General features: G+C 32.3%; 10 protein-coding genes and 2 pseudogenes across 19 annotated transcripts in view; 6 read left to right on the forward strand and 6 right to left on the reverse strand.

Moving 5' to 3' along the window:
- Positions 1-5,788, forward strand: part of LOC130802795 (uncharacterized) — a 12,594-nt gene extending 6,806 nt beyond the window's left edge. For both annotated transcript variants that reach the window (XM_057666871.1, XM_057666870.1), the window contains exon 5: positions 1-5,788. This exon is cut by the window's left edge and continues 2,108 nt beyond it. The gene's annotated coding sequence lies outside the window, so the exon portion shown is untranslated.
- A 261-nt stretch (positions 5,789-6,049) lies between these two features.
- Positions 6,050-9,584, forward strand: LOC130802796 (uncharacterized). Of its 2 annotated transcripts, XR_009039805.1 has the most exons (4): positions 6,050-7,964; positions 8,091-8,414; positions 8,504-8,803; positions 8,891-9,584. XR_009039805.1 is itself a non-coding variant. In XM_057666872.1 (3 exons), the coding sequence occupies exons 2-3, from the start codon at positions 8,585-8,587 to the stop codon at positions 9,023-9,025; spliced, it is 354 nt and encodes a 117-aa protein (XP_057522855.1). In that variant the 5' UTR covers positions 8,054-8,414; positions 8,504-8,584; the 3' UTR covers positions 9,026-9,584. The 2 variants fall into 2 exon arrangements, 1 of the variants encoding a protein (XP_057522855.1); XM_057666872.1 differs by lacking the exon at positions 6,050-7,964 and having other exon boundaries at positions 8,054-8,414.
- A 24,924-nt stretch (positions 9,585-34,508) lies between these two features.
- On the reverse strand, positions 34,509-39,892 carry LOC130802797 (uncharacterized). Its single transcript, XM_057666873.1, has 5 exons — positions 39,306-39,892; positions 36,864-36,923; positions 36,383-36,445; positions 36,227-36,295; positions 34,509-35,312 (listed from the first exon to the last, which is right to left on the reverse strand). The coding sequence occupies exons 1-5, from the start codon at positions 39,681-39,683 to the stop codon at positions 35,073-35,075; spliced, it is 810 nt and encodes a 269-aa protein (XP_057522856.1). The 5' UTR covers positions 39,684-39,892; the 3' UTR covers positions 34,509-35,072.
- Positions 39,893-46,173: 6,281 nt separating this feature from the next.
- LOC130802486 (probable magnesium transporter NIPA2) lies at positions 46,174-57,785 on the forward strand (annotated as a pseudogene).
- A 1,988-nt stretch (positions 57,786-59,773) lies between these two features.
- LOC130802799 (uncharacterized) lies at positions 59,774-70,163 on the reverse strand. The gene is made up of 8 exons (XM_057666880.1): positions 69,887-70,163; positions 69,726-69,795; positions 69,308-69,409; positions 69,162-69,226; positions 62,516-62,599; positions 62,247-62,326; positions 61,873-62,091; positions 59,774-59,904 (listed from the first exon to the last, which is right to left on the reverse strand). Exons 1-7 carry the CDS (start codon positions 69,947-69,949, stop codon positions 62,022-62,024), a joined length of 534 nt encoding a protein of 177 aa, XP_057522863.1. The 5' UTR covers positions 69,950-70,163; the 3' UTR covers positions 59,774-59,904; positions 61,873-62,021.
- A 584-nt stretch (positions 70,164-70,747) lies between these two features.
- Positions 70,748-81,846, reverse strand: LOC130802798 (uncharacterized). 5 transcript variants are annotated; one of them, XM_057666875.1, is made up of 3 exons: positions 81,571-81,846; positions 77,844-78,001; positions 70,748-72,207 (listed from the first exon to the last, which is right to left on the reverse strand). In XM_057666875.1, the coding sequence occupies exon 3, from the start codon at positions 72,143-72,145 to the stop codon at positions 70,748-70,750; it is 1,398 nt and encodes a 465-aa protein (XP_057522858.1). In that variant the 5' UTR covers positions 72,146-72,207; positions 77,844-78,001; positions 81,571-81,846. The 5 variants fall into 5 exon arrangements, with proteins under 5 accessions (XP_057522858.1, XP_057522862.1, XP_057522861.1 ...); XM_057666879.1 differs by having other exon boundaries at positions 70,748-72,220; XM_057666878.1 differs by having other exon boundaries at positions 77,844-78,013.
- A 699-nt stretch (positions 81,847-82,545) lies between these two features.
- Positions 82,546-90,288, forward strand: LOC130802800 (uncharacterized). 4 transcript variants are annotated; one of them, XM_057666882.1, is made up of 9 exons: positions 82,546-82,698; positions 82,772-82,836; positions 82,913-82,976; positions 83,154-83,255; positions 83,337-83,401; positions 85,358-85,435; positions 85,625-85,704; positions 85,861-88,175; positions 89,594-89,613. In XM_057666882.1, the coding sequence occupies exons 2-7, from the start codon at positions 82,834-82,836 to the stop codon at positions 85,667-85,669; spliced, it is 357 nt and encodes a 118-aa protein (XP_057522865.1). In that variant the 5' UTR covers positions 82,546-82,698; positions 82,772-82,833; the 3' UTR covers positions 85,670-85,704; positions 85,861-88,175; positions 89,594-89,613. The 4 variants fall into 4 exon arrangements, with proteins under 4 accessions (XP_057522865.1, XP_057522868.1, XP_057522867.1 ...); XM_057666885.1 differs by lacking the exon at positions 89,594-89,613 and having other exon boundaries at positions 85,861-87,870; positions 88,047-88,139; XM_057666884.1 differs by having other exon boundaries at positions 82,552-82,836.
- LOC130802487 (probable magnesium transporter NIPA2) lies at positions 90,164-95,651 on the reverse strand (annotated as a pseudogene).
- A 13,754-nt stretch (positions 95,652-109,405) lies between these two features.
- Positions 109,406-110,639, reverse strand: LOC130802801 (nuclear distribution protein nudE homolog 1-like). The gene has a single exon (XM_057666886.1). It carries the CDS (start codon positions 110,346-110,348, stop codon positions 109,842-109,844), a length of 507 nt encoding a protein of 168 aa, XP_057522869.1. The 5' UTR covers positions 110,349-110,639; the 3' UTR covers positions 109,406-109,841.
- A 9,657-nt stretch (positions 110,640-120,296) lies between these two features.
- LOC130802488 (uncharacterized) lies at positions 120,297-120,860 on the forward strand. The gene is made up of 2 exons (XM_057666506.1): positions 120,297-120,718; positions 120,785-120,860. The coding sequence occupies exons 1-2, from the start codon at positions 120,297-120,299 to the stop codon at positions 120,858-120,860; spliced, it is 498 nt and encodes a 165-aa protein (XP_057522489.1).
- Positions 120,861-126,350: 5,490 nt separating this feature from the next.
- LOC130802803 (ankyrin repeat-containing protein At5g02620-like) lies at positions 126,351-134,636 on the forward strand. The gene is made up of 2 exons (XM_057666888.1): positions 126,351-127,201; positions 134,283-134,636. The coding sequence occupies exons 1-2, from the start codon at positions 126,739-126,741 to the stop codon at positions 134,375-134,377; spliced, it is 558 nt and encodes a 185-aa protein (XP_057522871.1). The 5' UTR covers positions 126,351-126,738; the 3' UTR covers positions 134,378-134,636.
- Positions 134,637-135,750: 1,114 nt separating this feature from the next.
- LOC130802802 (ethylene-responsive transcription factor ERF003-like) lies at positions 135,751-137,246 on the reverse strand. The gene is made up of 2 exons (XM_057666887.1): positions 137,052-137,246; positions 135,751-136,542 (listed from the first exon to the last, which is right to left on the reverse strand). The coding sequence occupies exons 1-2, from the start codon at positions 137,132-137,134 to the stop codon at positions 136,065-136,067; spliced, it is 561 nt and encodes a 186-aa protein (XP_057522870.1). The 5' UTR covers positions 137,135-137,246; the 3' UTR covers positions 135,751-136,064.
- Between the last annotated feature and the right edge of the window lie 6,933 nt (positions 137,247-144,179).

Consider the following 144,179-nt stretch of genomic DNA (forward strand, 5'->3'; position numbering starts at 1 on the left):
GGGAATCCAATCTTCGAATCAATCCGCTGTCCAACCACATCAGGCGAGAACCATGCGGCATGAACATGAATAGCTAAATCCGCTGTCCAATCGAGAGTAAGCGGATTGTTGCACCATTTGACAATTGAAAACATAGGAACATACACTAAGGATTTCATTAGATGATACCCAAAAAAACAAAAACAGACATTTGCCAAGCAAATAAGACATTATTGACTTACAAGCAAGATAGATCATATAAGAATTTTTAAGCATAGATAAACAGGCAACATACCACGAGAGTAAGCTAGATGGGAATCCAATCTTCGAATCAATCCGCTGTCCAACCACATCAGGCGAGAACCATGCGGCATGAACATGAATAGCTAAATCATCCAGCAAGATTGAATTTGATGTTATTCTCCCATCTTCAACCGACGACTCCACTGATTGATCAATAATTTTATGCATTGTTTTAAATTCATACAAATTAAAGTCCACAATAAGAGAAGAATAAGTAGGTAATGACACCCAACATCTTGAAAGTGGAAACCGTTTTGCAGGATTGATCTCAACAGGGAGGTCACTATCTTGCTTCTCAAACAGAACACAATCTTCTGAAGAATAATTCCCATATGTGTTGGCATAACGAGCAACAATCTTTCCATTCACATTCAAACCATCATGTTGTTTACCTTGTCTGCTACACACCTTGATCTCTATTCGACAATGAACGCCAAATGTACTTAATAATGATAGAACCTTGCTCGCAATCAATGGACATAGACTTGACTTGTTCATAATCAGCTCCAATATTTGTTTCATCCAAAAAGAACGATCTTGCAATAATGTTGCCAGTATCATTAATTAAGTTCAGAATTATTTTATTTTTGATCAATGTCATACATGCATAATATGGCCAAAATGAGTAATCAGGACCATTTAATGTCAACAACCCGTCGCTTCCTAAGATCTCAGCTTCACCCCTCTCTCTTTTATACAACTCAGACACCACATTAGTTTTCGAACGAAAATACTCAACATAGATGTAACCATACATAGCATGCGGCTTATCCCTACTTCCATCTTTTGGTTTGAAAGCTACCGACAATACATGAGCAAGGGGCTTTGTGCGGAGACCATGTCTGCCAAAAGAAATTTCCCACTCCCTCCTCTTATGAAGAGATCTGATTGTTGCATCAAACCACAAATTACTATGATTTTTAGCTCTAATTTTCTGAATCTCCTCTATCGAAACATTGTAATACTCTTCAGCATACTACTTGAGATCCAAATCCATATCAAGGAATGAATATAACTGCATAATCATCAATACGTTGGGGCCAAAAGAATACAAGAAAGTGAACAAAAATTTTCAACTGGATTAAGTATTTGAATTCATCAATAACTATATAGTCATGCTCCCACCAAGCCCGTCCCTGAGGAAGGGCAGGAAGGGCGGCAGCCCTAGGCCCAGAGATAAGAGCTCTAATTTCATAATTGAATCCAAACATTAAAGTGTTGTGCAATACATTAGCAACCAAATTTGACTCAATTATCTCATTATCTTAGGGATATTTGATTCAATTATCTCACAATTTTAGGGATATTTGATTCAATTATCTCACAATTTTAGCGATATTTGATACAATTATTTCATAATTTTAGGGATATTTAATTTAATTATCTACAATTTTAAGGATATTTGATTCAATTATCTCACAATTTTAGGGATATTTGATTCAACTATCTCATAATTTTAGTGATATTTGATATGATGATAACAAATACAAACAACTTACCTCAGAAGCTGCTGTAATGGGGGATACAAGAACTAGATTCGACAGAGAACGGCAACTGCGCTTCAATGGAGAACGTTGAATGCGCTTTAATAGAGCAGTTCAGTGCTTTGGACGCCTTGGATTCCTATTAAAAGCCATGACCCGCCACAGTTATTAATGGGTTAGATCCGTCTAATAAATAAATAGGCTGATTGTCTAATTATTAAAACAGTTTTAAAAAGTATGGATTATTAGTTTATCTATACACTTTCATTTCTTAAATACTATCTTCACACACCAAAGCTTGTATAATTTGTTTGTAAAAGAAAAAATTATTTTGAAAACGACTGAAATTACATTAATTAAACTGAGTTTACAACAAACGAAAGGAAAGTATGGTAACATATGTCAATTACATGTTATCATGTCTTAAATGTGGTTAGGATGAGTTTTCCTCAAAAAAATGGTTTGGAAGAGTTTTCCTTAAAAAAAGTGTTTAGGATGATTAAGCATGTAAATATAAATAAATAATATTTTAAGCAAATAAAACACATCACATTCCTATGAGAACTAAGCATGATTCGCTCTTCACTCATGCCCTTTATGATTATGCTTCATCACCCAAAAAGCTTCTTTTTACTTGCCCTCACTACTCGCCATTAAAAATGGGTCGTCGTAGGGACAAGGTAAAGACAAGGCCAAACAAACATGCAACATATAATCAGCAAAGTTGAGTACATAAGCGTAATAAAAACGCACTAACATGCTTTCATCCTATCATCACACAACTTACTGTGTTGTACCTGTTTACAAGCATACAGGAAACTTAACACCTAACTAGACAAATATCAATGTTCATTTAATTTGATTACGCATTGAATGGGTTTACCCCCTAACCTGCCCCAATAAAGGGGTAATAACACGGGAACACGGGAGCTTAAATTGTGCCAGTATAAAAGAACCACACGGGAGTGAAATAGGAACAATAAGATTAAAAACTATTGTTTCTACTGATTTTTCCCTAGAAATAGGAACAATAAGATTAAGTAATAATTCCCAAAATTTTTTCCGAAATAAAGATAATGATGTATTTTTTAATCTTGGGAAAATATGCCATGGAAGAAAGGAAAGTCAACAATCTAAAGCTAGATCAAAGTCGAATCTGGTTAATTACCAAAAAAAAGCAACCCCTAAGTGCACTTTTGCAACCAAGTAATGTGAAAAATACTACGGAAATTGCCGAGGTTAGAACTGGCAGCCTCAATGCTTAGGAAAAGATATATTAAAGGTTGTTACAAAGGAAGCATCTACGGAAGAAACTAAGGAAGCCAGTGAGAGACAAAACCATTAGCAAAAATTTAGAAGCACAAAACAATGTTATAAGAATCGAGACCAGTGGTACTCAAAATTCCCCCGGAGAAGACTCTTTGCGTGGGTCAGGTGATGGACATGCCATACTTGGGCATAGCAAACCCCCTGACTCATATTCTAAAGGCGAGAATGGAGACATGGATAGAACCAATGTCGGAACCCCCGGAATTGATAGTCACACAATTGATTCCAATTGTGGTTATAAGATTGATGCGTCTTATTTCGGATGCATATGTAAGTTCCTTAAAAACTATTTTTGTTTTAATGGAGGACACAATCCCAAATTTAAATCACAATTCCCTACCAATTTCTTGTAAACCTAATGTGTTAGCTCTAGTCGAAACACATATAGGAGGGCAACAAGCTCAAAATATTCCAACAATTCTTAATTATGGTGGTCATACTAAAGTAGACGCCCAAGGCTTTAGTGGTGGTATATGAATTTATTGGCACCCAGAATTAGTCACTGTAGAACCAATCATTAAAAATGGTTAATACATCACTATGGATATTAAAAAAGTAGGATGTGAACCATGGTATTTAACGGCGGTTTATGCTAGCTCCGACCCAACTAAGAGAAATGATTTATGGAAAGAATTAAGAGAATTGCGGCAACTCAAAATAAACCTTGGATGCTTGCCGGAGACTTTAATGGCACTAGAAAGACAAGCTGTGCCGATACCTCAAGAAGATATGCTAGATTAAATGAGTGGGTTGAGGATATGGGTCTGTTGGAAGTTGAATTTTCGGGTGCGGTTGCTTTTCATACGTGGGCAAGGGGTAATTCGGTTGATACTTGGAAAAGTGCTCGTTTAGATAGAGCATTATGTAACGGAGAATGGAGTCTCAGGTTCGCAAATGCAGCCATGAAGCACTTACCGGCAACACAATCAGATCACTGCCCTTTGTTGATTCATTATGTGGAGAAATATTTTTCCTCCAAATGAGAGATCATTCTTTTTTTATTCATCTTTTCTAATTTATTTTCATTTTACAATTTTTTCAATTACTTTCTATGCATCTCTATATACCTTTTTCAATTGTTTGACTTTTTTTTATCTCCTAAATATTTACATTCAATACAAGCGGGCCCTAAGAGAAAATACTATTGATTTTGGGTCATATTTATATGTAAATACCTTGTGAATCTGGTTTGACTTTTAAATGTCATATTATTCAATTGGGACGAGTCTTTTAATCAATTTCGATTAATCTAAGTCAAATTTTAATAACCCTACTTAATCCAACGCAAAAGATTTCGTATCAATAAGAAGATGACCAAGTCTAAAGCCAATTTGTATAAGTAGTTGAAGTGATTCAACAATGAATAGTGAATATAGAAGTACTACCGGTTCAATAATTTGAAAATAACATGACACCCACCTAGACCCGGCCCACACCACACATGATGTACACTGAGCACACACAGTTAAGTCACTGAACTTCTTGGAACGAACCCACACGCCCATAAAACAAAAATTTAGCGGATCCTCAAAACACAATAAAATGTAGCTTTTTGAGATCACTGATAACACGGTTGAGAAAATACTTCTAAATTCTAATACTCTCTGTTCACGACTTTATTTGTATTATTTCTATTTTGGTCTTACTTTCTAAGTCTTAGTATGTACATATTTTTATTTTATTATATTTAATAATATATAATTTTGTTGAAGTGATTTATATTTTTATAAAGGTAAAAGGAAGGATTAATTTAAAGAAACTTAGAAAAAATATTGTGAAACGGATAAAAAATTATTACAACTATTATAGAACGGAAGAAGTATTTATAAAGATAACTTTAAGAAAAGTTTAAAAATTACGCATTCTATGCATTTAGAGAGAAAATTTAAAAACGTGTATATAGGGTTGATGAGATAAAAAAAATAAGGGTTGATGGTTTAATAGTTGTATGAGGTTGATGAAAAAGAAAATTATTCTCCTCTATCCCCTAAAAGATTGTTGCATTCGATCGCTTTGTAACATTCTTTTGTAAGTGGAGGAAGTAGTATTAGTTTGGGGCTTTGGGCTTTACCTTTAACGATAAGAGATATCGGATTTTTTTGCTTATATCTTTGCTAGCTGGATTTTGATGGGACAATGATAAGTTCGAGCTTGGTTCTCCTCTATCCCCTAAAAGTAAATTAGGTTTGAGCTTGTCTAGATTATGACCAAGTTTGATCTAAAACACTGTCAATATTGTATTGTTTTAACATACACTACAAATAACTATTGAAATAGCGATGGAAAAAAGCGAGGAAAAGTGTTGTTGGTCGCCAGTGGTAAATGAGGGCGACGGTAAGGCGAGGAACACAATTGGTCGCCAGGTGGAAAAAGTTATTAGCGACGGGCAAACTGGTCGCCAGTTAGTCGCCAGCGGTAGTATGTTTTTTTGTTTTTATTTTAATCTTTTGCGAATACAGGGCGACGGGCATGGAGGTCGCCATTTCGTCGCCAGATGTAAGTGGGCGACGGCTAGATTAGTAGCCCTTTGGTCGCCATTGTTCGTTTGTATTTTTGGAATTTGAATTTGAAAAATGGCGATGGGTTTGTAATCGTTGTGTTGTCGTCATATTTTGTATAAATAAGACGCATAATTGTTATGAAGTGTATATTTCGGAAACCAAAGAATTAAGAGAGGTTAGTGATTTACTTATTCTATTATGTAGCTTGTTTTTTATGTTTACATGAGTTGTTTTATTTATTTTTATTATTTATATTTAATTTTTATTGTCATTAATTTGATTTAATTTTATTATTTAATTAGTACATATTTTATTTCCTTTGTTATTTACATGAGTTTTTTTTATATTTTTTTTATTATTTTATATTTTATTTTTATTGTCATTAATTTGCTTTAATAATTGCTATTAGAATAATTATATTATTATCATATATTGTTATTTTCATGAATTGTTTTATATATTTTAATTGTCATTAACTTACTTTACTAATCAGTTGAATAATTATATTATTATATTACATATAGGTGTTAAAAATGAATTTTAGGCAACAAAGAAGTTGGATGTACAACCGACGAAAAAAATGGAAAGTTTAGTTTAAGATTTATGAGAGGGTTGGAAGAGTTTTTAGATTTTGCTCATACAAATAGCATGAGTTCTGAGATTAGATGTCCTTGTAAAAAGTGTAAAAATTGTTGTTATAAGGAACCAAATGAAATAAAAGAACATCAAATGAGAAGGGGATTTGTTGAAAATTACTATGAGTGGGAATATCATCAAAACACAGAGGTAGGAACAACATTTGATGTTGTAGCGGTAGTGGGAGAGCAATCGTCAAACAATCCAAATCCATACTCACAGACGGTGCATGATGTAGTAGCTAATGTATTTCCAGACACTTACCATCAGTTTCTTCCCTCCCAGTATGATGTAGTATCAGTAGATAATGAACCACTGGTACACGTTGACGAATATCCAAACCCTCAGTGTCGACAGTTCTTTGAAATGTTAAATTCTGTAAATAGTCCTTTATTTAAAGGTTGTAAAAATCACACCAAGATGTCTATTATTGGTCGACTTACAAACCTGAAGATAGACCATCGTCTCATTGAGAGGTGTTACGACGATATTTGTGCTATTGTGAACGAAGTGTTACCAGAAGAGAATATGATGATAAACAACTTCTATGAAACGAAAAAACAAATAGTTGCCCTAAGATTACCCCGTTGAGAAGATAGATTGTTGTCCTAACGGATGTATGATCTATTGGGGGAATAATGCGAATGTAACTTGCTGTTATATTTGTGAAACTTCTAGATGGAGAAGAAACAGTAAAGGTGATAAGGTTTCGCGAAAACAATTTCATTATTTCCCCTGGGCCCTAGATTACAAAGATTGTATGTTTCAGAGGCAACAACTAGGCATATGAGGTGGCATGCAGAGTACCGCACTAAAGATGGAGAGATGATACATCCGTCCGATGCTGAAGCGTGGTTGACATTTAACGACATGCATCCAGACTTTGCAATGGAGACTCGAAACGTGCGGCTTGGTCTGTGTACAGATGGTTTTAACCCCTTTAAAAGTTCGGGTCAACAGTATTCATCGTGGCCTGTCATTGTTACACCATACAATCTTCCGCCATGGATGTGCATGAAGAAGCTGTATATGTTCTTGACCGTGATTGTCCCTAGGCCGAGTAATCCAAAGCACAACATTGACTTATATCTTCAACCACTAATACAAGAGCTGAATGTTGTGGGAGGAGGGGATTTGTACATTTGATGTGTCAAGAAAGGAGAATTTCCAATTGCGAGCAGCTTTAATGTGGACGATCAATGACTTTCCAGCTTATTCGATGTTGTCTGGGTGGAGTACTGCAGGCCGATATACTTGCCCTTACTGCATGGATGATTCACAAGCCTTCTACCTTACGCATAGCAAGAAGATGTGTGGTTTGACTGTCATAGAAGGTTTTTAGATAGAAGTCATCCCTATAGGAGAAATAGAACAAATTTCAGATCAAGCCTTGTTGAGAAAAGAGATCCACCTATTATTCGGTCTGGACATGAATTGCTTGATGAATTAGACCAGTTTGGTTTTTTGAGAGTCAATGAAGAAGATGCACCGGAACATAATAGGAGGTTAGTAAGTACTCTGCTGGATGGAAGAAGAGGAGCATATTCTAGGATTTGCGTATATTGAAAAACTAACATGATTCGACATAACTTGGATGTTATGCACATAGAGAAGAATGTTTTTGATAACATTTTCAACACTTTGTTGTGTGTGCCAAGTAAAACAAAGGATCACATCAAGGGTAGACACGATCTGCGTGAACTTGGTATACGTTCAGAATTGCATCCTATAGGTCCGTGTACTCTCAAACCTTTATAGTTTTAAATTTAGAATTAATAATAATTCATGTAAAATGTTATTATGATTATATATAGATACGTCTATTCCTAAAGCTTCCTATATATTAAATGAACAACAGATATGTGCTTTGCTTCAATGGTTGAAAAGTATTAGATTTCCCGATGATTATGTGTCCAATATGGCAAGGAATATTGACATGCCAAGCATCAATTGTTCGGCATGAAAAGTCACGACTGTCATGTTTTCATGCAACGCTTAATTCCAATTGCATTCAGAGAATTGCTATCGGTGAAGGTTTGGGAAGCTCTTACCAAGTTGAACTTATATTTTAGAAGTTTGACAATCACAAAGCTATGTGTGGAGGATTTGAGGAAGATGGAAGGGTAGTAATTGGAAGGGTGTCACCAAATCCACGAAAGATTTTTATTTTAATAAATTTAAGGTATAATTATTATCTAGTTGTTTATTTTCAGACCTATTATATAGACATTATTTTATGTATTTTATTTGATGAAACATATATGTATTTAGAAACAATACAAATGGGACCCTCGCCTCGAACATTTCTTTCGGGGGTCATGGGAGGAAAAAGTCGCAAAGCGCTATGCGGATATGCTTTTCAAATGGCGCAGGACGTTGAAAAGCAAGCTTGATTTTAAACCCCCTTCCATCGATAATGAGACTTGGGCGCGATCGAAAGCTGATTGGGAACGCCCTGATAATAAAACTGTTTCGGCTAGGAATTCCTCCAATCGACGTGGAGGAAGAGACAAAGCTAAAGCCACCCATATAGGTGGCTCAGTCCCGCACGCCAGTACAATGCGGGATTTGGTGAGCATTTAGTTAATTAAGTAGTATTATATTGAATTGGTTTATTATCTTTTGTTTAATTTTAAATTGTTTTTTTTAATATTTCAGGAACAATCGAAAGGTCAAAGACCCACAGCCTATGAAATATTTACACGAACACATGGGGTCTTTTACACTGAAAGTGGGGATTGTTCGCAATGGACTAATGTCAAGTCACAAAAAGTTAACGTAATAATCTTTTAAACTTATTTATTTCTTTTTTTTTTAACTATCAATTGATACTTTGTTTATTTGTAATTGATTTCTTTGTTTTATTAAATGATGAATATCGTGCTTTAATGGAGGAGCATTCAACCCGCGACCCAAATGAAATTTGGTTGGATGCTATAAAAAATGTAGAAAGCGGGTCAAGCACAAAAAACAAAAAAAAAACAAAAAGATATTTGGGGTTGGGTCCGCCTCCCAAATTATTTATCCACCTAAGCCAACGGATATTCCGTCTTCTCAGCCTGCACAACCTGATTATGATGTCATCATTCAACAAAGGTTTGCAGATTTAGAAGCACGGCAAATGGAGTTCAACAATCATTTATGGGAAGCGGTACGAATGGGAAATGCTCAAATTGCCTATGAGACTCACCAAAGGCTGACTGAACAAATCCAAAGAGAACGAGAACTCTTTTTGAAATTTATTCAATCGCATCTCAATTTGTATCAACCCCCTCCTCCACCTCTTCAATCAATGATTAAATATATGTAATTTTTATGACTTTGTAAATAAACTTTTGTTTTTTATATAATATGTCCCAACTCTTTATTTTTTTTTTATTTGTTTTATGTGTATATATTTTTATCTTAATATTACAACAAATATAAAATATATATAAATACAATATACATATATATATATATATATATATATATATATATATATATATATATATATATATATATATATATATATATATATATATATATATATATATATAATGCGAATTAAAAAATCTGTTGTTTCCTGGCGACCACATGGCGACAAAGGCATGGTCGCCCCAGCCAGGCGACGGAACGACTAGGAAAAAGTTTTCGCCCAGATGGCGACGAAGTTCTGGTCGCAGGTTGGTCGCCTTCTGCTGGCGAGAGATTTGGCGAGGAGAGTTCTCGTCGCCATGTTAGACTGCTTTTGGCGAGCGGTGGTCGTCGCCAGGTGGTCGCCCAATGGTATCTGAAAATTTGGCGAGGGCATGGCGTCCACTTTTAATTTAGCGACAAACGAAAAGGCGACCGCCTTGGTTCCTGATGCCAACCCGTCGCCCGACCCACTTTTTGACCATTTAGCTATCAAAGGGCGACGAAATGTGTTGTCGCAATTTTTTAGTTCTTTTGTTGTGATATAATATAAAAGAATGATAACGGAGTTGGTTTGACATACATGCAAATAAGTATTTGATCCACCCTATACTAGTAGCTATAATTCACCACTTCATTGACACTTCATTAGAGGGAACCAAACCAAAATAAAATTTTACACTAAATGAGTAGACCCTTGAACATGTACCTATCCCTACCCTAACCTATAAAATCTAGTCAATTACTGTAATTTGCATATCATTAAAAACAATTTTTTAAATGAAATTACACTTTTTTTTTTAATGATTTATAAATTACAGTGATTGGTTAGTATGTATTCACAAGTTTTCTAAATTTTGATTAACTCAATTTGATATGATACTTGAAAGAGATCATTTAACACTTATAATTACATGCAATACTGAATAACTCTTCCATGGTATCAGGCAGGACAATAAGTTTTCCAAACTGCTGCTTCTCTTCCATATAATCACTTTGTGGTTGCATATTAATAGTAACTCTGATCTTATTCTAGAATAATAACAACTGCTATAAACATAATCCTCAACTTTGTGCTGCTCCAAATAACCTTGGTGTTCCATCGTTTTGAGCTTCTGAAAAGAATTTGAAAACAAATAACATGAAATTTCTGTTACCATATAAAACGAAACCACTACTTAACTGATTTTGCATATTCGACTTATTATATTTGTCAGCTTAAAATGGCGAATCAATAATTTATATGGTGTTGGTTTGATAAATGACGGTTATTTGCTGATTAAGTTAACTTATTTGATCTGCTGGAAGTATTGAATGTGTTGTTGGTTTTTGAGCAGTAGTAGATTTAGAAATTTGTTTATTTGGTTGTTGGATTGTTTATTTGGCGTGTTTGACCAGCTAGTAAGCTAAGCATTGGTTGTTTTTGTTGGTTTTTAAACTAGTTGGATAACCCGATTCTCTATGGAAATGTTTGGCAAAATTACGTATAGGTTGTTGGTAGTTTGTTAGACAATAAGCCAATAAAAATGCCAATTAGAACATCTTATTCATTTTGGCGTTCGAAATACATTTTGATGGTTTGACTAACCAATAAGCCAAAAGCTAACAAAAAAAGCCAAAAACCAAACACCCACATAGGCTTTCTTTGTAGATGGTTTTTGGCCAGTTTTTTTTTTAATTAAGTTGACTTCTTGATTGATTAGATAGACCAAAATTCGTTTTGGTAAATGGATTTAAGCCATAATTTTAGAACTTTCTTTATTGTTGGCTCACTGTTTATTAATTAATTTAAGTAGTCAACAACCAATAGTTAATTTTAAGAAACAATGTAACATCATTGCTAAACTACAACAAAAAAACATTATTAGCATCTAAAGATGTTAAGAGATCATACCAATTGGAGTAGAAAATGTGGAGAAACTCCACAGAAAAGATGAACTTGTTGGACAATAGGAAAGAAGACATACTGTGCAATGTTTGATCTAAGAGCTTTGGGCAGATGATTTAGAGTCTCTTCTTGTTTTAGTCCTTCTGTTTTGAACTTCAGACAGACATGTGACAGAATCTGGTCCTGTATTTTTGGAGGAAGCTGATTTCGAGACCCGAATTCTGAGCATGCCCTGATTATATCCCTCTGTAAATCCAATGTATATTATATGAGCACTTGACTAAACCCATAATTCGCTAATCTCTTTGTGAATTGCGAATGAAAATAGCGAACTATGATATATTCTTGGGTAATTTGGTCCATTGTGAGCCAATGACGAATTCAGAATAAAAAAATGTAACACTTTTAGTTGTTAGTCTTTCAATGACGAGTACAAATTTGTAGTTCTATATAAAAGCAAAAACCAAAATCAAGCATAGGATAGCCACATGTTAATCTCTTATTAAAAATTTTCCCTCCTAAGTACAAAGGGCAAAATAGTCACATTATAATTATAAAATTTGTGATTTTATTTTTATATAAACTAATAAATAAAAAAGAGTAATATTATTCTGTTGTTTAAAAATTTTAGTTAGCCAAATATCTAGGATAAAATCTCTTACATAGCAACTACACGTCTACACGTGCTTTATTGATTTAAAAAGAACGTAACAAACTAACATCATTTATTTTACCCCAAATAACGTGTATTAGTCTCTTACTTTGTTGAGCTTCAAATATGCATAGATTTTGGGATTTTTATATATAAAACAATAAATAAAGGTGTAGTATTACTCTGTCATTTAAAATTTAATTAGTCAAATATCTAGGAGATAATTTCTCACAAAGCGACTATATTCATAAACTGTTGTTTAACATTTGATTTAACGTTTGATTTAAAAATAAAACAATAAAAAAAAACATGATTTATCCCCTTAAATATCTGTAACAAGAAATTTACACGCAATATGAATACTAAACAAATCTTTTAAGATTACTATCGGAACTATATACCAAAATAAAATATATGAGAAATTTCAAATTTTAAAATACTACATTAAATTAAACATTAGAAATTTGTATATCTACAAATAAAGAAACAAAATTGAACTTATTTTAACTCAACTAAAATTCGAAACCACTTCTATATAAAGTGGGATTTTCATATAAGAGTATAAGAAGAAAATTGAACGGAATAAGAGAGAAATTTTTTGGTTACCCCTAATTTCCATTGGAATTACAATTTCCTAGGAATTGCATTTTAGTGTTGTTCCAAGGAAGTTAATTACAAAGGGAGGACCTTGGTTAATGGAAATTCCCATAGGAATTTATTTCCTATCATAACAACCAAACAAAAATATATACATTTTAGGAATTTCATTATCACCGACCAAACTTATACGTCTCTTTATCTTTCTCAAGTCGAGGAACTTTTTTGGCCACGCTTTTTTTTATGGGTTGAGTTGCCGCCGTCCTTCCTCCCCAAACCTTGTCTATAGTTTTTCTATGAGTGGGATACATTAGATAGGATGATGATGATTCTAAGAATTTGATGTAGGAATTTATTTCCCATGAAATACAATTTCCTATGGGAATTAATTTCCTAAAGCAACCAAACAAGCTTAGAGTAAAAAAATACCACATAATGAATTCAACAAATTATAACTATATTGAAGACATTAACCCTGTCTATAGTTTTGATTTGATAGACCAACAGTAAGTCTTAATATCGTTTGTTTTTTTTTTTAATTTTTATTTTCTTTGTTAAGAAATTTTATGAATTCTAAACCTAATCTTCACTTCTACAATATTAACGTGCATAATTATCAAGGAAAAATACATTGTTGTGTACACTTTTTGGGCGAACCGTGGAAAAATTAATTAATTACATTGATTTGCATCGACAACCTATCTACCTTATAATACGGTTTGAAAAGATAAACATTTGGAATAAAAAAATAAATTTAATTCTGAATTCAAATGTAACAGCCCGACTTACCGTTGACTGAGTAAACAGGGTCATCACGGGGTTTATATCCCAAGAAAAACCGAAATCACACTTCTAAAACTTAAGTAAAGGGACACCAGCTCTTTAACGTAACTAACTCAGCTATATCTCCAAAACAAACATCTAACTAAAGCAAGGGTAATTATACAATTCTCTACAAGTCCGAAATAACCAACACAGCCAAATCAAATTTATATTTATCCAAAATTCCTAATTCAAATCTATAATTCCTAAATGCTCAGCTCAATTTACATCCTTGGAATCTCTATTCTCCTCCGCTAATCCGTTATTCCCGACTGGTCCCGATCTGTAGGCAAGCTAAAAGTTGGAAACAACAGATGGTCAGATTAAACTGAATAAGAAGTAACAATCCAAAACAACAAACACAGTAATTCAAATCATAGGTTTAAAAGCAACATCATTTCCCTAGATCTATAGCTTTAAGGCTATGTCACTCTCGAGTGAAGCTAGTCAATATCTGAATGACAATTCGCTTCAAAAACAGGGAGTAGGGAACAATGTTCCTCAACTCCGTCAATGACCAGCTCACAAGCCCCGATCCATTGACATATCTCAATATCAGCATAAGCATTCACAACAATATTTGTCTCAACAATTTTCAAATCAAAGAGTTTTAACAAAAAGTTTATTTTCAAGAAAGTAGTCTGGCCAGACCCTTTAAGAGACTGCTACTACTCACCAAAAAGAACGCTTCAAGAGGCTAAGTTTGGTACTCCGCGATCACTAGAACGGCTCCTCGATAATGTCGCCTCCTGAAGCATAACAAATATAGCATCACAACAAAGCATACGATTCTACAACTAGGTTCATATAACTCATTGCATCTCATTCTAATAATGCATCTTAGTTCCACCTTCTATTCTAATATTTCTCATTTCAGCGATTGTGCAAGTCCTAACTCCAACCCTCAATATCATCAAAATTATTAACCTTGCTTTAGTCTAGCTTATATTCTTGTAAAGATTATATGTCTCCACAATTTCCTTGTATTCTAATTTAAACACTTCCATTTCATCTAAACTCAAAACCAAGAAACTAAACAAGATTTACAAACTATCCAAAAGCAAGATTCAGCTAGTTTATCCATTCAACTAATAATTTCCACACAACCCTAGATACTCTCAAGAACAACCAATCATACATAACAAAGGGTTATATCCAACACTTACATTTACCCAACTATTCGCTTAATAACAACAAGATTTATCCACATTAGTAGTTTCACAAGAGTCTCCTAATATTCAAGAACATCAAATTCCATAATCTTTCTACATCTAACATCTAACAATATTCTAATCTTTGTAAATTGCGTACTAATCAATAATTCCAACAAATTTTTTCAATATTCCACAATTAATTTTAGAATTCTTCCCCAAAACTCCTCAATCACAATCTCTTATAAACACATATCAATCATCACATAACTCACTAAAATCACATTTTCCATGAATTTCCAATTTAACGACTCATCTACTAACTCATACACATTCCAAGATTCATCAACATTTAGGCTTCATACATGGTTAAGAATTAAACAAGTGAAAGTATGCCAATGGAACTAATTTCTATATGAATAAGAGTATGATTATTAAAGAAAAACAAAGAAAGAATTCAAGAAGGACTACCTTTTGTTTGCAGCAGCAAGAAACGAAGAAAATTTCAGAATCAACACTTTGTTTTCGACTTGGATTTGATGTTCAATCAACAAGACCAAAACTCACTCAATCTTCCCCAAATCGACAGAATTCAAGTCAAGGGACGAAGTTTTCGGCTCCTTCTACACTTATGGTGGTTCGAAATTAGAGAAAAGGTAAAGAGATTGCTGAAATAATGTGTCGAAAATCAAAGAAGGAATCAAGTAAATTATACCTGATTAGCTTTAGTTCGTTACTTTTTCAAAAAAAACAAGCGAAGGACTTCGTTTCTTGAAGAATCAGGAGCGAAATCAGATGAATAACGACATTGTTGCTTCGAAATTAGATGAAGGTTATGGTGTTAGGGCTGTGATTTCCTTTGAAGGTCGAAGACAAGGAAGACGACGACCATTGTTGTTCTTCTTGCGAGATCAAAGTCAAGGATTCAGAGGGAGAAAGAATTTGAGGAAGAAGAAATCAGAGAAAGAAAGAATTTGAGGAACAAGAAATTAGAGAAAGAAAGAATTTGAGGAAGAAGAAATCAGAGAAAGACATTACTGATTTTCCTTTGGGTTCCCACGAGTGAGAGGGAGAAAGATTTAATATATATTTATTTATTTTATTATTATTATTATTATTATTATTATTATTATTATTATTATTATTATTATTATTATTATTTTTATATTATGTATATGTAGGGTCATTCTCGTACCTACAATTATTTTAAATTCACTCGTCTTAATTATTAATTTCCAAATGTTACATTCTAACCAACTTGAAATGAACTTTGTCCTCGAAGTTAAACTAAGTCTCAAGCACATACTCAAATATCCAGCTATCATACATATCATAAGGCTATGTTACCCAATTACTCATACTTTATGTACTGAAAGAATCTATATCACACGTACTAACTATGTGAACCCACCAAACTTTAAGGCCTAGCATAGTTAAAACTTAGTATTATTCCGAAATCTTATGATTCTACCCAAGTTAGAATGAAGTTCGTCCTCGAACTTAACTTTCTAAGACTAATGAGATGCAATAACTATATGGCGATAAACACAGAAATACCTGAGTAAACAGCCAGGGATAATCGCGTCTCATGGCATCTTCTGCCTCCCACGTGTCTTCTTCGGTAACGTGATTAGATCATAGCACCTTCACAAGCGCTACACTACCCCGACGTGTATCACGCGTCTTCCTATCTAGGATCTGAACGGGAGTCTTCTCATACTGTAAGGTGCCATCCAAGGTCAAGTATTCGGGCTGAAGAACGTGTGAATCATCCCTGATGTATTGTCTCAGCTGAGATACGTGAAACACATCATGCACTCGATCAATAGACGCAGGTAACGCAAGTCGATACGCTACCTCGCCTATGCGCTCAAGGATCTCGTAAGGTCCAATGAATCTTGGACTGAGCTTACCCTTCTTCCCAAACCTCATCACACCTCTAGTTGGTGAGACTCGGAGAAAGACTTTATTTCCAACTTGAAATTCAAGAGGTCGACATCGTTGATCTGCATAACTCTTTTGCCTATCCTGAGCTGCTTTCATCCTCTTGCGTATCAACTGAACTTGCTCGATCATTTCCTGAATCAAAGGCGGTCCCACAGCTACCGTATCCGAAATATCATCCCAACATACGGAGCTACGACAACTACGAGCATAAAGTGCCTCAAATGGTGCCATTCCAATACTTGAATGATAACTGTTATTGTACGAGAATTCTATCATATCCAACTTATCGTCCCATGAACCACCAAAATCTAAGACACAAGCTCGTAGCATATCCTCAAGTGTCTATATAGTCCGCTCTGTCTGTCCGTCTGTAGCTGGGTGAAACGCTGTGCTCATTCTTAATTCAGTACCCAAAGAGTCCTGTAGCTTTTGCCAAAAATTAGACAAAAACCTAGCATCTCTATCTGAAACTATGTCTTGTGGGACTCCGTGATGTCTCACCACTTGCTGTCGATAAGCTAAAGCCAACTGATGCTTGTTCCAAGTATCCTTCATCGGAATGAAATGCGCCGATTTGGTCAGTCAATCAACTATGACCCAGATCATATTATTGCCTTTCGTGGTCCTTGGTAGGCCACACACAAAATCCATACATATCGATTCCCATTTCCACTCGGGTATCGGCAATGGGTGAAGCAAACCTTGAGGTCGCCGATGATCTATCTTGACCTTCTGGCAGGTCAGGCATTTGGCAACAAAATTAGCAACATCCTTTTTCATACCATGCCACCAAATTGTTCTCTTGAGGTCTTGATACAACTTGTCAATGTCCGGATGTATGAAAAAACATAAACTATGCGCCTCTTTAAGAATGCGAGTACGTAAATCTGAGTCATTAGGCACGCACCATCTATCGTCGTATCGTAAACTGCCATCCTCATGAATGCTAAAATGTGGGTCAGGTGTTTCTACCACTATGGAAGCCTTCTCAATCAGATGTATATCTTCAGTCTGTTTCATCCTTATCTCCTCAAACAACTCAGATGTCACCTCCATTAGCGATGCCACTGCTCCATGCTCTACTATTTCGATACCCATTTCCTCGATTTCCTCTCTTAAACGTACTCTAGCCAAGGCATTACACAAACCATGCACAGTTTTCCGGCTCAAAGCGTCAGCAACGACATTAGCTTTCCCCTCATGGTATCGGATCTCTAAGTCATAATCTGATATCAGCTCTAGCCATCGTCGTTGCCTCATATTCAACTCCCTCTGGGTGAATATGTACTTCAGACTCTTGTGATCAGACAAGACCTTAAAATTAGTACCATATAGATAGTGCCTCCATATCTTGAGAGCGAAGACTACCGCCGCTAACTCCATGTCATGCGTCGGATAGTTGATCTCATGGGTCTTTAGTTGCCGTGAAGCATAAGCAATGACTCGCCCATTCTGCATCAACACACAACCCAAACCATTCTTCGACGCATCAGTGTACAGCTCGAACTCTGATTCTCCATTTGGAAGAGCTAAGATAGGTGTGGTAGTGAGTCGTGTCTTCAAAATCCTAAAAGCTTCATCGCACTGATCATCCCAAACGAACCGTATGTCTTTTCTGGTCAACTGAGTTAACGGTCGCGCAATTTTGGAAAAGTCGCGTACAAACCTCCGGTAATACCCTACCAAACCTAAGAAACTTCGAACTTCAGACGCGTTCCTCGGTATGGCCCAAGTCGAAATCGCCTCCACCTTCACCGGATCTACCGATATGCCTTCACTAGACACTATGTGCCCAAGAAAGGAAACCTTGCGTAACCAAAATTCGCACTTTGTGAATTTGGCGTACAACTTATGCTCTCTAAAAGTCTGTAATACGACTCTCAAATGTTCGGCATGTTGATCCTCATCTTTGGAATAAACTAAGATGTCGTCGATGAAAACTACAACGAACTGATCAAGATATGGGGTAAAGATGTTATTTATGAGAGCCATGAACGCCGCTGGTGCATTGATCAAACCAAAGGGCATGACCGTAAACTCATAATGCCCATATCGTGTCTTGAAGGCTGTCTTAGGAATGTCCTCTAGCGAGATGTTCAACTGATGATAGCCAGACCTCAAATCAATCTTAGAGAACACCGATGCACCTCTAAGCTGATCGAACAAGTCATCAATTCTAGGAAACGGATATTTGTTCTTCACTGTCGCACGATTAAGCTCTCGATAGTCTACACATAGTCTAAAGGTCCCATCTTTCTTCTTGACGAAGAGAACGGGTGCGCCCCAAGGAGACACGCTTGGGCGTATATAACCCTTATCCAACAACTCTTGCAATTGCACCTTTAACTCTGCTGTCTCTCTGGGTGCCATCCGATAGGGAGCCTTCGATATAGGACTCGTGCCCGGTACAAGATCAATCGTCAGGTCAACTGCTCTCGGAGGTGGTAATCCAGGTATCTCAGAAGGAAAGACATCCTCGAACTCACATACTACACGTATATCTCTATCTCAGGTGTGTTCATCGTTGTGTCTACCACGTGACATAGAATCATAGGGTAATTCCTTCTCAAATATGTTTTCAGCTTGATAACAGATATGATCTTAGTGTGATTCTTTGGCACAAAACCCTTAAAGGTCACTCTCTGCCCTTTAGACCCTCGTACAGACACTTTCTTCAACCAACAATCAATGCTCGCCTTGTACTTCCTCAGTCAATCCATTCCCAAGATAACATCAAAATTATCCAGAGGAAACTCTATCAAATCTACACGTAAATCTGTTCCCATAAAGTCTAAGGGTATATCCCTATACACTCGCTGACATAAAATTCTCTCGCCCGATGGTTGGGCAAACTCGCTAATTATCTCAAGCGAACTAGACAAAGACAACTTTGATATACACGAAGATGCAACGAATGAATGAGATGCTCTAGAATCAAATAAAACATATGCCGGTTTGTTGTTGACCAAGAACGTACCCGTCACAACTCCTGGTGTAACCTCGGCTTCATCTCTCTTGAGAGCCATAAGCTTCCCTGTAACCTTGGTGCCACTGACTGGTGCACCAATAGATGATCTGGAAGAGCCTCCCATAGCAGACCCTTGACTCTGCGAACCATGCCCAAGAGATGCTTGCGGTCGACCCTGCCGTCTATCCTGAGCCACACTAGCCTGACTATCGGTCGGTCTCTGCGCTGAATCCTGAGAAGTCCTCATCAATCCTTGCTCTCGTAAAAACGTAAAGCAATCAACCCTCTTGTGCCCTTTCTTCCCACAATGGTAACATTCTATGACTCTACTACCCTGGGGTGTACTCGATGTCGATTTCCCAAAACTAGATCGGTGCTCCCGGTGTGACTGAGTAGGTGTTGAATATCTCCGACTCCCAACACTCTGTGATATCTCATGGGTATCCTCCCTACGTCGCTTCAGCCCTTGAGTGGCCTTCCGCTCATCCCTTAGGCGTTTAGCCTCACATGCATCATGGTAAACATCTCTAACATGTTCGTGCCCCAAATTCCTCATACGTTCCCGGATATCCAGATTCATAAGAACCTCTGAGCCCTAAATCTCTCCCCAATCTTCATGTCGTCCACGTACTTAGCTAATTCCATTAATCGAATGTAATACTGGTGAACGGTCTGGGTTCCCTGCGTAAGCCGAGAATACTCATCGAACATCTTCCGCTAAAGATGTAGAGGGAAAAAACTCTTCACGGAGTGCTGACACAAACAAGCTCCAAGGAAGAGGAGATACTGTAGAAGGATGCTCCGATGTAATGGCGGAAGAAACTGGTAAAAGAGCGTCTCTATGGGTGACCCACCAAGTATCGGCGTCACCGGTCAGGTAATGTACCGCTAAGTCTACCCTCATATCCTCGGGAGTCTTCACTAGCGCGAATATCTTCTCCATCTCTCGAATCCAATCGTCTAGTCTAGTAGGAGGACCCTTACCGTCATACTTCCTAGGGGCCAACCTCTGAATACCCTCTGCCTGTGACGCCCCTAGATCGTGCCCAGAACTACCCTTTGAAGAACCATCATTAAGAGTCTGAAGCACTTGTTGTTTGCAGAAGCAAGTTTTGTTGCTGCTGTGTGTAAAACATCTTAAGCATAGTCTCAAGCTGTTCGACTGTGATAGCAGCCGGAACGACGGGTGTAGAGGTCTCGGTAGGTTAAGATCGCGCATGAGATACCTCACGTGACGTGACCATACGCTCGGTGTCATGGGAGTTCCCAGATTCTACTCTATCCCCTTGACTCTCGGTTCGGGGCATATGACACTCATCCATTTCTGCACGTGCACAAACAAATAAAGATCTTACGTTTTAACAGCAATACATAACTATGAAGATACATACAAACATGAACGATACTTGAATAAAACATCCGCTTCACGTTACCCCATCAACTAACTTCTACCCAAATCTCTATTGTCACACCTAATGTCTTTTCTCCTCCTCACATTGATCCTATAACTCTATTACCCATCCAAAGGTCCTCAATTCACGTTTCGGCTCTGATACCAACTGTAACAACCCGACTTACCGTTGACTGAGTAAACAGGGTCATCACGGGCTTTATATCCCAAGAAAAACCGACATCACACTTCTAAAACTTGAGTAAAGGGACACCAGCTCTTTAACGTAACTAACTCAGCTATATCTTCAAAACAAACATCTAACTAAAGCAAGGGTAATTATACAATTCTCTACAAGTCCGAAATAACCAAGACAGCCAAATCAAATTTACATTTATCCAAAATTCCTAATACAAATCTATAATTCCTAAATGCTCAGCTTAATTTACATCCTTGGAATCTCTATTCTCCTCCGCTAATCCGTTATTCCCGACTGGTCCCGATCTGTAGGCAAGCTAAAAGTTGGAAACAACTGATGGTCAGATTAAACTGAATGAGAAGTAACAATCCAAAACAACAAACACAGTAATTCAAATCATAGGTTTAAAAGCAACATCATTTCCCTAGATCTATGTGCGCACAGGGAGTCTAGTTGAGAGGAACATCCATAGCTCTAAGGCTATGTCACTCTCGGGTGAAGCTAGTCAATATCTGAATGACAATTCACTTCAAAAACAGGGAGTAGGGAACAATGTTCCTCAACTCCGTCAATGACCAGCTCGCAAGCCCGATCCATTGACATATCTCAATATCAGCATAAGCATTCACAACAATATTTGTCTCAACAATTTTCAAATCAAAGAGTTTTAACAAAAAGTTTATTTTCAAGAAAGTAGTCTGGCCAGACCCTTTAAGAGACTGCTACTACTCACCAAAAAGAACGCTTCAAGAGGCTAAGTTTGGTACTCCGCGATCACTAGAACGGCTCCTCGATAATGTCGCCTCTTGAAGCATAACAAATATAGCATCACAACAAAGCATACGATTCTACAACTAGGTTCATATAACTCATTGCATCTCATCCTAATAATGCATCTTAGTTCCACCTTCTATTCTAATATTTCTCATTTCAGCGATTGTGCAAGTCCTAACTCCAACCCTCAATATCATCAAAATTATTAACCTTGCTTTAGTCTAGCTTATATTCTTGTAAAGATTATATGTCTCCACAATTTCCTTGTATTCTAATTTAAACACTTCCATTTCATCTAAACTCAAAACCAAGAAACTAAACAAGATTTACAAACTATGCAAAAGCAAGATTCAGCTAGTTTATCCATTCAACTAATAATTTCCACACAACCCTAGATACTCTCAAGAACAACCAATCATACATAACAAAGGGTTATATCCAACACTTACATTTACCCAACTATTCGCTTAATAACAACAACAAGATTTATCCACATTAGTAGTTTCACAAGAGTCTCCTAATATTCAAGAACATCAAATTCCATAATCTTTCTACATCTAACATCTAACAATATTCTAATCTTTGTAAATTGCGTACTAATCAATAATTCCAACAAATTTTTTCAATATTCCACAATCTACCATTTATACATCATAAAACCCAAATTACATTTAATTTTAGAATTCTTCCCCAAAACTCCTCACTCACAATCTCTTATAAACACATATCAATCATCACATAACTCACTAAAATCACATTTTCCATGAATTTCCAATTTAACGACTCATTTACTAACTCATACACATTCCAAGATTCATCAACATTTAGGCTTCATACATGGTTAAAAATTAAACAAGTGAAAGTATGCCAATGGAACTAATTTCTATATGAATAAGAGTATGATTATTAAAGAAAAACAAAGAAAGAATTCAAGAAGGACTACATTCTGTTTGCAGCAGCAAGAAACGAAGAAAATTTCAGAATCAACACTTTGTTTTCGACTTGGATTTGATGTTCAATCAACAAGACCAAAACTCACTCAATCTTCCCCAAATCGACAGAATTCAAGTCAAGGGACGAAGTTTTCGGCTCCTTCTACACTTATGGTGGTTCGAAATTAGAGAAAAGGTAAAGAGATTGCTGAAATAATGTGTCGAAAATCAAAGAAGGAATCGACTAAATTATACCTGATTAGCTTTAGTTCGTTACTTTTTCAAAAAAAACAAGCGAAGGACTTCGTTTCTTGAAGAATCAGGAGCGAAATCAGATGAATAACGACATTGTTGCTTCGAAATTAGATGAAGGTTATGGTGTTAGGGCTGTGATTTCCTTCGAAGGTCGAAGACAAGGAAGACGACGGCCATTGTTGTTCTTCTTGCGAGATCAAAGTCAAGGATTCAGAGGGAGAAAGAATTTGAGGAAGAAGAAATCAGAGAAAGAAAGAATTTGAGGAACAAGAAATCAGAGAAAGAAAGAATTTGAGGAAGAAGAAATCAGAGAAAGACATTACTGATTTTCCTTTGGGTTCCCACGAGCGAGAGGGAGAAAGATTTAATATATATTTATTTATTTATTTTATTATTATTATTATTATTATTATTATTATTATTATTATTATATTATGTATATGTAGGGTCATTCTCGTACTTGCAATTCTTTTAAATTCACTCGTCTTAATTATTAATTTTCAAATGTTACATCAAATATACAGTTGATATATATAACATTAAAAAGTAATATGATTCAAATATTAATCCATTTTTGTATGTTTGGACTTATTAAAATACAAATTAAAATTGAATGATAAACAATATAAATGTGTTCCAGTAATTATTTCTTAATGTGGCTTTGTTCATTAGCGAGCCTTGTATATACTTCTATTATTGAACTATATTCTGCATCCTTGAGCTTGTATGTTAACTATATAACTTAATCCGTTATCTAGTTCGTTTTCTTTTTTTTCTTTTCGTGATTTTTTTAAAATAGAATTAAAATAGCTCAAACTGATTAAAAGGATATTTTTCGGCAATTCACATGTAGGTAATAGCTACTTATGAAATTTCTGATGGCGACTCACCAGCAGATTAATAAATCATGTAACACTAATTAAGCAAAGTTATGACTACTTACGAATTTTCTGGTGCGGCTAGTCCATTGAACAACGAGATTAGTCATGTTTCCAATGACAAGATTAAATAACATGTAGAATATGTCAAATGTCATCTCAATAGTGTTGTCAACATGCAAATCGCCATAACCAGTGGTTGTAAGTGTGACAATAGACCAGTAAATAGACGTTATGTATGTTTTCCATATGCTCTCTGATTTGAAATTTGGATTTACAGCACCAATCCAAGTTTCTGTTGGTCTTGGGTATTTATCTGCTATGAGATAGTAGAAACATCCAGCACAATGTACAGCAAACAAAGTCACCTGTAATCAATCAATTTAAAAACCAAGTAACTTTAGAGCGTGCGATCCTGTTTAGGTCATGATTTGGGTCATATAATTAAAAACTCTATTAATAATGGTTTTTGTAACATATAATATTGACCGATATTAACCAAGGATTAGTTCACTTTAAATATCGATTTTAATCATTCAAAATAAGTTTCAATTAGGGGTGTTCATAATCAGGTACCCGATTAATTGGCTACCTATTTTAACGACCCGTATCCCGACACGATTTATTCAAGTACCCAGATAAATCAGGTTGGGACACGGACACCCGATTTAATTTGTGGAAAGATTAGCGTGACAAGTTACTAACAATACATCGGGCCGGAGTTTTTCATTAATAGCCAATATTACCGTGAAAAGTTGCTAAGAAAAACAAGATCAAGAAAAATAAAAAATGCCAATATCTACTAAAATGAAATCAAAAAATAAATCTGTGAACAATAATAAAAATCAGATATTAATCTAAAAAAAAAAAATTACCGTAAAAATCCAAAATGAGATTTAGAGCTTGGAGGAGTGCACTACTACAGCAAGAGCAGTGGATTAAAGTTCATACATTGATCACATAACTTTTTTTTAAAAGGCCTAGATCACGCCACTATGCTCAATGGGACGGTCTCATGACTAAGAGGTGTTCAACGGGGTGGGTCGGCCCAACGGGTAAAGGGTCATTAGCAACTCGGGTAAATAACGGATTAGGTCATTAAGGGGCCTTTGCGTAAAGGGTCAGGTTGGGCGGAGCCGAATAATTATAGGAATTGATTGTAAAAAATGTTTTACCACTTTTTTTAATGTATTTTTATATAATATTATTATATACATAGTTGAATTGACCCAACGTGCAATAAAGTATAATAAAAAAAATATTTTATGAACTTTTAAAAAACGAGTCAAAATATGTCGTATTTAAACGGGCTTTGACCCGCCCCTACCCGTTTAACATTTGACATGACCAGCCCCAACCCGATCCATTTAAATTTTGACCCGACCCAGCCCGTTGAACAACTCTACTCATGACTCATGGACCATGGTCTATAGATCGAGGTCGCATCTACTTATCTCCTGTTTAATTATTGATATTAAATGGTAGCATAATGAGAATAATTTACAGTATGTCTCATATGAAACCGTCTCATTATTAGTTATGACGAGCTTTTATAATTAGTTTATTTTTCTAATCAATCACTTTAAGATTGTGAATGACCACTTTAAGTTTATAAGTGATCACTCTAAAACTATAAATAATAGTCATTTTAAATTTATAAGTAATCATTCTAAGACAATAGTGTACATTGGATCAGTTCAATAGAGATGATCTTACAGTTAAGCTGTCTCATTCGGAAATTTGTAAATAATTTGTGTTAGGTATTCTATACAAAAACGACATCCAACATACTTCCTTCTATTTGTTTTAAATATTCCATTTAGTTTTTCAACAATATTCATTAATCACTCAGTCACTCTTATTATATGTTTTGTTTTTAATCTATAAGTTAAAACATATTCAAGTGTGATTTTGTTTGATTTGTTTTATTGTAAATTTTATTAATATCAATTTTTTATAATTTTTACAAAAACACAATTAGAGATATTTAAAATTAAAAACGTGTATTGACAAATATGCCAAAATTAAATCACACATAGGAGGAAATATAAAATAAATGAAAGCACTCAAATGATAAGAATTTATCTTTTAAAGTGCAATGAACAATTTCCCTTTAATATTAAAATCTTGAAATATCATAGAAGCGTTCTAGAAAATTATCCTATTACAATATTATCCCACATAGTGCTTTGGGTTATAAATCCAAAAATTACAATGAAAATAAAATCAAGCTTACAACGATTTCAAGCACTAGAAAAAAGTTGTAGGATAACTTGAAAATATAGGAATAATTTATAATAATTGGTTAGAAAATTATAAGCATTTGTGAGTTGAACTTTTGGAAGTTGGAAATTATTGTGTAGAGAAAATCATATCACCTTCTTCATCATCCTTCTTTCCCAATTTATGTCCATGTATCGCATATTTATAGATACTAATCTATCCATCTATAATTATTACTAAAATAAAATACGCTGACAACATCACTGTTTAATATTACTTAAGTGTCACAATCTTAATAAAAATTTTCCCTCTAAAATTCAATGAAAATGTCATTATTATTATGACTATTATTTATATCTTTGACTTTATTACTTTATAACTATTACTATTATTCATATTGATTGATTTTATACTTTTTAGGTCACATCATTTAATGTACTTCTATTAAAAAAGTATAAAATTTATTTCTTTTTTTTTCAATTATTTATAAAGCTTATCAATCATATAAATTAAATGATTATTATTTTAATATATTGGATATTTTAAGATGGTTAAAAGATAATATTTTTTTATTTATACTATTGGTTACTTAAATGCAATGCTTAATTCTAATATGATTTAGGTTGTGACCATCTTTATGCAAGTCACTCATTTTTTTTATGACAAATACATTATTTTTTGTTTAAACTTTTATAAAATAATTTTACATAAATATCTATGTTAAATTTGATTTTGAAGTGTGTTATCAAAAGTTGTAATACTTTATATAAATTAATGTAATATTTATTTTTGTTAGCATAAATTGGTATGTTATTTTTTTATTAAAAATACTCATAACTTTGTATTGTATACTTCGTGTACAAAACATTTGCTTTTTTATTTTTTTTATTCGAAATAAACAAATAGAAGTATAAATATAGTTATACTTTTGTATAATCACATTTTTTGTCTTTTGTTGTGACTTATTTGTCATGAACTAAATTTTCACAATTATCTACGTACACAATGCAATATGATACAAACCAAACAATATATGTAATGTATAAAACTATTCAAAGTGAAATGAGATATAACTATAACATAAACTTTATTTCTTAAAATTTTAATTTATTAAATGATATAAATATGTCGAAAAATTTAATAAAATCGTGCATCGCACGGGTACTATCTAGTTCTTTATTAAGACCGTCTCACCATGAGACGGCCTTAATTGGGTCAACCCAAACTTAAAAAAAATTGCTGCTTTACAATTCAAATTTAATTTTTTTTAATGCTTTTCCTTATTGGGCTGCTTATATGGGGCTCATTTCACGATGAGACGGTCTCATAGAAGACCTGTTGATTTATAAAAGAAGTAGATATTAGATTATCCCTTTGACATTTAAGCTTGCTTTATTTTACTACCAAATTAATACTTGGATATACGAAATTCCAACAATTTATAGTAAATGTTATGGAAATATGCTATATCATTCCGCAGTCTTGAAATTTGATCATATAAAAAATTCATAAAAACATTCCATTACTCCGTAATTCATAAAAATTCATAAAATTCATAAAAAATTCATAAAAATTCATAAAATTCATAAAAATTCATAAAATTCATAAAAACATTCCATTCCATTACTTTTTTTTGAAATGGTTTGTATTAGAATAAATTTTGTGAATGAATTGAATTGATTGTTATATAACAAGCATGACCATTAAACTTGTTTAGAGATTTTCATGCAAAAATAAATTAAATTCTATTATTATTCCCACAGTTTAAAACTGACAATCAAATAGGCCATATAGATATTTTATAGGGTGTCAACAATTAATTGCTAATTGTTAGTTATTTGATGATTTAGTTGACTTGTTTGACCATACATTAACAATAGTTAGAGTTTTTATTAACGTTAGATATCTAGTAAAATTTAGTTGTCAGATTGTTGGTCATTATGAACACCAACAATGGCTTACTTATTTAGTGACACAACAAACGAGTAAGGTACAAAGAGCATCCCACTATTGTGAATTAGTTTCATCATGTAAAAGTAGCACCCCATATAAATATAAATAGTAGGGTGCACAAACTTAATACAACTTATAAAAATGTGTCATAAGTTCATAACTCATATGGAATGCAAAATGTTAGTATTTAATTGTAGAAAATCACATTATAATAGATTGGTTATACAAATTAGAGTTGTTCGTGGGTAAATTCATTAGACTTGATCCACCCAATTTGAAAAATGGGCAGGTTTGAACAATGTTTCCAAAAAAAATTAAAATTTAGGCGAATAACGGCACCAAAAATACCCACGGATATACCCATTTGTCGGCTTATTTATTATACTTTTAAATTTCAACTTTATATATGAATTTTGAATATCTAGTGTTTTAGTATTATTAATCCTACTCAATCATTTTTCAAATTTTAATGTCTAATTAGATATATAATGCATTTTTGGGTACGACCGGATCTAACATGGATTCAAATGAAATTACATTTGATTATGTGTCGTATATAGTACAATCTAGGGCAAATTTTGGACAAATTTGGATCTGAAAACATTAAATTCAAACTTAATTTGTTTTATTTTTGACTACACCCATAGAGATTAAAAAAATGAAATAAAAGCTCCAAAATTAAGGTTGTATTTAGAGGACTCATATTTATTAGGTTTTGAATCCATAACTATCTGTACTTTGAAGTTAATACTTCAAACTAAAAAGTGAAATTGGTATAATTTTATGAATTTTGAGACATATTAACTTTACATTGTAAAAAATGCAAAATATATATTGAGACGATGTATTAAGACCAATATAATATATTTTTTCTGTTTGATGAGGGAAATGAAGAAAGTGTATGTTATTAAATATGATTTTTCCTTCTGAAACAATAAAGAAAATTTGAACAAAATACTTAACTAATGAATTTTATATATTCTATCAGTAATTTTCAATTATACTCTAAAGTTTTTTTCTTTTCAATGAAGTATAAATTTGTCCCTTTTTATGTTGCATTATAGGGATACGAACATATTTCGAATTTGAGTTCCTACTTAAAAGGGGCTCAAAGGTTAAGTTTTGTTCTATTTAATAATAAGTTTAAATGCTAATATTAACTTTTTATTATGATTTCAAAAATTATCAATGATTAATTTGTCTGAAATCTCGCAATTTTGTTATTCATTACACTAAATTTAACTTTTCGCGATATTGGATTTAGTTACATTAAAAAAATGCCACTAATTTTATATTTTTAGTGTAATAATTGTTGGTTTTTATTTAAGTTTCGTTATAAAGTGACTTAGTGATATTTTATTTGACCTTTAGTGGCATACGTAATTGTTACTGTAGTCCATAGTGACATTTGTGAGAAATGTCACTAGATTCTATATCGTGAAAAGCTTTAGTATGATTTTTTATTATGCAGCTTAAGGGTCTAATAAATGTGATTATAGATGTCACTTAATATATCCCACTAAAAACAAATTATGTTGTAGTAATTAGATAAAAATATTTCTTCTCTTTTAAAAAAACTATTTTTGAAACAAATAAATTTTGGATAGTTCTTCAAGTTGATAAGTAATGAATTCCAACACTTTTTATATTTTTCTCCAAATAATTTTAAATGAGAGAAATATCAAAATTTTACTAAAATAATGAATCAAAAATATAGAGTGTTTACCATATCATCAATTCTTTTACTCAATCAAAGTGGAGGAATGCAAGAACAAAAGAGGGGCCAAACACCATAATCCACAAAGTGATTTCTTGGCAAACAAAAGGTTAGATTTGAACGTTTAGTAATCGACCAAAATAAAGTTATTTTATGAAATTGCATGGACATTTTCATGTTGTCTGTACTTCACCTAAAAATGGTTTTGTACTTTTCGTAGTGGGTGCTGCCTCAATTATAAGTTCTTTTCAGAATTATTGGTTGTTAGCTATTTTTATTAACTTGGATAAATCAATTATTTGGAGAAATATTTAATAAAGTTAAGTATTAATTGTTAGTTGTTTTTATTAGAGAAATAATGAGTCAAAAAATTAAAAGTCACTAACCAATCAAAGTAGCTTTTTCATATTATTATTTCATTTCACTTTAAAAATGCCAAAAAGTAACCATTTAAAAAATCATAAAATTTATGATACAGTTTCACTATAAGATGCGTCCTAAATATGAGCTAAAAAGTTTCAATCAGTATCCCGAGAGACCGTCTCTTTAAGAGACGTCTCTCAAGCGCAGCCCATTAAATCTTAATGTCCACTTACTACATCCTTAATGCCTACTTTGTTCTTAATGCCTACTTACAATATACTTAATGCCCACCGAAAAAGTACTTAAAATACCTACTTACATATTCTTGATGCCTACCGAAAAACTTAGTCTACTTACCATATCCTTAATACCTACTTACAATATCTTTAATACGTACGTACAATATACTTAATGCCCACCGAAAAGCTTAAGTACTTACAATATTCTAAATGCGTACTTGCAATATTCTTAATGCCTACCAAACTTACTCTATATTTTCCTTTTTAGGCAAGTCCAATTAAAAATGGTCTCTCGACCGTCTCTTACAAAAATATGTGAAATAGTTAACACAAATTCTTGTGAGAGACGGTCTCTTTGAGAGACCATCTCTAATAGGGCAGGCCCATTATATATTTTTTAAAATATTGTAAGTAGCTAGTAAGCATTAATAATGATGTAAGTGGACATATATAATATTGAAAGTAGGCATTAAGGATACGGTAAATAAGCATTAAGAATAATGTAAGTAGGCATTAAGATATGGTAAGTAGACATTAATCTTTAATGAGTTGGGCTTGAGATACGTCTCTCGAGACTAGCTGAATAGTTAAATTAATATAAATTGTGAGCATATAAACTCACTAATTCTTAAATGAGACGGTCTCACGGTGGACCATTTCTATTGGGCTGACCCAATATACACTTTCTGTCTTAAAGTGATCACTTATAATATTAAAGTGATCACTTATAATTTTAAAATAATAATTTTTTATAGTTTTAGATTGATTACTTATAATCCTAAAATGATTACTTACGATCTTTAAGTAATCAATTGAAAAATTGGGCTAATTATATGGACTTGTCTCATGGTGAGGCGATCTTATATAAGACGGACTGATAAACTCAAGGTGTTTTAAATTGAGTACAACTCACAAAAGGCCCAAAATACTGAAAATGTGCGAACTTAGCCCAACATCTTTCGAAAACTCAACCCAATATGTTTTGGAAAATTTGAAAAAGTTGAGTGAAAAAATAAAAAAAATTAATCAAATAAGCGATAAATTAAACTTTTCCCAAAAGTAAGCGTCCAAACCCCAAAGCTGTGCTTTGGAGCTGTTCGCAGTTAGTAACTGCGAACAGGTCAAAAAAGACAAAATAGCTGTTCGCAGTTACTAACTGCGAACAGAAAAAAAAAAAAAAAAAAAAAAAAAAGAAATTTCTGTTCGCAGTTAGTAACTGCGAACAACTATTTTGTCTTTTTGCTGTTCGCAGTCTAACTGCGAACAGTTATTTTGTGTTTTTTGAACTGTTCGCAGTTACCAACTGCGAACAGCTAGTTTGTCTTATATGCTGTTCGCAGTTAGTAACTGCGAACAGCTTCAAAGCACAGCTTTGAGGTTTGGACGCTTACTTTTAAAATTTGTTTAAATTTTCACTTATTTAATTACTTTTTTTTATTTTTCGCTCAACAATTTCAAAAATTCTATGTTTTGTGACACTCAAAATGACATGAAGGCTGAAGCTTCCTCAAAGTGAGAAACACTACGACAACTGGTCCAAATTTTGGACACCTTTTCTATTTTTAAAGTCATATTCGACCACCCTTGTTTTAAATATTCATCACTCCTATTTGACATATTCATATTTCATATACTGTTTGTATGAATTTGTCACCATTGGTGTTAGGATCGTCATCTTTTACTTTATAATATTTTTATTTTGAGTTATATATTTATTATTTTTTCTAATATTTTGAGTAAATTGAAAAAATCAAATTAATTTTTGCTTGATTCACTGAAAATAAATTCACTTATTGATTATTTAAAAATAAACTCGCTTATTCGGTTTAATTGTTGAAAAATATTCCAACTATTATTTATTCCTGATTATTTGATCGCAAAGATACTTTGAAGATGCTTATAAATAACAGTGGATTTATTTTCAGCAATGATACCAAATATGTAAGTTCATTTAAAAATAATCAATAGGTAGGTTTATTTTCAGCAAATCCAGTAGAGATTGGTTTATTTTTGACAATTTACTCTTAATTTTATTTACATATTTTCTTTTAATTTTTAGAAAATGATTGAAAATAAGGCAACATTTCACTCATGCACTAAAAATAGTCCCTTCCATTGATTATTTTCTATCAATTTCATTTTTAATATGTATTTGCTCCCAACATATTCGATGTGAGAGGGGAGTGGTGGGGTTGTGATGGTTCAGGGGTGGAACAATGGTGATTCAGATCACTGAGTATGTTGAGAGCAAGTACATAGCAAAGGTGGGATCATTCGCAGTGTATGAATGAAATGTAAAATTATTTTCGATAAATTTTTATAATTTTTTCTTTTTAATTATATCCACACAATTTAATAACTCAACAGCGCTTTTAATCTATGTGTTATTTTGTATTGTACCAATCTTATAGTACATTTGAGGGAGTAACATTGTTATACAAAAATCTTGAAAATTTTAATAACCTCATCAAATAAGAAAGACATTAAAATGACGGTTATTGATTTTGACATACTTATTTTGACTAAATTTCTCTAGTTTCCTTAATAGGTTGTTCATATTGCAATTTTAAACTTAGCTAATGCTTCAATTTCTATTGGGATCGAAAACACTTTTGTTTATATGGTCTAAATAAACTAAATATCATATTAGATTACTTGTGGTCAATATATAGTGTTTCCATAATTAAAACAAAAATAATATCATTTTTCTCTTATCTGATGCAAATAATCTCACGTTTAAATTATTATCTAATAATTTAGCATTTATTATGTATTTTCGTCTAACATACCTAGTGATTTAACCCACCACAATCTCACCCTCCCCTCCCACACCGAGTATGTTGGGAGGAACTTTTGCTCGATCTGCTGAAAATAAAACCAACTATTGATTATTTTAAAATAAACTCAATTATTCGGTTTAATTGCTGAAAATAAATCCAACTATTATTTATTCCTAATTATTTGATTACAAAGAAACTTTGAAGAAGGTTATAAACAATGGGTGGGTATTAACTATTACCCGTCCAAATTTTAAATTATTTTAAAAAATATTGTTCAAGCTCGCCCATTTTTTCGAGTTTAACGGATAGCCCGCCCATAAGCTCTAGTCTCCCCATCAATACCTATATTATCATTTACAATATTTTTTTTTACATAATCTCACTTGCAAAAAGAGTAGCTTAAGATCTAATACTTAGTGTCCTTAAATTAAAAAAATACTTTAAATTTTAAACACCAGCAAATTAATACAAATATAATAATAAAAAAATTTTAATCTTAAATAAAATTAGAGTCAACTACAAAGAGAGATATAAGGGAAAAAAGTCGTTTATTTTTACTTTTTCTTATTAGTTTTGTACTTGAAATTAGTATGACAATTAACAAGTATCAAGTTTGGCAAATGTTTTAACAAAATAGAATAACCAACTATAAGGGAAAAGATATTCACTGTTTCTTTATATTTGTCCACTTTACTTTATCATGTATTTCAACGCAAATTTTGATCCTCGACATCTCATAATACGCATAATAAAAAATTGTAAAAATTACATATTAAAATTCTTTGCATCAAGACGAATCTAATAAAATCCCACATAAATATATATTTTGTCTTGAATATATGCTTCAAAAATCAAATTTAAAGTTCTTTTTTATAAAGTAGAAAAACTTAAAGTGGACAAACAAAAAGAAAGGGAGAAAATAATATTTTGGGTACAACTACCACCTCATTGAAAGCTTAGGTTAAGAAGTTTCTTAAAAACATTAAACTTTAGTTAAATGATTTTGACATTATTTTACAATATACTCCTATTAATTTACATTGTACTCCCTTCAATTCAATTCTCATTTGATCTTTTACACTATTTATCAGTCACTTTTAATATGTATTATATTTTTAATCTGGATGTCAAAATATAAAAAATAAAATTTTATTTGATTCGTCTCAATGTGAATTTTATTAATATCAATTTTTTATAATATTCGCTACAGATATGCTGATAAGTGATAATGATGATGCATCCAAATGTAAGAAAAAATCTAACTGAAATTAGATAGATTCTAACAACTATTGTACAACTGCTGTTCTAGTTCTAGTACCTTAACAAAGAATATAATGGCACATAATACATATTGTCTACGTATTTTGTTCCGAAAAAACTATGATAACTGGTAATTGGTAACGAGCAAGGGCTTACCTCAAAGATCGTAGAAAATTTGAGCTAAAATTGCAAAAAATAAAACAAACGAACATTTGAGTATCTCTATATGTTTATCTAACTAGGAATAATAAGCTTTTTAGACAGGATTTGCCCAGATTTGTATTACCATATGGGCAGACTATAACCATGTAAATCCCCTATTCTGATGTAATTACACCTGCGTGATGGAAGGCTCTTCAGTCATTGAACATTTGATCAAAGTGCCGACCAGTAATCAACCTTGTAAATTGTTAGTATCGAATAAAGAACGAGATTTTTGAGAGAAACTTCGTTTCCTCAGCTCATTACCACAGCTGTATCCTCGTCTGGCACCATATTTAAGTCAGGTAGCACAAAGAGTGAATCCTGAGATGTTGCACGCTTCTGTGATTCAGGCTCGGATGCATCCTCCGTTTTATGGACTTGTCTTGTTACACTCGATGAGGCTGCTTCCGATATTCCATTGTTCGTGTTGTTATTATGTTGATCGACTGAAGTTGGTTCTGATTTTATTTGAGATTCTACTTGTAGGTCGAGCTGCAGAACACATCCAAAAATTACGAAGTTCAAATATTTGACACCAACAGAAACTATAGACCGTAAAACTAGAATCAATAACATCATAATTACAGTAAATCAAACTAAACCAACCATTCTAGCAATCCTACTAGTAAAACTTATTCGAACACACTTGGGAAATGTTCTCATTTTGAAATGTTCATTCAAACAAACACAATCATGACTCAATCTGACATAATCTGGGATTTTAACCATCAATTTAAACTTTTGGTTTAATTGCTTCTTAACATGGTATCAAAGTGAGCATGACAAGAAGTCAGGGGTTCGAATCTCAACCACCCATGGAATATTCAGCATCATATATGCAGAAGACCTGTGTTGTATTCACACTTCTAACCTAAAGGGCTCTCGTGTAAAAGGCGTGTTAGAGTATATAACATATACTGAGGCCTCAACCATCAGTTTAAGCTTTTAGTTGAGTTAATTCCTTGATAATACCATATGCAATACAACCTCCATATTATACAAAAACTCGTCAATTCATGTTGAAACTTGGGGTAGTAGAAGCAGTGAAAGCAACGTTTTGATTCAGAAAGTGACATTAATCTACCAGTACTATCAGTTATTTCAAACTGTCAAATTATGCACATTTTAATAGACGATTAAAAGCCTTGACAACAACATCAAGCACGAGTAGAGGTGTTCATTCGGGTCATGGTAAATTTAGGGGCATGTGTTTCGGGTCGGTTCAAAATCGGATCTTATGGTTACATTGGTTTTTACATATTTTTAGATTCATTTTGAAGTCAGGTCAAATCGGGTTTGATAACAAGGTCGGTTAAATAACGGGTCGTCGGGTCTGTTTTGAACACCTCTAAACACGACAGTTGGCTGATAATTTAACTTTGGAATGAAGACGAGTAATAGTATACCTTAATTCTCTTCAATTTCTCATTAACTGATCTCTGTTCTTTCACTGTTAGACGTAATGAAGCCAATTCCTGTCGGCAGAGAAAGAATCATCATTATTCATTACCCATTTGATTCCAGAAAACGAACCAAAAGTCATCGGAATTAGCTAAACGGACCTTTTTCAAATATGATCGCTCCTTCAACAGTGAATTCTCCTCTTCTTTAAGCTCGGCAAATGTCTGGCAAATTAAACAAAAAGGCGCATAAGATCATCAACCATAGATCCAGAACACATCTTTTAAACACATTAGTTGCAGTGCATAGTACTAAAAAGTCCGGTGTAACATAATTTGCCAACTGTTGAATATTCGCACATAATGGCCCAAAAATTAGAGCAAAATCGACCATTATTCGTGATCAGATTAGCAATTATTGGAAATACTACACATGTTCAGAAGATCGCCACATCTATTGGATTGTGGAGTATCATCAAGTGTGTATGCAAGTCAACACTCATTATCGTGAATTTGTAGGTTTGAGCCCAAAAGTGCCCCATGGATGTATCTACATGAGTGGGGCTCATGAGCCGATCACGTGTCACGGCCTAACATAATTCTAATCAGATTAGCAATAAATCACCCGGAAATGCAATAGTACCTTCTTTCTCCTAGGTCTTTTGCTCGTGGTAGTAGTTGGGGTTTCAGTTGAAGCCGAAATCTGAAACAACCAAACATATGAAAAGGTTAGTTTTGATACACATGTAAAAACTAAAAAAAATCCAAATTCAAGGGAGTTTCTAGTAATTAAGAAACATTAAATTGGCTACCAAACTAAATTATTCTACAACTAGTATTTTTTTTTTCATTCAAAAAAGGAAAACAAGATCAAAATGAGTAATACCCACATAACATAAGTCATTACTCTATTTCTCACATTAGTCCAAACTATTCTACCCAACATTTATAATTTCAGCATCAACTCAACATGATTGATGAATAACTAAGATATTCAATGAGGGACCCACTATAAGTGATTGAAGATCATTCTAATTTTCAACCACCTACTACCTATTCCATTCAAACTCAAAATCACAATGCAAAATTGAAAGGGAATCTCTTTAAGCTTTCCAAACTTTTTACCAACAAGTCTTCTATGAAATCCTTAGCCAATTAGCAAAAAAAATATTTATAAAACAATAAAATCTAAACACTTGCTTAGGAAATAGTTTTTTTTTAAAAAAAATACTTGGACCGACACAATTAAAGTCGTATTACAGTGAGACCGACTTAATAAAGAATTAACGTTTTACCTTTAAATATGTAACATAATTTGAGCATGAGTTAAGAGTTTAAGACCCCCAATCGAAAACATTCAAAATTGGCCTAAATTACCTACCATTTAATAGTTCTAGTAAAACAAATATTTAAAAAAAAATAAATAAGTGGGTCCTAGATTATTGGATAAGCAACTAATTCCCATCCATGAGTCATGACTCATGACCCATCCATCATTCACATGAAACTTCAAACCACCATCTTCCAAGAATTAACACCAGCCTTAGTGGGTCCCACTTTTAAGGTGCCCCCAAGAAAATCCCACCATCATGAGCCCCACTGTAATTTTCATTAGATCAACAACAGCCCTGATTTAAGGATCATTGTAAGAAGCATAGTACTGCGTAGCACCAGATCAAGCATTTATCTCTCAGCGTGTCAGCAACCACGTGGACAATTCCTATTCGCTATCCTAAATCGGTAACCTCCAAGACAGCAAGCTCAAATGAGCTAACCATATAGCCACGTGAGAGAGCCTAACCGTGGTCACGTGACATACATTACCTCACGTGACTCTATGGCCCAACCCATAAATTGTGGTATTCAAATAGTGGTAGCTCACACACTACTATACCCATTACCTACGAACCCAGATCAATTTTTTAAAAAATAATTAAAAGAAAAAAAAAAGAGTGACGTTTCATGGCGACCTATTTGACTCCGTATTATTTATTTATTTTATTGGAAAATGGGAACATATAGAACGGCGCATGAGAATCAAGATGGGGCGCGTCTACACATGATAAAAACCCAAAACTTCTAGAGAGAGAAAGAAAAATGAAACACGATTTTCAGAGAGAGAAAGGAATTGAACACAACATCCACTTAAACAAACGCGGACCTAACGCCACACCCATACACCAACTTACAACCTCTCTTTCTCTATTTTTTCATTCTTCATTCTAAAATGGAACCCACCTAAAACCACATCCTTTTTAATGACTTTTTTAACCTTATCACCTAAATTGTCATCATCGTATCCGCTCGTAGAAACTATGGAAAATAATAATTTATACTCATTCCTATTTACATTTGGGTTGGACACGGATATTACGAGTAACAGGGGTCCAAAAAAGTGATAGTTAGCGTATTTTTAGTGATTTAATTAATTATTAAAGTCGTAGGTAGGGTATTTTAATTAGTGTAAGATTAGGTATTTTGGTAAAAAAAAATGGAAAAAGTAAGGTGACTTTAACAAATAAGTAAGTAAAAAAAAATAATAGGGAGTATTATTAAGGAAAATACGGTCAGAGACTCTATCACTAAAGAGGTTAAAATGTCATTTTGACTATTAATCAAGGGCATTTTTGGCATATTTAGGAGAGAGAAAATAGAAGGCTTAAAATGGAAGTTTCCTCCAATATGAAGTTGAAAAAAGTCATCACTTATCAGTCATCCAATGAATATTGTCTCAATTTTTCTGACAAAAATGTCCTTCCCAAGATTCCACATTCTTAAACCCTCTCCAAGGGTACTTCCGACAAATCCAACTTACCCAACAACAAATAAAAAAATTAAAATTAAAATAAATGATTTTCCCGAAAAAGTAAATGGAATTAGTAGCGGAAAACAAGAATGATAGCTGACCGGGAAAGCGGAAAAGGAAAGATTGAAAAAACGTGAAATGAAAGAACACTTCTGTCACGCTCCACTCACGTGACTCGTATGAAAACTCACCGGAAAAGAGAGATCCGGTTGTTGACAAGGGTAAAACGGTAAATCCAACGCATTTAATTTTTTTTTAAAAAAATAAAATAGGACTGACCTTGGATCTGAACCGATCGGACAGTGGAGGGGGAATATGATGAGAGGAGAGAGAATCATCGCAACCTTCACTAGGAGAAGCGCCGCCACAAGTCCAACTAAGAGGTGTGGTAGGACTACGGCGAGTAGTTTCCCGTCGTTTTTTATTGACACTATTATCAATTGCCGGAAGAAGTGAAGAAGACGACGACGTATTAGGTTTCGAGCGCGGCAAGCGTACACCCCATGACGGGGGGAGAGTTTTAAGAATGAATGAAGTAGTTGGTGTAGGTGTTGATGTAGTTGAAGAAGAAGGAGAAGGAGATTCTTTCAAGAGAAGAAGAAGGTCTGCAACTATGGCGTCGTCGGAGATTGCTGCACGGAACCACTCGTCTTTCATTGTGATTAGGGAAGAGGGTGGTGGCGGAGAGAGAAAATGAAAGGGAATGGGTAAAGACTAAAGAGAAAGGGAGGGAAGAGAGAGAAAGAAATGGGGGAGAAAGAAGCGGAAATGAGGGGGTGGATGAAAAGATGGGATGAGTGTTGTGTTTTGTTGTGTGTGTTGGGTGAAGGGTGGAGTAATAAAATTATTTAATGTGTGAAATTATTATTTTTATTTATAGGTGGCTTTTTTTAATGGGAAAGATTATACCCTCTTATATGCAATATTAATTGTCCTATATTTTTTCTTTCAAAAACAAAATTGTCCTATTTTTTTTAAGGAAAAAGTGTCAAAAAATACATGATAAAATTTTTTTAAAAAAGTACCTAATAAAATTTTTTTTCAAAAGAGTACCAAATAACGGTTGGGGTTAAGTTTTCCGTTATCTTTTTTGTCCATCTTTAAAAAGTACTTAATAAAATTTTTCTTTTCAAAAGAGTACCAGAACACAATATAATTATCCAATACAAACACAACATCATATATAACTCTAAGAACATCATCCATAAAAAGTTCACACATTATCCAATACAAACACAACAGAAATGCATCGTCCAACACAAACCTAGAGGTTCATACAACTAAAGTTTCATAATTATCCAATACAAACACAAAATATGACAAAAGTCTTCTTGTAATGGCCAATCCCTCCACAATTATGAAACTTTTGTCATATTTTGTGTTTGTATTGGATAATTATAAATCTTTAGTTGTATGAACCTCTAGGTTTGTGTTGGATGATGCTCTTATGTTGTGTGTGTATTGGATGATTTGTGAACTTTTTTATGGATGATGTTCTTAGAGTTATATATGATGTTGTGTTTGTATTGGATAATTATGTTATGTTCTTGGTACTCTTTTGAAAAGAAAAATTTTATTAGGTACTTTTTAAAGATGGGCAAAAAAGATAACGGAAAACTTAACCCCAATCGTTACTTGGTACTCTTTTAAAAAGAAAATTTTTTGTTAGGTATTTTTTGGAAAAATTTGTTTATTAGGTACTTTTTTGAAGAAAAAAAATCTATTAGGTACTTGTTGACACTTTTTCCTACACTATTATTAAGAGATATTCTTGTGACTTGTGAGTTGTGAGAGATTGTATTTTTGTGAGATGATTTTAAAATATGAAGTTTAATATAATGGTAAGGGCGTCGCATACAAAATTATATGTATTATCAATGGATTTTTTAATATGTACTTTATGCATAATCAATAAGTGATTAAAGTTAAAATATAATCAAGTAAAATATTATTTCATCTAAAAAAAGTAAATTATTACTCCCTACGATCTTTTATGTTCTTTCACTATGAGCTTTTCACACATATTAAGGAAGATAAAATCTTTGGTTGAAGTGGGTATTATTTTAATTAAATAGTAGTGTGAAGTAATGATTGTATTGGAAGTATGAGAGAGAAAATAAAAATAAATAAAAGTAAAACAAAAAAAACTGATTTTATTAATGTAATTAAAGAGGAGAAAGAACCGTACATGGAAGGAAAATTAACCAACTATGCTAAACTTTCCAAATTAGGAAATTTTGGAGGTTAATTCTAAAAAAAGAAGGGAACTTAATCCATCCAAAAAAAAGAATAGCCATACATGTACACTCCAAACTCCTTGCATTGGCCAACTTACAATTACATGGATTAAGAACTAAATTTACTATAATCAGAAATTACAAACATAATCTGAAAAAAATGACCTTACAAATTCCAAATCAGCCTATAAAAGCTGTTGTACAATACACAAAATATCAAAACAACCATACTTAACAGTCCACAAACTCTTGAATTATCTTCAAAAACAGTAGCATTAACAGTTTCTGAAAAAAAAATCAGTATATCATTGCCCTTCAATGGCTTCAGAAAGTGAAGAAGAGCAATAGGGGGCCTGGTACTTTGGATCAAATGCATATGATCCAGAGTCCAGTTTAGAATAAGAATAAGAACCACAGAACATGGAAGAATAAGAACCACAACAACAAGATCATCATAAGCCAAGGCTCAGCAATGAGTTAAGGCATCTTATTTTCCAAGAAATGTTGCCACTAAAAGTTAGTGACTCACTTTCTCACGGTACATTCAAACGGATTGCTCAAAATACGGTTATCATCATTATCAAACCAAAGAAGCAAACAAGCCACACGTTGTAGAATCGAAGTACAAAAACAGTGGAAGAAAAAGAGTGGTGGTACCACATACTTGAGTCTAAACCAATGGCCGAACATACTTGCATTAGAGATGTGGCAACATGTTTAGACTTGGCACCATCAATGGTTTTGAGGTTGATAAAAAAAAAAGGCGAGATAAATGCACATTCAAATCCATTACACCCCGCTTTAACCGATGCTAACAAAATAAGAAGGATGGAGTGAATTTTGAGCCTTATCCAAGAAGACACCATTTAAAGACACCCAACATACAAAGTCATGTACGATTTTATTCACGTCGACAAGAAGTGGTTTAATTTAACCAAGAAAACGCAAAGGGTTTATTTAGCATACAAAGAAAAGGTCCCGTATAGGGCAGTGAAGTCATCAAAATTCATACCTAAGGCCATGTTCTTAGGGGCGGTAGCAAGGCCTAGATGGAATCGATATGGCCAATGTACGTTTGATGGGAAAATTGAAATTTTCACTTATATGGTGGCATCACAAAGAGACTCAAAAAATCGACCAAGGGGGTCAATAGAGATTAAATCGACCGAGTTAGTTACTCAAGAGGTGTATAGGAGTATGCTTATACAACAACTCATTCCAGCCTTACTAAGAAAATGGCAAAGTGAAGGTCCTTCCATTATTTTTATTCAACAAGATAATGCAAAGGTTCATATCATAAATGATGATCCAATTTGGCAACAGCACAATAGGCATTCTTGATTTGGGTTTCTTTAGGAGCATAGAATCACTAATGCATAAAAAGATGCCCAAAAACATAACAGAATTAATAACAGCAGTTGAAGATGCATTCGGAGAGTTACATCCAAACAGAGAATGAGGATGTTGCACAAAATTCACAAATCATTCATGAAGCATATGATGAAGCAATTGAAGAAACTCAAGGTTGATAAACTTCACAGCCCCTCAGTTTATTTTTGTTTAGATCATCATTAAAAATGTGACTTAAAAAACTTAGGACCAACAAAGTGTCAACCATAATCCATATCAATAATTAAAGTTCATGTTTTTGCTAAGTCACTTCATTATTTTACATTATTTCAGAAAAAAAAAAGCCCCTAATTCATCATAGAGGTTATGAATCCTCTCGGATTATAATTGTTCATCAACAAATGAAGCAACTAAACATGAAAAGAAAATCAAATGATATGTTTAGGTTTAACAAATGCTACTCAACCAAGTAATTAAAGTTATTTTTTAAGAAATTAGAGGTCAATAATCCTCAACAAAATTGACATCACAGGCATATATGAACATAAACATCAAGAAATTTCAGAAAACATAAACTAAAAGAACAAAACATCAACAGATTTCTGAAAACATAAATAAAAGATCAACATAAACCAACAGCAAACATGAACACAAAAACCAGCACCAAAATGTCAAGTGTAATTATAAAAAAAACGAAAATCAGAACAACTTTACAAACATCAGATACGTTTTTTAGGGGTTGTTTTAGCCCTAGAAGCAATAACATCTTCAGGAGTGTCAGGGACAACCAAATCAAGTTGATCTTCTTTCACATTTGGTGAACTTGAAGGATTTTATTTAGATGGAGAGTCAAACAACCATTCAGTAATTGTTGGTGGTGGTTCCTTTTCAACAGAAGGAGAAGAAGGTAAAGATTCATGATAAATAGATGTAGCATCATCTTCAAGGAACATGTGATATGCCTCAAGATCCATTTTGGACCACCTTAAAATTTCATTTGAGTATGAATGTGAACGACCATGAAAGGAACAAGAACAAAATTCGCCATACTCACAGAGACCATCATAAAGAAACAAAAGAATTGAAGAATCATTCTTAGATTCTTTGTTTTCCATCTCAAAAAATTAAAGCTTCAAGAAGAAGGTAATGGCGGATGAAGGAACCTCAAAACAGGGGGCATGCAAATTCCAAACTTTGCCAAAAATCACAATTTGAACCTCAAAATGTTGTGAATGAACCGATTTGTATTTTAATTCAGTTAAAATGAACTAAAAGTGATCAAGAAACAGGGGGAAGAGAGTTAAAGAAGCCATGAAAATGGTTTTTTGAGGAGAGAGAGAGAGAGAGAGAAACGTGTAAAATGGGAGGGAGAAGGGGAAAGTAATCAGGGGTAATAATGAGAGACACAACGCCTAAAACAAATTTACGAATCCAAAGAGGAGAAACCGGTGTACATAAGGGGAAATGGGGTTTTTAAGGGGTAAACATGGGAAAAAAGATTTCCAAAAATGGAAAGTATTCCAAAGTAAACAAACATATAAAACTATCCGTTATAATAAGATGGAAAAACATAAAAAGAATGGAGGGAGTATTTGTTTTATTTCAATGTAAATTTATTTTCATGTTATTTTATTTTTAGTTTTCTTACTTATTTGTGTTATTTTCTTAGTTTAAATAGGTCATCATCATCTTGTTTTTGTCAGCGTTGTCTTGGATATATTTTGGGCTCTAAGCGAAAGCGAAACAATGAAAAATTAAATACGAACGTTATACTTTTTTAAGTGGCAATCGATAAACTATTAATTTTATCAATTAGACAAAACACTAATATGCTTGATTAACCTATTAATCGTAAAAATATATAAATTAAAAATATAATTACTTAGTTACTTAAATAAAATAGTTATCGATGAAAAAAGTACAAAATTATTTCCATCAACATATAACCCAAAATAAATAATTAATAATTTACAAGATCACAAATGACCGTTTATTATAGTAATTTATTATATAATTGTTTTCATTTATAAAAAAATATTATAACTCTTTCTAATATACAAATAAATATTAATTACATAAAAAAAATTTAGGCCACTCGAAATAACGAGGTCTTGAGTCACCATTGACCCCCTGATTTTAGTAATTATAATTACCCTCTTTATTAGTGTTGAGTTCTAATATCAATATACTTCAAACACCATATAACCATTTGACTCCATTTCAAAAAAAAAATATATATATATAACCAATTGACTCCATATAAGTGAAACATATATGATGTTATACATTAACTATTAATTAAAAAGATTCAGAAAATATTCTTCAAAGTTAAATTGAGTATGACAATCATCAAATATATTTAGTTTTGCATGCTTTTATCATAATTTAAAATTAGTTTGTGATCAGCACATGATTAAAATTAGTAATTATTTAAATTTAAAAAATAAGTAAAAATAAATATTAAATATCATTTATTTTAATATAATAAATGAGTTATTTTTAATAAAATGTATCACATGTATATTTATTTCTTTTCTCTCCAAAAATTCTAAGGAGTAGTTAAAAAATAAATATTAAACAAATCAATGAATTTTTATTTTTATTAATATTAAGCAAGATAATTCATCATCCAAATATAAATCTATTTTTTAAAATATGCTTTCAAATATTTAATATTTTACCTCTATTCTGAAATACTTGCAATCGATTGTGACATATTATGTGAATAAAAATCGCTATTAGTTGCAAGTATAATGGAATGGATGAAGTATATATTACACTAAATATTTATAATGTAATAATCAATTGAATTTGATTATTAATAAGATGTAAATTAATAATTATAATTCAATATATTAAGATATTATATGCATTTGCAAAGGAGGTCAAGCTAATATTGTTATAATGAAGTACATAATTTTTCTTTACATTATATAACAGCTTGGTTTATGAAAATGTATTTTATTCAAACAATTACTCATATATAATTAGAAATTTATGTACATTTGCAAAGGAAGTAAAATATGTATTTGAAATTCAATATTTATCGATGTACATTGAATATATGTTGTAAATCGTCAAATAGGAACAAAAGGATTAGGAAGTACTTTCTTTATTTCTCTTATTTTGCAATTTTTCATTTTCATTTGTTGTATTGATTTTGCACCTTCTTTTTTTTTAAATGGTTCTCCTGTCACTTATTTAATTTTATTCACAAATTTATACTTTCTCACAATTTTAACTATTTATTTCTGAACTCCACTTTTTTCAATAAATTTCATTCATTTTGTACTAGAAGCAAAACACGAGGGACAAAGGTAGTATAAAGGTGTTTGACAAACAACTGATAGCTGATTACAGTAGCTAATTTGACTAGCTGATTTTGAACCCGCTGCTATGAACAACTTGTTCAAAAACAGTAAGTTATTTCAACCAGCTAATTTATCAAATATTAACATTACATGGTTTGACTATCCAATACTCTATTTATCTCAAAATAATTTAAAAATATCGAATAAACTATTTTGCTAAACATTTCAGTATATATTAATAGGAACTGAATGGGTGTGGCTGCCATGAATAAGCGTGAGAGATTCTCATACACGTGGCAAATGAGAGGTTTGAATATTTATGCGTAATGAGCAGTGGTGTTTGTGTTTTGTGTTACTCTTGTGGCTGTGGCGTTTACTTTTGCCTCCCTTTAAGTCATGAGTGGGGTTGTCTTTTAGGGTTTCGGGTGCTCGGGTCGGGTATGAATGTTACCAAATCGGGTGCGGTTGAGTGGCCCAATTGGAGTGTTAGAATTTAGGCGTGGGTGGATGCATTCATCATCAATAGCTGACCTGTCATATACTTATGATAATTGGTAATCAGATCAAATATGGTTCAGATTTCAAACTTAAAAGTAATCACTTTATGCACTGTACTTGTTTAAATTCCAATTCTGGCAAGTGGCAACCAATATTGGGATATCAACTTTTTTTTTTTAAGAAAAAATTATTTATAATAATTTAATCTTTTATTAATTTTTTTACAATAATTTCAAGTTTTAATTAACATAAATAATTAACTTTAAGGTCACTTAACTAAAAATATTGTTGCACAAATAGTGATTGATTTTTACTAGTCAATTCCAACAAAAATAAAAGAAAAATAAAATTAAAAACAAAAAATATTAAAAATTAAAAGTTAAAATCAAAAAATAAATTTACAGGAGTTTACTTTTTTATTTTTAATAATTTTTCAATTTTTTATAATTTAATTTGGTATTTACTTTTTTTATTTTTTTATGCAAAATAACTCGTTGTATAGGTAAGAGGTTACCTTAGTGTATTCTTAGTATACACCAAGTGGGATTATTCGTGTTTAATTAAAAGTTGTGATTAATGTAAAGAAATCAGTAAACTGTTGGATTATTCTGAATAATTTTTCCTTTTTTAACTTTTGAGGGTGTAAATATCGCCGGACTATAACTCTAATCTTCGATCTTTGCCACATTAGTTTTTTACTAATTTTAATCTATTGTATTTTATTAGGAAAAATTGTACCAAATGGTCCGATTTTTTATTAATATTTCTATAACAATCCCAACTTTTAATTTTCCTACTAATTAATATACGATTTTCGAGATCGTCATGTTCTAGTTAACGGTCAAAATTTTTGATTATGATTCATTAATTTCAGAATGAGTTTCCTGTCACTACAACAAACTTAACTTTTTGCGATATTGAATTTAGTGGCATTAAAAAATTCATATTTTAAGTATAATAACTATTAATTTTTATTTTAAGTACCAACATACAATGTTTTAGCGACACTTTATTTTGTCTTTAGTGACATATGTAATTGTCACTATAGTCTATAGTGGCATATGCGAGAAATGTCACTATATCCTATGTCGCAAAAAACTTTAGTGGGATCTTTTATTATGCTGCTAAAAGCTCTAGTAAATGTCACTAAATCCTCTATATATACTATTAGAAATTTAAAATAGCGACATTTAAATTAAATGTCCTACTAAAAGTAAATTATGTTGTAGTGTGTTTGTTTCGAATCTGGTCCAAAATGGATAGATTTTTAACACCAATGGTTTATTCGACAATTACTCGAATATTGCAAGCTAATTATGCGGAGTATAATGCTTATTAATTATAAAACTTTACATTTTAAGGTCAAATACTCACATTGTCACATGCATAAAAAATGCTAAATAGTAAATGTTTTAAATTATTAATAATGTTTTAAGGTTCAGATGAGAGAAATTCTATAGATAAAATTTAAAGAATGTGGTAAAATATTACTTGAAATAAAAATATCATAAAAGTATATCAAAGAAACAAATCTAAATAAAAATGTAGAGTATAATTAGAGTTGTATACGACAAAAACAACGAAATAAGTGATAAATAAATGAATTTGGAGTATAATTCTATGTCCAATTCAAATTGTCATATTTTTTATTTAATTTGTACTCATAAATTTATTCGATTTATATATTTACGAATATGATCTACTACTTTTACTATTTATTCTTTTTTTATTTCTAAAAAGCTCACTTTTTAATTCATTATACTCTAACTTTTTATTTTCTGTACCAAAAAAAAAATAGAATAAAATAAGGGGAACAACTTTAGTACTTGATTAGTTTCACAAAATAAGTGTGTTTGGTGGGTTTGAAACACAAGAGTCACATACTAGCATGAACCTAGGGCATACCGACTTACACTACTATTTTTGTTTAGTTATAGTGTCCATATCATACAAGGTCTATATTTGGAGTTCTTTCGTTGTTTTCAATCAATATGACTAGAAGTAAAACATTAACGGTCCGTTTGGTACATGGTATTAGAGAGCGGTAATGGTAATAAAATTAAGTAATAAAAAATTTAGTTGTTTGGATGCGTTCGATGGTAATGGATGGTAATAAAATAAGGTAATGAAATTACCAAAAAGGGTCATTTTTATTACCATCAAACAACCTGGTATTAGGCTGTAATGGTAATGAAGTATTACTGTGGTAATAAAATATGGTAATATTGTTTCGAGCTGAAGAAAAAAAATAATGAAGAAAAAAAGGTAATGTATGTAATTATCCAAAAAAATATTACTATTAAAAAAAGAATCATTAGATAGAATAATTTAGATACAATAATGCTTTTAGATACAAATATACAATAATAAAACTAAGAGTCATTACCATTTTTTATTACTAACAACCAAATGCAATCAATGGAATATTATCTTCTATTAATTACCATTCTTTAGTCATGCACACCAAACAAAAGAATCTTCATTACCAATTCTCATCTCCATTCCTTCATTACTATTGTCATTATAACATTTTATTCCCATTACTTCATTACCATCAACCAAACAGGTCGTAAAAGTATATCAAGCTTTTGATATAGTATCATATCAATAATCTACATGAGATTAGACATAATAGTATTGTTATGATATTTTTTGGCAAGTCAATTAATTCTAAGATTATGTTTTTATGATTTTGGTACATTAATAAAAAAGAAATTTCTCATTAATAATATAAATTATTCGCAATCCGTTAAAATAAATCGACTTATGATTTATTTTTGAATAAACCCACCTAAAGGATTTCTTGCTGAGAATAAACTCACCTAATGTTTAAAAATGTAAATAGATTGTATTATTCTTAATAAAGAACCCCGTTAGATGGGTTTATTTAAAAATAAACCATAAGTGGGTTTATTCTCATGAATTGCAAATAGGTTGTATTATTATTAATGACAAATTCTCCTTAATAAAATTGAAGTGAGAATCTTTCATAATCAAGTAGATAATAAAGCTTGATCATGAGTGTGTTTGTAGACAGTTTTTTGGTTGACTTTTTAGTTGTTTTTTTGTCCTTAACTGTCAAAAAAATATATAATACATTTGACTATTAGACTGGTTGAAAAGTTGTGAAAAAAGTATTATTAATGACTTTTTCATTAGCTATTAACTTTTTTACTCATTTTTTTATCTAGTAGTCAACACCCAACAAAGAGTTTTACCAAATATTTATATAATAATTGATTTAAACATCTAACATACCATCCAATACATTCATCTAGTTAAATCATTTGAAAGATAGGGCTAGATGAATGCCAACCATGACCCACCCTCAAAGATCAATAAACAAAAATAGTAACAATAGCATATTATTTAACCTAGAAATTATTTCAACTCTATATTTGAGTCATAATTTATTGATTATAATATCAACATAAGAAAACTGGTCATGTACCTAATTTAAACTTATGATAATTTATTATTTCTGTCATAAAAACTAATATATAAAAGTTTTGGTCCATTCTAGCCAAAAGTCATGTTTTTGCTGATGCAAACACACTCCATATCTCTAAAAAGATTGAAATTTGAGGAGTGAGGAGTAAACCGAAATATACCATACCATACTTTACCATACCATCATATCCATTAAATTCCACTTATAAAACTAGAGTCTGAGGATAGATACATACAGATCATACTCATACCCTTCTCTTACGAACGAACAGAAGAAATATCGTCAATTAGACTCCAAATAGCTAGAACTCTGTTAAGAAGTGAGTAGTAATGCTTACAATTATAAAGATGCTCAAACTATGGTCACACATTAACCTTGCTTTCTAAAAATATTTTTTCAGATAAAATTCTAAATTTAATTCTTCTCATATTTTTTTTAAGTTTTTTTTTTCCTCTTAATTACATTGTATTTTGAAAAACAAAATATTAAAAGCTAATAGTCAATTTGATAGAATTTAAAAATATAATTCACCCATCACTCACGATGTCTAAATTCCCCCTTGTGTCTCATACATAACACAAAATAGTTCCAATATAATATTGAATGTGAATTTACCATAAGATTCTTAAAGGGGAAGTCCTATTTTTTACTTACTAAACTCGTAGATAGTACAAAAGGTCACTAGAAAGTAAATATTTGTAGAAAATGATAATTGTTCAAGTGAGTTTTTATTTAAACGTTAAATTCAACCGATTATAATTTTATCAATAATTAATATTGTCCAGATGTTTCTACATAATCAATTTGTGAATGACATCAAAATTGACATGAAAAAACATTTTAAGTATATTAGATCAAGTGACAATAATTTCCTCTTTAAAAATAGTAATTATTTAGAGGAAACCTTTTAATGTTGGATCTTAAAAGAAAGAAAAAAGAAAAGAGAAGCAAATGTAAAGCACACACAAACCATATTTATTTAAGATTTCCCTATAAAGCATAGCATAAGCCCTCTTTTTCACTCTTTAGTGAGCAAGAAAGCAAAAAGTGCAAAAAGAATCACATTTTTATCTCCCTCTTATTTCCCATACTTTTTTTTTATTAGAGTATTTTTTTTAACTATCTAGTTACATTTGAATTGGAGAATCTCGACTAAAAGTTGAATAGTCTTGGTTGACAATAAACAACTAATTACTTATGAATCAACCACCTTACATTCGATTATTACAATGACATTAAATAGGTCTCGTCTTCGGTGAGATTTGAAATCAGATGCATATAACCTAATTCTTATTAGTTATAATGCTAATAGAATGGTTAATTCTGATTGACTATTGATAACAAACATTTACGCAATTTCACATCAATAAGAAGTGCTCATACTCAAAGGTATTTTTACGACAAAATGAAATGATTTTCCTTATTTAGAAGTCCTTTTTCTAAGGATCTATTTGTGTCATACTCAAAACTGGTATGGAGGTGTAAAATAGTTGTGCAGATAGCTGTTAGTTGTCTAAATAATTTAGAGAAAAATCTTAAACCATTATTTTTATTTAAAACGTTACAAGTTGTAATGTTTTGTAGACAACTACCAACACATTAAATGCTACTTACACTGTTACTTATCAAATAATGATGTTTTTTAAAATAAAGCAACACTATAGCTTGATTAAACTACTAATTACTACTTAATCCGTTACTTTGAACATGTTTTTGATTTTTAAAAATTCTAAATTCTTGGCATAAGCAAAATTATTCTAGAATATATTTCTAAAAGATACTTCATCTACCCCTATAAATTACCACCTCATTTTTAAGAGTATAAAAATGAGTAATTTGTAGTTAAAGAATAAGACAAAATGTTAATAAATGAAAGAAATAAGAGATTAAGAAGAAGAGAGAAAATACGTTTATGGATAAAATTTATTAAAGTAAGTGACTTAGATTTTTACCAAAAACGAAAAATAAACTAGATAAACTAAAACAAAAATCATAGTGCTTTAAGTATTTACTAAAACTACAATTGTATTTCTATAAGTCTTCACTTATTTGAGCTTTTTTCTTTGGAAAAATTGTCTACAATAATTCTATATCTTTGTTTAATTTTCCTATAATAACACCAAGTATTGATTAACCATGAATAATCCCATGTATTGTTATTTGTTTCCTATGGGATTGTTGCTGTGGAGCTGACCGGTACAACAGGTCAGAATTTAACTTTTTTTTTTTACTTATTTTTCCTATTAGTAGCTTCATTTCCATGAAAATCTGTAACAATTATTTTCATTTTTCTCTATTAACATATGGAAAAGCATTCTCTCATTCTATCTATTCTTCTCCATTAAACACTTTATCAATTTTTCACTTCAATCCAATTGAAAAATTCAATAGATAATAAATTTTTCTATCATAAAAATATGATCTATTTTTGAGATGTGAAATAAACAAGGCTTATTTTAGCTTGGTGATCGATTGGTAAACCAGTGGTAAAATGGCTTTATAAAAGTTTATTAATGGAGGAATAAAAAGATGTTGCCTCCACAACGACAATGGTTTTGCGTCAACAATGGTGTGTCGTAGGAATAAAAGGGAGAGCAAGAAATAGGTGGGAAGCCATAGAAGAAATGTCAATTTGGTGAATTGGTCTGATGAAGATGATGAAAGGTGATCATGAAAGTTTGTTGGTAGATGATGAAGATGATGAATACAACATTCCACCTTTAATAAATAATAATTGTACATATTTTTAGATTTTTCTTTTTATTTTTTTTAAAGTTACCTAATGAATCGGTTACCATCACACAAACAATGTTCTTGGGCATTGAGACTATTGAGCGTTAATAACAAAAATTGAGGTAATTATATTTGGACAAATTTTCATTATTTAAATGAACAACTAGTCTCTAATCATAGTATTACCCTGAAACAGAAAAATTAGATTTGAGAAAGTTAAACGCGGGATCCGGAGATGTTCTTCAAATAAAAATTTTGTGGCTAGTGGCTGGCTGCCTCAGGGCAATTTTGTTTCCCATTCTTTGTTTTTCACATTCAGCATTTCTCTCTTTGTACTCCTGATCCCCTAGTATATTAACCAATTTTTGTTTTTGTGTTTCACATTTAGCATTTCTCTCTCTTACAAAAGTAACGGAAGTACCGTTGTTTTGGCTTCCTGTCAAGTCTTCTCTTTCTTTCTCTTTCTTTAGCCAAAGGAAAGAAAGAAGAGCACAAAATTAATTCACATTGATCTGAGAGTGGGAGAGTAACAAACAATTTATTGTCAAGTCAATGATTGATTTCCATTTTATTTGTTTACTCCACAATTCACATTAAACAATAAACAAGAACCAAGTGGGTATTCTGTTTCCCTCTTAATTTTAAAATTTTATAACTAAATTTATATTGGTTTTTTACTTTTAAGGGTTGTATTCTCTGTGTCGTTGGGTCTACTACTATTGTTTCACATGCTCCACATGAGCGGGATATCGAGTCTGTTAAGCAAGTATGGCATCTACCTATAGAGCCAGGTAATTGGATTTGTGTTCTTTGAAATATTTGGCATTTTTATTTCAAGATTGGAATATATACAATTTTTCTATTCTCTACAAGAAATCTCTTAATGAGCTAAGCACTCCTTCTGTGTGCCTAGCATGTCTTAGCTTTTGTTTTCTACTATCTCATAGCGCCCAGGACTAGCTTACAAGAAAAATTCTTTTATACAGGTTTCCTCGTGTATTTTGTTATTATTGTGGTGCTGGTTGGTGTCCTTATTTTCTATTTTTCTCCGTATAATGGCAAACACATATGATCATGTATATTGGGATTTTCTCCCTCATGGGCTCTATTACGGTTTGTTTACTCAAGTTCGGGGTTATTTTCAATTATAGAAATATAGAATTCTCTCTGATACCAGTGCTCAACATGTGTAGGTTATGTGTGTAAAAGCTGTGAGTATTGCCTTGAAGCTGACATTCGGAGGAAATAACCAATTTAAATACTTTGAAGCATGGTTCTTCAACGTAGTTGTAATTTTCTGCTGTCTCATGTAAATCAACTACCTGAACAAGGTAATTTATAAAGTGTTGTTTCTCTGTGATCACCATCCACTGCGTGATGCTGTATTATTGTTGTTTCTCTGTGGTATCATTGAATCATTTAAGAAGTTCTATTTCTAAGTATAATAAAATTCTGTCATAATGATGTCAGTTGCTGCTTCCTTATTTTCTAATTAGAACATGTTATTTCAAATACCTGTTTCTATCCAATACATGTTGCCTTGTTGGCATTTGGGCAATGATATATTAGTATCAAATACATTAGCTTTAGGCTGACTTTAATTTTTGCAATTTGTCAAATATGACAAAAGTCTCTTTAGCATCTCGGATCTCATGTTCTTTTCATATAGTATAACAGAGTGCTATGAATTGACTATTTCGGAGTGTAGTGAGCATTGCATGAGCATTTGTTAGAGGATTATCTTGAAGAGGAGGGCAAGGAGTTGGTAAAGGAAAGAAACCTTAGCATACTAGTATTAGATAGGATTATGCGATTGGATTGGTGATCATAAATACTTGTTAACTTTTGAAATTTCTTAGTTGTAGATTATTTTATGTGATTAGTATTAGATAAGGTTGAATAGTCTTTAGTGATGTTTTGCCATAATGATTTTTTTTGGTTCATGTAGTGAGTAGTCTACCTCCATAATGTTGGAATTATGGATGTTGGCTTTGGCATTATTGTTGATGGATATTGGGAGAGCGCATACCACTTGAAAGGAACCCTCTACTATAGCTTGGTTCTTATTTACAATTTAATCTCAGTTTGCACTTCAGCTTTGGGTTTCTTCTATTAGTGTCCTTGTAGCTATACATTTTGGTTCATAGCATTGAGATATTGTGGAGCTCGCAAGCAGGTTGGGATTGAGTCAGGAGAAGGCCTTTGTTCCAATTAGGGACATTAGGGATTGGGGTTTCAGCTTTCAAGCATTACATATACATGCAACCTAGTGCTACATTTGGTAGGATTAGTCTTTTTTGATATTAAAGCATTTGATGTTCATATCTTATCAACAATTTAAATTCATCAAAAACTGTGGAGATGGGAGTGGTAGTTATATGCCATCGAGATCTAGCCGAGACAACTTATTTGAAGATCATGTATGAGAAATTGATGGTTGTGTAGGAAGCTCAATTTTACTTGAGTAGCAATGTGAAGTCTTTTTTTCCATTTAGATCCAGAAGACTTTAGGTACTTTAATCTCACACGTCTCATAGGGTGATGAACTTGTACTCATGGCTCATAGTCCATTTGTCACAAAGACATAGCCACAAGTGCAAATATAGTTAAAATCAAGGAAAGTGAGTAAAAGTGGTAAAAATATATTTTATAGTAAAGTGAGAAAAATGTACGAATGAGATGAAAAGGTAAGTTAATGTATGGATGAGAATTAAAGAAAGAATATCGGTCATGGCCAAAAATAAAAATATGGTAAATTCAATGGGATAAACTAAAAAGGAGATTAAAATTATTTGGAATAGAGGGAGCAGCTCTTAATGTTCTTGAATTGGAAGGAAAGGGCTTTGAGTGAGAAGTATGAAATTTAGACTGATGCTCCTAAAGCAAGGGATGTGAGTTTGAGGAAAAACTTGAATTTAGCGTTTTTCGCAACTTGAATTTCCACTAGTGTAACAGCATGGATGGAATTTACACAAAGTCTAGCTTTTAATTTTTGACCATAATAATGTAAACCATTTTTACTACTTGAAGAATTGCTCTTTATATGATGTCATTGGTCAAGTTTTTATGTTTGATATGCTTATTATAATCTGTGATGTATCTTAAACAAATTTACTCTTTCATGTTTGCCACTGTTACTGAAAAATACTGTCTACTCAACTGAAATAAATTGATTGCAATAAGCTAATGAACACTCTATGATCATAAGTTGATTACTATATTCTTGTGAAAATGATGAAACGACCTCCATGCCCTTCAACAGTACGCTAAAGTTGTATTTCTTATTTAAAATTAAATATAAGCACTTGATTGGACATGCACTGAATGAGATTCACTCACTTAAGAGAACTGTACAAAATTTATGAAACGAGTTGCAACAAAGCATATATAATAGATTAGGAGCATTTGCTTGAAAATGGAAGCTTGATGTGTCTTAGAAGAGTCATCATATTTCTTCATTTTAGAATCTTTCAAGAGAATGTTTGAGAAGATAACCGACGCAAGAGAAAAGGGGAGAGAGGATCGAAGCAGGCATCCCATAAATTTGATCTAATCTTTTATTAAGAATGAACACAAAGATATTTGCGGATTGAAGCGTAATAATCTTGGCAACTAATCAAAATGAAGTAATTCCATTTGCTTCATGATCACTAGCTTCTCTTTCTGCATTCAGAGTCTACAACAAGAAAATATAAGACCAGAAATAACCTTTTCTTTATTTTTATTTTCCATGGGGAGGAAGATTTTTTAAAAAGGAAGGGCTTACAATGGGCCTCATATGAGTAATGACTTGTAAGGATTTTCTGCATTAACTCTGACAAACTATCCTCTAATTGTTTGTACATCTACTAGCATAAGATACCTAGTTCCTATTGAGCAAATAAAATTTCTTTTTAATGTTATTGTTTACTTATCTTTTTTTATTAGTTGTTGATTAGTACTAAAGATAAACGATGAATAAGAGTACTCTTTGTTAGTAACGATCTCTCACATTGTTTGTTTTGGTTCATGTAGCCGACTCGATATAGTGGGATTAAGACATTAATGTTAAACGTTTTTACTCGCTGAAATCTTTTTGTGGGGGCGAAAGTCTACATTTCTTTGCAAGTCATCCTGTACGTTTTTAATGACGCTCGATTCCCTACAGACGCGAACACATTTAACACTGCTAGCCTCTCTACTATGTCATGTTTACTTCACTTACCATTTTTGCAAGTATGATCATGTTTAAGGTAACATACTGTTTTTTTATATCACTTTCAAAATTATCATTGGCAATTTTACATTTCAGTATCTACAAATAATAATAATAATAATAATAATAATAATAATAATAATAATCTTAATGTTTTGATGATCAACCTCAAATTCTATATTAAAATTGATCATTTTATCTTAAAAATTTTCAAGACGCGGATACACAGAATGGTTCACAAATAGCTGCAGAATTGTGTGGATTTGTAACCATTTTGTCAGAGACATTTCTACTTCACAAAACCAAGGACATGGGAAGTACTCCAATAGTGCCGCTTCCTGCAACTGAACTTGCCAGGCAGACAAGTGGCAGCTGCACTCATGAAAATTCAAGGCGTTTTAGCCACCATGCTAGCCCAAATCGTGAACGTGAAGAATAAGCACTACTGCACTAGCTCTATTTCATTCAATGGACAGTTTTTCGGGTTTCATTGCATCTTGGAGCACAAAGTTTAAGCTTGAAATTTTAGACCAATACAAGTTTTATTCTTTGCAGACTGCAGACAGATTTTCTTAAAAATAACTGATTGCCAAATTAAAGGATCCAATTATTTATAGGTAATAGAGATACAACAACTTTAGTTAAGAGTTTTGGAAACAAATTTATAGATTCTGAATGTTAGAATATATTTCAGATTCAGAAAATAAGTGAAAAAAACTTCTAGTGGTTAGTTTTTAAATACCAAGTCAAATGAGATTAGAAAACTAATGCAATTCTTACAGATTAATTTTGTCTTGTTTGCTTTGATAATTAGGTTATGTTCATAATATGTTTCAGATCAAAGCAGATAGCAAACATATGGACACAAGCAAGACATACCATAGAAATGAAAACATATGGATACAAGCAATAAACATGACGATATCAGCGTCATTGTTATCACCTTCATCATCTTTGTGCGTCACCATCATCGATATAGGTTGAAAAAGGACATTTTAAACAAGCTGCACCTTCAATACAGAGTATGGAGGTTGAAAAAGGAAGAAACTACACAAATTTGAGGTTAAGTATTAGATATGGAGTTCTTCACGAATTCGTTCAGGAAGTATCTCAATAATGCCTCCTACAAAATTTGTTATGCTTTTCCGTGTATTAAGGTCGAAAGAATTTGCCTCCTACAAAAAATAATACCCAATATAGATTTTTAAAATGAAATATAGTACTTCATATGCAAATATAGAAACAATAATAACCAAGGGACCTCATATTTATTAAAAGATTAAGGCAAAAGCTTTTCAAATTCATCAAACATTGATAAATAATTAGTTGATGCTGCTGTCTATACAAATGATAAAGGTACGAAATAACTACTTGCCTCAACTTTGGAAAGCAAACATGAAGAAATTTCATTAGCATTTTCATCACAACTCCGGAAAGAGACTAGCTTCAATGCAGAAAGGGATAATGGCCAATCATCAGAAGGCTTTATAATGGCCTCTAGCCCACCAATGTGACCTATGATTAACTTCCTTATCAAAATACTCAAATGAATACCTGCAAAGAACTCATAAATAAGAAGCATCCTTTGCAATTTGATGCAACAAATTTATGCTTGGAAAGACTTATGATCTGCAAATGTGTAATGTCAAGTTACAAATTTACGAATTTCTTAGTTTTATTTTACGGCAGAACAAGGTGCAAAGGTTTTTCCCTTCTGCAAATTCATAGAAGGGAATTCAGTAATTCAGTGTATTTTTTTATTCTAAGCAATATGTTTAGACTACACAGAACTCATATTTTTTTTGGAATAAAGAAATAGATGGCAAATGTATACTCTTCAAAAACAAAAACGAAGGCTTTTATAAAAGAAACAACAACCTCTTTGCATTTACTAGGGCAACGATGTGCACATACCTCTAAAGCCTCGCTAAGGAGGAAGTCATTGAATGACATTAGGATAATAAAATATTGAAAAAATTACTCAAAATAATCTGACGTTTTACTAATTTTCCTCCAATAATCTCTATTTTTGATTATACATGAATAATCCTAACTATGATGGGTGCTTGCTAAGAATACACTAAGATAATCTCTTAACTATACAATAAGTCATTTTGCATAAAAATAAAAATAAAAGTAAATACAAAATTAAATTATAAAGATATTGAAAAAAAAAAAAATTCAAAATAGAAATCAAGTAACTTTATTTTTTGGTTTTTGATTTTATTTTTCTTTTATAGTAATTAATCTGTAAAAATCAACCAATAACAATGTTCTTAGGTAAGTGACCCTACTATAAAAATCAATCAATAACAATGTTCTTAGGTAAGTGACCCTAAAATTGAAATTATTCATGGTTAATCAAAAGTTTGGATTATTATTGAAAAATCAATAAAAAGTTGAATTAATTTAGGTAATTTTCCTAAAATGTTTAGTAAAGGATTATGTACGAAAAAACACTAGTTCCACATCTATATTCTTTCGTTATATGCTCTTTTCCTTTATCCTTTATCACATTAATTATCTTATCTCGGTTCTCAATCTATTCAAATGTTCCCTATTTTAATCTTTTGATCAGTTGTAATTCTCTTATCGTCCACCTATTAGTTGATTGTTCTTCTAGAAAGAAATTACAACACAACCAAAAACTTATTACCGGATAGATCTCATAGTTTAAAAACTAAAACAGCTTCCCAACATAAGCAAAAATTAGTAATCCAAATTAAGAATATGATTTAAACCATGCAATGTGTGATCAGAGACTCCCTTGGCATCCATAATGATCAAAGCAAAAACAAGTTTACAAAACTTCAAGTGACCAAAAAGTAAAGCAAGTTTGAAGTATAATGTGTAGTTTGTTTCGGCATAAAGATTGAACCAAAAAGCAATCACTAATTTAAATCGATACACCTCAATGAATATTATGACGTAATGCAACCAAATACGCAATTAAAACCATTTAAGAGAACCTCACCTTGATTTATTAGCAATTTTCACCATAATATGTCTTACTGTGCACATGACAATTCTATCTTGGACTTTCTGCAAAAACCATCCCAAGAAGGTTCTTGTCTGAGGTAGCAACAACACTGAAAATAGCTTGCTGGCACAAAGACAAACGAAAAGGGTCAAACAAAGAAAAAAAGGTGCTCCTATCTACAAGGCAGAGTTTAAAATGATAGAACTATGAGTTCTTGAAATAATGAAACAAGGCAGTATAAAATGCTACAAGGCAGAGTATAAAATCATAGAACTAGAAAAGGACAATGGACCATAAACCTGACGATCTTTGCAGCTTCAACAATTTTTGTTATGAATACGTCATTAGGAAAAATCTGCAGACATTGTTAGATTAAAATAAAAAATCCAGTGCGTCAATTTCAGTCAATTCAACATGTAGACTACAGAGGGGAACAAAAATATAATACTTATAGATTAATGTAAAACCATACCAATATTAGCATGAATGAGTTACAGACAAAGGCGTGAAGCTGTGGCGTGAAGAAAGAAAGAAGAAAATAATATGGATGCTTACATTACTTAAAGCAACTAAAATCATTTTCTATCTACATAATTTCTATTTAGACTTAAATCATCACATATACAAATACCATACTTGTACTGCATACACAAATTTCAAATACACAGGTTAATGACATAATATTTCCTTAGAGATTCATTAAAAAACACATATAATCTAACATCTATAATAAAGCATCCCATTTTCTACTCATAATTGTATAAGGTTCCACCGTTCCAGTCAAAAAACGGGCCCACAATTGAATCGACATATCAACCACGGAGAACTTGTATACAGGACCCCATAGGTAGCTAAAGAAACAAACTAAAAACAAAAAATCTGTGTGGAAGAGTGTCAAGATTACTCCTTTGTTTGAACTTAAATCCTTTCAGTTATGTTTTAGAGATAGAACAATGTGGCACATCTTTCAAAGGATGCTGATGAGCTATAGTGATAAAATGTTGTGTATTGGTGATCGGCTTTGAATCACCATTTTCCTAGTGTCTGATTCTCCATAAAATAACCTCACATTTTATCTCAAATTCTGACTTAAAAAACTATATATCCGAAGATATTGTGGGTCAATATCAGCAAACGCCCAGGAACATGTCACTATGTCATACCAGCACATCATATGCTCCAGCTGCCCCTCAAACCCAGAACATAGGCTGAAAAGGTATTTTAAAGCCAGGAAAAAGTTCACTGCCCCCCCTTCCCAGTCTCTTTTAATATAAGTACCAACCTCGGATTGTGCTGACAAATTTCTATTTTTCACGTTTCTTTCCATGAGTTATTAATAATAACACTAACCAGGAAATCTAGATACATTTGAACTTTGAGTTGGCAAATTATCTTGGATGCTGATTCATCTTTCCTAGCTATCCAAATAAGAGCTTCTAAATTCTAAGTATGCAGGTAAGCCGGGAAGAGGTGTAATCATGTTCATATCATAGTGCACTCGATGCTAACAACCAAGACTGGCACATGCCTTATAGACACAAGGATCTTAGTTTTAGAAAGCGTGAGGGGCACCGAGGTGCAAAAGGTCCTTAGAGCCTAGGCGTAAAGCGCAGACCGAAGGCTAGAGCTCTTTGTAAGTGAGCACACTTTTTCGCTAAAAAGCTTTGACATTCATTATCATTGCATAAACACTAGTTTAGCACACATTGCATCTTGGCGCACCAAGGTGCATGCCTCTTGTAGTGGGCTTTACCTCACCTAGTCGAGGCATTTTGAGCCTGAGCTCGAGGCGCACTTTTGAAACTAAGACAAAGATCTCCCGACATTGTAGTAAATTATTTCACAAGAAGATTTTTCTTCTAATTAATGCATAACAACCATCATAGAGAAGTACGTGCCTAAACAACGGATAGCTAGAGTGTGGTTTCTACAAAGACAATATTTATACAAGTTTAGCACCTAGCCCAAAAAGATATAAAAAGTATGTTTCTGATAATCAACAAAGCCTTAATCAGGGATAGTAATCTTTTCACTCCAGCAATATCAGATCAATTGGGATTGTAATTATATAAAAGTTTTGTCCAGTTGTACCTCAACGTTCTTAAGCTCCATGGTTCCATCTATGAGCTCCATTAACAACTCATGGTTAACTTCAGACAGCTTGATATTATCATCTTCAACACTCAGTTGGCACATGACACCTTCAACAACTGGAATAGATGTTCTCAATGACATCCTAATTATATTCCTTCAAAGTCAATCACCTTCAAACCAGTTAATGCTTCTTCAATGTTTTCTAAAGTCTCAATCCTACAAAATACAAGGAAAGAATTAATCAAAAGGAAATACAAGTACAAAAATGTATCAATCAAAGCAATTTACATATAACCTTATACCAGAGAACGATGGCTTTATGTTTAGAAATCTAAATCTAAGGATAAGTAAAATCGATAATTACCCATTACCTCTTCAAGTTGAGGTCTAGATTTTGAAAGGACTTTAATGTCCTATTATTCTTCTCAATTTGGTATTTCAGCTTCAAGACCTGGATGACAAGAGAGTATCAAAAACACAGAATAATACATATTGATGGTCACAAATGACAAATTTCAGTGGAGAACAAACGTATCAAATGTCAAGATTACACTTCCAGTGCAAGTTACTGAAAAAATAACTCGATTGTTCTAAACAAAAACAGTTAACAGCATAGAAAAGATGTAGTGAGAAAAGTAACCTCAAAGTAGTCATCATGATATGGCTTCACTTCTTGCCTAGAGTTAAAAACATCGCCTGTTTCTGCTTGTCCTAGTCCCTGTGTCTGATAAAGTTCCACCTCAATAAGTATATACACGAAAGAAAGCTAAAAGGGTATGATACTTGGAAAATTATAGAATAGATCAAGAATATTAATAGGGAAAGTTATTAAGATTAGTTAGATTGATCCTATAACTCAGGATCCTTACTAGTATAAATATAACCTCTTGTACTTGAATCAAGTAAAAATTAGAAAAACATTTTTCCTGTAAACTTTAATTTTGGATTTAACCTTGATTTCATGGTATTAAATCCAAAACGTATTTATAGTATCTGAAATTTTGGCATTGATATCAACCTTATAATCCTTACAAGAAATGGAAGAACAAACCGACACCAACAGAAAAAATCAATTTGAAACCAATCAATCTGAAACGTTGATTACCATAGACCAATTTTTGAAAATTTTGCAAAAGTTAAAACACAAATAAACCAACCACATAGCCTAGTTCCAATCATACCGTTAACATGTCTAAAAATCTTACCTACAACAATTATACAAAATGGTCTTAACATACATCTAGAAATTAGTGGCAGAGGGAGACTCAATCATGTCATCGTTTCTCCTTCAGCCAAAACTAACTTGGAATACGAAAGATGGACCCAAAACGATTCCATTGTCATATTCTTGAAAATATGGAACCAGATACAGTTTACCAATTTTAAAATTATCTCACAACCAAAGATTTACAAAAAGGCATTGAATCCTTGTATGGTAGTGGTCATGATGGCCAACAAATTTTCGATCTCATGACTAGAGCCAATTCAATTAAACAAGAAAAAGACAATTGAAATCTTACACAAAAAATTAATGATGCTTTGAAAAGAGATAGATCGGAGAGTACCAAATCCTACCAACTGTTCAAATGATATCACAGGTACAAAAGAATTTAGTATATCAATTCTTAGCAGGTCTAAATGACAACTTTGATAAAGATAGGAGGGATCTCATTATTCGAGATGCCTTACCAACTGTTGAAAAGGCATACACCACAATCAGACTGTAGGTGGCACGATGGAAAATAATGGGTTTTGAGAAACAAACACTCCAAGAAGACTTACCTTCCATGGACAATGTATTAATAACAAACAAACATATCATCATCCCGCCGAGGCGACGATTAAAGGCCCACCTAAAATGTTCTCACAGTGGAGGATCTCGGCACACAAAAGAAAATTGTTTCAAGGTTGTAGGATAACTAGATTGGTGGCCAGATGTCAAAAAAAGGGACAAAAAGAAGCCGTAAAACCAACTTCAAGGGGAGAACAATGGAGAGATGATGACAAAACAAAAGGAAAAAAGCTTACATAAGTATCAAATCTCAGGAGGATCTAGAAGAAGAAGCCAAGAAAATTGGAAAGGCAGCCATGGCTACAACTCATAACAACAATGATGAACTGAACGCAGGTATGAGAAAAGGGTTTTTAAACCCTAATTTTTTTAAAAAGAAAACAAAAAAAAAAAAAAAACAAATCTTTACTTATATGTCCAAAATCCAACGAACAACAAAGGGAAACGAAGACTGGAAATTCAGAACCAAAGGTCCTTTTAAAAGGAAAAATCCCATTAAAGAGGAAAGGGAGACAATTGTTCCAGCTCTAGGTATTGGAAATAAAAACTATGGAAAACTCAAAACCAGTGTTTTTATAGAGAAACCAAAGGTTTCTTAAGAAATCTAACTGGGAAAAGATGAGGGTCACAAAGTGACACCTCACTTTAATAAAGGTGGGGGTTGTTCTAATGACTCATTTACTATCTTATCAGAGGAAATAAAAAAAGGAGAGCGTTAAGGGTCCAAAAGTAACACCTCATGAAATTTCAGAATTTTAAACTAGACAAGCTGATGGATTGTCTTTGTTTAAAAAGGGATTCCTATCCCTTGCAAGAAAAAAAAGGTTCTTAATACCAAGTGCTCTTTAAAAGGAAGTTTATGCTTATCTTGTGAAGGACAGAATGGTGATCCATGGATTTTTTTTGGAGCAACAGACACAACAACATATGATATTAATGATTTTGTGACGTCAATACAACCTACAAAAAATATTATTCAAACAGCCAATGGAGAATATGTTAATGTTGAAGGGCAGGAACAATTATGATTTCTCAAAATATTACCCTTAAAAATTGTCTTTTTTTTCCAAAATTATCACATAAAATGTTGTATGTTAGTCAACTTACTAAAGATCTTGATTGTACTGTTTTGATGAATTCTAATTTTTGTGTTATACAAGAAAACCAAACAAGGAACATCATTGGAAATGGTACTGAAAATGATGGGTTGCACTACTTGGATAGGGCGTCTCAAAAAGGCTACGCATCGCATGTTTGTGAGTCTGTGGAGCAAAAATTATGGATGTGGCAGTGTGGCATCGATGACTAGGGTCTAGTGTCATCCATCTTTAGGGTCCTTAGAACATTTGTTTCCCTTTTTGTCATGTACAAATCTTAAACTTGATTGTGAGGCTTGTATTCTAGCAAAAAACAATAAACATGCATATTCATCTAGTAAAACTCATGCGAGTAAACCTTTCGCTTTGGTTCATTCAGATGTTTGGGGACCCACACCAGAAAGTACCTCATATAAATTCTTGTATTATGTGCTTTTTATTGATGATTTCACTAGAATGAGTTGGGTTTACTTAAACAAAAATCTAATATATCTGAAATCTTCGTTAATCTTGCAAAAATAGTCCTTACCCAATTTCAAACACAAATTCAAGTTCTTAGATCTGATAATGATGGTGAATATATTAATAATGATGAAACAATATTTTACACATCATGGTCTTATTCACCAAACAACTTGTATTGATACTCCACACTTAAATGAGGTAGTAGAAAGAAAAAATTATACCTTACTTGAAATAACAAGTGCAATTATGTTTGAATTCATTGTTCCATCTCATCTTTGGCCATAAGCTATAGCCGCAGCTTAACTACTTAACTAATCGCCTTCCTACAAAAATGTTAAAATACAAAACACCATTTGATACTCTTATAACATATGTAATCTTACCCTCGTCTCATACTTTACCACCACAAGTCTTTGGTTGTACGTTTAAGAGCACCTTCTAACAAAAAATCGTAACAAACTTGACCTAAAGTAGTTAAATATGTTTTTGTTGGGTATGAGGTAAACCAAAAGGCCTATTGGTGTCTTGACCCTACTACAAATTGCTTATACACAACTATGGATTGTGAATTCATTGAGACATCCTATTTTTACAGCCATCTTAGATGTCAGGGGATAGTCTTGTGACAATCTTAGTTGGTTGGTCTATCTAGTATTTCTTAACCAAGACTCAAAAGAACAAGTAGGCAAAGACATCCAACCCTTGTTTGGTATTTCCTTCTCTTTATCCTCTCCTTCAACTGAGGTAACTCAAACTATTATTTCATCCATTGATATTATTGTGGAGTATAATCATGATTTAAAGGAAGAAACGCATAACAGTGAAGAAACTATTGATGCTCAAACACCTACTATTAGAGAAAATACTACTAGTCCTATAAACTACCAATTACCACCTAGGAGTACAAGGGGAATCTCTCCTAAACATTATGAAACTGAATTTGAATCTCAAAGATCCGAATACCCAGTAAAAGATGTAAATAAAGGGAATCTTTAACAAGGAGCTATGGCATTTAATGTCTAGCAGGGAAGGGAGAAAACCAACGCAAGATGAGATAAATGCTCTGCAGAAGAATCAAACCATTAAGTGCATTTCACTTCATGGAAAAAAACATGTAGGATGTAAATGGGTTTTTACAATTAAAGACACGACATATGGCACAATCTAGAAATATAAAGCTCGTTTAGTTGCAAAGGGTTTCCTCAAACATATGTCATTGAATACATAGAAACTTTTCTCCTGTTGCAAAAATTGAATATCAGAGTATTTTTATATGAAGCTCCAAATAAAGATTGATCATCATATTAATTTGATGTCAAGAATGCATTAGTTCATGGATAACTCAAGAAGAAGTTTATATCGAAGCTTCTCCAGGATTCTCTCAAGATTTTTCTATAGGAGAAGGTTGCAAGCTTCAAAAGGACTTTATATGGACTTAAACATTCACCCAAAACGTGGTTTGGAAATTTTCCTTCTGCTATGAAAAGATTTGGATACAAGCAAAGTAATTCTAATCATACACATTTTTTAAAGAAAAAGGGAGGACTCATCATAGTGAAAATATGATTTCGGTCACAGTCGCGGTAACAGTCGCGAAACGGATTTCACGACCATTATAGATGATTTTGCGGTTAATACGGCCTACATTTTGGTCGCGATACGGTGATGTGACCTTGTTTTTACACTATGAGACTGATTACATGTCTAATTATTTATGTAGATGATATGATTATCATTGGTGATGATTGTGCATAAATAAAAATTTTGAAAGAAAAATTGTTTCAAGAATTTGAAATGAAAGACCTTGGGAAATTAAAGTATTTCCAAAGGATTGAAGTATTAAGGTAAAAATTGAGAATTTTTTATTTCTTAAAAAATATATCCTTGATTTTCTAACTTAAATAGAAATCTTAGAATGCAAACCAACAGATACTCCAATTGTAGTTAATCATGGATTATAGATCATTAATACAAAACAACCAACAGATCGTAAAAGATATCAAAGTATGTGGCAGAAAAATTAATTTATCTCTTCTATAAACGTCCTGATATTTCATACGCTGTCGTGATTGTGGGTTGGTTTATGCATAACCCACAAGTTCAACATATGGAAGCTGTATTTTGAATCTTGAGATACCTCAACGGAAGTCTTGGGAAAAGTGTCATGTTTAGAAGAATAATTATCTACAACTTCAAGCATACACAGATGCAAATTGGGCTGGAGATAGGGATGGAAGAAAATCTACGTCAGGGTACTTTACCCTTGTTGGAGGAAATTTGATAACTTGGAAAAGAAAAAAGCAAAAAGTTATAGCACTATCCAGTAAGAAATGTCGGGCATTGAAGATCCTATTATCCAACTTGAGGGGAGTGTTAAAAAATAAAGAATAGGACAATAATATTATTAGGGAAAGTTGTTAAGATTAGTTAGATTGATCCAATAATTCAAGACCCTTACTAGTATAAATATAACCTTACTTGAATCAAGTAAGAAATGAGAAAAACATTTTTGTTGTAAACTCTAATCTTGGATTAACCTTGATTTCAATACTTTGAATTGGCGTAGCTAGAGTAATAGGGAGTATATACTAAGACCGCTTCAGGAAATATTGCTCATTTCTCAATGATAAATATTTGGATCCTATTGATAAGTGCAATTATTTTCGCTTATTTATATCATTTTATACTCCTTAATGATGGTCGTTGTTAGTAATTTCGTGCTTATTTTGAAGATTTATGCTACTTTACCCATTTTGGTTATTCATATTGATTTTGAGCAGTTTTCATTGTTATAAGCATAATTCTTATGAATTTAATGATGACAGAGTTTAATAAGATTTTACCTCGGTAGAAGATGTTTTATAAAGAACATGAGCAAACCAGTAGAAAAGTATTCATAATGCAAAAGTTTTGAGGTGAAATTTGATACATATTTACTCTTTTAGTCATAACTTTTGATAGAAAAGATCATATTAATGCAAGGTTTGCCGCATTGAAACTAGACTTCAAGAGCTTTCCAAAGGTATATTATATGCCCGATTTCGACAACCGAGCAAGAAATGGCAATCATTCGAAGTTTGATGCGATTTTCAGCGCGGTGAAGCCGACTCGGCTTCACTTTTTTGAACAAACACGCCGAGTTGGCGTTTGTTACTAGAAAATGCGATTTTTGGTCAGTGACTAAAGCCGACTCGCTTCAAATGGAAGGAGAGAAAGTCGAGTCGACATTATATACTGGAATTCTGTGTCGTCAACTTTCCATTACCTTTATTGTTATATTATCTTAATTTATCTTTATTTAATTAAGCTTATTATGTTAACTTCAGTTATTTTAGGGAGGATTATTCCCCAAGTAAACTAATAGTATAGATAGGCATTAGGATTTTGTTAATTATGGCTTAGTTTTAATTTTTTTTTAGTTTTTAGTTCTTAAGTTATTTTTCTCTCAGTTTTTATTTTCCTCGCTAATTTCAATTCCTTATGCAATTTAAAATTCAGTTTCAATTCAATTTGTAAGTTTCTCTTATCTTGTTCTTTATTTATTTATTCAATTGTCTTCCTTATTTATTTATTTATTTATTTATTCAATTTAAAGCTCTTGAAGTCTAGTTTCAATGCGGCAAACCTTGCATTAATACGATCTTTTTATCAGAAGTTATGACTAAAAGAGTAAATATGTATCAAATTTTCACCTCAAAACTTTTGCATTATAAATACTTTTCTACTGTTTTGCCCATTTTCTTTATAAAATATCTTCAACCGAGGTAAAATCTTATTAAACTCCGTCATCATTAAAAGTTATTGTTAGCAACATTAGAATAGATTTAATATCAACCATATTTGCTCGTATCCCGTGATTATAAATTAGACAAATTAATCAACTTGCTTCCCAGAGTTTAGGACAAAAACAGAGCTCAAACCAGACAACTGACCTCCAATTCAGCCTTCTCCACAACATTGCGCAATGACTCAAGATTAACTTCCAAATGACAAGAACCTGGATTTCCAAAGCAGCTTATTTAGCATGTATCGTATATTTAAAGAACATCAGGGAAAGAAAAAGGCTATAAATTTACACCTTCAACATACAATCTTCTAAGACTATCAATTTCATCAGATAGGGAAGCAATTTCAGCCTCCGTCTTCCTCATCTCATCTCTCAAACGATCCATGTATGCATCTACAAGCATGATCTTGTTGTTTGTCATATAACAACGCTCAAAAATATATTGAACACTAGTTCTATAGTCATAAATTGAAGAACTATAATTTGAAGCCCTTACCTCAGATAATTTGACCATAACTTAAAAGGTACTAATTTTTTAAAAAATTAATGAAAGTAAAACTTATTGTTTACCTAATTCTTGATCATTAAAAGATGCAACATCTAAGTGATGAGCAACAATTTGGTTAAAATCGGTCTACAGAATTAGAAATATATTAAAAAAAAAGGAAAAGGCATCGAACAAAATAGAGGGATAATTTAAAGAGTGTACCATTATAGCTTGAAAGCAATCTTGAAGGGCACGAGAATTGGTGAGAAAGTTGGAAATATCGCAAATTCGACTGTGAAAAATAAAACACATACTATGAAATTGGAAATGAGAGAAAATAACAAAAAGAAGAAGAAGAAGAAATGGCTAGGAAGAAAGAGTACCTGCGAAGATCCATTTTCAAACTTGAGAAAGACTAATTTGTCTCCCACCGCTAAGGATTGCATTTAACTTTCAAACTTGATGGTTCACAACGCCCACACACCAAACCGTTTCATTCAATCCCCTCATTTACCGACTAGCGGCCTATAGTATTCGATATAAGAGTTTGCCGCTGTTATCAATTTAATGAGGCTAAAAATATAAATGTAATTGTTCAGTAAAACAACATTTCAGTAAAACAGCCTACGAAACTCCAGTCATGTTTCATGCAAAATTTAAAATTCCATGGATTCTATGTTGGAGTTACTGTCTCAAAAAACACCTTCCACATCCATATCCATATTCATTAATAAGAGAATTCAAAATTAAATGGTGGGACAAATTTACCTTAGAAATTTGTTCTACAAAAAATGTTATCTCCTTTTTTCAAACCGGTATAAAAATGGAATATCAGTCTCCATCAACCATAAACAAACCTTCGTCCTCAAAAGCAACATCAAGTTCAAACTCTCCTCAACACAATAAAAACCCCAAAGTAGAGAGTCGAAATACAGATTCATTATCTAAAGTCCAGAAAGCCATTCTTAAAAGAATTCTTGAAGATCCACAATATGCAAAGAAAATATTATCAGAAGAATCCTCTGATGAGATATTATCTGAGTTCTCAAATGAGTCTCATGATCCAACATTTGGTGGCCCATGTGCTCGAGATCCATATGACTTTTAATATTGAGCTCACAAAGGTTCAAATCAAATGTTCAACAGCTCAAATTAATTCATCCAGAATCACAAACGTAAGATCAAAGAAAGGACATTTTCTTCCGCCGTAAAGAATTCTTCCAAAAATTCTGAACCTAATCTTTTCAAAAAAGCACGTACAGTACTTTTATGTTTACGAGACAAAGTTCTAGCATAAGAAAGTCGAAGTATACGTCATTGCTTACGTTTGTGCTTCTGGATGAATTAATTTGAGCTGTTGAACATTTGATTTGAACCTTTGTGAGCTCAATATTAAAACTCATATGGATCTCGAGCACATGGGCCACCAAATGTTGGATCATAAGACTCATTTGAGAACTCAGATAATATCTCATCAGAGGATTCTTCTGATAATATTTTCTTTGCATATTGTGGATCTTCAAGAATTCTTTTAAGAATGGCTTTCTGGACTTTAGATAATGAATCTGTATTTCGATCTCTACTTTGGGGTTTTTATTGAGTTGAGGAGAGTTTGAACTTGATGTTGCTTTTGAGGACGAAGGTTTGTTTATGGTTGATGGAGACTGATATTCCATTTTTATACCGGTTTGAAAAAAGGAGATAACATTTTTTGTAGAACAAATTTCTAAGGTAAATTTGTCCCACCATTTAATTTTGAATTCTCTTATTAATGAATATGGATATGGATGTGGAAGGTGTTTTTTGAGACAGTAACTCCAACATAGAATCCATGGAATTTTAAATTTTACATGAAACAGGACTGGAGTTTCATAGGTTTGATAATTTGAATTGGCAACAAAAGTTGTGAAACCCTCATTGCATAATTTTGGATAAATTTGAGGAGTTGGTCCAAATAAATACCACCAATGATAAAACCACATGGGATATTTCTTTGGACAATATTTGTCATATATAAAAAACCATGAATGATCAAATGGTCTGAATAAAAATGCTCTATACCAGGCAATTTTGTAATCATAGTATGAGTAATTTTGTGGGGAAAATCTTTTTGAAAAAATTCGTTCTGCATAAGGGTCTCTCCATTCTGCAGAAGAAATAATTTTTTTAAATATACATTTTGAATAAATTATTTTTTCTGAAGAATCCTTGATATGTTGGATTTCAACAGAGTTTGAATCTACTAAAATAAATTCATAAAACCTTTGAGTTTTAAAATGATTTTCTGGTATCCATTCGCAACCTTTTGGAAAAGTTTTCTGATTGATCGAATGAATAATTTGTGGACTTTGAGGAATTGTAAAATTAGTGAGATATACATTTTCTATTTCGATTTTTTTAATGTATACAGATTTGGTAAGGCCTTTTGTTGGTGTTTTTGTAGTTGAATCTTTTTGTTTTGAGTTTGGAATAATATTTTGTGAAGTAGGCTCTTGGACAATTTGTGAATATGAAAGTGGGGGAAAATCACTTAGTTGAGTAAATTTGTTTGAAATGGAGAGTAGTTTGAAGATTTTTGGAGGATGAAAATTGATTTTGTTCTGTCTTGTTTGGTTTTGGATCTGGTTCAATTTCGTAATCATCTGAACTTTGGAACCCTTTGAGCTTTTCTTGCTGATTCTTCTTCCTTGGCATTATGATGTCCCTGTAGAAATTCTCTGGTTAAGAAATCAGGGAGAGTTACTTTCGCCTTTAATATGTTCTATTTGAAAATCAAATACCGATAAAATTGCTTGCCATCTTGCAAAAATTTGTTTAGAAACAATGTTTTTGACATCCTTTTCTAAAACCTCTTTTGCAGATTTGCAGTCGATCCTTATCAAAAAAATTTTTTTGTAAAGATCATCTTGAAGTTTTGAAACACATAGTACTATAGATAAAATTTCTTTTTTAATGGTAGAATAATTTTTTTGAGGTCCGAGCCAGAGACCTGAATGAAATCTAACTAATTGTTCTTAGTATCTACCCTTTGTTTTAATATGCCACCATATCTTATTTCTGATGCATCTGTTTCTACTATCATGAATGCAAATGGATTTGCAATGCCTAGACATAGAAGTGATTTGATTTTTTGTTTTAATTCAATAATACTCTTAGTATGAATCTCTGACCAGGGACGCAGATTTTTTGGAAGTCTTTGAAAGAGGGGCATGCAAATTTGTCTGAGCTTTGGGAAAAATCTAATATATAATTCAGACATCCCAAAAATCTTTGTAGCTGGGTTTTGTCTTTAATTTCGTAAGGGAATTTTTCTGCAAATTCTAAAGACCTTGTAATTGGCTTGATTGTTCCTTTATAAATGTCATGTCCCAAAAATCTAATTTTTGTTTGGAATAATTTCATTTTAGTGGCAGAAACTACTAAACCATTTTTTTCCACAGTGTTTAGAAATATATGTAAATGTTTGAAATGTTGATCAATATCATGAGAAAAAATTAAAACATTGTCTATATAAACAATTATGAACAAAGAAAATTGATTAAAAATATCATTCATTATATGTTGAAACTCAGAAGGATTTTTTAGTCCAAAAGGCATTACATTCCACTCATAATGTCCAAATGGTACCGTGAATGCAGTTTTATACCTATCTTCTTTAGCAATTTGTATTTGCCGGAAACCAGATTTCATGTCAAATTTTGAAAATATTTTGGCTTTATATAAGCGATTAATTAAATCTCTTTTATTTGGGATTGGATATCTTATCCATTGAAGAACCTTGTTTAAAGGTTTGTAATTAATAACTAATCTAGGAACCCCTCTTTCCTTTTCTGTTGCATTCATAACATAAAATGCTGCACAGCTCTAAGGAGATTTGGATGGAGTTATTAATTTTTTATCTAAAAGAGTTTGAATTTTTTTCTTGTAGAATTCAAGATGCTAAGAATTCATTTGGATAGGTCTAGCATTTGTAGGAATATTTTTCTCAGAGAAATCCTTTTCATATGGCAACGTGACAATATGCTTTTTCTATCCCAAAAGGCATTTGGAATATCAGCACAAACTTTTGATTTAAAAATATTTTCTAAACTAAAAAATTTTTATTGCAATTTTGATTGTTGTAATTGTTCTTCAATCCTTTGAAAAGAAATTTCTTCTTTTAAAGAGGAAATTTGAAATTCTTTTTGCTTTATTAAATTTATATTTTGTATTATTGAAGAATTTTGTAATAAATGAATATCTTTTTGTAACATAGGACTTAAAAAAGGAAATGATAATTGTTTTCCTAAAATTCTTGTATGAACACCTTTGTCATCAACCCAAAAGGGATAAATTTGTGTTAAAAAGGGGTACCAAATATTATTTCTTCTTTAATATCATTAATAATAATGAAAGTATTAGTAAAACTATAATTTTCATTTATGATTTTTCCTTTTGAAATCTTATATTTAATATCCATGGGTGAACTATTTGCACTATATAACCGAGTTTTTGTTTTTTCATAAAATTTGGTTGGTACCAATCCTTCCCTTAAGCAGTTCTGATCGGCTCCACTATCAATTAAAGCTATATAGGTTTTTTGAAAATCTCCGATTTGAAAAGTAACTGGTGCGTACCATTTTTGAAAATTAATTTTATTAATAACGGTGATAAAATCATCATCATCTCCATTAACTTTCTCTTTTCCCAAAGAAAGATTTTCTTTGTAAATGGGACTTTCTAAAACAAATAATTTTGTTTCAAGTTCGAAATCTTTGATTATTAAAATGCTTTAAACTATTTTTGATAGAAATGATGTCTTCTTTGATTTTATTTATTTCAAGTTGAAGATATTTGACCGAAAGAGTTTGATTCTTAATAGGAATTAATTTTGAAGTCATTTCTTTGGAAGAGTATTTTTCTAATAATTTTGAAACGTTGAAAGGTTCAATTTGAAGAATCGGAATACTTTCTTTGTTTTTAGAGGTAGAGGTTTCACCCAAAACCATAGTTTTGAGTTTCAAAAGGATTTCTCTTTTGATCTCTTTATCTTGGATTTTGTCAACGAGATCAAAAAGAAATTCTACATTTTTCTCTTTATCTGTTAAAACATTAATACATTTGATAGGAAAGGAAGAAATCGAAAATTCAAAATCAGAAGTTTGATGATCAATTTGTAAAATTTCATCATCTTCCTTATCTGAAGAAGAAGAAGAAGTAGATTCAGGAGTTTGTAATAATATTTTGGATATTTTAACTCCTAATAATTAATTCTTGAATATTTTTCTTTGTGGTACAAGCATTTGCTTTATGCCTAGGTTTTCCACGCGAATAACAAAAGATTTTGAAAGCTTTATTTGATTTTCGAAAATTTTTGAGATTTTCTTACCTCGTTTCTTTCAATAATAAGAAGGATAAGAATTTTTATTTTTATCTTTTGAAAATTTAGAAATTTTTTTTTTAATTTTCTTTTTTGTAGAGGGAGCTCTAATAGCTTCCATTCCAAATGCTTCATAGAAACATCCAATTTCTTTTCTAGATTGTTTCATTTCAGATGTATATTTGGCTTGGAGTTTGAGTTCTTCACATAAAGAAAGACCTTCCTTTTTAATAAAAGCGAATAGTCCTCCATAAGTAGTATTATTAAGAGCTTGTTCTTTATCTATATCATGTTCAGCTATTTTTCTAAAAATTCTTTGAGCAAATAATTTTGGTAGTCCTGATCTAAAATTTTTTTTCCAAAAACTTTGATAGCAATCTTGTCTTTGTAAAACATAACTAAAGAAGGTATCTTTATACCATCTACAGTCACTTAAAGTTGGACAACGTAAATTTTGTAAAATCGTTTCTCCAGAAGAAAGAGTTTGAGTAGGGTTACCGACAAAATGAAAGGCAATAACTATGATTAAGAAATCACAGCAGTTAGATTTTTGAAAGACATTTCCTTGATCATCCATGATGTCCGTAACATGATTCAAAATTTCTAATCTGTCTTGGAAAGTGAGAAAATTATCCCACTAGTTTTTTACTTGCCCAGTAAAACCTGATATAATAAAACCAAAAATTATTTGTTCATCCAAAGGTTTTGCTTTGTAGGCTACAATAGCCATTCCCATATTTTGAAGAGTATTAAGAATTTCATAATCAGATTTGCCATCTATGTTCCATTCATGGATCATATCTGGAGAAAAGGATTTGGAGGTAAATGTAGACCTTTCTTCATATTGAAGATCAATAGGAGTAGGCCTAGGATAATAGTTTTTGTAGGGATATTCTTCCAAGAAGATCGTATTTTATTAATCTGACGAGGATCATTATCAGATTCTTGAAATTGCTTTGCAACTTTTGAAATGATTGCAGACTCAGAATTTTCTTCATCAGAAGATATCTCTAAACTTTGATATTTACTCAAAACCTTAATATGACTTGGACTATCAGCTAATTTTTGTAAAGATTTTTAAATTTTATCTAACACTGCAGAATTAGAGCTTAGAAGAAGTAAAACCATTTTTTGCAAACATTTGAGTCATAAGTATAGTTAATCCTGATGGTTTGAAATGCGGTGCAGAAACCTTATTAGATCCTAATGATACAATCGTATTAGGGGCTATAGATCTAGAGGTTTCTTTTTGTAAATTATCAACCTTATTTAAAAGTTGATCTACTAGTGTAGCAACGGTATGAAGGATTTGATTTGTAAAATTGTTTTGATGATAAAGTTTAATGATGTCTTCGACATTTGGAGTTTTATCTGAGTGATCTACTCTTCCTTCTTTAAAAGGGCTAGCCTTTATTTCACGGTCATAATAGGGAAAAGTAATATTTTGTTGTGGTGGATGAACTGAACTAATTGTTTGTCCATCTTTTAAAACCCAATTTTTTTGAAGTTTGGTTTGTACAAATATGTGATTTTGAGAATATGGATTAACAATAACTTGTTTTTCACAAAACAATAAAACCATGTAAAAAACGGGATATTAATTTGAAGAGTATTCATATCTTTATACCATACATCTCTTACTGAGTCTTTAAAGGAACGAGAAAAAGATCTAAACCAATCTCAATGTTTAGTATTGTGAGAGGAATTAAATTCATCTCTTACATAGTTTTTATTTATTTCAAAATCTTTAGTAATTGTATTGATAGAGTCAAAATTTTGCATATCACACATTGTGGGAGATGCAGGTCTAGATTAAGAGATTTGAGAAGTTTGAGAAGCATTTGCTTCATATTCAGGAATAGGAGATTTATATCTAACTTTGATTGGTTTAGAAATAACTGAAGTTGTTTTTTGGGGAAAAGAAAAAGATCTTCGTGGATAATTGGAAGAAGAAGTACAAGGAGAACTAGATAATTCTCTCATAGACCCAAACCTTATAAGAACTTTATTTTCGTCTTCCTCAATACATTCTATTTCTTGTCTTATGTTTCTCAGAGGCATTGGATTTGAGAATTGAAATGTCTCAAGAATAGAAAATTTGATCCCATCTCAAGGTTTTTGCTGTAGAAACTATTGATTTAGTATTCTCGGCATGAACCTCTATAAAAATAGTTTCTTCTTTTGAAGAAGCCTCATGTATAAATTTTGGATTAACTGTGGAATTCATTAATCTAAAATAAACACGGAAAACAATTGCAAAATTTCTAGCAAACTCTTTAAATTTATTATTTAAAATTTGAATATCTAAAATTAATGAAGATAAAATTAATGGGTCTTGAAGATCTACTGTAAAATTTGGAAAACAATTGAAATATATTGGGCCATTACAGATATTAGTTTGAATCATAGCAAAAACAGAATCTTTATAATTATTAAGTGGATCATCTCTGAGGGCTAGGAAAATTGGACAATCAACTCCTTTATGAACTAATGGTTTTATTCCTATTTGAACAAGGCCAAAATGAATGAATCTAAATTTGTGTTTGAGATAAGCTTTAATGCTGGATTCTGAAAGTAAATGCATAGTTTCAGATTCTTTTTGAGTGCTTCAAGTTTCTTCATGGGTTTTGATGCTAAATGCAGTCTTAAAATCAGTAATGCCTATATGATAAATTTTAGTAGGATTTTCTTTTGGAATTTCCCAATTTGAAAAGTCCTTTTGTACATGAATTTCACTACTTTGAATTATATTATTGGGTGATCCTAAACTAATGGCTTTTCTTAACCAATTTGCCATTAATAAATTAAATGTTGCATAAACTAAATATGACTGAGTTGAATGGGAACAGTGAGACCACCTAACTGGGAACACCAAGACTTAAATGGCTTACCAACAGCTTAAATAGGCTAACCAAGCACCTTACCAACACTCAATACAGATGCAATTTAATAAATGCACAATTAATCAATTAATAACTTACTGGCTATGATACCAAAGGGAGTACATGATCAATGATCAATAGTGACGACACAAATTGTAATGATGCCATCTCACATGTTGCTACATCTGTTATTTGTTTCATCTCTTTGTTGGGTATTTGCCAAGGAGTGCATATACTCTTGAAGCCTCTTTCTCAACCTACAATCATCTCTGAAATCATTATAAGTTTTCATCCCCTTCATTTTTACCGTATGTATGTATTGTCGTTTTAAATACAACTACTATTTTCAATTCTTTTTGTTTGCTCATATTTGACTTTTAAAGTCAAACTTTAAATAATTTTATTGCAAATATCTTTAGAATTACTCCATCATAATGTGTATCGTGAAAGATGTTGTGCATAAAAAGTGAACATTAAGTACAACCGGTCTCCAAAGAGACAAGCCCAGCCTAGTAAATCTTAATGTCCACTTACTGTATCCTTAATGCCTACTTATAATATACTTAATGCCCGCTGGAAAAATACTTAAAATGCCTACTTACAATATTATTAATACCTACTGAAAAACTTAGCCTACTTACCATATCCTTAATGCCGACTTACAATATCTTTAATGCCTACTTACAATATACTTAATTCCCACCGAGTAAGTACTTAAGCACTTACAATATTCTTAACATCTACTTACAATATTCTTAATTCCTACCGAAAAACTTATTCTATATTTCCTTTTTGGGTCAGCCCAATTAGAAATGGTCTCTCAAAAAGACCGTCTATCACAAGAATTTGTGTATTAAGTATGTCAATAGAAGTTAGTAGTACCCATAACAATATTAATAAATGTGGAGGAGTGAGTGTACTAGATAGCCTTAAATGTCATTATGTGGCTTCTCTTTACGTACCTTGTTCTTTGGAGGAGTAAATAAAAGTAATGTGCCATATAAAAAACCAAACCTCAACTATGGGCCATTTAATATGGGAAAATTTGACATCTATAATTTAACCTTTCATTCATAGTAATCTCATCTTCGAATTTTTTTATTAAATCTAACCTTGGCTCTTAGTTTGTCATTAAAATACCCTTTTATTTTCTAATAGTCCAACATTTGCCCTTAATTTGCTATCATCATACCCTATTAATATGTCAATAGCAAGCTAAGAGCAAAAGTTGAATTATTAAATATAATCTAAAAGGAGGATTATTAACGGCGGATGGAAAGGTTGGATTATTCATGGTCAAATCGCTTAAATGCTGCTGAAGATAATGTGCATAGAAAATGTATGTAAATGTAATATGCATAGGAATTATTCATAATGTTGGTAACTATATTGATAGTGTGCATTGGATACATCATTTTTCAACTGGAGAGTAATTTTCAGGTGCGTCACAAAACACCTGTCCAGCATGAATATTTCAAAGGCCACGATGTTATCCCTCTTGGTGTGGCATTGGTGGTGCAGATCATCTTAACACTGGTGGCAGGACCTATAATATTGAGTTGGGTCAATAGCGCAAATCATCCTGGAAAGAACTTTAAAGGCTCACATTTAGTGCTCTCAGTTGCATTTGCAGTGAGTATCAAATGTATTTCTCCCCTTATGGGATTTAGCCCTGTGCTTAGCGCATTTGTTAATGGGGTTTTCTTACCTCGAGAAGGAAGAGTTTCACAGTTTGTTGTCAATAAAGTTAATTACTTCTTGACCTTTGTTTTTTATCCATACTTCGCCTTTTGGGTAAGGTTGGAAGCACAATTTGGTCGATTTAAGTTTAAGATGCTTGGTTCTTGGGCAAGGTTGTTTGGTCTTTTTGCTGTTGGGACGGTCGGAAAGATCATTGGAGCCCTTATATCAGGGTTAATTTTTAAATTTCAGTGGAGTGATTCCATAATTCTTGCATTGCTTTTAAACGTTAAAGGCCAGTTACACATATACCTGACCATCATCGCCATGAAGGTATGCCTCTTTTCTTTTTTTCTTTTTTTTTTTGTTGAACTCAAATTCCACAAACTTATAATAATGATTTTACCAGCTTATATTAGCAAAGACCACAGGGCATAGGCAAGTTTCTAGTGGCATACATTGATAGAGTACACAACATATATTAGGGCCTCAACCATCGGTTAAGCTTTTGCAATGAGTAAAATTATGTGGAAATTCATGTGTTGTTCCTTTCTTAATTGCCTTTTGCAATGAGTGGATGCAGAATGGTATAATGAGTTATTCAATGCTTGAAGTTATGAAGGTGTGGAATAGACTTAAACATATGGTGTTATGATGATAGTTAAGTGTATGGTTGATGTGCTTAATGAAGTCCAAGAATATGGTGCTGAACGATGTGCTCGAACAAGACACTCATGGAAGCATCCTTGCCTTGAACAAGCAACTTAAACAGAAGCTGTCAGAAGATTGCAAAGCAAGCTGCTCGAACGAGCGAATAGCAGGTAGCAGATCAGAATCTCGAGCATTTGACTGCTCGAACGAGCATCTAGTCCAGAGCTGGGCATTGGATTCCTAATTCGCCTGTTCAAGTTCTAAGGTTGTTTAATTGTGCATTAATCCTTAAGTCTTAATTATACGATACTCTTTAATGTAATGACTCCTATAAATAGGGAGCTCATATGTCTTTGTATGATCATCAAACACAAACCCCAAGCCTAAACACATAGCCTTTGATTTTCTTACTCAATTGTAATACTTCATTTGTAAGAGTTGTTACACTCCATTGAAATAGTATAAACCAGATACTACACACCACGGAGGACGTAGCCATAATTAGGTGAACCTTCTTAAATCATTGTGTCAATTATTTGCATTTTATTTTCTTTAAACATTGTCATTTTCATTGAAACTTTAATCGGTTTATCAAGGTACTTCAAACCTTCAATCTTGGTGATATTAGAGTTAGAAGAATTGTTCTTAGACTCTAATCAAGCTCTCATTTCAGAACTCATGTATTCGATAAATTTAATCACGATAATATATACTTGCATTATTCTTTAAAGTTATATTTTTATATATTTCATAATTATAAATTCGTACATTGCACGAGTTTCTATGCTAGTATATAGGGGTGTTCAATGGACCAGACCCCTATTTTGAGCCCTTATCCGGCCCGTTTTTTGAAGGGCCGGGCCGAAAATGGGCTCTACTATAATTAAAAGGAAAAATTGCCTAGAATAATCCAAGTTTTTCATGATTTTCCTACAATAATTCCAACTATTAATTAACCATGAATAATCTCCAACTTTAGGGGTATTTTTCTAGAGTAAACTCGGGTAATCGGCTGACCTATTAATTAACCATGAATAAACCCGGCCCGCTATTAAAATGACCCAGACTTAAGAAATTGCCCTACCCCAGCCCGACCCACCTCATTAAACACCTCTGATAATTATGCTAGCCGAATTCTCAATGTTTAAATTAATGTGCAGGTGTTTATGCCAAATTGATTGAAGTTCAACCATGCCATAGAAAATGCTAAAAACAAGACTTCATCGGCCATTAATTATTATTTTTAAATAATTCAACCGACACTCTTCCTCTTTGGTGGTGAATAACTAAAGTAATAGAAAATGTTTCCTCAAACCAAAACTCAATGGTGGACTCCTTTACATTGTTGAATTTCATTTGTTTCCGTATTAAGTGATCAATTAAGTAGCAGTTTTCGATGTCTTCAAATGAAAATTACACACAACTCAATTAAACTAAATTCATAATAGCATGATACAATAATAATTAAACTAAAGAACCAGAATAATACCTCTACCTTTATGTCAATCTGCTGAAGACTGAACGTCGACCATGAATACGCTGAACCCAGCCAGATGAAGATACAGGCCAGACGATGGAGACAATGAAGAAGCTAAAGATGAAGATCGAATATGGAAAAACCCTGCCAGACACAGTACCCAGCTGGAAGACGGTAGACAACGGTGATCCTCTGATGAAGGGAACGCGACCGTTACATTAGGGGGGAAAAGAAGTAGAAAAGGTTCTGAATTAGGGTTACGGTATTTGTGTCTCGGGGAAAAACAGTGTGTCATGACACATTAAAATTTAAAAGAATATAATTTTAAAACACATAATATATCAATAAATATCAATAAATATTTTAAAACACATAATTTTTTTTGCCACTAATAAAAAAATAGAAAAATATATTTTAAAGGGAAGTGGAAAGAATATATATTATCAAATTGTTATAATTATATTAATTATGAAATTTAAATGTGAAAAATTTAACTTTATAATGATAATATATAATTATATCATCATTATATAATCATAATACGTCCATATCTTAACACTAACAAGTTCGTACATTGCACGAGTTTCTATACCAGTGGAAAATGTTGAAAAAAATCTTGAATAAGTACTTTTAATTTTGTAATGCATTAAGTTGTAAGTTGAAATATTTTGTAAATAGTAACCAACACCACTAAGGCCTTGTTTTGTTCAACTGATTTTTTCTAATTAAAACTGATTTTTACTGATTAAAACTGATTTTTATTAGTTGTAACTGATTTTTACTAATTATAACTGATTTTTAGTTATAAATTATAATTGAATTGTATTGATCAAAACTAATTTTACTTATTATAACTGATTTTTACTGATTATTTATTTTTTAGTGAACTAAATTAGACCAAAACAATATTTAAAATGTTGTTTTACTGAACAATTACATTTATATTTTTAGCCTCATTAAATTAATAACAACGGCAAACTCTTATATCGAATACTATAGGCCGCTAGTCGGTAAATGAGGGGATTGAATGAAACGGTTTGGTGTGTGGGCGTTGTGAACCATCAAGTTTGAAAGTTAAATGCAATCCTTAGCGATGGCCGATGAGACAAATTATTCTTTCTCGAGTTTGAAAATGGATCTTCGCAGGTACTCTTTCTCCCTAGCCATTTCTTCTTCTTCTTCTTCTTTTTGTTTTTTTCTCTCATTTCCAATTTCATAGTATGTGCTCGTGCCAATTCCGCCGATGAACGCAAGTTGCTTCAAGATTGCTTTCAAGCTATAATGGTACACTCTTTGAATTATCCCTCTATTTTGTTCGATGCCTTTTCCTTTTTTTTAAAATATATTTCTAATTCTGCAGACCGGTTTTAACCAAATTGTTGCTCATCACTCAGATGTTGCATCTTTTAATGATCAAGAACTAGGTAAACAATAAGTTTTACTTTCATTATTTTTTTAAAAAAATTAGTACCTTTTAAGTTATGGTCAAATTATCTGAGGTAAGGGCTTCAAATTATATTTCTTAAATTTATGACTATAGAACTAGTGTTCAATATATTTCGAGCGTTGTTATATGACAAACAACAAGATCATGCTTGTAGATGCATACATGGATCGTTTGAGAGATGAGATGAGGAAGACGGAGGCTGAAATTGCTTCCCTATCTGATGAAATTGATAGTCTTAGAAGATTGTATGTTGAAGGTGTAAATTTATAGCCTTTTTCTTTCCCTGATATTCTTTAAATATACGATGCATGCTAAATAAGCTGCTTTGGAAATCCAGGTTCTTGTCATTTGGAAGCTAATCTTGAGTCATTGCGAAATGTTGTGGAGAAGGCTGAATTGGAGGTCAGTTGTCTGGTTTGAGCTCTATTTTTGTCCTAAACTCAGGGAAGCGAGTTGATTAATTTGTCTAATTTATAATCATGGGATACGAAACAAGCAAATATGGTTGATATTAAATCTATTCTAATGTTGCTAACAATAACGTTTAATGATGACGGAGTTTAATAAGATTTTACCTCGGTTGAAGATGTTTTATAAAGAACATGAGCAAAACAGTAGAAAAGTATTCATAATGCAAAAGTTTTGAGGTGAAATTTGATACATATTTACTCTTTTAGTCATAACTTTTGATAGAAAGATCGTATTAACGCAATGTGTGCCGCATTAAAACTAGACTTCAAGAGCTTTAAATTGAATAAATAAATAAATAAATAAGGAAGACAATTGAATAAATAAATAAATAAAGAACAAGATAAGAGAAACTCAATAATTAAAGGACAATTCGGGACTCAAATATGTAAACTTAATTATTGTCTTTAACAATAATTAATGACAATAATTAAAGGACTCAAATATGATGAAATAAATTCAAAACCCTTTTCTCATACCTGGGTTCAGTTCATCATTGTTGTTATGAGTTGTAGCCATGGCTTCCTTTCCAATTTTCTTGGCTTCTTCTTCTAGATCCTCCTGAGATTTGATACTTATGTAAGCTTTTTTCGTTTTGTTTTGTTATCATCTCTCCATTGTTCTCCCCTTGAAGTTGGTTTTACGGCTTCTTTTTGTCCCTTTTTTTGACATCTGGCCACCAATCTAGTTATCCTACAACCTTGAAACAATTTTCTTTTGTGTGCCGAGATCCTCCACTGTGAGAACATTTTAGGTGTGCCTTTTTATTGTCGCCTCGGCGGGATGATGATATGTTTGGTTGTTATTAATACGTTGTCCATGGAAGGTAAGTCTTCTTGGAGTGTTTGTTTCTCAAAACCCATTATTTTCCATCGTGCCACCTACAGTCTGAATGTGGTGTATGTCTTTTCAACAGTTGGTAAGGCATCTTGAATAATGAGATCCCTCCTATCTTTATCAAATTTTTCATTTAGACCTGCTAAGAATTGATATACTGAATTCTTTTGTACCTGTGATATCATTTGAACAGCTGGTAGGATTTGGTACTCTCCGATCTATCTCTTTGCAAAGCATCATTAATTTTTTGTATAAGATTTCGATTGTCTTTTTCTTGTTTAATTGAATTGGCTCTAGTCATGAGTTCGAAAATTTGTTGGCCATCATGACCACTACCATACAAGGATTCAATGCCTTTTTGTAAATCTTTGGTTGTGAGATAATTTAAAAATTGGTAAACTGTATCTGGTTCCATATTTTCAAGAATATGACAATGGAATCGTTTTGGGTCCATCTTTCGCCTTCCAAGTTAGTTTTGGCTGGAGGAGAAACGATGATATGATTGAGTCTCCCTCTGCCACTAATTTCTAGATGTATGTTAAGACCATTTTGTATAATTGTTGTAGGTTAGATTTTTAGACATGTTAACGGTATGATTGGAACTAGGTTATGTGGTTGGTTTATTTGTGTTTAACTTTTGCAAAATTTTCAAAAATTGGTCTATGGTAATCAACGTTTCAGATTGATTGGTTTCAAATTGATTTGTTCTGTTGGTGTCGGTTTGTTCTTCCATTTCTAGTAACGATTATAAGGTAGATATCAATGCCAGAATTTCAGATACTATAAATACCTTTTGGATTTAATACCATGAAATCAAGGTTAATCCAAAATTAAAGTTTACAGGAAAATTGTTTTTCTGATTTTTACTTGATTCAAGTACAAGAGGTTATATTTATACAAGTAAGGATCCTGAGTTATAGGATCAATCTAACTAATCTTAACAACTTCCCTATTAATATTCTTGATCTATTCTATAATTTTCCAACAAGTATCATACCCTTTTAGCTTTCTTTCATGTATATACTTATTGAGGTGGAACTTTGTCGGACACAGGGACTAGGACAAGCAGAAACAGGCGATGTTTTTAACTCTAGGCAAGAAGTGAAGCCATCTCATGATGACTACTTTGAGGTTACTTTTCTCACTACATCTTTTCTATGCTGTTAACTGTTTTTGTTTAGAACAATCGAGTTATTTTTGCAGTAACTTGCACTGGAAGTGTAATCTTGACATTTGATACGTTTGTTCTCCACTGAAATTTGTCATTTGTGACCATCAATATGTATTGTTCTGTGTTTTTGATACTCTCTTGTCATCCAGGTCTTTAAGCTGAATACCAAATTGAGAAGAACAATAGGACATTAAAGTCTTTTCAAAATCTAGACCTCAACTTGAATGAGGTAATGGGTAATTATTCGATTTTACTTATCCTTAGATTTAGATTTCTAAACATAAAGCAATCATTCTCTGGTATAAGGTTATATGTAAATTGCTTTGATTGATACATTTTTGTACTTGTATTTCCTTTTGATTAATTCTTTCTTTGTATTTTGTAGGATTGAGGCTTTAGAAAACATTGAAGAAGCATTAACTGGTTTGAAGGTGATTGACTTTGAAGGAAATATAATTAGGGTGTCATTGAGAACATATATTCCAGTTGTTGAAGGTGTCATGTGCCAACTGAGTGTTGAAGATGATAATATCAAGCTGTCTGAAGTTAACCATGAGTTGTTAATGGAGCTCATAGATGGAACCATGGAGCTTAAGAATGTTGAGGTACAACTGGACAAAACTTTTTTATAATTACAATCCCAAGTGATCTGATATTGCTGGAGTGAAAAGATAACTATCCCTGATTAAGGCTTTGTTGATTATCAGAAACATACTTTTTATATCTTTTTGGGCTAGGTGCTAAACTTGTATAAATATTGTCTTTGTAGAAACCATACTCTAGCTATCCATTATTCAGGCACGTACTTCTCTATGATGGTTGTTATGCATTAATTAGAAGAAAAATCTTTTTGTGAAATAATTTACTACAATGTCGGGAGATCTTTGTCTTAGTTTCAAAAGTGCGCCTCGAGCTCAGGCTCAAAATGCCTCGACAGGTGAGGTAAAGGCCACTACAAGAGGCATGCACCTTGGTGCGCCAAGATGCAATGTGTGCTAAACTAGTGTTTATGCAATGATAATGAATGTCAAAGCTTTTTAGCGAAAAAGTGTGCTCACTTACAAAGAGCTCTAGCCTTCGGTCTGCGCTTTACGCCTAGGCTCTAAGGACCTTTTGCACCTCGGTGCCCCTCACGCTTTCTAAAACTAAGATCCTTGTGTCTATAAGGCATGTGCCAGTCTTGGTTGTTAGCATCGAGTGCACTATGATACGAACATGATTACACCTCTTCCCGGCTTACCTGCATACTTAGAATTTAGAAGCTCTTATTTGGATAGCTAGGAAAGATGAATCAGCATCCAAGATAATTTGCCAACTCAAAGTTCAAATGTATCTAGATTTCCTGATTAGTGTTATTATTAATAACTCATGGAAAGAAACGTGAAAAATAGAAATTTGTCAGCACATTCTGAGGTTGGTACTTATATTAAAAGAGACTGGGAAGGGGGGCAGTGAACTTTTTCCTGGCTTTAAAATACCTTTCCAGCCTATGTTCTGGGTTTGAGGGGCAGCTGGAGCATATGATGTGCTGGTATGACATAGTGACATGTTCCTGGGCGTTTGCTGATATTGGCCCACAATATCTTCGGATATAAAGTTTTTTAAGTCAGAATTTGAGATAAAATGTGATGTTATTATATGGAGAATCAGACACTAGGAAAATGGTGCCTCAAAGCCGATCACCAATACACAACTTTTTATCACTATAGCTCATCAGCATCCTTTGAAAGATGTGCCACATTGTTCTATCTCTAAAACATAACTGAAAGGATTTAAGTTCAAACAAAGGAGTAATCTTGACACTCTTCCACACAGATTTTTTGTTTTTAGTTTGTTTCTTTAGCTACCTATGGGGTCCTGTATACAAGTTCTCTGTGGTTGGTATGTCGATTCAATTGTGGGCCCTTTTTTTGACTGGAACGGTGGAACCTAATACAATTATGAGTAGAAAATGGGATGCTTTATTATAGATGTTAGATTATATGTGTTTTTTAATGAATCTCTAAGGAAATATTATGTCATTAACCTGTGTATTTGAAATTTGTGTATGCAGTACAAGGATGGTATTTATATATGTGATGATTTAAGTCTAAATAGAAATTATATAGATAGAAAATGATTTTAGTTGCTTTAAGTAATGTAAGCATCCATATTATTTTCTTCTTTCTTTCTTCACGTCACAGCTTCACGCCTTTGTCTGTAACTCATTCATGCTAATATTGGTATGGTTTTACATTAATCTATAAGTATTATATTTTTGTTCCCCTCTGTAGTCTACATGTTGAATTGACTGAAATTGACGCACTGGATTTTTTATTTTAATCTAACAATGTCTGCAGATTTTTCCTAATGACGTATTCATGACAAAAATTGTTGAAGCTGCAAAGATCTTCAGGTTTATGGTCCATTGTCCTTTTCTAGTTCTATGATTTTATACTCTGCCTTGTAGCATTTTATACTGCCTTGTTTCATTATTTCAAGAACTCATAGCTCTATCATTTTATACTCTGCCTTGTAGATAGGAGCACCGTTTTTTCTTTGTTTGACCCTTTTCGTTTGTCTTTGTGCCAGCAAGCTATTTTCAGTGTTGTTGCTACCTCAGACAAGAACCTTCTTGGGATGGTTTTTGCAGAAAGTCCAAGATAGAATTGTCATGTGCACAGTAAGACATATTATGGTGAAAATTGCTAATAAATCAAGGTGAGGTTCTCTTAAATGGTTTTAATTGCGTATTTGGTTGCATTACGTCATAATATTCATTGTGGTGTATCGATTTAAATTAGTGATTGCTTTTTGGTTCAATCTTTATGCCGAAACAAACTACACGTTATACTTCAAACTTGCTTTACTTTTTGGTCACTTGAAGTTTTGTAAACTTGTTTTTGCTTTGATCATTATGGATGCCAAGGGAGTCTCTGATCACACATTGCATGGTTTAAATCATATTCTTAATTTGGATTACTAATTTTTGCTTATGTTGGGAAGCTGTTTTAGTTTTTAAACTATGAGATCTATCCGGTAATAAGTTTTTGGTTGTGTTGTAATTTCTTTCTAGAAGAACAATCAACTAATAGGTGGACGATAAGAGAATTACAACTGATCAAAAGATTAAAATAGGGAACATTTGAATAGATTGAGAACCGAGATAAGATAATTAATGTGATAAAGGATAAAGGAAAAGAGCATATAACGAAAGAATATAGATGTGGAACTAGTGTTTTTTCGTACATAATCCTTTACTAAACATTTTAGGAAAATTACCTAAATTAATTCAACTTTTTATTGATTTTTCAATAATAATCCAAACTTTTGATTAACCATGAATAATTTCAATTTTAGGGTCACTTACCTAAGAACATTGTTATTGATTGATTTTTATAGTAGGGTCACTTACCTAAGAACATTGTTATTGGTTGATTTTTACAGATTAATTACTATAAAAGAAAAATAAAATCAAAAACCAAAAAATAAAGTTACTTGATTTCTATTTTGAATTTTTTTTTTTCAATATCTTTATAATTTAATTTTGTATTTACTTTTATTTTTATTTTTATGCAAAATGACTTATTGTATAGTTAAGAGATTATCTTAGTGTATTCTTAGCAAGCACCCATCATAGTTAGGATTATTCATGTATAATCAAAAATAGAGATTATTGGAGGAAAATTAGTAAAACGTCAGATTATTTTGAGTAATTTTTTCAATATTTTATTATCCTAATGTCATTCAATGACTTCCTCCTTAGCGAGGCTTTAGAGGTATGTGCACATCGTTGCCCTAGTAAATGCAAAGAGGTTGTTGTTTCTTTTATAAAAGCCTTCGTTTTTGTTTTTGAAGAGTATACATTTGCCATCTATTTCTTTATTCCAAAAAAAATATGAGTTCTGTGTAGTCTAAACATATTGCTTAGAATAAAAAAATACACTGAATTACTGAATTCCCTTCTATGAATTTGCAGAAGGGAAAAACCTTTGCACCTTGTTCTGCAGTAAAATAAAACTAAGAAATTCGTAAATTTGTAACTTGACATTACACATTTGCAGATCATAAGTCTTTCCAAGCATAAATTTGTTGCATCAAATTGCAAAGGATGCTTCTTATTTATGAGTTCTTTGCAGGTATTCATTTGAGTATTTTGATAAGGAAGTTAATCATAGGTCACATTGGTGGGCTAGAGGCCATTATAAAGCCTTCTGATGATTGGCCATTATCCCTTTCTGCATTGAAGCTAGTCTCTTTCCGGAGTTGTGATGAAAATGCTAATGAAATTTCTTCATGTTTGCTTTCCAAAGTTGAGGCAAGTAGTTATTTCGTACCTTTATCATTTGTATAGACAGCAGCATCAACTAATTATTTATCAATGTTTGATGAATTTGAAAAGCTTTTGCCTTAATCTTTTAATAAATATGAGGTCCCTTGGTTATTATTGTTTCTATATTTGCATATGAAGTACTATATTTCATTTTAAAAATCTATATTGGGTATTATTTTTTGTAGGAGGCAAATTCTTTCGACCTTAATACACGGAAAAGCATAACAAATTTTGTAGGAGGCATTATTGAGATACTTCCTGAACGAATTCGTGAAGAACTCCATATCTAATACTTAACCTCAAATTTGTGTAGTTTCTTCCTTTTTCAACCTCCATACTCTGTATTGAAGGTGCAGCTTGTTTAAAATGTCCTTTTTCAACCTATATCGATGATGGTGACGCACAAAGATGATGAAGGTGATAACAATGACGCTGATATCGTCATGTTTATTGCTTGTATCCATATGTTTTCATTTCTATGGTATGTCTTGCTTGTGTCCATATGTTTGCTATCTGCTTTGATCTGAAACATATTATGAACATAACCTAATTATCAAAGCAAACAAGACAAAATTAATCTGTAAGAATTGCATTAGTTTTCTAATCTCATTTGACTTGGTATTTAAAAACTAACCACTAGAAGTTTTTTTCACTTATTTTCTGAATCTGAAATATATTCTAACATTCAGAATCTATAAATTTGTTTCCAAAACTCTTAACTAAAGTTGTTGTATCTCTATTACCTATAAATAATTGGATCCTTTAATTTGGCAATCAGTTATTTTTAAGAAAATCTGTCTGCAGTCTGCAAAGAATAAAACTTGTATTGGTCTAAAATTTCAAGCTTAAACTTTGTGCTCCAAGATGCAATGAAACCCGAAAAACTGTCCATTGAATGAAATAGAGCTAGTGCAGTAGTGCTTATTCTTCACGTTCACGATTTGGGCTAGCATGGTGGCTAAAACGCCTTGAATTTTCATGAGTGCAGCTGCCACTTGTCTGCCTGGCAAGTTCAGTTGCAGGAAGCGGCACTATTGGAGTACTTCCCATGTCCTTGGTTTTGTGAAGTAGAAATGTCTCTGACAAAATGGTTACAAATCCACACAATTCTGCAGCTATTTGTGAACCATTCTGTGTATCCGCGTCTTGAAAATTTTTAAGATAAAATGATCAATTTTAATATAGAATTTGAGGTTGATCATCAAAACATTAAGATATATACATCATATATGATACTTCTATTGGATTTATTATTATTATTATTATTATTATTATTATTATTATTATTATTATTATTATTATTTGTAGATACTGAAATGTAAAAGTATTTGTAATACCTAAGATTTAGTTTGAAAAAGGATTGATAGACTACTCATATCAACAAGGTGCATCTTCTTTTCATGGGAGCCCATTTGCTAAGAATTCCACAGTTAAGCGTGCTTGGTGGGGAGCAATCTTAGGATGGGTGGCCTCCTGGGAAGTATTCTCGGGTGCGCACGAATGAGGCCAAAGTGCGCTGAAAAGACTTGTGTTGGTTTGTGGGGCCAATGTACAGTCTCCATGAGTAGTCATCAGTGGTCCGAGGGGCCGGGTTGTTACAGTATTTGCCAATGACAATTTTGAAAGTGATATAAAAAAAACACATTGTTACCTTAAACATGATCATACTTGCAAAAATGGTAAGTGAAGTAAACATGACATAGTAGACAGATTTGCAGTGTTAAATGTGTTCAGCGCCTGCAGAAAATTGAGCGTCATCAAAACATACAGGACGACTTGCAAAAAAATGTAGACTTTCACCCTCACAAAAAGATTTCAGCGAGTAAAAACGTTCAACATTAATGTCTTAATCCCACTATATCGGGTCGGCTACATGAACCAAAACGAACAATGTGAGAGATCGTTACTAACAAAGAGTACTCTTATTCATCCCTTATCTTTAGTCCTAATCAACAACTAATAAAAAAAAGGTAAGTAAACAATAACATTAAAAAGAAATTTTATTTACTCAACAGGAGTTAGGTATCTTATGCTAGTAGATGTACAAACAATTAGAGGATAGTTTGTCAAAGTTAATCCAGAAAATCCTTACAAGTCATTACTCATATGAGGCCCATTGTAAGGCCTTCCTTTTTTAAAAATCTTCCTCCCCATGGAAAATGAAAATAAAGAAAAGGTTATTTTTGATCTTATATTCCCTTGTAGAAAGAGAAGCTATTGATCATGAAGCAAATGGAATTACTTCATTTTGATTAGTTGCGAAGATTATTACCCTTCAATCCGCAAATATCTCGGTGTTCATTCTTAATAAAAGATTAGATCGAATTTATGGGATGCCTGCTTCGATCCTCTCTCCCCTTTTCTCTTGCGTCGGTTATCTTCTCAAACATTCTCTTGAAAGATTCTAAAATGAAGAAATATGATGACTCTTCTAAGACACATCAAGCTTCCATTTTCAAGCAAATGCTCCTAATCTATTATATATGCTTTGTTGCAACTCGTTTCATAAATTTTGTACAGTTCCCTTAAGTGAGTGAATCTCATTCAGTGCATGTCCAATCAAGTGCTTATATTTAATTTTAAATAAGAAATACAACTTTAGCGTACTGTTGAAGTGCATGGAGGTCGTTTCATCATTTTCACAAGAATATAGTAATCAACTTATGATCATAGAGTGTTCATTAGCTTATTGCAATCAATTTATTTCAGTTGAGTAGACAGTATTTTTCAGTAACAGTGGCAAACATGAAAGAGTAAATTTGTTTAAGATACATCACAGATTATAATAAGCATATCAAACATAAAAACTTGACCAATGACATCATATAAAGTGCAATTCTTCAAGTAGTAAAAATGGTTTACATTATTATGGTCAAAAATGAAAAGCTGGACTTTGTGTAAATTCCATCCATGCTGTTACATTAGTGGAAATTCAAGTTGCGAAAAATGCTAAATTCAAGTTTTTCCTCAAACTCGCATCCCTTGCTTTAGCAGCATCAGTCTAAACTTCATACTTCTCACTCAAAGCCATTTCCTTCCAATTCAAGAATATTAAGAGCTGCTCCCTCTGTTCCAAATAATTTTAGTCTCATTTTCCTTTTTAGTTTGTCCATTGAATTTGGCCTATTTTTATTTTTGGCCATAACCGATATTCTTTCTTTAATTCTCATCCACATATTAACTTACCTTTTCATCTCATTCGTACATTTTTCTCACTTTCCCATAAAATATATTTTTACCACTTTTACTCACTTTCCTTTATTTTCACTTTATTTGCACTTGTGGCTATTTCTTTGTGACAAATGGAGTAGAGCCATGAGTACAAGTTCATCACCCTGTGAGACGTGTGACATTAAAGTATCTGAAGTCCTCTGAATCTAAATGGAAAAAGAGACCTCACATTGCTACTCAAGTAAAATTAAGGGTTGTAAAATACTTCCTACACAACCATCAATTTCTTATATATGATCTTCAAAAAAGTTGTCTTAGCTAGTTCTCGATGGCATATAACTACCACTTCCATCTCCATAGTTTTTGATAAATTTAAATTGTTGACAAGATATGAACATCAAATGGTTTAACATCAAAAAAGACTAATCCCACCAAATGTAGCAGGTTGCATGTATATGTAATGCTTGAAAGCTGAAACCCCAATCCCTAATGCCCCTAATTGGAACAAAGGTCTTCCCCTGACTCAATCCCAACCTGCTTGCGAGCCCACAATATCTCAATGCTACGAATCGAAATGTATAGCTACAAGGACACTAATTGAAGAAACCCAAAGCTGCAGTGCAAACTGAGATTGAATTATAAATAAGAATCAAGCTACAGTAGAGGGTTCCTTTCAAGTGGTATGCGCACTCCCAATAACCACAAGCAATAACGCCAAAGCCAACATCCATAATCCGAACATTATGGGGGTAGACTACTCACTACATGAACCAAAACAAATCATTATGGCAAAACATCACTAAAGACTATTCAACCTTATCTAATACTAATCACGTATAATAATCTACAACTAAGAAATTTCAAAAGTTAATAAGTATTTATGATCACCAATCAAATCGCATGATCCTATCTAATACTAGTATGCTAAGGTTCCTTTCCTGTACCAACTCCTTGCCCTCCTCTTCAAGATAATCCTCTAACAAATGCTCATGCAATGCTCACTACACTCCGAAATAGTCAATTCACTACACTAGTATAAAAAGAACATGAGATCCGAGATGCTAAAGAGACTTTTGTCATATTTGACAAATTGCAAAAATGTAAGTCAGCCCAAAGCTAATGTATTTGATACGAATATATCATTGCCTAAATGCCAACAAGGCAACATGTATTGGATAGAAACAGGTATTTGGAATAACATGTTCTAATTAGAAAATAAGGAAGCAGCAACTGACATCATTATGACAGAATTTTATTATACTTAGAAATAGAACTTCTTAAATGATTCAATGATACCACAGAGAAACAACAATAATACAGCATCACGCAGTGGATGGTGATCACAGAGAAACAACACTTTATAAATTACCTTGTTCAAGTAGTTAATTTACATGAGACAGCAGAAAATTACAACTATATGTTGAAGAACCATGCTTCAAAGTATTTAAACTGGTTATTTCCTCCGAATGTCAGCTTTAAGGCAATACTCACAGCTTTGACACACATAACCTACACATGTTGAGCACTGATACCAGTGAGATTTCTATATTTCTATAATTGAAAATAACCCCGAACTTGAGTAAACAAATCGTAATAGAGCCCATGAGGGAGCAAATCCCTATACACACGATCATATGTGTTTGCCATTATACGGAGAAAAATAGAAAATAAGGACACCAACCAGCACCACAACAATAACAAAATACACGAGGAAACCTATATAAAAGAAAATTTCTTGTAAGCTAGTCTTGGGTGCTATGAGATAATAGAAAACAAAAGCTAAGAAATGCTAGGCACACAGAAGGAATGCTTAGCTCATTAAGAGATTTCTTGTAGAGAATAGAAAAACTTGTATATATTCCAATCTTGAAATAAAAATGCCAAATATTTCAAAGAACACGAATCCAATAACCTGTAGGTAGATGTCATACTTGCTTAACAGACTTGATATCCCGCTCGTGTGGAGCATGTAAAACAATAGTAGTAGACCCAACGACACAGAGAACACAACCAAGCATACCAAATATGTGCAACTTTTTCCTTCAAGATGAAATGAGCCAAGATTGAACTGCATTGCATTACAGAAATTAGGAGATTAACAAAAGATACTACTTGTACATGGAGTATATTTCTGGGCAAGGTGATATATTATGGTTGCATTGACATTGATCATATCTGAAAATGATTCTAATTGCTCTTAAAAGAGTGACAAGAATAGCAGGTGTAAAAGCATATGCTGCAAAATTAGCTATCTCTCCAACAATCACTACAAAAAAAAAGCATCACATTCACATGATATGAAAATTTTTCATGTTTTTATTTAGAAATGACTGAAACAAGTTCTTTATAATAGAGGGAACCATACTGATCTACTTTTCAATCAAAAAAGAAATCAAAACATACTAGTAATCATTCCAGGTATCACCAAGGTTCAAAAAGATATAAATGACCACCAAATCCAAAAACAAAAAAAAAGAAAAAAGAAAACCAGAATTGAAAACATTAACATCAATTATTCTATTTGAATTCCAAAATGAAGAGGAAGAAAAAGAAATAGAAAGAAAACCTGCTTTTGTACCAGTAGTCCCAGCTTTCATGAGATCTTTTTTCTTAACGATGAAACTTGACCCAATAAAAATGCTCAATGAAACAGCCAATACAAGGCCCTTGAAATCATCTATTGACATCATCATTGACTAAATTTTGCCCAAAAGTAAAAGAAATCCTAGCAATCCAATCCAATCTAAAACCCTTGAAAGCCAAGTTGTTTCAAATCCCTAAAAACCCCTCATTCAATCAAAAAAACCAATATAAATTTAGTTATAAAATTTTGAAATTAAGAGGGAAATAGAATACCCACTTGGTTCTTGTTTATTGTTTAATGTGAATTGTGGAGTAAGCAAATAAAATGGGAATCGATCATTTACTTGACAATAAATTGTTTGTCACTCTCCCACTCTCAGATCAATGTGAATTAATTTTGTGCTCTTCTTTCTTTCCTTTGGCTAAAGAAAGAGAAAGAAAGAGAAGACTTGACAGGGAGCAGAAACAACGGTATTTCCGTTACTTTTGTAAGAGAGATAAATGCTAAATGTGAAACACAAAAACAAAAATTGGTTAATATACCAGGAGACCAGGAGTACAAAGAGAGAAATGCTGAATGTGAAAAACAAAGAATGGAAAACATCTCCGGATCCCGCGTTTATCTTTCTCAAATCTAATTTTCCATTTCAGGGTAATACTATGACTTAGAGATTAGTTGTTCATTTAAATAAGGAAAATTTGTCCAAATATAATTACCTCAATTTTTTTATTAACGCTCAATAGTCTCAAGTACCCAAGAACATTGTTTGTGTAATGGTAACTGATTCATTAGGTAAATTTAAAAAAAAAAAAGAAAAATCTAAATATTTACAATTATTATTTATTAAAGGTGGAATGTTTTTTGTATTCATCATCTTCATCATCTACCAACAAACTTTCATGATCACCTTTCATCATCTTCATCAGACCAATTCACCAAATTGACATTTCTTCTATGGCTTCCCACCTATTTCTTGCTCTCCCTTTTATTCCTACGACACACCATTGTTGACGCAAAACCATTGTCGTTGTGGAGGCAACATCTTTTTATTCCTCCATTAATAAACTTTTATAAAGCCATTTTACCACTGGTTTACCAATCGATCACCAAGCTAAAATAAGCCTTGTTTATTTCACATCTCAAAAATAGATCATATTTTTATGATAGAAAATTTTATTATCTATTGAATTTTTCAATTGGATTGGAGTGAAAAATTAATAAAGTGTTTAATGGAGAAGAAGAGATAGAATGAGAGAATGCTTTTCCATATGTTAATAGAGAAAAATGAAAATAATTGTTACAGATTTTCATGGAAATGAAGCTACTAATGAGAAGAATATGTAAAAAAAATGGAATTATTCATGGTTAATCAATAATTGATATTATTATAGGAAAATTAGACAAAAATGAAATTTTTGTAGACAAATTTTCCTTTTTCTTTTTACATTAATTCTCTCATTTACTCAAAGCTTCTAAAGCCTAATTCACGAATCATGTATGCAAATGTCGGCCGACTAAAGTGATCAAATCAAATTCAATGGCCAATCAAGACCATATATCTCTAATTATAATCAAAAGCAAAATTTGTGTGCGGATGTGCCTATAATTATACAACTCAACATGTTCACACATATTGGCTATTGCTTTGGAGCTTGGATAAATATCAAGCAAATGACTTTCCTTTGCGACAATTTAAGTCGTGGGATTTGTTAAGGTCTATTAAAAAAAAATTTAAAAATTTTGGCATAATTTTGAGACATAAAAGGCCTATTTTAAGACTTAAAAAAAATCAATTTTAAGATTTAAAAGGCCAATTTTAAAGTTTTTAACACCAATTTCAATATTTGAGTCATCATAAAGTTAGAATGTGAATTTTAAGTCATGATATTGGTTTTTTAAATCTTATTAAAATTGGTGTTTTAAGTCTTAGAATTGGTTTTTTAATTTTAAATTTGGTAAAAAGAAATAAAAAATTAGACCATACCGTTAAAACTCGTCATAAAAGTGAGACAGTCTCATCCAAGATTTTGCGATTATGGTGAAGTAAAAATGATATATATTTTAAAAACCTTTTGAGTTTATTTGAACTTATTTTATGGTAAGCTTTATTTTGACTAAAAATAGAGAATGAACTTTGTGTGATTATTTATAAAATAAACTTTTCAAAAAGTCGTTCTCTTAGATAGAGGGTTTAATCTCGAATGAGCCGAAAAGATAGATTTTTGTGGGTCGAAATATCAAATGCACTTTCAAGAACAAACCTTTTTTGAGAAGCTCTTTAAGCTCATATCCTTGCTACAAATTAGAAATTATAATAATAAAAAAGTAGCATAAATCATAAAAAAGATTGAGCAAATGTTGTACTCCAAATTTATGGTTTGAAAACATGTATTTAGAATCCAACAAGAGCATAAAAAGTGGTTAATGGTTTGAAGTTTAAAGTTTGAAGTTTGAAGCAAGAACACGTAAAGATTTGAGAAAGATAAAAAGCAAAAAGTAGTGGAGTAACACCCACATAGATTATCATTTAATTTTAAATGTGTAGTTGCTTTATTTTTTGGGGTAAGTTTTACGTTTTGATGAGACATAATCCAGAAAATAATGACATACATACTTCCAAATTGATGGTTGGCTAGGAGTGGAAATTTGAAATCTTTAGGCAAAAAAAAAAAATTAATTAAATAAATTAAGAATTAAACTTATTCTAAAAGTAAGCGTGAAATTCTCAAATCTGAGGTTTGGGGCTGTTAGCAGTTACTAACTGCGAACAGGTCAAAACAGACAAAATAGTTGTTCGCAGTTAGTAATTGCGAACAGCTACTTGACCTAAAACAATTTTTTTTTTAGGTCAAATAGATGTTCGCAGTTAGTAAGTGCGAACAGCTATTTTGTCTTTTTTGACCTGTTCGCAGTTACTAACTGCGAACAGCTCCAAACCTCAAGTTTGAAAATTTCACACTTACTTTTGGAATAAGTTTGATTTTTAGTTTATTTAATTATTTTTTATTTTTTAGCCTACAGATTTCAAATTTTCGCTAAGAGTTGGGACATACAATGAACATTTTTAAAAAAGTGATGTTGAACTAACTCATTCGTTTGTTTGGATCATTTATACTTTCAAATTAATTATAGCCCAATGGACATACAAGAACATAGCATTATAACTTATAAGGTTATGATATGGCCCAATAGCACTACATGAAGTGAAATGTATGTCACACTTTAATTTGAAGTATAGTTAATTAGAGTAATTGATTTAACCAGCTTATTATATAGACTTGTTTGATCAACTGATTTTGAACTCATTGCTAAAATAAGCTTGTTCATAATTAGTATTAACGAGTCAAAAATAGCTGATTTAACTAGCTAATTTACCAAACACTAAAAATAAATTGTTTGACCACCAACCATTTGTTTGTGCCAAATAAGCTAAAATTATCTGATAAACTATTTTTCCAAACATACCTTACTTATGTTATTTTTTCTTAAAATTTATTAGTATCTGATAGAAATTTGAGAGCACACAGAATATGTAATGAATGAAAATTATGTTGAATAAATTATAACGATCAATTATATTATGAGTATGCTATACTACTTGATTAGTTATCCAAGCATATTCTGAAAGTGTTCCTTAGTTTATGCTATTCGTTGACTGTATTTTGCTCGTAGTTGAGATAAGCGAAGAAGTTAGTGTGAGGCCAAAGCATTGGAGGGTGGTTATAGAAGGAAAAATGATGCAAATAAGTCACTCTAAAATGGAATACTTATAGTGTGATTTTAGGTGGAAGAGTCTCAGCCTCTGTTCGCAAAGATATTATTACAAAAATAATCAAATTTAAACATTTAGGATCAATAATGTAGAGTAATATGAAGATTGATGAAGATGAAAGCATCAAGATAACGATCATAACTCTACACCCAAGTGAGCATAAAGATATAAAGTACAACCATCTTCTCGTGAATTCTCCTTTGTTTGTTAAAGTAAAACACATGTGAAAGGGAAAATGTAGGATGACTTGTACTTAATGCAAATAGCAATATTATAATTTATGCTAATAATGTGTTAAGATAGCATTTTAGGAAGGAATAGAAAAGAAGGGAAGAAAGGGGACAAAGATTATTGACTTTTTTTAAAAAATTTTAAATGTCCAAAAGTATTTGTTTAGTATAAAATATATAACACATTCCCTTCCATTTGTCTTACTTTTATTTTTATTTTCTCCCATTTTGTTAACTAAATGAGGGTAATATGTTCTCTTTATTTTTTCCTTTCTTTGTCTTCATTTTCCTTCGTCTGACTCTGAACATAATATAAATATTTAAAAAATGTTCAAAATATTTTCTTACAACTTAGCTAATGGCCCAATGGCCAATAGCCCTATAAGCTATAAATGAACAACTTTATGCCAATTAAAGATAGACATCTAAGGATCTGTAACACGTTGTTGACCCACCCTTACTCAAAAACCCTATTTTAGATTCAAGTCCAGACTCAAACCCTAATCTTAAGAGTCTAAAAATTTAGATTCAAATCCAGTTCCTTAAAAATTATCTTTAATTTCAATTTGAATTTTAAGTGTTAAAATTTAGAGCCTAAGTTAAACTTAGGGTTTAGACCCGAAGCTAAACTCTTAAATTTACTATTGAACCTATACCTTCAGGTCAAAAAAATTTCACAAATTGTTGTGAGAGATAGTCTCTTCGGGAGACATATTAAATATATGGACTAAATAGCCCAATTAATACAAACTAAAGAGAAAATAAGAATCTAAACTTCTTTTTTTGAGGTTGTCTCTTTAAAAGACGGTATCTTATAAGAATAGCCGAAAAAAAAAATCTTAAATCTGAAATAGGATAGGGTTCAACATGTTCCGAAAGGTCTGAGTTGGACCTCTTTTATATGTAAGCTTTAACTCTAAATCATATTTGAAAATTTGAAAAAATAAGACGTTTTAATGAATTTATTCAAAAATTATGGTTCACAAAACGTTCATGAACTTTCACATAAATGCAGGTTCTTAAACTTGCAATTTACTACTTCTTGTTGATCTATAGCTTATTAAGGTAAGTTTTTATTATAACTTTTTTAGTTCTTGTTGATTTTAAAATGTATGTTATTTATGGTGGTCATTTACACTTAAACTCTATGAATATGTCAAATGTACTTGTTATTTGCCATGATCTACATGTTGAAGTTGTTTGTTCATGAATTTAATGTAGAAAATGTTTGAGTTTAATGTAGAGAATGTTTGAATGCAAACCATAAATTTGAGGTTAATTTAGAGAATGTTTGAATGCAAAACCTAAATTTAATCAATGTTGTTATGTAGTATATATTTATGAACTTGATGGTGATGTTGATTTTGTACGTATTGTTGTAGAAATGGCTTCATTTTGTGTGACTGTTGTATGTTTTTGGAATGGTTCAATTCGATCAAGTAGTAGCAATGTTAAGTATGTTGGGGGAAAACGTAAACTGTTTGCATGCAACTCAAACATGGATTTGAATGAATTTAAACATCTTATATGTTCTAAGATTGGCATTGACACTACAAGAAGTACTGTTAATGTAAGTTTTAAGTGCAATATGAGTGGAGAATTGTTAGCTCTTCCGGTTGAGGATGAGGAGGCTATAGATGCAATGTGGGAGTATTCAAATTCTACCTCTATTCCTTCTTTAGAGTTATATGTAGAAGAGGTACCCCTAGGAGATCAAGATGTCAATGTTGTAGAAACAAATGCATTCCTGAATGTAACTTCTTCTCCTCCTTCTCATACGCCCTTCCCTACCCAAAAAACCCAAAATCCCATTATGCCATCTTCCTCTTCTCCTTCTAATGAACCCAATCAACTTCAAATTCAAGTCTCAAATGATGATACTTTTAACTTAGAAGATACAAATGAGCCTTGGGGTGATGTTAATAGTGAGAGTAATGAATTCGTTGAAGCTCCTTCTGTAGAGATGGATCGTTGCATTGCAGTAGAGATGGATCCAGCAGCTCCAGGCCCTCGAGACCCTAGTGTACTGACAATGCAGGCGGATCACAAGAGCAGTGTACTATGAGATGTCCAGGTTAGTGAACTTAGTATTTTGAATGTACATGCCTTTATACTTTAACTTTATGCTAATATAATCTTTGCGTTTAGGTGTCCGACGTGGAGACCATATACACCAGGCATCCCGACTCTGCTCCGTGGGCCATTGACGCACGAATCTTCCCCTACCTTCAGCGAGCGAGGTTGTACGACTTTCACCTCATCGCTATGGGAGAGTCGATCGGGCGCTAGTCATAGCTTTAGTCGAGCGGTGGCGCCAAGAGACACATACCTTCCACCTACCTCTAGGTGAGGCTACTATCACTTTACTGGACGTAGCTGTGCTTACACGGCTTCCCATCGAGGGACATGCTGTCTGCAGCGTTGGACGCCAACTCGAAAGTTGGCAAGATAAAGTCCATAGGTTATTAGGAGTCCGACCTCCCGCAGAGGTAGCCAAAGGGAGTGCGTTGTGCGTAACATGGCTTGCACAGAACTTCTCGCACCTCCCTGAAGGTGCTGATGAGGCTACCATTGAGAGATACGCTAAGGCGTATCTCTTATATCTGATTGGTGCTGTCTTGTTCTCTGACAAGACTGGCAACAGGGTACAGCTTTTGTACTTGACGTTGCTTGATGCGCCATGGGAGGTCATCTCCGGTTACAGTCGGGGTTCCGCAGCCCTAGCTTATCTGTACAGAAGACTGTGAAGCTTCACGGAAAAACGTGAAGGAGATCGTTGGGCCCCTGATTATTCTCCAGGTAATACTAACTTTACATGTTAGCGGTTTATTTCTTAATTTGTTTTTGTGTTTCGTTTACTTACTTATATCTGTAATTCATAGCTTTGGGCGTGAGAACACATTCTCATTGGGCAACCGATGAGCAGTGTGGGACGTGGTGCATTTGTGCCACCAATGCTTTCACCTCCACATGTGCCGTATGGATCGCGGTGGTCCTTTGATAGACGTACAAGGACCCACACAGGATCGGGCTAGGGTTCTACCGCGATCAACTCGATCTACTTTGAACGAACCAGGTAAAAACTTCACTACAACTAATCTTGTAACTATCACATTGTGTAATTTATTAATTGCATTTTCAAGTGTAGTTTCGATGGGACCCTTACCCCGCTGAGGCATGCGCTGCATTGCCTCAGCACTCAGGGATCTTGTCAGGGGCGTGGAGAGCCTCTGTACCTTTGATATGCTTTGACATAGTCGAAGTGCATCTCCCTGAGCGCGTACTTCGCCAATTTGGATGGTACAGGGCATCCCGCCGCCTTGTGACACAGTGGCGGATGTCCATCACAACTTACGCAAGGGTCGGGAGCCCAAGAACTGGTTGGAGATCAACTGGCGCCATATAGCTTGTTGGGATCACTGGCTGGCGCCAAAGTGCTCCGATCGAGGCTGTAGGCGCACCTACTCGGCGGATTACATGTCGTGGTTCCTCTCCATCACTCGTTGATGGATGACACCATGAGTATCATCGCGGCAGCCCAGTACGCTTCCGCAGCACCGACGATGACACAGTTTGTAAGTATTCTTCAACGTTAATTATTATCCATAGAACTTACATGTTATACATCTCATTAATACTTCGGTCTTAATGCATGCATAGGGCATTACATCTGCATCAGCTCCACCCAAGAGGAGCCTGTACGAGAGATTTCCCTAGGCATACTGCTAGGGACACAGTTTCAGCACTTCATTCCAGAAGTCGCTGTGCCCGACACCACTATGGACGAGCAGGGGTCATCTCCTCATAATGCCGACGTTCATCTTGAGGAGGTAGAATTAACGTGCCCCGATTATGGTGCTGGGTCCTCACAGGGTGTTGGATCATCACAGTATTAATCACCTCCTCTACCCGAGCGTCATGCGACGGCCTCTTACTATTGTAGGAGGCGTAGTAAACCATCACAATTAGACAGGATACAGGAGGAGGATTCGCATTAGTATACTGTTTTTATATATTGAACATTAGTGACATTTTATATATATTGAACATTTGTACATATTCAATATTTGTAACATTTGAACTTTTGTGTATAATTTGTAATATATATGTAGATGTATATATTTTTATCGTATGATCACATGTTTATTATGAATGAAATGATGTTAGGTACTCAGAGTTTTCAGCGATGAATCATTCCTCCAAGAATGCAGTATGAATTTAATCTAAAACAAACAGACAATCATATTCAAATAGAGAAAATGCTCTCGAAAATTCAACAAAATTTCATTCATGCTCAACGAATCCATATCAAATTACATAGTTCATTCGTTAAGTTAAACCACCGCCGTTAACTAATATTGCTTCTTCTACTTTCTCATAATTCTTTCAGTCTCTTCTTTCCTATGTTCCATATCATCTATTTTTCTCTTGAGATTAAATACCTCATCTTTAAGCTCTTGTTTTTCTTTTTCAAGCGATTTGGTACCCTTCGGAGCAACCCACCTAAAGTACGTGCATCCGAATCCTTCATCCAAGTAGAAAGGACAAGCAACAAAATCACGGCCAGGATCGACGTCGCTCCAATCTTTATTAATCTTAACTTCATAACCACAATCACGAAGATCTTCAATAGAATGCTCCTGTGACATCTACGAAACACATATGATATAGTAACATAAGTAAGCATTCAAAAATAATATTAACATTTATAAATTGAGAATAATACTAACATAATACTTTATGTTACCTTCAAAATCGATTAACTAGAACAAGAACATAATAACAACGGCTATTTTCAACTTTATAACGGCTATTTTTCAATTTTACAACGGTTAGTTAAATCATACAAAAAGATCAACAAAATTCAAACCAGGTCAAGGGATATGTCGCTGTTACTAACAGCGACATTATGTTTGACCAGTCAAACATTAGGTCGCTGTTAGTAACAGCGACATATCCCTTGACTAAAATTTTGACCATTGCTTTTAATTCGCTGTTAGTAAAAGTGAGTTTACACCAAGCCTAGCTTTGGAGCCAAGGATGCTTATTTTGGGAATGTTTTTTGAATAAAGTTGTTAAATAATCTTATTTTTTTTCAAGTTTTCATCATATTTCCATACAATAAGTGGACTTGAAGAGGATGCGAAGTTTTTGAGTTATCTTATTGGGTCGTAATTGATATTGAAGTTTTCCTCAACAAATTTTGTTTGACATCGTCTCATTATGTCTCAGTATGGGATGAGTCTATATAATTAGCTCAATTCTCAAATTGATCAATTTAAGATTGTAAGTGAACATTTTAAGGTTTTATAAGTTTATCTCTTTAAGACTATAAAGAGTTATCACTTTAAAATTGTAAGAGATCTTTTTAAGGTTATAGGTGATCACTTCAAAACAATAAATATATACTGGGTAAAACCATGAAAAAATGATTTCACCGTAAAACCATTTCATTTGAGAATGTTTCTTTCTTCTGATGCTTTTCAAATCTTTGTATTCCATTTGTTTTATTTCTTTACGGCTATTTTTGTGAAAGACTGTCCCATTGTACAACAACCATGAAAAAATTAACTCAAATTTTGTTTTATGTTTTTTAAAGAAAAGAAATTGTGGCACCTTTTACTCTAACAGCCCAAATTTCAAAAAAAAATGCCTCTTAAAAATATTTGTGCAAACTAAACTTTGGGTGTTAAATCTCCAATTTGAATGTTTAAACCCCATACTTTGCCTTTTTCAAAAGGTATCGGATTCTAATGTCTTTGAGAATTAATTCAAAGTAGGTGGTTTATGCAGAAAAAATACATATTCTATGAAGTGAAAAGGTTTTTTTATGTAATCTATATATATACTTGATAACATATGGAAATTTGATATTCTATGAAGCAATTGTTGGTGTTCTATTAAACAAAGTAGTTGTTTTATCAATCTAAGCAAGTGTTTTAGAAATACAGTATGTTTGATAATATATATGAAATTTGATATATTATGAAGCAAAGTATGTGTTTATGAACTAAAGTAGTTGTTTATAAAGTGAAGTAATTGTTTTATAAAGCAAAGTAGTGTTTTAAGAAATAAAATAGGTGTTTTATGTAAGCTTATGTGATCTCTTAGCATTATGCCATGTAATTTTATCCAAAATTAGAATCCCAAAAGCAAGGGTCTTCATTGTCTATTGATGGTCACTGTTCCAATCAATGGTGCTTTAGATTCTTAGTTGATTGTCAAGTTGTTAAACTTGTAAAAGTCATCCGAAAAATTCTACAAGATGAGATTAGGGTTTTAACTTTCAATTCAAGTAAAAAAAAATTAAAAAAAAAAGTTATTTTTAACAAAAAAATAAATCAGTTTAATTTTACTTTTAAAAATTCACTATTATTCCACTATATTCAATAATCTATAAAATTATTATTCGTTTGATTGACATTGAACACATAAAATAATATTTACAAATTATAAGCAAATCATTCACTTTATAATATTTTTAAAAGTCAGATTTTCTTGTTCACTAAAATATTATTGACCAAATATTTTTAAAACTTTTAGGTCAATTAATAAACCATTAATTAAAAGTCAATAATACAACATAAAAGACATTTTCCAAAAAATAAAAACAAAAATTAGCCATCAATAATTCAATATGATTGCTAGAGGAGTATTTGATTTTAATAAGCTAAGAGTAATATATCAAAAGTTAGCCATACCATGAGTAAAGCTTAGATTAGATATCAAACATTAAGTTAATTAGCCGGCCAACTTTCTTTAACAAAAAAATCACCAATTCAACACGTCTCATAAAGGAAAGTGTCAAGCTTCAAACAAAAGCTATTGAAAAAGCTCACACTTTCTCCGATTAATAAATTGACATGATTATATATTATTTAAAATTTAGAAATGGTGTAATCAATTAAATTGAGAGGATCATACAAAAAAGTCAAAATCATGTAAATGAAAATAAAAGAAATTAAAATAACAGAGATATTTGATAAACCGGATATTTATGATATACCATTGAGTTTCTTCGAAATTCACCATATACCACACAAAATGTTTTAGTTCACCATATATCATTGAGTTTTCGTCCGTTAGCACAAAATACCATTAATGACAACTGCCGTTAGTGTGTCGTTTGTGGTAAATTATTAATTCACCATATACCATTATTTTTTTTGCATCAAATACTATTTTTTGCATCAAATCTGACGATAGCTAAAAATCCAGTTGCTGAATTTTTGGAACACGAGTCTTTGATGGGGTTGAACGTGACCCATTTTGGTTGATTTCTTGCCTTCAATCATGTTCTAAATTGAAAGAAATTAAGGTGGTACATGATTTTATTCTGAAGAGTAAAATGAAAGTATATGTGTTTGCAGATAATAATTTGATTAATGGGTATTTGAGATTTGGAAAGTTAGAGAAAGCCTGTAAGGTGTTCGATGAAATCTTTGAACGAAGTGTTACTGCAATGCAAAATGGATATTTGAAATTTGGTTTTTTAAGAGTTTATGAAGTCGGATATTGAAGCAAATGGGACGATGTACGTGTGTATGCGTTGATTTTGTGTGGAAAAAGGCTGAATTATGAGCTTTTAAATTTACTTTAAACAATACTCCCTCGTTTCCTAATGTTCTTTCCGTTTAGAACATTCTTCTTTGAAGAGAAAATTTTGATTAAGATTTTTAAGACGTATAGAGATGATAAAATATATCCATGTGAGATCTCATTAGATTCTTTTTAATGTATATATTTTATTATATATTTTTTATGATGCGTATTTAAAAATATTAAGACTCAAAATTTATTTTGAAAAATATATAAAAAGTAAACAAGAAAAATAAAAAGTACGAAGAAATAATTAGTTCAAGACTCTACCATGTTTGTGATCTTCGTTACTTTGGATTAACTAGTGAGTTCAAAAATGGTATACTTGCATAGTATATAGTTGTATTTCTTTTTATGGGTAGTTCTTAGCTTATATGGATAGTTTTTAGCTTTTATATCTTATTTTAGCTTTTTAATTGCATCTATTTTTTTTTTTTTTTTTTTGTATTTGGATAATTTTTAACAAATTGTTTTTTTGAAAAGTTCCACACTAGTAATGTTTTCAATAAGTTTTTTAAACTCAAATATGTCTATCCTTATCAAAACATAAATATTAAATCTCTTTAACTATATAAATACTTCAATGACTAATTTTAAAGGCTATTTTCACCCAACAGAGCCTTAGAACTCAATTAAGTAAGCTAAATTTAAAACATAAAAGTTAATAACATTGAAAGTTCTGAACATGTTCGACCGAACAAAGCCTCGAAAAATTAAGGGCTTTAATATTAATTACTTAGTATATGTTAGGTGTTTAAAGATACAAAATTGTTAGAAAAACATTATAATTTCAAATTTGCACAGGGCCTTCATGGAATTTGTCCATTTTTGCTCCGCCCCTAACTAATAACAAAACAAAAACTTATTAAAGTATTTTGAATGGAAGTTATAAATATTCCTTCCTATTCACTTTAAATGTCCAATTAAGTTTTAGCACATTTGTCAATACACGTTTTCAATCTTATATATCTTTAATTGTGCTTGAATTAAAATTATAAAAAGTTGATATTAATAAAATTTAATTCAAACATAATCCCACTTGACTTATGTTTTAACTTATAGATTAAAAACAAAGCACATAATAAGAGTAATTAATGAATAATGTTGAAAAACCAAATGAAACATTTATTATAATACTACTAATAAGATTATTGATCAACAACTTTTTAATTTAAGTGGTCGAAATTCTTTGATTTGGCGTGAACGTTCTAGACATTGATATTTTAGTAGCTGCAATTCGCAAAAAAAAACCGCATTAAAGTATTTATTCAAAAAAAAGAACATTAATGTGATTATTCAAAAAAAGATTAAAATTTAAAATGTAATTCATAATTAATTTTAAAAAGTTAATCATAAAAGTATGTTTTTCAGTATTTCTCATTACCACCTACTTCTACATCCCAAATAATAATACATAGAAATTAATTTGATTACAAAAATAAGAAAATTAAATAGACCCATTAAGCTTATCCATAACTTCATCAAAATTACACTATAAATTTTTGTTAATTTAATAATAATTATATTACTCTCTGTTTTTAATATTTTTTGACGTTTGGAATATTCCACATTAAGAACAGAGAAATCTAATTAATATTTTTTAGATATATTTAAAGATAAAATATATACATAATCTTGTTAAATTCGATTTAATGTATACTTTCTCTGCATTTTATTAGTTGTTATAGTTACAGGCTTACAGTAACAACTAATTTAAAAAAATCTTATTTGAATCGTTTTAATGCATACTTTCATAATATTAATCTTTCAAAATCTTTTGTCATATGAGATTAAAGAAATTAATAATTTAAAATTATACATAGAACAACGTGTAAAATAAAAATATAACAATTATTAAAAATCAGAAGAAGTACTATTATATTATATACTTCTACATAATTTATTTATTATCTGTATTTAGAGATAATTTTAATATATTTTAATAATAATGATAAAGTTGATGTATTAATGTTCACACGTCAAAAAGTAGGCCATAACTTTACAAACCAAACTTCCACCAAACCCTCCATTAATGACATCTCACCCACCAATACAACACACCAAAGTCATTCCATTTCCATGATTCCTTTCTTCTTCCTTTTTCCTTTTCTTTCAACCACATCAAAATCAAGCTAAAAAAGATGGCAAACCTAATAAACAAAAAAATACTCAAGATTTCTACACTAAAAACTTTATTTTATTAATTAAATATCAAAATAACTAGAAAACAACATCTTGGTACAATATATCTTAAAACATTCATAACTAATAATTCAACCATAAATATTACAAACAAAAGCTTCATTAGAAATTAAGAAAAAATACAAAGTTTAAACCGACAACCCATGAACTATACATATAATAATCATATACCCAAAGATTATATGTAATAATACCCAACTTATAACTAAATTGAATTTAGAAATAAAAAGCTTTTAATTATTTACTACATCTAATTCAAGCTAAGCTTTAACAACCAATTTAATACCGATTTTCCTACTGGAAAAAATACGAGGAAATTAATCGGATTATTGGTTCTAAACTTAACCATCTATAATTACCCAGAAATTAAAAACTCCCTACGATTTATGATTTAAACACCACCTTTTTCTTTTCAAATTCAACTCCAGATTCCAAATCTACTGTTCATGTTTTTCGATTTCATGAAATTCTTTTTTCTTTCTTTTTTTCGTAAATCTTAGATGAGTTTTAAAACCCTTCTAAGTTCACAAGCGATCTCTTGATTTTGAGCTTCACCTTCCTTCACAAACCCACAGTTTCTCTTTGAGAAAAACCCAGGTAAAGGCAGTTCGCTTGGTGATGGTGACGTCACGCAAGCAGATCCGGCATAAAAACCGTCACGAACCGAAACGATAACAGTTGGTTCAGGCTCAACCGGAGCAGAAGGAGGAGGAGGTGAAAGGGATAGATCTTCACCCCGTTTTAAGATCCGTACTTGACCCATAACAGGAGGAGATTGGAGTCGGATCTGTTGAGTCTTAGACGAAGGAGGAGGTGGTGAGTTACGTTTCCTACGGTTAGACCTATTCGGGTTTGGGTTAGGACTCGGGTTCGGGTTTGGGTTAGGATCAACATTACTAGGGTTACGTCGAGATTTACTAGCCGGAGTAATGAATTGACGGCGATTATGGTGATTAGTATGTCTCTTCAAGACATCATACGGTTGAAGAATTGCTACTTCCATCGGAAAATATTCAAATCTAAAAGCTAAAATGCAAAGATTAAAGTAAAATCGATGAATTATTGAAGAAAATTGGAGAGAAGAGAGAGAAAGTAGAAGAAAATGAGTAGATTTAAAGATTAGGAAGGAAAGGATGATGAGAACTGTACATGTGAAGAGAGAGGAAGATAGGGTTTATGTGATGAGGAATGGGAATGGGGGAAGAGAGAAAATATATAGGACAAAGAAGAATGGGAAAGTGGGGTAGGCGGTTTAGGGAATTGCTAGGAACAAGGTCTTGGCAAGTTGGCGTTTGTTAGACCGACTCTACGATAATTTCTACATTTTGATTTGTTTTAAAGTATTTAAAAAACAAAATATCATTATTACTTTATTTGTTTTAAAATAATTATAACGTCCTTATTTTTTTAAGCGGTTTACTATACAAATTTAGATTTTAATAACTCTAATTACGTATTTCTTATTGTTTGCTATTATTATCCTACTAGATAGATTTCCGTATAAAATATACACGGATGCTATAAATATTTACTAATATGAATAATGATAATTCTTTTGTTCTTATTTGTCCACTTTACTTTTTTTTACGTATTTTTAATGCAAATTTTGAGCCTCGATATCTCATTGTACGCATAATAAAAAATGTAAAAGTAATATATTAAAGTTTTTTGCATCAAGAGGAATCTAACAAGATTTACATTAATATATTTTGTCTTGAATATATATTTCAAAAATCAAATTTAAATTTCTCTCTCAAAAAAGTGAAAAAACTTAAAGTGGACAAACATAAAGAGGGAGTATTATTTTATAAAATTAATTCATTTACAACATAAGCTTAATTATTAAATCTTTGTATTTGTTATGATATTATTATTATTAAAGTGAATAAATAATTTATCATACGACAATATTGTAATGCTTGATAATTAAAACAAATAAATTTAAAAAGTCTTCAACTATGATAGATAGGAGGAAAATATAAATGGAAAAAATAGTAAATAAAAATAAAAATAAATCAAATTCAATTTATTAAAATTTATAAAAATTCAATTATGAAAATGAAAATAGTCGAAAATTTGACGGATTAAAACAAATATAATTTTTTTAAAGTAAAGGGAGTATTTGTTAAGCATATTTAGGAAATTTTATGCTTAATTTTATGTCTAATTGAAATTACAAAATCACATAGGAGTATTTTATATGGAACAAAGAGTTTTTATAGTCTCTAATCTCAATATCTATAAGTGGGATATACTAGGTAGGATGATGATGATAATAAATCTCAATATCTAATCCGCTAACTTTATTTTGACATTTTTATAATATTAATTAATTGTCCCTATATATTTTTCAACTTTACTAACTTTATTTTAACATTTTTAAAATTTTACTAACTTTTTTTTAAGTACTAACATTTTTAAAATGTTTATTATGCCGAAATTCTCCATGCACTTTATTATTAATAAATTGATCTCCATTATCAATCTTACTACTCTTATTAGTATTAAAAGATAAACTTTAATGTCTCGTGTACGTGCCAGAACCCGAACACAAGGTCCGAAGGTTCTAACACCTAAGCAAATCAGTTATGAAATTAGTTAAAAACACTCATGGGACTTCCCCATGAGAGAAAGACCCACAATGTGTCCTCGATTAGGATTAAGACTAAAGATGGCTAACTACGAAGTCCCATCTTTCTAAGAAAGACACTATGATCTTGTTGAAGGTCAAGACAACTAGACCCGAAGACGTCAGGGATGCCGAACTCCAAGAGCGATGGACCAGAGTAGGGAAGAACACAAATGATATCAAAGGTGTTTGTACCTTGGTGAAGGTTTCAACGATATTGGTGACGTGTAAAGTGAGAGGTGTAGTCACGTGATAAAGGTCACCATACTCATATATATATATAAGGCGAGACACCACTACCTATCTCGTATTGTACTACTTCATTCAATGCTAAACGACAAAAAGACATTTGTAAAGTAAGAATTAACTGATCAATGAGCTCCACACAACTTCTGCATATCATTCTAATTATAGTCACTTACACCTTTATAAGGTACCTAATAAGATTCCCTCCGGGTATTCCTTACTGGTAACAATAATTAGGGTTTTGGAAACACCTTTCTAAGGCCCACTACTATATGTATACATTGTCATATACAGTCAAAAGGTACGCTAACTATTACTGAAGCATTCATACTCACAAGCAGTTACTTTACTCTCAAAGCAAGGATCCCACCTCCGCAAACAAACGCTAATACTTCTTCTTTAGAGCGAAAAGACATTGTGCACTCTAAGGGATAAGTTAGGCAACCTTTTCCTAAATAGTTACGGACTTTATCACTGAAGGAGATCCCCCGAAGCCTCTCTCTACAACCCTCATTTGTTCGCTGTGTGAATGAAGTTCAAAACGTTTTAGATTGCAACCTTAAACCTTACTAGTAGTTCATTCTCTTTAATGGACTTAAATGATATTCTTGATATCACCATAAAGAGTATTAATTATTCAGTTTTCAATTGAAACAATGCTTTTAGTTATTGGTATTGAATAGTGATAATTAGAATGAGTTATAGTATAAATTTTCATGAAATATATAATAAAACCTTTAATCATAAAAAAAATCTTTTTTCTACAAATTTTCATCGGCACGTAATATCTCATTTCTAAATGACAATCCAATGAAATGAATTTGATTAAGAAAGTAAGATGATTAAAAAAAACAAATATGACCATTAAAAATATTAAAATATTTTTCAATTAAAATTATATTAATTTTTTTCATTACTATTTTCGTTTGATATGGGTAAATTATATTTCGTGATAAACATTATAAACCTAATTTAACTTTAAATTATTTGGGGATGACTTTATTTTGACAATAACAATAAATTACCCTTAGATATAATCAAATTGCAGACCGACCATACCAAGCAATTAGTGGGAAACATCGAGTTGTGTGGGACCCATCATCCAAATAATATAAAAAATAATGTACAATTGAAAGCGACCTGTTTGGTTTTAAGAAAAAATAATAGATGAGGGAGAAAAAGTAGTAAATTTCATCTACACGCGTCAATTGCCAACAGGACTGACAATGACTATATTTTATTTATTTATGTATTAAATATTTTGGGATAAATTATACTCATTCGTTCTTGCATTTTATTTTAAAATATTTCATTTGTTATTGTCATAAGAAATCTTTTTATTTATATCATAAATTTTTTGACAAAATTACTTTTAATAATGTTTATGGTTTCTCATCATAATATTTAAATAATACTTATGGTCCTCATATATCTTCTACTAACTTCATTTTATCATTTTTATATTTCTTATGGTTTCCATATATTTTTCACTAACTTTATAAAAATATTTTTTTATTAGTCATGATCTCCATATTTTTTTTCACTAACTTTCTTTTAATATTTTTTTAATATTTATGGTCCTCACTTTTTCTTCATCAAATTTATTATTCAATCAAATAACAAAAATTCTTATATGAGACGGTCTCACCGTGAACGTGCTCCATATCTAGATTAAATAGCCTAATAATAAAAACTTTTAGCATAATAAAACTTTTATATAGACTCGTCTCACAGTGAGACGGTCTCATATAAAAGGGGTTGAATAACATAATATCTCCACTATCTAAAAAAATTGCATTTTTTGTAATATGGTGAATAATCCTTATGGAAACTTCATTAAAGAATGAAGGGAGTACTTCATTTAATTTTTGCATGCCAATACACATTTTCAATATTTTTTCTATTTTACATTACTTGCAACATTACAAATAGTATAATACTATTTATTAATTTGTGATTAGTTTCTAACCATAACTTAATCCTTCATCTTATTTATTATTATTTTATTTATCAAATAAGTTTGCATTGAGACCTAAAAAAAGCGAATGAGAACAACAAATGAAAACAGAGAGTAGTATAATAAATAAATTACTTGCAAGAATTTATTTATTAAATACTTCATTTTATTGATTATTATTGTTTCATTGATTTGTTTAAATGTAAAAGTTATTAATATCAAACTTTTATAATTTTTTATTATATATAATTAAAGATATTAATAATTAAATAAGTGCTTTGAATTGCGTTAAGAGTCAAACTTTGCAAATATTTTGGAACGAAAGAAATATTACATATCTTTTAAAATAAATACAAATTTGATATTAAGAAAATTTACATTGGGGTGGTTGGCAAAATGACTTATTGATTATTTTAGCTTATTCTAATACAAGTAAAGGGTTAAGTGGTCAAGCAAGCTAACTTTAATGTTTGGTAAACTAGCTGATTGAAACATCTTATTGATATGAATAACTTGTTTGCCTGTTTATGAACAAGCTACTCATAGTGGCAGATTCAAAATCAACTGGTCAAATCAGTTGATAAAACTAGTGGTCAAATCAGCCATTATAATCTGCTATTATTTGTTTGCCTAACACCCCATTGAGACGAATCAAACAAAATCTCATTTAATTATGTTTCAACTTATAGATAAAGTTTAAGATACAAATTAAGATGGACTGAGTGTTAAAAAACTAAATGAGACAATAATAATAGTTTGTCTTGTATGAGACCGTCTCACGGTAAGACAATGAGACAACCTCTAAATAATAAGCCCATAAGTTAAATATTTATATTATTAGGCTATTTAATTCAAATATGAGACATATCTTATAGTAATACCGTCTCATTTAAAAATTTGTGTAATATAATCAAGAGTGTTGAATAGGGTTGGAAGGTTGCCATCAAAATGATATAAATGACTGTTCTGCTTCGGCTGCTCTCTTGGGACCGCATATCACATGAACCGTCAACCACGGCAACTCACGACTATATACTTGACTCGGGTTTGCCTTTATGTTTGACAAAGTCTTTTTTGTGTATATTGAAATTGTAATGAAATTTGACTAAGTTAATTTTTTTTTGAGATGAAATTTGACAAGTTAATTCATTCCTTTAAAGTTTGTGGCATTTGATAAAAAAAAAGCTATCATTTAATAATATAATAATAAAAGAATAAAAAGGCAAATGTAAAGACTAGTATTTTGTTTTTTTTTTTTATACGAAGTAATGCTTAATATGATGCACTAAATTTAAATTTATAGATAAATTATAATCAACATAAGTATGCAAATTTAGAAAAAAGAACCAACAATTTACAAAATTGTCAACGATTTAACCTAAAATTGCAGTCATAGCCAATAGTTTGTACTGATACTTGAAGGGGTCGAGCTAGACACATGTCAGGGTTTACTACAAAACATTATTTCTATGACCGTAATTAAGAATTAACTAAGGTTGTTAGAATCGACATCTTACTTAGAATCAATAAAAGATATGATCAATATCGATAGAATTGAATCATAGGATTATAAGATCCTACAATTATGTTTTGATATGCCGTATGATAAATCTTTGAAGTTTGAGCAAATGAATAAAGATTTATAACTAAATCTTTTAATTCATTTAAATGAATACTTTTATTATTTATTTATCGTTTATGAAATATAAATCAATACGTACATGAATGTTACTAATTGCAATGGCATTATATTTTTAATTTATAATAACTAGAGATGTTTAAAAGTGACCCGACCTGAAAACCCAAACCGAAACCGAAAGTAAACGACCCCAAAATGTGTTCCTTTTTTAGTTTTATCGAATCGACAATATTTGAATCGAAGTTGTACCCAAACCGGTTAATAACTGAAATTTGGAAAGCTGAACCCGAGCCGTAGCCGATTTTTGTAACCGACACATAACCGTTAATCGAGATTACCCGAACCTAATAATGACCGACCCGAGTCTTATCCGACCCGAATCATGCTCGAAACCGAACTCGATCCAGATAAAATCGACTTAACTCGAACAAATGCTTAGCGACGGCTGCCATTTATCTTATTAAAAATGCTTAAAAAAGGTTACTAATGTAGGTTTGAACATGCGATCACGTATATAAATGTTAGTACTGAAGCCAATGACGCTGCCAGCTTTGTATGATATTCCTTGTAGTCAATTATATCTAACATGTATTTCATTATAAAAACAATATAATAATAACCTTTATATCTACGCAAGCCTACTTTTATTCTTTGTATGACTACTTTTATTATTTAACTTGTATTCATGATATTTCTAGAAAATTTAAATGACTACTTTTATTATTTCAATTGTAAGATTCCAAATTTTAATAAGACTATATAGTCAAAAAAAATTAAAAATTTTATAAGACAAACTAAAAACAAAAAAATTTAATAAGACTGATTAAAATTTTTAAAAAGAGTACATAGCCTGATAGCCTAAAGTAATATATTAATACTACACTAAGACGATTATACAACTAATAAATACTAATATGATTAATAATATACTAATAATACACTAATACGACTAATAATACACTAACACAATTAATAATATATATTAATACTACACTAATACGATTATAAAACTAATAATATACTAATAATAAGATTAATAATATACTAATACTATACTAATACGACTAATAATACACTAATATGATATATTAACACTACACTAATACAATATATTATTAATCGTATTAGTGTATTAATACTCGTATTATAATACGAGTATTAATACGCTGATATGATTAATATTATTCCCACTACACTAGAGGTGTTCTTAACAGGGGCCCGTAACCGGTGTCCTTTCACAGCTGGGTTCAATGGAGATGAAGGAACTTGTTCCAGACTTGAAAATTCACCCATTATTATTCATGAACGGGAGAGAACACCTGAAAAGATTAACCAAACTTGGGCCTCCATCATTCAAAACAGCACCGTCATCTCAAAGGAATTCAAGGAAGCAACCACCATCGACAGCAACTCTGGTGGCACCCCAAACCAATCCCAGGCAGTGGCGAATCCATATCAGCCACCAATTCAGCATGTTGATAAGGAACGCCAAACAAGAATCGAAGGTATCACACTTTTAAAACCAAATGTTGTTAACATCGATTTATCTGATATTGAGGATGAAATTCACTATTGGTAGACAGTTGTGGTGTGTTTTGTGGTCGGGGCAAACCCACCGTTACATGTTATAGATGGTTTTATGCGCAGAATATAGAAAGACATAAACATAGACACAGTAGGTATGGTGGACAAGAGAGTCTATATGGTTAGGATGAAATCAATTGAGTTTAGAGATAAGGCTTATGAGTCGAATGGTGGCTTGTTCGATAACAAACCCTTTGTGATCAAACCATGGACTCTAGAAATGTCAACAAATAAGTCTAGCCTTTCATCCATGCCCGTTTGGATCCAACTACCCAAGCTTTAAGTGGAGTATAGGAGTGAAAGGAGTCTTAGGAAAATAGCGGATATTGTGGGAAACGTTATCAAAGTGGACAATGCCACACGTAAGAAAGCTAGGCTAAGGTTTGCCTGGGTCCTAGTTGAAATGAATACCAATAATGACTTACCAGAGGAAATCCACTTCACTAATGTGAAAGATAAGTTGGTTACTCAACAAGTGGTTTATGAATGGTAGCCTATTCTATGCAACATATGTAAAAAAATGGGTCACAATGAATAGGAATGCAGGAGTGGCAAAGTGTCCCTGAAGGCCCCGAAGAATGACACTAGACCGCGTAAAGACAAGGATGGATTCCAAAAGGTTGTCAGGAAACAGTATGTAGTGAAACAAAAGCCTGCTACAAAGGAAAACGAGGGGGCTATGATATCAAGCAATCCAAGGGTTAGCAGATCCCCCCCAAGAGTGAGGAGTCCTAGAGAAAAGCAACTCCACGGGTCATAACACCTAACCCCTTCGATGGCCTTGTGTCTGAATCAGAGGATATAATAGGGGAGGAAACCAGTTCACAAAAACTTCCAATTAAAGTGCTGGGGGCTTACCCCATCAATGACAATGAATGACATTCTAGCATGTAATGTAAGGGGGCTAAACAAGGTAAGAAAACAGACAGAAGTGGAAAGATTCATTTCTAACCACAACATCAACTTGTTTAGCATCCTCGAAACCAAGGTAAAGCAGCAAGGTTTAAGTGCCCTTTACCAAAGACTATGCCCCTCTTGGTGGTTCACACATAATCTGGATTGGCATAAAGGAGGACGTATCATAGTAGCTTTGAAAAGTGATGAGATAAGTGTGGATATCAGACATTGCAGCAGTCAGATAATTCATATGGAGGTGAACCCTTTAAATGGCGAGAACTTTTCATTCTCCTTTGTCTATGGTGCTAATGATAAGAAAGGGCGAGAAGACCTCTTCAACAAGCTTGAGAGCATTAAGAATAACAATGTAGGTCTGTGGCTCCTAATGGGTGACTTCAACTGCATTGCCAATATAAATGAAAGAATAGGTCAAAGACCCCACAGTAGTGAATTGGATCCATTACGGAGTTGCATGGAGACTTGTGAAGTTCATGATTTGAAGAGCACTAGGAGATTCTTCACCTGGACCAATAAGCAAGAGGATTTTGCGTGAGTATTAAGCGAAGTTGATCGAGTAATGGGCAGTCACTCTTGGAAAACTACCTTCCCCACTTCTGAAGCTGTGTTCCTCCCCGAGGGGGACTTTGATCATACACCGATGTTAGTCCACTTTTTTAAGCAGCACAGAAGGACCCGTCCCTTCAAGTTCTTTAACCACTGGGGGAAACGAGAGAGGATTTTTTGGGGGTAATCCAGGACACTTGGAACACTCTAATCCAGGGCCTCAAGAGCCACCAGATCATTCAGAAACTCCAACTGGTCCAGGCTATATGCAAACAGAAATTTAAGAAGGATGAGCAGACTGCAGTGATCCTAGCAGAGAACAACCTTCTAAAAGCCCAAGAGGAGGTACATTCTAACCCAACTAATATTCATCTTATTAATCTTGAATGTAAAATGTCAGATCTCCTTTAGAAGGCAAAGGAGGAGCGTGATTCGGCACTACGACAAAAGGAAAAAATTTCCTGGCTTACCATGGGGGATGAAAACACCAAGTTCTTTCATCAGTCCATCAAGCACAGACATAGAGCAAACACCATCAATGTGCTCCACATGGGTTCGGAGATCATCAACGACTAGTGTAGGATCCAAGAGATCTTTCAAATATACTACACTGATCTCTTATGCAATGATATGGAAAATAGACGCCTTATCAACATGAATATTGTTCATAAGGGTCCAGTCCTCACAGCAGGCCAACAAAACCTCCTGTCCTTATCGTTCTCTGAGGCAGAAATCAAAAAGGCACTATGGAGCATCCCTGATCATAAAGCCCCCGGCGTAGATGGGTTTAATAGTGGCATATACAAAGCAGCTTGGCCAGTGGTAGGTACAGACGTAACCAGAGCATTCTAGGAGTACTTTGAGTCTGGAATACTCCCGAAGGCGTGGAACGTGACGGCAATCACCCTAATCCCAAAGACACAGTGCCCTAAATGCCTAGGGGACTACCGTCCTAACTCATGTTGTAACGTCGTCTATAAATGCATCACCAAGCTCATATGCAGTAGACTCAAAACAGTTCTAGGGGCCATCATCAGCCCTAATCAAGGTGCTTTTGTGGAAGGTCGCAGCCTTTTACACAACATCCTCCTATGCCAAGACGTGGTAAAGCACTATGGAAGACGAAGCTGCATGCCTAGCTGCCTCATCAAAATGGACCTTCGGAAAGCTTATGATACTCTGAACTGGGACTTCCTAAAGGATATGATGATTGCCCTCAACTTTCCTACCCGGTTTGTAAAGAGAGTTATGACCTGTGTGTCCTCCTCCCAATACTCCCTAATCATGAATGGGAAACCCTTGCAGCCCTTCAAGGGTAAACGTTGAGTTAGGCAAGGTGACCTCATGTCTCCCCTACTTTTTGTCATAGGCATGGAGTACCTATCGAGATTCTTAAAGCAGCATATGAAGCTGAGGATTTCAAGTTCCACCCTAGATGCTCCAACTGAAACTAAACCACCTTGTGTTTGTGGATGACTTGATGTTGTTTTGTAAAGAGGATATACAATCAATTCAAACCCTCTTCCAAGGGGTGCATCACTTCTCCTCTAGTTTGGGCCTGGAAGCCAATTACTCTAAATCAGGTATCTACCTCGCAGGGGTCAGTGATAACTTCAGGATACATGCAGCTAGTACCCTAGAGTTTACTTTTGAGAGCCTGCCGGTAAAATACCTAGGCATACCTCTCACCTCCAAACAATATACAATTGCAGATTGCGAATACCTCGTGGATAAGATGACTAGTCGAATTCAATCATGGACTTCCAAGAATCTTTCCTATACAGCTAGACTTCAGCTGGTCAACTCGGTCCTCATGAGCACATCTAACTACTGGAGTCAAACAGTTATTCTACCCAAGTGAGTCATAAACCAGATCAATGCTGTGCGTCGCTCATACCTTTGGCACGGGGAAATAAACAACAGAGCTCCAAGGAATGTGAACTGGGAGAAGGTCTGTAGGCCTGAAAAGGAAGGAGGGCTCCGAATCCGGAACCTGTAAGTTTGGAACTTAGCAGCTATAGGCAAAATAGCTTGGCATATTAGCACAATTAGGGGTGTCAAACAGGTCGGGTTGGGTCGTTTTCAGGTTCGGGTCATATATAAATGGGTCAATAGACCCTTGACCTGAACCTGACCCATTTAATTAAATGGGTCAAAAATTGAAACCCCGACCCAATCTGTTGCAGGTCGGGTCAACCTGCTAATGACCCATTTAACCTGCTTTTTTTTTCAGGTCATTGAACTCATATATTTCAGGTCATTTGACCCATTTGACCCATTTGACCCAAAAATTACATTACAAAATTACAATATAGAAACTAATTTATGGCGCACGGGAAGAGAGAGGAAGAAGGAGAGAAAGGAGAGGGAGAAGAGGAGGAAGGAGAAGACGGCTTGGTCTTTGAGCGTTTAGGGTTTCGTAGGTCTTTTATACCGTTTTTATTTTTATTTTTTATTTATTTATTATTATTATTATTATTATTATTATTATTATTATTATGCTTATTTTATTTATTTTTAAATGGGTTAAATATGGGTCGACCTGACCTGATTGACCCATTTAATAAATGGGTTAAACAGGTTTTTTTCGGGTTCAAATATTCAACCTGAACCTAACCCATTAAATAAACAGATCAGGTCGGGTTGACCCATTTAATTAATTGGGTCAAAAATCTAAACCCAAACCCGCTAATTTCGGGTCGGTTTCAGATCAGGTTAGCAGGTCGGGTCAGTTTTTGCCAGCCCTAAGCACAATGCAGGATTCCCTTTGGGTGAAATGGGTACATGAGGTGTATATGAAAGGTGGGAGACGAGATCTCTTCAATGCACCCATCACTGCGAGCTGGGTGATCAAAAAGCTATGTGGGGTAAAGGAAACTCTGTTGGACTGGATGCAAAACCCCAAATACTCCATCAATGTCGTCTACAAAGATCTAATGGGGACCACAAATAAAGTATATTGGGCTACTGCAGTTTGGAATCGAGCTATCATACCCAAAAGCCACTTTGTGGTCTGGCTCGCCTACCATGAACGACTCAAAACAAAACGTCTCAAAAGTATGGGGGTGGTGGATGATGATTTGTGCCCCATTTGTGCAACACAACTTGAAATGACTGAACATCTCTTCTTCAAGTGCAACTTTAGCACTCAATGCACGAAAGCACTTGTAAATTGGATGGGCGTAAATTGCAACATTGGGAATATGAAAGACATACTTCAAAAACATTGTCTACCCACGGCAAAATCGCGACTCATAACTGCGATCTTCTGTAACCTTGTTTATGCTATCTAGAAGGTTCGAAACGATGCGGTATGGCAGAAGAAGGTAATGACAGTAGGGAGGATAATAGACACCATCAAAGCTGATTCCAAAAATAGATTTGTCTCTCTATCTCCAAACGGGGGCACTGCACTCTGGTTGAGGAACCTGTAGTTGTGCCTTTTTATTTTGTTGGCTTAACTTGCTGTTTTGCTTGTTCTGTTTGTCGTAGTTGCTTAAGCCAAGCTGTTGTAATGCCGTGTGTGGCTTTTTTGAGATATTCCGGCTTCTCCCGTGCACATGAAGAGTGAGGTGGGAATACTCTTCCTAGAAGATGGGCCTTACTTTCACACTGATGCAATTGATAGGGAGAACCGTGGATATCTGGGTTTATACCTTGTTTGTAAAGTTATTTTGTTTTGTGTTAATAGAAAATCGTTTGACAATTAAAATAGTAATAATAATAATAATAATAATAATAATAATAATAATAATAATAATAATAATAAACATTGAAGTATAAGTTATTAGGTAATAAATATAAAAGCAATTTAATAAGAATCACTAAGTTATAAGTATCCTAGTGGTTGGAGTGTTATACCTTGATGCTAAAGGTCAAGGATTTAAGCCCCAGCTGCAACAGTTGTTGAAAACTTTGATAATTTGATGTGTGGGGTGATTGGATTCGAATTCGAGTTTTAAATATGGGTTTGGTTGGTTGGGTAGAATATCATAATATGAAAAAAAGGTGGGCGACGACACCAGGGTTGTAGCCAGCCCGTAACCCCCAAAGAACGTAATTGGCGACGACACCTGGGCCGTAGCCAGGCCATCGCCCCTATTTTCATGATTTTGGCGACATGCAGGCGTCCGATTTTCATTTAGCGTCCACCAAAATGACATCCACCTTTGAGCCGTCGTCAAGATCACCTTTTTTCTATTTAGCTATGAAATGACGATCATAAGTGTCGTAAGCCATTTTGTTATTTATTTGTAGTGTTTCAAAGAGACCGTCTCTCATAAGAATTTGTGTTGTTAAAAAATATTATAATAATGCACCACATTTCTTCATATCACGAAACCCATTATTTAAGAAATTAAAAAAAAGTATTCAATAAGTAGATTCAAATAAATCAAATAATTTATTAAAACCTAATGCAATAAAAGATACTAAATACTAAATATAGTTGATATTACATTCTAATTTCTAAGATACGTATTATTCTTTCTATCTTTTTGAATTTTGCAATTAAAAGTAATATATTAAGGAAATTCCACGTGGTAAATCTGAGGTTTTGGATTTTCCACGTGATAACCAAAACTTTTAAAAAATCCACGCGGTAACCTTAAGGTTTATCAAATTATCCTACAGTGATCTTTTTGCACATAAAACGTTAGCAAAACGTTAATTTCGAAGATTTAAGGCTGTTATACGACTATTTATGCAACTTATCATTTCAAATACCATCAGTTTCAATGCAAACTACAGGGTAGTTGCAGGCTTCACTCTCATTGAAGTTTCTTAAGCCGAGGGACTCTTTAACCACACTCTCTTTCTTGGGTATGAGTTGTCGTCTCTCTTTCCTCTTTAGATCCTAAACATAGTTTTTTTATGAACGAGATATACTGGGTATGATAATGATGAAAAACGTTAAACCTTGCAAATTTAGAACTAAAGTATAAAATAAATCCAAAACTCTAAGCTTTACGCAATTATAAAAAAAGTCAATCAATTAGGAAATAATTATATATATAGAATGAATGAATGATAAATCTATGACTAAATAATGACAAAATAAATTAATATCAATTAATAGTTAAGTATGATTTTTAATAAATTAAATTAGACAATTAGACTATTACAATGTCAGTTAATTAATTTAAAAATATTGCACGATCACTCAATTAATGTGTGATCATTTATAGTGATATACTAAATCAATGTATTGGAGTATAAGAACTAAATAAACAATTATGAAAGTAAAATATTGAAAGAAAAACAAAAAGATATATCTATTATTGTATACAAAAAATATATAAGGATTTGCTAGTGAATTTATTTTAGCAAAAATGCAATAATTGAACTGCTCTCTTGTTAAGTTCTATTTTGCTTTTCGCATACTATACATATCTTACTTTCCTCAAACTCTAATCATTGGGCAAAAACTTCTGAGACACGATTTCATATTGAGAAAACGAAAAATTAGAAAATAAAAATAGCAAAAAGTTAAAAAATTTTAAAATAAAAACTTAATTTTGAACTTCCAAGTATCAATTTTGATTTTTGACATTAAATTAATAAAATTTTCTCTCTTCTACATTGGGTCTACAATATTGGTATTTTTATGTTTTACTACGAATCAAATCAATCCAAAATTGACATAAATAATAAAATTGTTGCTAAATAATTTAGTGACAAAATTTAGCAAAATATTTTAAAATAATCCAACTTAAAATAGTCACTTAAATTGAACTTTTGATTTAAATGCCCTATTTAAGATTTTTTTTAATTCTAATAAGAACTTAGCCTGATTACAATATATCAAATCTTTAAATCGATTTAAACACAAAATCACTCAATTCAGACCCAAAGTAAAGCGAACTTGGACTTGGGTTAATATTAATTCGACTTCAACTTAACTTTATATTGCATGATGTTTTCTCAAATCAATGCCATACCCAAGTCAAACCATTGAGTTGACCAGACACTATTTTAAATTTATTTGTACAAATTAAAAAAGACAAAAGACAAAATTTGACCAAACAACTAAAACTCGCATAATCATAATTGATTTCAACTTATTTTAATTTAAATAGTCTACTAAAATTTTCATCACATATTTAAGGAAAATTTGCAAAAAAACACCTTATAAAACCAGTTTTTGTAAAAAAACACCTTTTAAAATTTTTTATGTAAAAAAACACTTTTTAAGAGACTTTTTATTAAAAAACACCTTAAATCAGTTTCCGGTGACTTTTGTCAACTTTCAGGCGTTGACTATGCCATTTGAGCTCAAAAGCCAACGCCTGAAAGTTGATAAATGGCATAGTCAACGCCTGAAAGTTGACAAAAGTCACCGGAAACTGATTTAAGGTGTTTTTTTAATAAAAAGTCTCTTAAAAGGTGTTTTTTTACAAAAAAAAATTTTTAAGGTATTTTTTTTAGAAAAAAAAACTGGTTTTATAAGGTGTTTTTTTTGCAAATTACTCCATATTCAACTTATTTTTTTTTTTAATACAAATGTTTTTCGTACTTTTTCATGAAATATAACTTTATATCCAATTTTGAAAGTTAGTAATATACCTTTGTAAGAAGAGACAGACAAATAAAAATGTTTGAATTGGCCGACACATAGTTGATTATCCTGCTTATGAAAATGCAAGTTGAGGTTATTATATTTATATTACGACAAAAAGACCTTCATTCAGGAGATGAACTTATATATAATACATTATCTTTAATGAAATACAAAATACTTGCTTTAATTCTTTCTTTTCACTTTATACTCTAATAGAAGTATTTTTATTTTTGATAGTGTTTTGATTATTTTCTTTAATTATTTTTTAGACCTTTTTTATTATCTTTTTTTTTCTTTTTTAATTTTATCTTTATAATTTAGTAGTTCTTACTAGGCTTTTAATACAAATTATTTTATGAGGCATTCTCATCGAGAGACGCTATTTATACTTGGGTAGTTGGGTTAAATATAGTCCATCTAATACATATTATATGATATAAACTCGTTGTCATGAGATCATCTCTTCGAGCGACAATATCTCACGAAAGTAGAATAATATTTTAGATGTCTTGATTCCAACAGAATTTGTTGTATAGACGGTTTTACCAAAAGACCCACTTTATATATGGGTTAAATAACTCATCTTATAGATATAATATATGAGTATATAGACTCTTTATTTGAGATCATCTCATCAAGAGATGGTCTCTCACAAGAGTATAGTTCAGCTTTCGAAATTTCAAGGTATACTTCATCCGTTCTTTTTACTTGCTACATTTGCCTTTTCAACGCACCCAATGCACTAATTTAATTGTTTATATCTCTAGTCATGCACATCAAAACCTATGAAAACGAGAAATTAATAAATTTTGAATCAAGACGATTCAAAAAAATCTCATATTACTATGTTTTAACTTAAAGTTTATCGAAAATATAAAAGCCAATTTGCTTGATAAATAATGCTGAAGTCAACTATAATACAAGTAAAAAAGAAGGGAGAAAATAAACTATTATAAAGTGCTCCATAAAGCCCAAATTCAGAAATTACCCTCTTAATTAATACAATTCAATACCCAAAATCCAGATTTGCTGGCTTGTAGTTTGTTAGATTATATTTCGTTTGATTGTGACTTGTAATGGCCGGAACGAGCATCAGTATGCAAGAAAATTGTGTTCAAATTCAACAACAGAGGCCTAAATATGACGGGCCGGGGCATGGAGCCTGAACTATACCGTGCGGCATTTTCAGGCTTTTTTGACGCGGTCAGTCGTATATCTAATTGGAAGGAACAACAAACACCTACTAAAAACAATGTGCTTCATATTTACGTGGGTAAACCCGTAAACAAGAAAGTCAAAGGTGTATATAAAAGCGAAAATGGTTCACAAAGAGTTCATTAAAAATGTCATTAATGGCGACGCAGCTGGTTATTCGCTGCTATTTAAGGAGAATACGAAGGGGGATACCCCGCTACACGTTGCTGCGAGGTTCGGTCATGACGAAGCAGTGAAAGCATTTATAGAGCAAATTAGTAAGGTGAATGAAGTGGATGTTTTGCGGTTGTTGAGGATGGTTAATAAGAAGAAAGATACGGCGTTACATGAGGCTGCTCGTGTTGGTCATGCTGCGGTAGTAGAGTTGCTAGTGCAGGCGAATTTTAATTGCTCGCATGAGCCGAATGAAGATGGTGAGACTCCGCTTTATTTGGCTGCTGAAAGTGGATGTACTGCTTCTGTGCTTAGCATTCTGCGCATTTGCGAGGGTTCGAGTCTGGTTCATAAATGTAAGGGTCCGTGTGGTCGAACTGCTCCTCATGCTGCCGTGCAGTGGGGATCGCCAGGTACCTCTGCCACCCTGCATTTTGCATTTTTTTCTTGGAAAAATTACCGTAAATAATACAACTTCTATGATAATACACACCAAGTAACATCCCTGAATTTCCTACCCCTTAAATGGAACCAAAACCGCAAAGGACGGGAGGAAATTTGGGTGTTACATTAAAATAAATAAAATAAAATAATAATAAACTTATAAAATGTCAGTGGAAATTTCGGCAGCATCTGCCCTAAAACTGTGCGCCTTTGCAGAAAAAAAAAAGTTAATTAGAATCTAATAAAGTAAAGGCATCAACGGCCTATCAAAACTATATCAAGGCGAAATGATTCATTGCCGGCTACTCTAAAGATCATGTCAAGTATGGATCGTGGTTCCAATGTAAACGCTTGAGTTTCAAAAGACAAAACTTTTAAAATAAAACATACAAACCATAAAATTATGCAGTGGAAATAAACTTATACAAATGGAGGTCGCATGCCTCTCAAAACATATACAACCCCAACAAAATAAAAAGTTTTGGGTTAAAACCCATGAAAACCTTATTATAAACATAAGTCACGCGCTCGATCCCCCATAAGCAATGCACTAGAGACTCCATAACCTGTTAAGTCTATCTATGATCTCCCTGCTGCTCAACGTATGACGGAAATATCAAATGTATCATCACAGGGCCATCAAACAAATCAAACATGTATACGTCAGAAACTAACATCATATCATAATAAGGCATAATTAGTATCAATGGAGTATGTCATAATATGCGGGTGATTTCACAACACTCCAAGTGTCAATCATAACCACTAAACATCACTTCCTACTTCTCACTGTCATTTCTATCTTCTTCACTTCTTTGTGACTTCATAACTTCTCGGTATCACTTGAACCAAGAGCTTAACCACTTTCAAATATATATATATATATATATATGTGTGTGTGTGTGTGTGTGTGTGTGTGTGTGTGTGTGTGTGACTAGAGGCCACCATATTGGGGTTTGCAAGACCCACATGGCAACACCTCAACCAAGGGCGGTGACGGGCCATACCGACGCCCAATGGTAAAGTATGAACATACTCCCGTACAACGACCATATACAGATGATCCTACTTTCGGGAACTAAACCCACTAAGGTACCCTATCCAGTGGAGTCAAAATAACCAAACAAGTCTGATGCCTCATCAATAAGGGACTCATTCTCATTACAACCAACAACTTTCTTACTCCATCACTAAAGAGCTCACTCCCATTCAATCTGACGTAACTCAAACTCATCAATAAGGAATCATTCTCATTCAAACTAGCAATAATCAATCTCATCAATAAGGAAACCATTCACTATTCAAACTAACAATAAACAATATCATTAATAAGGGACTCGCTCCCTTTCCAAAAAATAATATCCAATCTCAATAACAAGAAAAAAGTTCTCATTCTAAATCATTATCAGCATTTAGCATACTAGTATCGTTCTCTATCAGTAAATTTGAAAATCGTATAATCAATAACTTCGATTTATTTGGTTGAGGGTTCCATTCCCATTAGAGGCCCTAATTACTATTCTTTTAGACAAACTAAATGAGACAACAATTTAAATGAAAACAAAATTGTTACAACATTTGAGAGATTGCAATTAGCAATTGGTTTTAGGAGATAACGAACCTCATCGAGTTTGTGTGAAGTCAATTCTCCTCTTATGCAGGTCTTGCATACAAGTTCAATAACAAATTTATCATAGTATCAGAGCCAATGATTTTCGATCAAATGGAAAAAAAACAATCTCGATCTTCCTTTAAAGATAATTTGCGAGTTCAAAAAGAATTACGTTCCCACCCAAATGGGCTCACATGTGAGGGGAAAGGTAAGAAAAATAAACCACATGTGATCCCACATTGAAGAATTAGAAAGAGGTTGACTAATATATAAGCTTAATGAGCTACTCCAATTGGTTTTAAGATAAAACTTCATCGAGTTTGTGTGTAGTCAATTTACCTCTTGTGCAAGTCGTGTGTACAAGCCAATAACAAATTTATTAAGTAATGCATAGTTGCTATGAAAAGAAAAGAAAAATCATGTATCGAGAGCTGTCGAGGAACCAACTCAACCTAAAGTTTAAGCTCAGTGGCGGATGCCCTTAGGGGCCTACCGAGCCATGTGCCTCTAGGCGTTTGTTTAAAAAAGGTTTTAAATTAGACTTTTCTATTAGTGAGAGTAAAAGTGCAAAATTAATACTGAAGTCTTTTGATGATAAATATTCTCTCATTTTAGTAATTTTTTCTTATTTAATTATTTATTTTGTCGCATTTTTTTATTAGGTCAGTTGATTTAATTTGTTTAATTTCCTTTTATGGTATATTGTATTTAAAATTTTAGCAAGTCTTGTATGAGACTGTTTCACCGTGAGACGGGCCCATATAAGCAGTCCATTAGTAAACAAATAAAAAAAACAATGAAAACTATATTCACACTTGTACAAAAAACAATTTAAAAAAAATATTTTAGGCTGAACCAATTGAGGCCGTCTTATGGTGAGACAACCTCAATAAAGAACGTGCACTATAATAGATCAATCTACTATTTATCTACATCATACACATTATTTTAAGAGTATATTTAACTTTTTATTTAGTTACATTATTTTGAATAACGATGAATGAGTTTAATAAATAAGTTCAAATTGTTATTAATTCGGGTAATGCATATGATTAAGATAGATTCTAATTACTAACAATCTTGTATTCGAAAACACTATTTAATTACGAAAAACTCTTTCAAAAATAATCATATTTTTGATAAATTTATTGTGCTTCTACTTGTCATTTTGCAAACATAAAAAAATTAGTTATTAATTTTACAAACGAAAATCTGCCGAACGTCCATTAGTTGGTGCCCTCTGGGACTCCGAATCCTGAATCCACCACTGCTTAAGCTGATGGTTCAGGTCCCAAGATATCAATATATTCCAAAAAGTTCAGACTGGTAACCAAAAGAGAGAAAACTTGCATATTCTTGTCGAAGCAGGTAGTCATAGCTAAGCATGATATCTCCAATTGTGAAGTTCTCTTTATTGAATGCCTGACATTTACGAATGGGTGATCCTTAATTTAATGAATTGTGATATCAAGCCAACACAAGAATGCAAATATTGTTGATTAGATTGGGGAAGAAGAGAAGCCAAAACATGAAGAGGTATATTGCCTTCTAAACCCTTTTCATAATTGTCAAAATTTCCTATGCTCAATAAGGTTGAAAAATTTATAAAGGCAACTTTGCAGCATAATGCATCGCATTTTGGCCCGCACATCAACTATCTCCGCACTGTTAGTGTTAATGGTGACTTGAGTGCACTATTTCTGACTATGTGAAATATTAAACACTTTAGGGTATAAAGACTCAAACCTTATCCCTACAACACTCAAGAACCATGATAGGGGTGTTCTATGCAATGAAACAAACACTTTTATAAACTAGGAATGAAAAACAATAAAAAACAATGCAATAAACAAAGATACAAAGATTTACAAGGTTCACCCAATATAAGCTACTTCCTCGGTGGTGGTTAGCTTGCTTGTATTATGAAAGTAATCAATGGAGTTCTTAAGAAATCATACAATGGAGAGATTACACTTAAGAGAAAAAGAGAAGAGAGAAGGGTTTGTGTTTGGCTTAGGGTTAGGGTTAGAATGATTTTTGTAAGTGAGTTACATACTTTACATTCACTATTTATATAGGGAGTCATATGGGAATGCATGGGCAAAAGCCCAGCCCTTAAAAATAACCCGCAGCAACTTATCGCAAAATCAAACAGAAGCTGGTTGCAACTGGCTCGACTTGGTCAAGTGGATCAGGTGCGGGTCGAGCAAGCTACACACTGGTCGAATGGCTGCCACAGAGAGCTACTAATCAGCGCCAATCAGCGGCATTGATCAGCAGGCAGTAGGCACACCCTTTACATTCTACTTACACATCAACTACACATCTTGAAGTGTACATATGCACCCATGCACCTCACATCACCATGCTTCGTACATGGTGTACTCAAGTCAAGCTTATCTTCAACACTATGCATTAGTGAGTGCATAGAAGTGAAATCTTATGAGCAATTAAGTGTGAGTCTTAATATGTATGTTGAATGTGGAGTTTAAGTGGGTGTTGAATGCATAAAGTTACGAGGCATTTAACAATGGACTTAAATATGGGTGTAATGAAGATGAATTATGGCCTGATGAATGATAGTTGATGAGAAGACTAAAGGGCGAAGATTCATGTATGAGACATCCAAGTAATGAAGCATTGTCTTGATTGAGCATTGGATCGGTTTTTGACTCTTGGTGTTCTTTAGAGCTGTTTATTATGGAGTTAATCCCTTGTATTAAGTATGCAATACTTGTTAATATAATCAACCTTATAAATAGGGAACTCATATGCTCATCAAACACATTTAGAAAAATACCTTGAGCCTAAACATATAGTCTAATCTCTTCTCTATTGTAATTCTTTAAATTTGAGAGTTCTTTGAACTTCTTTGTGATAATATAAGTGAGATACTACATATCTTCGAGTAAGTAGCCAAAATTGGGTGAACCTCGTAAATCATTGTGTCATTTTTTATTGCATTATTATTTCTTACAAATATTGTTTTCATTGGAAGTGTAATTTATTCATCACAAGACTTCATACACTCGATCTTGGTGATATTGGAGTTTAAACACGTTGTTTGAACTCTAATATAGCATCGTTTTCACACGCAATCAGAGAATGAAGCTACAATCATCCGTATCGCCTCTAAGTTGTATCTTAGTGTAGCTATATGGAGTGTCGTTCGACCCTTATTTTCTTGGATATACGCTGCTGATGATTCCTTGTCAGTGTCATATTGTAGAAGCGATTTTAGAAGCTTTAATTTCCAGATCTCTGCAGCAACGCAGTGAATGGGAGTAAGACCTTCGTCATTCTGAATCCGTATTAGTGACTTATCCATCTCCAAAATTTTCGATACCATATCTAATATAGCCAATCAATCATCATGAACCATGAAGATGCATTATATATTTGTTCATAAAGTATACAAAGCCCTGGAATCAAGCAAACTTAGGTTGAAGTATATAACATATCCTGAAGTCTATCGTCAGCTTAAATTTTTGGTTGGGACTAGGGGTGTGTTCTTATTTTGTCGGCTGAACAAGTTTAGCCAACACTTGTGTAATAATTTTAAATCGTAGATAAGGTCGGAGAATCGAATGTCCCTGAAAAGGGAACAAGTAAGATAAACGGGTCGGATCGGGTCGGATTGGGGTTAATGGGTCCGATCTGTTTAAAGTCCGTTTTCTATCTTGCAAGGCCCGACCCGACTCTTATCCGGCCCATTGCACAGGCCTAGTTGAGACTAGGGGTGTTCAGTAGGCTAGATAAGAGTTGGGCTGGGCTGAATAAGTGTCATTTAAACTTAATTTGGGCTTTAAATGGGCTGGCTTTGAAATTATAGGCCAACTTACTAAAAATTTATTTAATTTTCTTTTATCAATTTATAACAATTAAATTATCATTTTTTATTATAAAAGCGATATATATTGGTCATTTTTTATTAGAAAATTATATATATATATATATATATATATATATATATATATATATATATATATATTAATGATAAAAAATTTAATTTTTGTTAAGCGAATCTTGATTCCTTAGATCAATTCAACCCCGATTCAAATCCAACACAATTAGATTCTGAATTGACCCTATTAAAAACTAATCCGATTAAAAATAATCTGACCTGAAATCTATTAAAGAACTATTTTGGGGTCAAATTAAGAAAGTACTACATAAATTCTAACATTCTAATCAGTGAGCACAATTCATAGCCTTATAAGACCATACGAGACAAACAATAGAATGTTGTGTTGCTCATCTTTTCAAGTGCAAAGTTCATAAAATGTCAAAGATCATACTCAATTGGCAACCCTTTTTATTTTTGTTTCTTTTCTTTTTCTTTTTGTTGGTCTTTTTTTGAATTGCTAACCACATTGACAAGCATGCTAGAGAGTGGGGATTTAGTTCCAAAAGGTTAAAGATAAGACAACCAGCTAGTAGCCTAGGAGGCCTTTAAAATTCTTTCTTTGAGGAATAATTTTTTTAATAATTAAGTTTATCTTGCAATAATTTTATTTTTTAAATTTTACCGATTAAGATGGTAATTGTCACCGGCTAATTTGTTCGGGGAACTTTAACATAGTTTTACCGAAGTATTGGACGCTATTATCCATGAATGTTAAGTAGGAAACTATAATAAGAGTAATTATTAACTAAATTATAAAATGGTAGTAAAAATAATGAAATTTGTTACTCCACTTGCTCATAAGTAGAGCAAACATCAATGACAATTTTTTTAACCATTATTACAATATTATTTTGCAACATAATACTCAAAAAAGTTTAAATTTAATATGTCTTAAAGTAAATAGAGAAATAATGACTTTTTAAATAATCTAAAATTGATGGAGCAACCATATGAAGAGAAGAACATCAAAAGAACAATATATATAAAAAAGAAATATCAAAATTATATATATTGAATTGAAAGCTAATAAGTTCTCACACAAGTGAGAAACAAGATACACAACAAAACAATAGAAGGAAGAACACAGTGTTGAAAGTGTTGGACCAAAGTCCAACGTTTGGCTTATATGTAATTATTTATATGTCATTATAATTTATTGAAACTGTATTCATGGCCTATTTTAAATGATCTAATTAAAGTTAAATGGTTTAGGCTTAAATGTATCAATAGGTTATGGGCCTTAAATGTGTAGAGACTCGTTTTATGACTGAGTTCTATGATGGTATGAATACTAGTTACAAGTTATTATATATATAGTGGTTATGGTTTCTAGGTTATACATATTCCATTATCAGAGAGAATCAAAAATAATAACATTAAGGGTCATCACTTTAAGGAATATGTATTAATCTAGAAGATCTAATAGCTTTCATTTTCAAGATTATCTCCCGTGCTATGGAATAAGGTATTCTTTAGTTTTGTTCTTTTTAGTTTGTTATCCTAATTCAATATAATTGATCTTGTTTTTCAGTAATGGTTTTACCATTTATCTTCCATTACCATGTGTCCAAGTTCGTCTTTTTCCGGCATTTATCCACTCTGGAGAGGCAAAACTTCTCTATCTAGTGGATCTTCGTAATGACACAACTTCTTGAGGAGCAAGAGTTTGTTCTCCGGGAGGTTCTCCAACAACATTGTTTTAAACTGCGTCATAAGTAATGTCCGATGCAGGAATCAATTCAATATTAATGACATCAGAAGGAATAATAATATTCTTTTCTTCAAAAATAATGTTTCTAATTGTGTCTCCCTTTTTAAATTCAACATTTCTTATGGCAATATCAAATAACAACAAAGTAAATTATAATTACTCAATAAAATGGGAAGACCGAAAATTACATATATTTTAGCTCTATCTTACTTTTATTTGATTACTAAGCATCTCACATTAGCTTAAAAGTAAGAGAATTTTCTTTATATCTTATTCAATTTGTATCAATTTAAAAAAAAATGTTTTTATATGAAAATATGAAAATTTAGAAAATAAATAAAAAGTGATATAATGAGAATATAAACTACAGTATGGGTCATTTCCAAATGATACAAAATCAGTAAAAAATACAAAATAAAAAATAAGGTAAATTAAATATAACTGACTAACTAATCAAAATAGTATACGATGTCATTTTAAAATAATATACATGATGGAGTATATTTTACGTATTACTTTTATTTCTTTATTAAACATGCTCTTTCATCCTTCTTTTGATCATGTGAACAAGAAAAAGTTTCAGGAGAGATGAGTACGGATAAGGTTTACCAAATTTGTTTTACCATTTTAAATAACTTTAAATTTTCTAATAAATTTAGACAAGAAAATTAGATCAATCAAAGAGAAAACAAATCTTTAGTAATATATTCCTGTTCCTTGGGATAAAGACATAAAAGTATAACCAATCCTACAAAACTCAAATTCATATGCATTGTAATAATAAATAATGATCAAGGAAAACGCCAAAATAAATTGTATCAATTTGTTCTCAATGCTAGCATATACATCCTCACATATATATATATATATATATATACCGGTACTTTTGTGAGAGACTATCTTTCGATGAGATGACCTCAAATAAAGAGTTCATATTCTTATAATATATATTAGATGAACTTTTTGCAATTATAATTTTAAGTGTGTGAGATCTTGTTTAAATCGACTAGTCGCAAACATTCACAATGTTAACTTTTTGCAATTATAATTTTAAGTTATGAATAATTTAAGATATAAATGATCAAATAAAGTATTAGATTGCGTAAAAAGTCAAACATAAAAAGTGAAATAAAAAGGAGAAAATATAAGATTTTTTAGACCCTTAACCGTTAGCTTAAACTTTTTTAGGTGAGACGGCAAATCATCTTAATTGTTATATACTCTATCGCTGGATGCACTTTTAACTATACATATCAAATATGTTTATTTGTCATGTATTGAGTATTTGAATAACAAGTACATTAGACATAAGTAATTTTGAAATGAAATGGGAGTAATTTATGATATATAGGCAACACTCTAACAATTAATATGTCACCTTTGAATTTGGTTTAATTTAACAATAAAGATATAATTATGAAGTAATTATCTAAGCTAGATAAATGATTTTGTAAAAAAAAAAAAAAAATATTTAAACATGATCAAAAGGAATGAATAAAAAACAGGCCGGTTGGTTTTTTCCCAACTCAGGACCAAAAGTGCCACCCGGCACGAGATTAATTAAAGCCAATTAGAGTAATTAAAAGTATTTAATTAAGCTAATTAACTTGTAATTTCAATTGAGCCATAATCAAGCAATTCTTCAATCATTTGTTCAATATGATCCTCCTCTAAAAGAGTATGTTGTAATTGCGTTTCAAGTTGTGTATTCTCGATCTTCGATGTCCAATTAGGCTCGGGATTAGTTAATACTGGTCCTTTTTTAAGCCCGTATTCGAGGGACCAATCCTCGAATGTTGGGCTAGTGACGGTCGATGAGCCCGAGAAATGTGGGCTTTGTACTCTTTCTTGGGCCTGCATTGCTGAGTTCTTAGTGACTTGCGATGCGGCCATATAGCAACGGTGGAGCTTGGCAGTTAAAGTAGTTGAAAGAAGTTTGGATGATGAAGTTTGAGGAGCATTTGGGTTGTAAGGAAAGTTAGTTCGGGCCCTTGGCCCACACATTAGTCGGGCCGCTTCATCGTAGGCCCTAGCTGCATCCTCTGCCGTTTCAAACGTCCCTAACCAAATACGCGTTTTCCTACATTACAATAGACGAGACGTTTTATCAAAATAAAAATCTCAAACCTTATAATTTAAAAATTGAATAAAATGTCATTTTATTTTTTATCGTTTATAATTGAAAAAATTAACAATTAAAATTGTACATGAAAAAAAACTAATAAAATACATTGTTAAATTAGACTCGTCTTGCATATTATCGGAGAAATATGAAGTGCACACACTCTATAATTCGAGAACGTACCATTCCAAAATTAAATGACAATAGGAGGAAGAACTCTAATGATTTATAAAGTGTGTACGCCATCATTATTTTATTGTAAGTGTCAATATATTATCGGGGAAACATAAGGTGCACTCACTCCGGTCTCTATAAGTCAAAAAAATACTATCTTAAAATCATATGACAATGAAACGACTCTAATGAGTTATAAAAAATCAAGTGTATATATTATTTTTAATTTATCGATCAAATATAAACCAGTAATCAACAAAAAAAAGCATAATTTATTAAAGCTTCAAACTTACAAAATGGGATGGCGAATTTCAGAAACCCAAGAACCCCAATGCCTTTGACGTACGCCGCGATATCGTTGTTGTGGTCTTGCCATTTTCAGAAATGTTAATAAATTGAAACGTTTCGAATAGTATACCCACAAAGTGTTTGTGAAAATGTCTAAGAGAACAAAGAAAAAATGATTTCGGGAATAGCTTTTCTTTAAAGTGTAGAATGGAAGGGGAATTGTGTGGGGAATTGAGGGGGTTTATGTAGTTGTGGTAGTTTAACAAGACAACAAAATATGTGGGGCCTTTGGCCCCATTTTTATACTCTTAAATCTCAATATTATCCTTCTATTTGGTTTTTAGATGGGTGTTAAATGCGTATATTTGATTCTAAATATGTTTTATGGTGCATGATTAAAAACTAAGAAAGTTATACTATATTTTAAAATTTTTTATGAGTGATTGAGAAATTTAGTAATTTTTATGTTTCTTAAATAAGTTTTCATTTTTTTATTTTGGGTTATCTATTTGTTGTTCTTATAAAGAACTTTTTTATTTATATCATAAATTTTGGACAAATATAACTTTTTCATTCTTATTTTAAAATTTTAATAATACTTATGGTACCTAGATATCTTTCACTAATATCATTTTGATATTTTTATATTTATTATGAGCCCCACATGTTTACTACATATAATAACACTTTTTTATTTGTTGTGGTCCTATATTTTTTCCACTAACTATTTTTTAATATTTTTTAATGTTTATTGTACTCACTTTTTCTTTATCAAATTTATTATTCAATAAAATAATATATTTACCATCTAAAAGATTCTATATTTTTTAATTCCCATCAACATTTCTTATGGAAACTTCGTTAAGGAATGGAGGAAGTATAAAAATTTTGATGTACTAATAGAAGTGAATATTTTTTCGATCCCGTCAATTTTGTTCTATAATTCATCCATTCTATTATACATGCAACTAATAATGAAAATTTTCTAGATAATATGCCACAATCAGTTCTAAGTATTTCAGAACTGAAGTAATAAATATTTGGTGTGGATTCCAAAAAAATGAGTACAATGGTATTTTCTAGAAAATGAGAAAAATGTGTAAATAAGATGAAAAGATAAGTTATTTATATAGATAAAAATTAAAGAAAAAATGTGAATTATATCAGTGAAATAAATTTTGTGGGATCGATTAAAAAGATAAGTTAGACAAATTTTGTGGAAGAGAGGGATTAGCATATGACGTTTAGCTCAATTTAATTAAAATTTCAAAACTTTGTATTTTCAAATCAAAATTTTAGTAGTTGCCAACTGGCATAACTTGATGTGATTAATTGATTAATGGATAGTCAAAATTATGAAGAGTGTCCCACTTAAACCAAATCATCACATGGGTTTCTTAACCTTAATAATAAGTCATGAACTCATGGGTTCTTAACCTATTGATTGGAAATTATACTCCCTTCAATTTTTTTTATATTGTGCCCACTTAGTTTTGACACATTACAATGCAATTTAATTCTAAATATCTCTAACTGTATGAAATTAAAAATTATAAAAATTTAATATTAATAAAATTTGTATTTGAGACGAATCAAATAAAGTCCCACTTGATTATATTTTAACGTTTAGATTAAGAGTAAAATACAAATTAAAAGTAATTGATGAATAGTGTCAAAAAAATAAATGAAACAACTTAAAAGAATCGAAGAGAGTATGATCTAATGCCGAGTATATAAATAAAGTTAATTTTAGGACTTATTGTAACCGCCTCGAATTATGAAGGCAAACACTAACTGGAATTTAGTATTAATCAAGCGGAAGCTTACTTTTGCCAACACAATTAAGGGGTTACTTAAAGGTCAAACCAATATTCAAGTATAATACTTGAACCAAACCAAAGCAATATAACGGAAGTCTTAACTGTCCAAAATATAGGAAAATTACAACCAAATCGAAATAAGTCCAAAGTTCAAATGACATCCTTAAAATAGTCTAAATCTAAACTAACAGTCTCTCAAATAAAATAACGAAATCTAAACAAAGGGGAGTCATACTCCAACTCAGGTTCATCTTCCGCTCGCATATCCATTCTCCGTCGAGGTGCCATAGGGGTTTACTCTAAAAACAAAACCATTGGAAAAACATACAAAGCATAGTATCAGCAAAAAGGCTGAGTATAAACACACTGGTGTCCGTCAAACAAGTTATTGAAACCTTTTTTTTTTGAGTAAATTCATTTTGAAATATGCTTTTTCATTTGATAAATCATATTATGATTCAAATCCAGTTCAATGGCTCTATAGTCATTTCAAATTCTCATTTTTCATCATAAATCATAAGATCTCAATGGATCCAAATCAATTTCAAACTCATATCATAAGTTTACATGGGTACTCTGTGAGTCATCCTGTGACTCGTTTGGTAGTCGGTCTACCGTCCGCGACATGTCCGGCAAGTGTAACACAATGGTATTGTGAACAATACGCGCTCAGCATTGGTGAGCCGTTTAATCATGCACACAACATTTGCTGTGGCATATGTACCCGCCATTTAGGCTAAAACATTTTTTTGTACATAATATATATCTTGTAATCTTAATAGCATTTGAAAGTCAAAAATATTAACTTTTTCCATATGATAAACATCTTTTATTTGCACATAGCAAAACATACTTTATTTGCAACTTAGCAAAATCAAATCATAATATTTCCCACATGGGTAAAACATGCTTAGCATAATCATATCATTAAACATAACCTTTGCATTATATTGGGGCATCACTAGCATGTATGGAAATACATCGTAACAAAAAGTAATTAAAGTTCAATATGATTTTTTTTTTAAGGAAACCACAAAAATGTTTCGTTTCAATCCTTCTCAAAGTAAATATAACTAAAAGGGTTTTGAAATTCATTCAAAACAACTAGAATATGATTCATAAGTCTATAAAATCCTTACGACAGAAGATTTCATAAAACACTATTTTCTTAAATACGAGATAGTTTTGCAGGTATTAAAATCGGTAATTGATTTACAAAGTACATATTAATTCTCCAACAAGGCCCAAATTAATCAAGTCATTATAATACCTTATTTAAAATGAATTTAAGGTTGTCCCATCATATTATAATTGGTTATGCGAATTTATAACGATCTTACAATTATTTTCGACAATTTGGGTATTTACCGTTATTTAAATGGTGTCTTAAATCCGTAAAATTTATAAACCATCTAATTTAAACTTAATTAATACTATGAGGTAGTAGGTTATTAATATAAATATAATTTTTTATATAGGTTTATTTTTACCCAAATTTAATTAACAATATTACATTTTTTAATAAATAAACATTTTCTATTAATTTGATAAATTAGTAAATAATTAATAATTTATTTTATAAAATTACACCAAAGTTCCAGAAGTCATATAACATGTTTATTAGGCCATTTGAACTTATAAAACTCATGTATGATGTTTTATTATTTGTATAGACATTTTATCGATAAATAAAATAAAATAGCTTTAAAATTATTTGAGTCCGACTAAAATATTATAAAAAAATTATATGATATTCTAGAAGCTATTTTAAGGAGTATAAAATTTTAAATAACCATTAAAAATCATGTGGAGTATTTTTAATAATTAATATCGTTATTTTACTGATAAACCGAATAAAATTTATTTAAGTCCATATATGGTCACGAAAATCCATATAAATTTTTTAAAATGTATCTACTGATTATATAAGTGTCTCATAAAATTTTCATGTCCAAAAGACGTCATTTAGTATTTATTTTATATTTTACCGTTTTCAAACTTACCGATTATTAATAAACAAGTAAAAATTATTAAGGTCCTTAAATGTCAACGAAATCTTCCCAAACTTTTACCAATTTTACCTACTATCCATATAAGTATGTGATAAAAATTTCAAGTCCATATGTCTTTGTTTGGTAATTATTTTATATTTTATCATTTTACAATTTACCGTTAAACAATTTAACGATTATTCAAAAATTATAAAAAAAATTCAAAACTAAATATATTATGGCCAAATCTTGTTGGAGACATTATAATATGTTTTTATTAATTATTTTTGATGATGAAGAGTTCATCTAATACCATGTTTTATAATAAGAGTATTTAACACCTTAAGATCCATTAAAATATCAATTTAACGAATAATCTCAACAAAAAGTATCCAAGAAATTTTCTTAACATATGGCTACTGAAAATTTCTCTTAAAATGAATTTAAAATGTTTGCAAATTCATAAAATCATTTCCATCACAATAACTTTCACAAAGTAGTGTTAAACATGCCTTTAAACATACAATAATTTATAAAATCAACATGCATGATGCCCACAATAATAATACATGTAATAAATTATTCCATACTCAAATTTATCATTTTCACATCATTTTTCAAGATTTAAGAACTTCACTTTGGGAATTTTTTTTTTTTTTAAAAAAAGAAGTTTATACACAAACTTTCCCAACTTTTCTTAAATCCTTTAAAAATCACCCCATGTGACATACCTCGACTCCAAGCCTATATAATTATTCCGTAAGCTCCCACGTAAGCTCCTACGCGTTCTTATAAGTGGTTCTAACTTTGGGTCCTTGCCCTTCAAGTCTCAACTCCAACTCTTCAACTAAACTCTATACTTGGTGGATTTCTTCAAGTTTGGTGTCTATGGAAAGCTCTTAAGATGAAGATTATTTTTATGGGAGATTTGAGTTTATAAACATAAATTTTCAGAAGTTTTAGATGGGTTTTTGAAGAAGATTTGATGAGAAAATAAGGTGTTTTTGCTAGAAATTGTAAGATTGAACTTCAACTTTGCTTATGGATGAAATAAGGAGTAAAATGAAGAGTGAAAGAAGGTTGATGGAGCTGAAAATATGGACAGCAAATATGTCTTGATTTATTATGTTTGCATGCTTGTTATGATGGTGTTTTTGGGTAAGAACAATAGGGGCTTTGGGTAGAGAGTTTGGTGGAGTGTGCAAGTGAGTTTTGGGGCTAAAAGAGGGCTAGTATGACAGCTAGGGGCTGCTGTTTTGGGGCTGGTTTGGAGTGCTTTTTGTCCTCAATTTGGTCTATTATGGTATAATAAAGGTTTATCTAAGATAGTTTAAAGTTTGGGTAAAAATTGTTGTACATGTAACAAGTTATGTGACTTGTACTTCATGTTTAAAAATCACTTGTATATGTGTGAAATATTTAATTTACTCCCATCATGGTTATATAATATGCTTGGGTAATAATTAAAATTTTTTTTTTTTTGAACTGTTATGGGTACTTGCTCAATTTTAAGTTTTTACCTCCAAAGTTTACGTTACTTGTTTCGATTCATAATCATGTTACGAATTAACAAGTTTCTAATCATCGTAGAGATTTTTCAAATTACTACCATCACTAATTAAATTATAATTAGTAACGAAAAAATATATAAGAAAAATTAGGCGTTAAAAACGACTAATGAAATTTTCTAATAATACGACTGTTTCAGTCTTCCCTTCTTACAAGAGTTTCGTCCTCGAAACTAACTCAAACTAATGGTTATAAATACATCACTCAAATAAGTAAGGGTATCTAATTAACATATCGTCCTCTTTTTCCCAAGTAGCACTGTCGGTATCCTGTCCACTCCATAGCACTTTCACAAGTGGAATCGTGCGGCTACGGAGTTTTCTAACCTCTCGACCTAGGATCCTCAGGGGCTTTTCCTCATACTGCAAGCTTTCAACAAGTTGAATGGGCTCATACTGGAGAACATGTGATGGATCAAACACATATCGGCGCAATTGCGACACATGGAACACATTGTGAACCTTAGCTAATTGTGGGGGCAATGCTAACTCATAAGCTACCTCCCCAACTCTACGCAAAATCTCATAGGGTCCAATGTACCGAGGATCAAGCTTCCCCTGCATTCCGAACCTCTTGATTCCCTTTGTTGGCGAGACTTTAAGGAACACCTTCTCACCGACTTGGAACTCAAGTTTCCTCCTCCTACGATCTGCGTAGGATTTCTGTCGATCTTGGGCAGCCTTCATCCGGTCTCTAATGATTCTGACTTGTTCAGCGGTCTCTCTGATCATTTCTGGTCCAACGAGCACGCCGGGCCTCCCGGTATCCCAATAAAGTGGTGTCGTACACCTTTGGCCATACAAGGCCTCATATGGAGCCATACCAATACTACTCTGATAACTATTGTTGTAGGAGAATTTTATCAACGGTAAGATGTCCTCCCACGAACGCTGAAAATCAAGGACACATGCCCGAAGCATATCCTCTAGAGTCTGGATGGTCCTCTCCGTCTGCCCATCTGTAGCTGGGTGAAAAGCGGTGCTGTAATTAAGGGTCGTGCCGAATGCCCTTTGTAGCTCATTCCAAAATCGAGCCACAAATTTTGGATCTCGATCTGAAACTATTGTCATCGGTATACCATGAAGTCTAAGTACTTCTTTCACATAAGCATCAGCCAATTGTTTTGCTTTCCAAGTTACTTTAGCAGGAATAAATCTGGCAGTCTTAGTGAGTCGATCAACAATCACCGAAATAGAATCATTTCCTCTTCTCGAACGGGGCAATCCAACAACAAAGTCCATACTCACTGATTCCCACTTCCACTTAGGCACGGGAAGTGGTTGCAATTCCCCCGGAGTGCGCTGGTGGTCAATCTTGACTTGCTGACATACTAGACATCGAGCTATGAAATCCTCGACATCCTTCTTCATGTTCATCCACCAAAAGTATTGTTTTAAATCTGCTAGCATCTTATCCCGTCCTGGGTGGACAGAATACATAGTCGAATGTGCCTCCTTGAGTATTTTCTCTATCAATTCAGGATCTCGGGGCACACATAACCTTCCCTTTAGATGAATACTCCCATCTTTAGCAATACTGAAGTCTTTAACTGCACCCTTTTCAATACCAATCTTCAACTCTGACAAGAAGTCATCATACTGTTGTAGCTCACGGATCTCCTCATGTAGACTCGGTGTTGTACTCACAGCATTGAGAATGCTGTCGTATGATCCCTTCTTAACCACAATCAATTCTAGCTCCTTCATCTCCACATAAATCTCGTAGGGCACTGAAATTAGTCCATTATTGACCA

Source organism: Amaranthus tricolor, chromosome 16, assembly GCF_026212465.1.
Source record: "Amaranthus tricolor cultivar Red isolate AtriRed21 chromosome 16, ASM2621246v1, whole genome shotgun sequence".
NCBI classification, from domain to species: domain Eukaryota; kingdom Viridiplantae; phylum Streptophyta; class Magnoliopsida; order Caryophyllales; family Amaranthaceae; genus Amaranthus; species Amaranthus tricolor.

Excerpts from the sequence above, each read along its gene's own strand:
- LOC130802796 (XM_057666872.1), top strand. The coding sequence starts at position 8,585 with ATGCTTTTCAAATGGCGCAGGACGTTGAAAAGCAAGCTTGATTTTAAA. Across the intron at positions 8,804-8,890 it reads CCAGTACAATGCGGGATTTG|GAACAATCGAAAGGTCAAAG; the intron begins GTGAGCATTTAG and ends TTAATATTTCAG.
- LOC130802797 (XM_057666873.1), bottom strand. The coding sequence starts at position 39,683 with ATGAAAGACGAGTGGTTCCGTGCAGCAATCTCCGACGACGCCATAGTT. Across the intron at positions 36,924-39,305 it reads CCGATCGGTTCAGATCCAAG|ATTTCGGCTTCAACTGAAAC; the intron begins GTCAGTCCTATT and ends TGGTTGTTTCAG. Across the intron at positions 36,446-36,863 it reads AAAGACCTAGGAGAAAGAAG|ACATTTGCCGAGCTTAAAGA; the intron begins GTACTATTGCAT and ends TTAATTTGCCAG.
- LOC130802799 (XM_057666880.1), bottom strand. The coding sequence starts at position 69,949 with ATGCAATCCTTAGCGGTGGGAGACAAATTAGTCTTTCTCAAGTTTGAA. Across the intron at positions 69,796-69,886 it reads TTGAAAATGGATCTTCGCAG|TCGAATTTGCGATATTTCCA; the intron begins GTACTCTTTCTT and ends TATTTTTCACAG. Across the intron at positions 62,092-62,246 it reads CTAGACCTCAACTTGAAGAG|GATTGAGACTTTAGAAAACA; the intron begins GTAATGGGTAAT and ends TGTATTTTGTAG.
- LOC130802798 (XM_057666875.1), bottom strand. The coding sequence starts at position 72,145 with ATGATTACGAAATTGAACCAGATCCAAAACCAAACAAGACAGAACAAA.
- LOC130802800 (XM_057666881.1), top strand. Across the intron at positions 87,871-88,046 it reads GAAGCTGCAAAGATCTTCAG|CAAGCTATTTTCAGTGTTGT; the intron begins GTTTATGGTCCA and ends TCTTTGTGCCAG. Across the intron at positions 88,176-89,593 it reads AAAATTGCTAATAAATCAAG|GTATTCATTTGAGTATTTTG; the intron begins GTGAGGTTCTCT and ends AGTTCTTTGCAG.
- LOC130802801 (XM_057666886.1), bottom strand. The coding sequence starts at position 110,348 with ATGGAAGTAGCAATTCTTCAACCGTATGATGTCTTGAAGAGACATACT.
- LOC130802488 (XM_057666506.1), top strand. The coding sequence starts at position 120,297 with ATGCTCCAACTGAAACTAAACCACCTTGTGTTTGTGGATGACTTGATG. Across the intron at positions 120,719-120,784 it reads CAAACAGTTATTCTACCCAA|AGCTCCAAGGAATGTGAACT; the intron begins GTGAGTCATAAA and ends AATAAACAACAG.
- LOC130802803 (XM_057666888.1), top strand. The coding sequence starts at position 126,739 with ATGGTTCACAAAGAGTTCATTAAAAATGTCATTAATGGCGACGCAGCT. Across the intron at positions 127,202-134,282 it reads CGTGCAGTGGGGATCGCCAG|TAATGGTTTTACCATTTATC; the intron begins GTACCTCTGCCA and ends CTTGTTTTTCAG.
- LOC130802802 (XM_057666887.1), bottom strand. The coding sequence starts at position 137,134 with ATGGCAAGACCACAACAACGATATCGCGGCGTACGTCAAAGGCATTGG. Across the intron at positions 136,543-137,051 it reads GAAATTCGCCATCCCATTTT|GAAAACGCGTATTTGGTTAG; the intron begins GTAAGTTTGAAG and ends ATTGTAATGTAG.